Genomic DNA, 121,896 nt, shown 5'->3' with positions numbered 1-121,896 from the left:
GACATCTTGGCATTAGGGGCTCCACCACGTGCCGCTAATTGCGGGTGGAATTATTCCCATCCCTGCTCCATCTTGCAAAGCCTCCCTCCTCCTGCGCTGGCACCAGCTTTGAGCTAAATCTTCCCCAAACTGCTCCCAAAGCTTTGCGTGTGTCACCCCCGGGTGCAGCACAAGCAGCCCCACGGGTCCGTGTCCCCGTCCCGGGCAGCCTTGACGTCTCCATCTCAGCAGAGTTGGGTGTTCAACTCCTGCCCCTCCTTGCTGGTAGGCAGCAGACCAGAGCTGGGTTTCCAGCCAAGCACGAGGCATCTGAGCCCCACTATTCCACCAACCGTCCCCCCAAAAAACATCCCCCCATTTCTTCCAGCTATCCCTCCAGCGTGGGACCGGTGAGCGCGGCAGATGCGCCAGCCTGGACATGCAGACACGGACAGCCCGGTGGCGCAGACAGGAGCGGGGCGGGGGGGTGTCAGGAAAATGCATGTGTGCTTTATTTATGGATATGTTTGAATATTTAATGTACAGAAGAGATAAGTACAGGCTATACCCCAGGAGCTCACGCAGACATCGGCCATCCTGCCCTACGTGCGCGCACACGCACGCACACAGCCTTTGGCGTCGCCCCGCTCCCTGCGGGGTTATCGCTCCTGCACCAGCTCCCCGCCGCGGTGCCTCCCTCCCTGCTCATGCTCTTGCTTTGACGACGACGTGGTATTTGTACATACATAATATATCACAGGCTTTCAGGACTGCCGAACAGCTGGAAACGGTGCTGAGCGGTCAGAGTAATAGAGTTTGGTGGCTACAGAAAGTTTGGCTGGTTCTTTTTTCTTTTTATTTTTTTTCCCATGACTCTTTGTGCTTACGAAAGTCCCCAGGTATGGAGTAATTCCTAAAAAATATTGTCTCCCTTTTTCTCTCTTGGCTCGCTCAGTCCTTCGCCTTTACAAGCAGCTGCTATGTCTTTGGTGGCTAGTCAAGAGGCTCAAAAATGAAGATCCATGGTTCACTTCACAGAGTTCAAAAGAGATGAAATTTCATTTAAAAAAAAAAATTACTGATTTTTCACAAGGGAAAAGAAATGGCCCGTGCACGTATGTGTTTGCGGGTGGGGAGGAATGCAATTGGGTTTCCTTCCTCCAGAAGGACTGCTTCAAAAAACATCCTTTTTATTTGCAAAGTTTGATTCATGAACAGGCTTGGAGGGAGAATTGGCACTAAGTATTGGCCAAAAGGGTGAAATGATCAGGAAAAAGTCATGCAGATGTGTGGATTACTTTTTTTTTTTTAATTCTGTGTAACATGACTGCCCATCCCAACCCCCTGGCTCTTTCCTGCTGGGCAAGAGGCTCATTGCTCTGTGCCTTATTCCCTTCACGTCAAAGCATCCCCAGACCATGGGGAACCCCCAGCAGTGCAGGACCTGGCCTGGGACGGCGCTTGAAGCACGCTGTATCCAAACTCACAGCACAGGACAAAGGCTGAGGACAGGGAGTGCGTTTTCAGACCTACAACCTCAGCTTCACAGATGTTTTTGAGGTCCCCCAATCGAGGGCACAGGGAGGAAACCCCTCTAGCAGACACCCATTTAGAGTAACTCACGGCAGGGTTTGCAAGGATCCCGGCAGACCGTTGCCGTGTTTTTTGAGCTTCTCATGCAACGCCTCTGTGATATGTTCCATGGTAGTTGGCTGTCACCTTCCACAGCCTTGGGGCACTGTTGGTCTGCCATCCTTCCAAAACTCGGGACTTGAGAAGACGCCGCAATGGGAATTGAGGGTCTCATTGGCCTGTGATCAGGCCATGATCTCTCAGCATCAGCTTAGAGGAAACTAACAGCCTAAGGAGTCTTGAAAGCAAGATATAAATCCAGGGGAGATGATGATGTCACTCACTGAAATTATTAAAAAATCATTTAAAAGGAATCTGCCAGAAAGTGTAAACAAACCATTGGTCCTGCCGTGGGACATGGTAATGGACAAGGTAACCTCTGGAGGTCTTCTCCATCCCCTGTAGTCTATGAATAGGATCATCCACATCTATTTTTCATAACACACCAGCCCGAAGGGAGAGCTGAAGTGGGGTTGCCACTCATCCTGACCACCTAGGAAAAGCCTGTCTCTGCTGGCTCTCAATCAGAGAAGGAAACGGCAAAGTGGCGTTTCAGCATCGCCTCCAGTGAGTTACAAGAGATGCAGGAGTGGAGCCATGAGAGACTGCAGGAGTGGGTACTCCTGGAAAGAAGCTGGCACTTGCATGCCCATCCTATGCAGAGACTCAGCTCACGCAAGATTAAAGGCTGGTGGAGACAGGCTTGCCGGGGCCAGAGGTGTAGAAGAGCAGGGCGCGACTACACGACGTGAACGGGAAGTGGCAGAAGAAGGCAATTCACAGCCTGACCTCATGATGTTGAGGTAGTTCCTTGCCTTTGAAGGGCTGAGCATCAGGGTTTAATCCCTTGCTCACGTGTGGCTCTGTGGACACAGGTTTTGCAGCGTTGCAGCTAGTAGTCGTGTCACTTGGTGCACAGAGGGCTCCACGGTCTCCAGACCTCTCCGGAGGACACCGATGTCCTGGCTAAAGGGGAGATGTTCACAGCAATGCAGCGATGGCTATGGCACTTTGTAGGGAGGTAAGAGACTTCCCTGCCTGCTTTTCTGATCCGCATGAGCCGCTTAGCCGTGAAGATCTCACATGCGAGTTTCAGTTCGGGGTGTGACCTCGCACCCTGCCCACAAGACTTGGATCTTGGCACGTTCCTTTACACAGCCCTGGATTAGGACAACCAGGTGCTACGGCCCCAAGGACCTCGAGGAGCAGAGCTTTGGATAGGATGCAGGCAGGAGGGTTTCTGTGCATGTCTTACATATCCACAGGTGTTCAGCCGAAACCAAGAGTGGTTTCATATTGGAACAAAGCCCAAGAAAGTTGCTGCTGTTTCCCAGCAAAATCTGAAGCAATAAACGATGGAAGGTGATCTGCAGGGAATGGCAATAAAAGGCGCTGGACTTTGCTGCGTCAGCTGCTGCTAAGCCTTTCTACAGATCTGAATGCTGAGGAACTAACAATGTTCCTTGGAGGAGCACAAACCGAGGAATAAATGGGCTGCTGAAAAGCCCAGGCCTAAATACTCAGGGAGAATCTGGAGCTACTCCTGTGCCTCCCGTGGCGGTCACCCTGGGTAAGCGCTTATCCTGAGAAACCTTCTCACCCTTCCTTACCATCTTCTTTCTTGGCTTGTTCTAGTGAGGGGTTCAGCCCCCCAAGAAGGCACTAGGAGTCCTCAGCTCACCCCCTTGAGGGAAGACCCCCAAGTGCTCAAGTAGCCCAAGGTCACACATCTGCCCCCCTGTGGCCGAGACACCAGAGAGACATTTGTCCTCACCCTCCAGCTGGGCTCTGGTTGCAGCTCAGTAGAACTGGTCACTTCACCAGCCTTTGCTTAAATGACCTCTTGACTGAGGAACTAGGACTTGACAGGAGGCAATGTCCTTCACGTGCTAACCGGGACACAAGCATTTGCCTCTGCCAGTTCTTCAAGGAGGGGAACCATAGCAATCCTCTCCCCACCCATGACATGATTCATGACTTGGCCTTTCCACAAATGGGCTGGATATTTATGTCCCCAGGGTGGTATCTAGCAAACCTTTTCTATCCTATCTCTTCCCATGAAAACTGATGAAATGCCCTGACTGAAGACCCTCTGCCTCTCTGCGAGACCGGCGGACGCACAGGTAACTTGTGAGAATGGGTTGCGTTGGGCTCACATCGAGTCCTGCCCACGGGCTCACACATTCATCCCTCATGGGGAAAGGTTAGCTTGGAGTGGGACAACATTGGCCTCTGGTTGTTTGGATGTGGCAAAAAAAATTACGTACCCCAAACACGTTACAGGACTAGTGAATAGAGACGCTGGGTTGGGACACGAAGAAAGCCAGCCGTAAACAAAACGCAACACACGTGTTTCTTCCTGAACACCATCGATACATGACACATGTTTCTCTAAAAAGGAGGGCCCCGAGGGCTAGATAATAGCTTGGAGTTGCATGCTGATTGCACGCCGGCCATGGTTTCAAGCGGTGGATAATCCCCACCAGCCAGTTTGTAGTGACTTGGTCCACCCCAGAGGTACTTCAGAACCCTCTCCAGTGAACAAAACCAACCACCTTCTCACCGGTGCTCTGGTTTCTTCAGTCTGAACCAGGTGGGATGTCCTTCAGGTCCTGAGCAACCCTGGAGACAGTCTGAACGCCACATTGCTTGATGTGTCCTGTCAAGAGCCCCCCAACGTGAGTCAGGGCTTCAGGGAACTTCCTGACTGCTCATCCATCAAAAGTCTCTCCCCCCTTGGCTGGGGCAGGCAAAAGCATTTCCTTTGCGGGTCTCATTTCTTGGCTCAACTCTCTCCTTCTCCTTTTCCAAGGGAATTGTCCACGTCTCTGACCCCATCCACAGAGAGCTGGAGAGACAACAACCAAGCTGTGGGGTGGAAAGGTGGCCAGGACCAAGAATGCGCTGGTTGTTGACGATGCTGATTGTATAAAATCAAATAAATTGGCAGACAGGTGAGGAGGAGGAAGGGATGCCCACATGCCCACCTCTCCTTCCCATCGCCTCCCTCCTTCCCCCCCACCCCCCGAAAAAGTTACTGGTCTGGTTGTTTTGTAAAGAAACCAACACAAAGAGAGTCTCTGCCTGGCGTGTGCCCGCCCTGCTTCACATCACGAAGAGGCTCAGCACAGCAAGAGCGGGGAGAAGCCACATCTGCAGCGGAGAGGCTGCCCAGCAGGAGGGAGCCGCTGGGCTGGAGGTCCCTGATGACAGACGAGTGGAGCCCCGCAGGAGCCTCTCCTCTCCAGCCACCTGCGAGAGAAAGGAGGCAGCATGGGGTGAGTGGAGTGGTTGTTCCCCACCTTGGTCCCTCTGAGGGTTTAGGGCTTGGGGACTTCGCAACCTTCCTATGTGTGTGCATGCGCAGAGGGAGCCAGGACTAGTCTCAACACCCCAAGCCTAGTCTGGAAGTCAGCTGAGCTCTGTTGGAGATGGTGGTGAACGTGGTGGTAGTGCCGTGGCATACAGCGGGGTCACCCCGTGGGAACGGCACTGGGTGTGCAGCCCACAGGTTTGGACACTGTTTGGAGGTGTCTTTGTGTGAGGTGGGTGCCTGGATGCCAACTCTGGTCAATGGAGGTCCATGCAGCCTACGGAGCCACTGCTGGCCAGCAGCTTGACCTGGTGGCCTCTTCAGGTGGAGACGTCCGCTGGGTGTTGAATACATCCCCGCGGGTCTGGTAGACGTTTCACCAAGCAGCAGCTGGTGGTTTACTCCAGGTGCGTGTGTTTACATGGCTGACTCCCACCCTGGGTGCCCACCCCCTGCAGACAAACTGCACCCTGCTCCTTTTACGTTGCACTGACATCTGTGGCTGAAAACTGGCTTTACTAGAGATGTCTATTTGCATTAGTTGATAACTGAGATAATTTAGAGCCAAGGCTCTGCACTGCTATGAAGATCATTAGCAGATGGACTAATTGGGCCATGGTAGCTTTCCTCCTCAGGTCCAGGGGCCTCATTTAAACATTGAACAGGATCTGGATTTGAAGTTGAGTCCAAAGTCAAGACCCAACTGGTTTCTCTTGCAGTGTCAGCAGGGACCATGCTCCAGCAGCACTCACACCTCAGCAGAGGGACGTGCTGCTGTCACGGGGAGGCTGGCGACGTGGTAGGGCCGCCCCTTACTGCAGGTGCCTTCTCCAGCTTCCCACCCGCTGGTGGCAGCAGCAGTTGCCTATCTGGGCTGGACTGTCAGTCACGAGGGAAGTTTACAGCTTCTCCATCACTTCCAGGACAAAGATCTCAGTGCAAGGTCTGGACCTCAGGCCGCTGCTTGTATTGCACTAAGGTCTGGGGAGCACCGGCTAGAAGCAAATCCTCCATATCGCCTGGGTGCAAAGTTTATGGCCTGATGAAATTATGCCTGTGCTGTGCATGGCCACCAATGCCCTGAAAAGCAGTCAGGAAAGCCAAGGCCACATTTCTGCACCTCCCAACCTGCTGCTCTGTGAAAACAGGGTGGAGGGAGGTGAACTGGGTGTTTTCCCAGAAAAAATAAAAAGGGAAGAGGCTTAAAAAACAAACCCGTGTGTGGAAGCTCTCTGAACATATCAGCTAGCCCAGTGCAAAGCCCACGCTCAGTCCTTGGAGTGTAGTTAATTGACAGTTTCTGTAACCTGAACATTCAGCAAATCAGGGTCGCTGTTAATTATTCAATAGTAAAATAATTCAGTCTGAAAATTACTCTGGCGGGTGGAAAATCAAGGTCATTGCTTTTTATTAAAAAAAAAAATAAATTAATGCCTACTACTGCCATCATCAGTAAATTAATCTATTTGTTTTAAAATAATTTCAAATTAATGTTATTTTGATACTAACAATTTGCTGATGACTAGAACCTTTCATCTGAATTTTTCCAATGCTTATCAAACCTCAGTCAGCTAACGCTCAACATTACGACCTCCAGGATCCTCATCTAACAAGGGAGGAATCTGTCTCCCAGGCAGCTGAAATGCTTGTCTGAAGCTCTGCGGCTGCCCTTCAGGAGGGTGAAGAGCCAAACCAGTGGTCCTCGCTCCCCTTCTACACTCCTGAGAAGCCCATGGATTTCCCAGTACTTCTAAAAAAAACCATATATCTCTGCAGCACCCACAAAAGAAAAGAAAATTGGAGGGCAGAGTCAGGGCTAGGAGCATGTAACCCTGTGCTTGATGTTGGGAAAGGGCATGAAGAAGAGGGTGAATCAGGGAGTCCAGGAGGAGAAGGGGAGGTTGAATGTCTGCACGTAGCTGAAATGACACAGATGGAAGAGAGGTCTGAGGCGAGGAGGTCTGGAGGGCATGGAGGAGGTGTAGACGTGGCCAAGCATCTCTTAGGGCCAGGTCAGCCCTCTCCTACCTTGGTGGGCTGGAGGTGCTCGAAGATGTTCTCTCTGAGGGTCGCCACGGCTCTGTTGGCATTTCGCTCCTGCTTGTACATCTGTGTGGTGGGGGGGATGGATGGGGCCACAGCTGCGTTCAGGTAGGTCCCATTGCCAAAAGCCAGAATGGCATTTTCTTTGTGTGGGAAAGAGATGTAGAAAAATGTTGTCAGGGCAACGTTTCCGAGGGAAAGCACACACATCACTTCTCCAACCTCCTTCGGCTACATCACCCAAATGCATGCCTGAGGGTCTGGACACCTATAGACTCTTGAGGACCAGGGCATCTTCATGCCCTCATTCACAAGAAGCCTCACCAGCTTGCGGGCGATGCTGCCGGAGCAGCAATGTGCCGGGTGATACTTACGGAGACAGATATTGTCGGTGAAGAGGTGGAGAAAGCTCTCACACTCTTCCTGCCGGTTGCCGCTGGCATTGCACGTGCACCAGGGAGATATGCTGGAAGTTGAGTTGTCGATGTAGTTGGGTGTGATGGGGCTGCCTGCCGGGCAGGATGGAGAAATGTTACTGCAAGGCTGGTACTTCAAGAGGGACAATGATTTCCCTCCTTGCTACTCTCTTGGGTTGGTCTGCTTACAGCCTCAGCTGAGCCCCTCTGTGTTGGCAGCACAAGAAAACCCTACAAGTGCTGGTGACTGGTCTGTTTTGCTCCCAGGGAGGAGAATTGGGGCAGTTGCAACCCTTTTGTTCACCCCACCACCAACAAAGCCTTCAGTCAATTAAAATGTGCTATCAGTGCAACGAATGGGCAGCTCCTGGGAACTCAAGTTCCCTAATAACATTCAAAAACTGTATGTGAATGTGTGTAAGGGTTTCCATGCTGTCATTGAAAAAGCCAAGCTCAATCTCCAGAATGGTCAGAGACAGCAAAGGAAGGATTAAACCAGAATGAATTCTTGACCCAAAAAGCTGTCAGTCTATCCCATCCATCAGGATGGAACAAGTCCAATGGCCATTGGCGCTTTTCTTTGGGCTCTGGCTGTGCTTGTGCTAACTGCTTCCAGCTGGGTCTCTGCAACATCTGAAAACCCGATTTGACATCCTCTGAAGTCAGCAAGATGGCCGTGGATGGTGATTTCCAGTAGCATCACTGGCGATGGCAGCAGGAAACCCCTGAGAGAGCAGATGCCCTGGGATGGCCCTTCTATTTCTACCTGAGAGAGAGGCTGGGATCTTGCAACAGCCCATGGCACATGTTTTTTTCTCCCTGCACTGCAGCTGTCCTAAGGTTACCCCATGCTCATGGCTTGGGCTCCTTCTCTGGTCATGGCAGAGAGAAAGCCCAGCATCTCCCGAGATCCCAGCCTCACCTCTCTACCTTATTGTCCTCACAGCTTTTTGCTGGCCGGAGTCAGAGGAGATGTTTCCCGCCCGGAGGAGGTATTTCCCACCCAGAGAGTGGGAGAGAGAGCAGCCGAAGGATGCAGCCTCTTACCTATGATCCCTGTATATGCCAGCAGACAGGCAGCATAGCTGTCCCTCCGGCAGCCGCTCGCAGCCTGAAGGGACGGCTGGCAATTAAACTGGAACTCTGCATAGCGTGACCTGATGGAGCGGGAGCACAAAATAGGGCACATTAGCACAGCTATTCAGGGCAAAAAGGGACATAACAGCACACTGGTGGTGTTTTCAGAAGGGAACACATTTGCAAAATCCTTTGCTGCTGTAGGTGCTGCTAAACCAGTTTGATTTAATGTCATTTTATACTCTCCTGCCCCCCTCAACAAACCCAGAAGTGGGTTTTACCCCTTTGAGATGAGACATGAATAGGTGCTGTAGTTAATGTTCTACAGGCTTCCTCTGGGGCTGCAAGAAAGGTCCAGTCTTGGAAGAAATGTTTGTTTTCTGATGTGTGAAACTGGTTTTCGAGGGAAGAGCTGTTGCAGGCAGCGAGAGAATTCATTCTGTATTGCCATTATCTGGTTCTTGGGTAATAGCTTCCCCTAGAGACCTAAGCCTTCATTTTTAGGCTGATTTGCCAACAGAAGGAATCACTCTGGTCCAGTTTCTCTCTCTTCAAAGACTGTGCTCTAAATGGAGTTGAGGTCATTCTCAGATTAAGGGAAATGCCTAAAGGCTTAGATATGAAATGCTCTGCCCATCATCAGGGCTGCTGCAGGCACCCATTCTCAGGAGGCGGCTGGACTCTGGAGCCTGTGGAGCAAGAGGTGTATGACCACAGACCGCTGTGCCTCGGTTTTCACACTGCCTAGGTCAGAGCACCGAACCGCTTAGCACAAAGGAGCTTTGAGTCACGCGCTGGACTTGTTGGGGCTGTCTGGGCCACGCAGGGAGGTAGGTGCATCATTCGGGCAGGTTGCCAGGTTGCTCTTTGCACGTGGCTCCTCTGCTATCTTGGTTGAATAAACTCTGTAAGTCATGCTGCCAACCAGATATTTGCCACCTAATTCTTCGGGGATGAGGCCGTTGTTGGCACATAGGCACCCAGCGGTGTTTGGACACTGTAGGCTCTCTAAGACTTCCATGTGGGGCTCTTGGGCAGGACAAAGGACCCACTGGAGAGTCAGATCCATCTAAACAAGCATCCCGTGGCCAGGTAAGAAGGCATCTCACATGGCATTTGCGCCACTTAGGAAGCTCAAGCAAGCACCAGCACCACTGACATGTGAAGGTAAGGTCCTTTAGGTGACAACCTGCAGTGTCTGAACTGTGAACCTCAAACGTTTGCTCTGTCTGAGCAATCTCAGAAAAACTGAGCATGTTTCTCCTCCCAGACAGCCTCTTTCTGCCAGACATTTTCTCGGTGCTCCTGGTCACTGTCAGCCCCCCGACTCACACCTTCCTGCCCACTTCTCTCCTCCTCCTCAGTCTTCTCCTTTTCTTATCTTCTTTGTTCCCATGTTTGCCCCATACCAACCCTTTTCTCCTGTGCCATGGCCAGGCTAACTCTTCTTGCCCAAATTTTTGCTGCATTATTTAGGGAAGGGAGGTATTGGTTGCAGCTTTTGTATTATTCATGTTAGTAGAGCCCACCCCTCCAAGCTGGGAAATTCAGGGGGTTACAGCTGTGAAGAAGCAACGGGAGGGCTAAGCAGTGCAGGCAGGGTTAGCCCTGGTGTACTTTACCTTATTTCTTTAGCGTGCCATGATTTGTTCCTGGCTCTCCTTGTGGTTTCTGCACTGCTAGCTTTGACCAGGTCACATGTCAACCCCTTGATCCCACCAGGTCTCTTCAGGATGTTTTATATCGTATATTCAGAGACCAAGGAACCATATAATTAACAGCTGTGCTGCGTGCAGGAAACGGTTTCCAACCCCCTGGAAAGCAACACTCTCTCCTTTGAACCTCTTCTTCCCTGCTGGGTGCGCTTGTCTTGTTAGGGAGAGGGCAGTACCTGTCCGTCTTCTTTTCCCTGGGTATCTGGGGGAAATCTGAACAAGAGCTGGTGTGGCTCAGAGGCTTTGCATCTTCCAGAGTCAGCTTCAGATACATAGCTCAGTTGTTCTCCTTAATGCACATTTCTGGGGTGCAGAGGGGTGACGGTATTAATGCCAGTCCATCCTTCCAAGAGGATGCTGCTGCTCTCACCTCCCTTTGTGAAAAGACATAATTTTTAAATTGTAACTTAAAAATGACCTGCTGTTAGGGGTCGGTCGCTGGAAGTTCAGCTCAGGAAGTCCCAAAGCCCGCAGTAATCAGAGGCTGGGACAGTACTGGGAGATGTGCCCTACACTTGCTCTGGTGCTCTTCTCCAGGTGTCTGCTCGTGGCCGCAGCTGCGCGCCGGTCGCTGAGCTGGCCCGCCACGTTTGGTGCCGTACGGCTCCTGGTACGGCCTTACATCTCTTACTGACGGATGGGCTCCACTCCTGAGAGCTGTATGTGGCTTAACCTTCTGGAATATCAAAGACTTTTTGAGAAATAGAGGGGTGAAAAATAGTACAGCTGAGGGAAAAACACTGAAGGGGTGTGACTGTGAGTGTGCACATTGGGATGGGCCTGTGCACGTGTGCATGCATGGGGCTTAAATGGAAACAGAGGAGCAAACCACCCTGGCCACTTACTACGTGGTGGATCTATAGTGAGAACTGTGACTCTCAGACTCCTATTGCAATCACTAGAACATCCAGCCTTGAAGAAGAAGGGTTTATTTCTTATAGATGTGATTAATTTTCTAATTAAAAATACCCAAAGCTGTGCTTTTAAGGTTCCTACAAGTGCCTGTGACTGCTAGGATAGCTTGGGTGCTCCTGTAGGATGCTCTGGGCTCAGGGAGATAGACAGTGAGGAGAGAGATTGATGAAAGTGGCTGCAAGCACCCCACACCGCATCCCTGCTTAGCTTGCACCTTCCTGGAACTATTCCCATAACAGGTCTTTCTTTAGGACCAAAGCTAAAACCCCATAGAAAAGGTCTAAAAAAGCTCCAGCACAAACTTCTCAAACCTTCCCCTGTCTGTTAATGCCTCTGTATAGAGTATGAGACAAGGACGTGGGTCATGGAAGGAGCCACACAGGCAATGGCCTGTGTCGGTGGGTGGTGGTGGGGTGGGTGCCTCCAGACAGGATCCTTCAGGCGGTTGCATTGGCTCAGGTCACCGGTGGATGAGCCCCAAGCTTGTCCAAGGGACAGCTCTCCATGTTGGCCACCCCAGTGCGTGAACATTACCTGCAGACGTAGTTTTCCCGGCAAGAGTCCAGAGGCGCCAGGCAGTTGGGCTTCTCCTTGGACTCATAGGAGCAGGCAGGAACGATGGTCTGCCGCCGGCGTTCGGCACAGGCCGTGTCATCGCAGGGGCAGAAGAGCAGCTCGTGGGTGTACTCGGGCGGCACGCGGTCGAAGAACTTGCGCAGAGCCTTGTGGCACTTGGAGCGGTTGCAGGTGTCGGCCCGGGCCAGGCGCCGGATGCAGAAGGAGACGTACTCCGTCCGCAACCGCTGGCACATCTCGTCCACGTTGCAGGCTTTGGCAGCGTCCAGACACCGGTTCACCTGGGTCACCTCGTTCTCAGATCCTGTGGGGTAGTGGGAGATGGTGATGGGGTTTGTGCTGACCTCCCCGCCAGCAGCACCACCCTATGCTGAGACCTTCACCCCCATCCTGCTCCCATCCATGGCCACCTTGGTAAGACTACCCCACTCTGGGAAGGCAGGGGCCAGGGTGAAGTCCACATTTGCTCTCTGTGTCCTGGCAGGACCAAATCCCCTTTCCCTACTCACCTTTCCCGAGAGGTGCCATGCCCACACAACAAACCTCACACCCCAGAGCCTGATCCACCAAGCTCCTACATTTAATGAAATGAAGCTTTGCTCTACCCTGGGCATCTCATAACACTTTACCAATGTGAATTAACCAACGTGAGGCCTGGGAAGGCAGCAGTCATTAGAAAGTGCATCTACTTATGGCCATGACTGGATCCACCAGTGTGATGGGACCTCTTCTAATGGACCTTCTTTTCCCAAAATGTTGCTCAATATCAAACACCGAGTCAGTAGCAAAGCTGGGTCTCCTGACACATGGGTGGTCTGCACTCACCCTTGCACCCCAGACTCTCTACCCTGTGCAATGAGTTTCCTCGGGCCTTCAGGGGGTCAAGCCTGGCTTTGGCAGCAGCTGTGCTATGTTCATCCCAGGACCTGCCCAGCTGAGTTGGAGCTGTCTGGGTCTCCAAGCACCACAACAGTGCTCTGACTTCCCCCATCCAGACCAGTCGTGCCCAGTTTTCCCATGTCCTGAGTAGCAACGGTGCCTTCATGGGATGGGGATCAGAGCTACCGCCCACCCTGATGCCCCTGGGCCCTTGATGCTGCCTGCATGTGAGCGCATGTGGGTCTCTCCTCCCACCCTTTGCAAGGTCACCCCTTCGCTGGCTTCAGGGAAATTGCTCTGCATTTCCACCCTCTTAAACAAGAGGGGAAAGAAAGTCCCAGATTAGCAGTCTGGGTGGGAGAGCAGGGACGTGCTGCGGGGATGCACGGAAGGTGGAGGAAAACTTGCAGCAGGGGGAACACTCAGGAAGATAAAGCAAGAACTGTGGTGATGGATGAGAAACACGCTGTCTTCGGTAGGCAAATAGGGGTCTCTGTATGTCTGTATGCTGACAACCTCCTCTGCAAATGTAGGGAACAGGGTAAAAAGAAAGGTATTTGTCTAACACTGGGTTTAGGGCTCCTTCAAAGATGGGTGGGGGTCTGTTTTATAAGGGGGGGAATGACATTAGGCTCTGCCTGATAGGATAGATAAGATGAAGGTCCTCCAAGCATGAGAGAGAAAATGAATTTGAAGCCATTTTTCACCTCTCTGAATTAAGCCCGTGACCTGAAGCACAGTAGAAGGACTTTCTCCCCAGCTGAGAAGGATTTTTTCACAGAGAAAAAATCCCCAGAATAAATTTTCAACGCAGAGTCAAGCCCTATCTTTGGCCGGGAGTTAAAACCAGCCAGTCACTGCTGACAAGCGTTAAAACATTGGCAGTGTCTCTGAGCACTTCAAAACGGGCTGCCCTGATGTTATCAGATGCTCCTTCTCCGAGCATTTATTTTTCCCTTCCTGTTGTCCCCGCTGCTTACGGTGAGCTGGAAGACAAATTCCAAGTTTTGCAGTTATTTTATGATGGGTGAAACTTCTGCTTGGTGTGTTCCCACCACGTAGGTACTTCCTTTAAAAATGCCCAGAGATTAATATTGTTGGAGCATCGGTTTACGCTGGGGAGCTGTCAGCAAACGCGTAGGAAACAGTTACTTGGAAGAGTTTCATTACCCATTCAGCTAATGAATCACAGGGAACATGCTAGCTTTTCTCCTCTTCCCACGCAACAACAGAGGATGTGCTTTTTTAAATCACCACTACAATTAGAATGGAGGGATATAATTCCGTTTGTACAGTTTTTAATAGTGGCCGTATATTGTTTATGTAAAATTGGGTTAAAAATATCTTTTGCTCTCACTTGGCATACGGTCATGGGGATGCCTCATGTTTCAACAAGTTCTTGTGTATTTTTGTTTTAGTACAATTGAAAGAGAGACCTTTGGCAATGCTGAACGTATGATCCTGGGCATTGGCAGGCGCAGGGCAGCAGGTCATAAGTTATCTTCTAGAAGTTGTTGATGAGTATAAATAGGGAAAAAAAGGTTAAACCAAGAACCTTCGTGTCGCTAGACGGATGCTGAGTCCTTTGGTACATATCCCTGCTGCTCTGGGCCCATTCACTTTGCTGCCCAGCCATTTGCAGGCTGCTTTAAAAACCTGACAATGCGTTAACCATGCATAAAAATCCCCAACCCTAGATTTTGCCGTGCTCTGAAGAGCCCTGTAGGACTTTCAGCAGATGGGGGAAAACTCTAGGAACGAAGGCCATGACCCAGCAAACAGCTTTGTGCATGCTTCACTTTCCATGCTCAGATCAGTCAAGTGGAGTCAATAAGAAGATGTGAGGTCAGGGAGCAACCCCTCCCTTCCCCTCGCTGCTCAGATTGGCGAGGGCTGATGGGTTAATTCGCTCCTGGACATTTTCACCTAACATGTGCCTTGCCATTGTGGGGACGGCAGATATCCGTCGGCTGCGGGGACCTGCTGCTCCTTTCTCGCTTGGGCGCACTCCAGCTGTGGATGCCACCCCAGAGCCAGGTGCGCGTTTGGGGACAGCTGCAGCGGCACTGATGTTTTGGCACATCTGCCAGAGACGCACGAGGAGCACATTACCTGCTCCCAGGTGGGTAGCTTGATAACAAAAAACCCATCACCATCGGTAAGGCTTCCCCGCGGCTGTGGTGCATAAGCCAGCCGAAAGCTGGTTGTGGTGGCAGCTGTGATGTTGGTGATGGATGGCTTAATAGCTACTGCACTGACCTTTTAACTGCTGAGCCGAGGGGTTCGTGCCCTCGAGGGGGTTAAAAGGTGTTGGGCAGCTCTGCTCATGTTATTAAGTGGATTACATGATGCAGAGCAGAATGTGGGTCTGAGTCCTGAGGTTGCCCTCGGGGCATGGGGTTAAAGGCTGTGGCTGGGATCAACTGGTAGGTCAGGTTATTGATGTTTTTGCCTGCAGAGTTTGACACTGTGGCTGATGTGGAAGCACCTTCTCATACCAAACGATAACCAAGCAGCCCCTACTGGCCAGGGTGTTTGCATGGTGCAGGTCATCCACCTGCTATGGAGAGCAGCCCACCTGTAATGGCTCATCGGAGATCTTCCTACCATGTCCCTCAGACCCAGCCCTTCACAGTACGGACACGAAAAAAGGCAAAGGACAAAACTCACAAGTGCTTCTTCCTAGGATAGGTAGCAGTTTAGCACAGGAATCATAAGCAGCTCCTTGGAAAAATGATTGCTAGACCTGAACCATGCAATGCTTTGTGAAGAGACCACAAGAGAACACAAAGGACTGTCCTGTCTGTTGCACTTTATCCCACAGCCAGTTCCCCCCAGTTTGAACCAGTAAGTGTAAGAGCATCTTCCCACCCACCTACCTGCCGTGATGGATGCCAGCCGGACGTAATCAAAGCCCCTGATGAATGGCTCATAAGGGGAACTCTCCAGTACATTCATGCCTAGATTGAAAAGAAAAGTTGGTGAGAAGGCACCTGAGGCTCCCGAGGGATGTCAGAGGTGTACAAGGCTCAACAGCTGCAGTGCAGGTTTGCTTGGTGGGCCCAAGGAGGTGTGCCTTAAAGGCGGTAAGTGAATGGATACTCAGAGTCACAGGAACCGATGTGTGGCCATATCCTTAAAGAAGGGAATAGGATGTAACTGGCTTTTAAAAATATGTCACAGCTTTGGAGTACGACAGCCTCTCAGGGAAGAGTTGAGTTGCAACCCTCTATAGCTCAAGTCCTGGCCCCTTTACAGAGATTGCCACTGAGGGCGCAGGCTTTTGCTCATGGACAGAGCTCAGGCCACATGGACAGAGCTCAAACCACCAGCTCCCTACATACATGGGGTTTCCACCACCATCCTTGCTATTTCCCATATATCTCTCCCTGGGTCAATGGACCTCACCTGTTTCTAGGACACAGCAGGTCTGTGCACAGGGTTGTGTGTGTGACAACACATGCCTTCGTATTTATTAACACCTCTCCCTTTCTCCTTGCCAACAGCCCTTTCTTGCTTGGTAGGGAGCTAATGACCCACAGCTCCTGCAGAAACTTCCCCCCTTCAATTTTAAGTTGCTGGGAAGCTAATTTTATTCAATTGGTGTTTCCCTTTCATCCGCTCAATGGTCTGTAATGCCCCGTCATCCTGATGGATACCACAGAATATTATTGAAGCAAACAGCTCAGTATCATTTTTTTTTTTATTAGACATTTAGATGGATATGGACAGCAGCAGCAGATGTACTGGCTGGGATAAAAGGACTATCAAACCTCACGCTCCGGGCATATGCTGATCACCAGCTGCGGTCAGGAAGAAATGGCTCCCAGGGCACGCAGCCCTGTGCAATTACCACAGGTGCATTACAAGGCAGCTTTACACCTTCATTGAAATATCTTGCATCGTTACTGACTGGAGAGGGGCCCATTTGTATGTTCCGGCGTAGCAGTTTTATGTCCTGATGATATAGCACCTTATCAGAGAATTGTTATCGGGTTGTCATCATGTTATTGTGTCTCCAAATGGGAAGGTGGCTAAACACAGGCGTGCTCAAGAGAAGCTGAGCAAATAGTATGCTTTGTAAATTCCCTGAGCACACACTTCCACAATTGATTTTATAAGAGGGCTTCTAGGAAGCTTTTTACAGCCTCCTGGGTACGTATGACTGAGAGATGAAGCCCTACACGGAGCATGTGGATTGGCTTCCTTTCTCAGTCAATTAAACCTGTGTAAGGACTCTGAAACATGTGACTATTATGAAATATATTTCCCCAGGGAAATCAAGGCAAGGAAATCAAAGGTTTGGGAGTGTGAATCTGCATTGCAAATGAACTTGGTGCTGGAAAAAATGCAGGGCTTGGGACATGACAGCAGAGGAGAAGTAGGGCAGAGTCTTGACAGTCTCCAATAACAGCCCCCTCACAGTCATCCCTGAGACAGAGGTCCCAAGCCCTGGGCAGGAAGCCCATCCAGCAGCCATCTCCTACTCTGCATCTGGAGACCCATGCCTGCTCCCAGCCATCCTCTCCCTGCTCTTCCAGCAGTGCTCCCAGAGCTGGAAGTCCTCCTGGCACCACTGTCCTACACAGCCACGCCACAGATGAACTGTGTCCACAGCTTCAGGCCACAAAGGTCAGCAGAGAAGGGTTTGCGACGTAGCCTAAGATGAATGGAGAGGCTGAATTGCCACCTCTTCCCTAGGCTTCATTTCAATGCAAACAAGTTCACCTGGCAAGTAATTATGGGAAAGATTGGATCCCGGAGGGTGCTGATCTTATTTCCCCAAACAGTTCCTATCACCATGCTCTGCACCCTCCAAGCTGTGGCATCTGTAAGCTTTCCAGGATCAAGCAGTTCCTTTTCTGGCAAGCCTGTGCATTATAATCTCTATCCTCTTGGTTTTGCTTGGCCTTTTGGCCTGTGTTATCACCCCTGCGCCTTTCCTTTCAGTCTTCAGCCACTAGTGTTTTATTAATCTATTTTGCAGCCCATGGCTGGAAGGTTCTATTTTATTCCCCATTTTAATTTTCATGGTGCATAAAATACTCACCAGCCTGACAAGGAAGAGTTATGGCAGATAAGGTGCACTTTTATGATGACTCTTAAAAAAGTCAAAATCCAAACTTACTAAATACCAGCTCTGAGAACACTTTAAATTCCAACTTGATGTCACCAGCCCCAAATCTTCACTAACCCAAAGACACTGGTGCATTTGAGAGCCTCCAAGAGAATGAATATTTATTTTTTTTTTAAGTTCATGCTGTTTTTTCCTCAATGCCCATGCTTTGTGTAGTGTTTCTGTAAAATCCAAAGCTTTCATGGTCTTGGTTAGCATACTTAGATGCCAAACATACCATGCATTTTCCCCAGCAAAAGTTCTCAAGGTATACTGGAAACATCATAAAAAAGAGGCCAGGTGGAAAAAAAAGGAAGGAGGTGTCTCAGGTTTTCAGGATTGCTTTCCCCAAAATGTCATTACCATGGGGGGTCAGTAGGTCTTGAGAGGGAATCGAATATTACCAGGGTGACCTTTTTGGCAGCCAGTTTGGTTCTCAGGAGCTCTGTAGAAAGCCCCAGCAGTAATCTCTTTTTAGGTAGCCCATCAGAAATGAGTGCCCTGCTCGACTGACCTTCCATCAATGTGTGGTGGATGCTCCAGTAGACACTCAGGCAGTGCTTCTCCTTTTTCATGCCTCGCTTGCACTTGCAGCCGTACAACTGGCTGGAAAGCAGGGCCGTCACGGTGCTCCGGCACTGGCTCTTGGCGTCGGGGCCCAGCTTGTTGGCTCCATTGCCGGCGATGCATTGCCGGAGGGTTCTGAATTTGGCACTGCAGATGGGGTCGTTGGTGCAGGACTCGCCTGCCTGAAGGCAGTCCCTGCTCGAGCTGACAGCTTCCGCCATACCTTCTGCAAGAGAATGAGAGGAGTGTGAGGGTGATGGAGCAACCCCAGGTGGGATGCGAATTGTACCTCCCATGAGCTGGACCAGACTGGGAGATCCATCTTCACAGGCAGAGGTGGAAATCCCTCTCGTTACCATCCACTCTACAAGCAACGACCCTGCTTCTGAAGTCTTAAAGTGGGGCAGATCCCTCTCCAACAGGACAGCTGGAGGGTTTAAATGCCTGGGCTTGCCACTCCTGCTCATGGATTGCCCTCGTGATGGGGCTGAAGCACACCATCTCTCGAGTGTGCTGCAGCACTGCTCAGCAGTGTCACAGAGGACAGGAGTGGGTGAAAGGAAGTTGGAGGGTTGTTAAGGAGACCAGACACAACCTGAGATCCAACACCCCAACCCAACACTCTCTCCCCCATATTGATGAGCTACCAGCAGCAGAGAGATGCATGTGGCATCCAGCTGAGGAGCCAGAAGGACAGGTCACCTTTCTCCTGGAGACCAGGTTCTTCCTGATTTCAGAGAGTGACCCTGGATGGGGTCAGCCTGGAAGCGGGATTATACATGGCAGAGACTTGACCAGTTCCTGGTGTTTGCTCTTTCCTGTTTGGAGCTCAAAAAGCCCTCCAAGCCCTTTGCTCCCCCAGCTCTTTATGTCATTTTTCCCATCTGACGTCAACAGCAGACCAATGCTATGGAGCCCCCAGCCTCTCCTCCTTGCACATGATTAAACCCTGCCTACACCTCCCTGAAGCTATGAATGGGTCTGTGTGGGGTGTTCTGAGATGGAGTCAGCCCACATGCGTCCCAGGAGGTGGCCCTTGTTCATTGTCACCACCTCCCCAGGACTCCCACTGTTTTGTCTTGGCCTTTTCCAAGCTTCTGTAAATTCTCCTCAGGTACTTGTAAAAAAAACCAGAAGTGCTCTGTTCCCCCATGCTGGAAGGACAGAGGAAAGCATTATTGCTATGTATACGCCAATAAATTAAACACGATCAGCAGGGCTCAGTGGTGCTGTGCCTCCACGGCCTGGAGCAGACCATTTCCATGCTATTAAATGCTCTTCCTTTCTGAAACAGGCTGGCCACATGCAGACTGACTCCTGGGGATGGGTCCTGGCCTGTGCTTGCTCGAGGGCTCGCGGCTGCATGGCTGCACCTCGGCAATGGCAGGGCCAGAGGCTCAGCCGTGCTCAGCAGGGCATGCTGGCAGCCAGGTGGAGGTGGCGAGGCAGAAGTCGAGGATAAGGCAAATGGCATGCTTCCCAGTTGGTGTGATGCTCTGGAGCATGTTGACATAGGTCAGGCAGGACTGCACCATGGCTTGGGGCAGTGATGAAGAGGGAAACCTGGTTTATGGAAGGGGAGAATCAGTCCCCGTGTCTGTAACGTAATTTCAGATCCTGCTGTACTATAAAACCAGAAACTGCTGTCATGACCTTGAAGGAGGACTTCTCAAATGCTTCCCAAAGGAATATCTTGTCCCTAACAGAACTTGTCTTCCCTTTGGATAGGAACCAGAAGGGTATGAATAATTGGCCCCTCACGGGGTAGATAAGGCTGGTCACCTTCTGGTTTTTGAGAACCTCCAGGGTCTGCTCCTCGTGAGACCCAGCTGAGACAACATTAGAAAGTCCTCTCTCCTGGGATAAATGTGGGGCCCTGATTTTCATCTCTGAGGGCTTCATGAGATCTCCCCTCTCTCCAAGAGCCTACTGATCTCTCCACAAAGCCCCTTTTTCCTCCTCCCACCTGCTACCTCTCCTGCCATGAATTTCTGCATCTGCCCTCCCAGCTCACTGCCTGAGCCCAGTATATCCATTTCTCTTCCCTCAGCAGTCACAGGGTGTTTGCTACAGAGGAGCTGCTTCTGTTGCTCTTGGTTAGAGTAGAAAGTAGCAGCTGGAGTTCAGATATTTCAATTACGTTTATTACAAACTTTGGGTGAACCCACCAGGAGGTTTCCTCCTGAAATATCCCAATGGCATCTCAAATGCAAAACCTTTCATCAAACTTCAGACTATTTTGAAGTGCCTCATGGCCAACGTCAAGCGTTCAGTTCTCTCAAATCTCACAACACCTCAAATTTGAGTTCTCCTACCCCTGATTTATTCATAGACCTGGTTTATTTAGCACTCAAGGCTTGTTTGGATCTGCCAAATGTGGAGAGAGAAATTATTTCCAACATGTAGGAAACTCTGCCTTGGGCTGTCATATCTTGAAGAACTCTGAACGCAAGGAGCAAGTTTCCTTGAAATATCATTTGGTCTGCAATTTCACTGAGATGTATAAAACGAGCCGGAGCTGCTCATAGTCTCTGCTTTCAGACACCACTGAATTTTCCATGCACATATCTGAGCAGAACCCATGGCGGCGAGGGTGGGGGGAAGTGCTTGACTTATTTTCCCCTGGCTCTCTCCAAAGAATCTCCTCTGGACAAGGATAAAGTATGGCAGGTTTTATTCTAGAAGAGATGACTTTGTCAGTGTCATGTCAGCTGCTAGAAAAGTAGGTTAAAATAGAAATTATGACCCTCCTTCCCTCTCTCCGCTACATGAATTGCAGAAGATACTCCCCAGGATGGTTATAAACACAGCCAGCCTGTAAAAGCTGTAAAACACTTTGGGATCCCACTTTAAATAAATCAAACAGATTGACTGTTTGAGAAATTTTCCCACAAAATTTTAAGTAAATATATCCTCAAGCTGAGACTTGCTTCATAGAACAAAGGCCAGGGGTGAATATTTGCAGCCCAAGCCCAAAGCATAAAACACCCCCATTCAGACTTTATGACAGAGGTGCTTGAAGCAACTTGAAGTGGAGCGTCACGAATGACCTGTTCCATAATCATGTCACTTAAAAACCAAATCATTCAGGGGCTTTTATTGTTAGCGATGTCTTTGCAACTGAGACAACATAACACCACATTTTCCTCCTCACACTACCCCTGAGAGAGTAATTTTATGCAACATTAAGAGAGCGCCTCTTAGGGAAAAAAAAAAAACCTCTGTGACTTATAAAATAGATGGTGCTTCCTAACAGGAAGGGACAAAAGCAAAATCAGATCTTCTTTCCCAAAGATGAAGCAGCCTTTCTGGTTTTGTCTTCAAAAATAGCACCTTGCGGACTCTCCACCATGGGATTTTCCTCCACCGCTGCCCCTGACTGACGAGGGGGCTCAGGAGATGCACTGGGCTGTGCATGGCTTGGGCTTTCCGTGCCTCTGCTTTTCTAATAGCAGACCTTCCAGCTCCCTCTGCTCTCTTTAAAAGGCTATTTGTCTGGATTTTTATTCCTCACTCGCTGCTAATTTCACGCTGTTTACAGTGGGCAGATGGAGTAATGAGTTTATTTTCACATCCTGTTTGTAGCTATGCTGCACATCTGTTTCTGCTCTTGCTTACCTCAGTGACACTTACATAAAGTTGCTCCTAGTGTGCAGGAGTAAGAGAAAAACCTGGCTCTTCCCATTGCCTTAACAGACCCTTGGTTCTTCTTTTACAGCTATCTCAAAGTGCATTTGTTGAACAAGGAGGTCTGACTCTCCTCCAAGGAGACCGTTTTCCATCACCAAGGAAATGTGGCTGTGTCTGGGGTAGGGAAGTGTGAAGAACACCCCATGTGCCACTTGGGAAACGGCAAACACGATGCCTGGAGAGGACCAGCACAGGGCCCTGCCTTTCCAGTCCAACCATCACCTGGCCTTCCGATGTTTTAGGAGGAATCACACCATTTCTCATGGTGCTGCTCAACATGTGGCTTTGGGATACGTGTCCCCCCCCTCCAGTTTTTGTATGTATTAGGTGTGAATGCTTTTTACATCCTGATTTATGCACAGTCCTCGGGAGTGATGAACACTGTTGTTATTTCTATGACAAGCTGTTGGCTTCAGAACGTTGGGTATTTGCTTTTACAATATTTGCTGCTAAAAGAATAGCTATCCAAAACCTCCAACAGGAGTGGTTTATTAACCCTTTAGGTTAGTTGGACATCATTTACATAATTCTTCCTAAATCAGGCCTGCCAAACCTTGCACAATAAGTACAAGTGAGATGCAGAAAGACCCTGCCTCTCACTCTTCTCGTGCTCAGGCTGGATCTCCCGCGCTCATGCATCCTCCATGCTGTGGGATCCCTTCTGCTCTGCCACCTCACGTGCCTGCTGCACTTCAGAGGTCTTCTGATGACCAGACACATCACGTGCAACGGGTCATGGTGTGTGAGAGGCTGTCCGTCTTCAAGCCTTGGTTTGCCTGCAAAGCTGGATGGGTCTCCTCATGCCAAAGCCAGCCTGCCAGCCAGCACATAGGCCATGTAAATGGCTAGGAGAGGACATTGCATATTCGCATCCCATGCTGATGTGACAGACACCTGCAGGACTGGGGTCTAAACCTGAGGAGAGCACCAGACCACCCCTCTGTGTTCAGCTGGGAGAAGTGGCCATCGTTGGACAATCCTAATAAGCTGGTTCAAATTAAATCTGTGGGATAGATGTTAGTGCTTGCTAATAGGCAACTCCCTGATATCCAGAAACTTTCAGCTTACGCAGAACTGTCAGAAATAAATTGTTACACATCGTTGTCCTGGACTGAAAAATGATGGGAAATGGAGTCTGGAATAAATATTCCCAGTATTTCCCAAATATGCATAAACTAATAGTGATGCATGAATGGGCCCGGGTGGCTAATGCAGGTGGGCACTGCTAAACCTTATTTAGACTATGTTTTCCCATCATAATTTTACAGCCAAGTGCGCAGGATTACCTAAGGAACAAGCCCTTGGATACAGCTCAAACTTAATTTCCCGTTTACTGTCGAAATAGCACAGGGTGTGCAGTGGACTGCCTTTCCCCCTGCATACCTTAGATTTTTTTCCAGGAGTGCAAGAAGTTGTGGCTCACAGGTGTCCCCCTTTTCAGGGGTCTCATTTGCAATGGGGCACTCAAGAGTGCTTGAGGCATGCAAGAGTGGCAACCCTACACTGGGAATTCGTTGTCTGCTTTGCACTGATGTGTGCTCACATGGTTTCACATCACTGGACAAAATCCCTGCACCCTGCCTGGCCTGGCGAGAAGCATACAAAGCATAACAGAGCTTCGCCAGAAACCACCCTTGCCATACTGATGGTCCTTCCCCAAACCTGCCCGAGAGCAACCCTCCCAGGGGATCCCACACACCTTGTCCAGAACTCATAGCTGTCACCTGGATTTCCTAGCGCCCAGCAATCCCCTTCAGGATGCTGTTCCCCTGGCAAGGGAAATTTTCCTTCCCTTCCGTCTGTCATGCCCTGGGCTTAGTGCACGCTCAGTGCTCCAGCACCGTGAAGGCTTTGAGGGCTGGCTCGCTGCTCTGCTGGATGAGATCAGAGCAGCTCGTGCGAGGAGGATGACACCAGTCATTGCTATCAGCCCTCTGTGGATTTAGATGGGTTTACAAACATAACACGCACGTAAGGAAATCCCACAGTACAAACTGCTCTTTTCTAGTGATTCTTCCCAGTCGGCACTGGGGTGGATGAATTTGCTGAGAACAACTCAGGAATGTAGCGTCTGAGGGTGTCAAAGCAATGCCAGATAGTTCAGGCCACCAACATGCTGCGTGTCTCGAGCAGGCATTAAAAACATGCAGCCTGAATCTTTGTACCTACAGCTCTGACCTTTCTCCCCTTACTTTCGGGTTATAAGCAATCTTTTGTCTGAATTTTCTTAGTGCCTTCAAGCAGGACTTTACAGGCACTGAGGAAATACAAATAAATACAGTAACATTCACTAAGTGTTTCCTTCTCATTTCATAGCTGATCCACATAGAAGATAATTTACTCATTGCATGGGATCGAAACCAGAAGAAACCACACTGATCTGTCTTCCCGCTTATCATAGACTAATATAGGACACCTAGATACCTTCAGAGAAGCCTAAAAAACTTGCGATGTCGTGTAGGTCAAGACCTGTGCTGTGGCAGGAATGTTATTAGGCAAGCCATCCCCCCTGCCCTTTGGCATGACGGATCTGCGCAAGTCAGACGATGCACACACATTTTTAGTGGGCTATTCTCTGCCCTGTGAGGGCTCACAATGCAAAGTGAGAGTGAAATGTGATGGCCACAGTGTTAAAGGAAAGCCAAATAGGGCTCGGTGAGTCAGGTTTTAGTCATCTGCTGAGGTGGACTCAATAATGCCCGATTTGTCTTCAACAGCCCTTCTCATCCGTAGCTCTTTTAGTCATTTGCCAAGGAGGCAAGTGTCACTCTGAGTTCGATGCAGCCTGAAGATGAAGCAATTTATTTGTCTCCCACCAAGGCAATGACTAGAACCTGGCTGGAAAGAAAAAAGAAATCAGGGGCTGGGGCATTAGTTGTTGGATTGTGTTTGCAAACTTTCAAGTTGGAAGAAAATCCAGAGCCCTCTGGGTGCCTGTGGTCTGGTGAAGTTACATCATGCCTCCATTACCCTTAAGGACAAAAGAATTCTTCATGAAATCTCTCATGATAACTTGGGGTGAAGTCTCCCTAGATATCATTACTCTCCTACACTAACACATCCTTTCTGACAAGGCTTCAGCCTTTGTTTTCTAAAGATGCCTCTGGAATGCCCCTTCCTGCTGGACTGATTCAGCCAGACTAACCAATGAATCAGCTGTAAACAATATTCTTATGAAAGGAAGATGCAGATCAGACCACCATGCTCAGTACATGACCTGGTTGCAAATAGTTGTGCAGCTATTCCAAATAAGATTAATCCATCTGACCAGAAAGAAGGCTTAAAACTTTTGAGTGTCCATGAAGCCTCAAACTGGGCGCACGCTATTATAAAGTACGTACTCTGAAACCCATGTTGTGCAACAAGGTATGAGTTTTGGCAGTGAACATGATCCATGTCACATTCGTTGGCATGTCACATGCCAAAGTTTGGGGACACCTTGATACTGATATATCAGGAGGCTCCAATCCCTGACTTCTGGTGTAACAAAGGTGCTTCCCCCACCCTGAAGCTAACCGGTTATACCACCAACAGGAGACAGTGGTTAGTGGGGCTTATGATCACTAGGACCATAACACACATGCCTAAAAATAAGCATCCTGTCCTGTGGGATGACTGAGGGTCTCTGGATATCAGCTCTTTGTGAAGACCAGCGCACATCTAGCAGGGGACACCTGTACGGACAACTGTATTAAAGACTGTGAGGTCTCAAGTACTAGAGGAGTTCTCTAAACACTTGAAGTAGGTACATAGAAGACCACAAGTTCCACCTAAGTCTGGCTTTAAAACGTCCTGGCCACATGGTAAAGACATAGAGATTCAGGCTTAGAAGGCAAAATGAAGCAAATTTAAACCCAAGCCAGCTCCTTTTTAGCTCTAGCTGTGGCTGGGTCTGCACGATCATACCACCTTGTCTTCTTTCTCTCATGTTCCTCATGTGCTGGTCAGGGCTCAGACATACCTCTATTGATCCAAAAGATGATGGTGAGCAAGAGCTTGCATGCCTTCCTGTGACTTCAAGGCCAGTATTTGATCTTTGTATGCTGTAGAAAGCACATACCAAGGGAGGTGACTTAATAAGAATGCTGAGGATTCTTGATATTCAGCATGATCTTTATTCTTCCCATTAAGTTGATCCCAGGAAGACATTGTGGGCACCCTGTCCGTAAGAGAGGAATCCATTATGCATTTTCCTGTGCCTCGCATGGCACAGTGGGGCAGCGTAACTGGCTACGGCTGCAAAGCGGGAAGCATACAGGTTTCCTGCACCTCCTGGAAAAACACAATCTGAGGGCTCTCTTTCTCAGGGAAGACAGAATGTGTGTGTGCGTGCATGTGCGTGTGGAGAGACGGTTGTGGAAAATGCAGTGAGTATTGTTCATGCCTAGCATTTACTCAGTCAAAAATACAGCTGATGGGAACATATATGGACTTTACAACCGAGGCACTAAGTGTATTGCTTTGAATGTGTATTTATTGCTGGCATTTTAAAGCAACTCTTACTGGCATATCAAAATACATCGAATGAAAGCTGCCACTGAAAGAGGAGTCATTATCACTTCAATTGACGCTGCATTCGGATGAACTGAGAGCGAGCTAAAAAGGATAGCAATTGTCGGTAATGCTCCATACACGGGTGACTTCCATTTGCCCTGTCCGTCTCTGTGACATTTTCTCTTCCTCTTTGATGTCCTTGAGAAGAGTGTGTGACCGCCAGAGCTCTTCACTGCAACAGTGAAAGCAACAGTCCTGATGAGGTCTTTTTGTAAGCAAGATCTGGCTATAGCAGCTCCAAAGATAGAAGTCCAAACCCCACTGGAGGGGGGAAGATGTATTTAAGGATGTTGTCACCCTGAAAGGTGGCAAAAAGGGGCAATTTTAGATGGGAAACTGAAGACTTGAAAAAATCATAGAATGATAGAATCACAGAATGGGTAGGTTGGGAAGGGAGCTTTAGAGGCCATCCAGGCCAACCCCCTGCAGTGAGCAGGGACATCTTCAACGAGATCAGGCTGCTCAGAGCCCCGTCCAGCCTGGCCTTCAATGTTTCCAGGGCATCTACCACCTTTCTGGGCAACCAATTGCAGTGTTGATGACTTGCTTTGTGCCACCGTCAAGAAGACAATGACCCTGGTCATCACCTTGGTTTGACACACAGAAGGGAAACAATACATCCCTGTCCCAGATATAAGTCTAAGGTAAGGAACAAGCAGAGCACTCTGCAAGCAGATGCAGGAAGCATGGCGCAAGGGGTGGCCCAATCCTGTATAGAGACATGCAAAGACAAATGGAGGTCTATATATGGGTGAATTGGGAGAACTAAAGAATAACTAAATCAAAGCAGTCGTTTCCAGCCTTAATGATTCTATGATTCATGACGTCAGCAACATGCTAGACATTTAAAAGTCTCCCCTACTTGGATTACATGCTCAAGTTCATTATCAACGATTGCCATGGGCTGATTCTCCAGTCTTTAGAGGACAGGAAGTGCTACATGCTCCAGCTGTTAGTACAGACATTTCTCTGGTGCCTCTAACAGCTACCCTTACTCTTCTCAAGGCAGAACAGTGGTAAGTGTATACTCCTTAACTACAGTCACTGAGCTGTGAGATCCCTAAAGACCTTAGTGCTGTGGTGTTTAGGGTACCTCAACAGCCCAGACCTGTTGCAAGATTTATATTTAAAAGAAATATTTCACAGGCCTGTACTGAGTTTGGAGATTGGTGAACGTGCTGTCAACCTGTTTTCTTGGTCTCTATTTCCTAGATTAACCTGAGCATAAGCCCTTTACATCTTCCCCTTTTGCAAACAGAAATTCTTCTTGCATTGCAGCTTATGCTCAACTGCCAGTAAACCTGCATTCAGGGATCATCAGCCACAAAGCCTGTTGTAACTGAGCTCCTCAGCTATCAGTTCATTTTGCCCATGGATTTTTATACATCTATCTGTCTATCTGTGCCTCAAGATCGGCTCAAGATTTGTATAAGCAAGACTGTCTGATTCTCAGCTTTCTGAGCAAAATTTCAGCTAGCAATGATCAGTGCCTTAAAGGCAGTCTTTGTAAGTCCAGCGGAGTGAGATAGATACAGATCTTTTTCAGAGCCTCTAATGGTTTTATACACATATATAAATATATATATGTAATTTCTTAAATCCCTTAACTCCACTTTGCTTCACATCATTTGACTGAAGAATTATGGCATTCACCAGCACTTCAAATTCTTGCAACGTCCTGTCAATTAAGTACGGACTATTGTAAAACATAACCATTTCTGGAAGCCCATATCTGCCAAATAAAGGTTTACTGTTTCCTATAAGATACCCTAATAGAAGAGCCTCTAATAATGCAGAGTATCCTGGATAATCCAACATGTCCACAGAATCCCAGACTGGTGGGGGTTGGCAGGGCCCTCTGGAGCTCACCCCGTCCCACCCCTGCTGGAGCAGGCACCCCCAGAGCAGGGGCACAGGGCCGCGGCCAGGCGGGGGGTGAATGTCTCCAGGGAAGGGACCCCACAGCCTCTCTGGGCAGCCTGTGCCCCTGCTCTGGCACCCGCACAGGGAAGGGGTTTGTCCTCATGTTCAGGGGGAGCTTCCCGAGTTCCAGCTTGTGCCCGTGGCCCCTTGGCCTGGCGTTGGGCACCGCTGAAAAGAGCCCGGCCCCATCGCCCTGACACCCACCCTTCAGATATTTATAGGCATTGATGAGATCCCCCCTCAGCCTTCTCTTCTCCAGGCTGAACAAGCCCAGGTCTCTCAGCCTTTCCTCACAAGGGAGATGCTCCAGGCCCCTGACGATCTCCATAGCTCTCCCCTGGACTCTCCACAGCAGTTCCCTGCCCTTCTTGAACTGGGAAGCCCAGACCTGGACGCAGCACCCCAGATGTGGCCTCACTGGGGCAGAGCAGAGGGGGAGGAGAACCTCCATACCTGGCTCACCATGATTGTTTTGTCTCTCTAAGGTAGAAATTATTGACACATTTCATGCATATCCATTTATCCATTTTCTTCATCTCTGTGTTCATTTGTGGCCACAGCAATACATTTTCCAAGATCTCACAGATTCTGTAGAATACCTCAGGGCTGTAATATTTTTGGCACTACTAATTTTTGCCTCTGTACTCTATACCATCAATTGCAGAAAGCTCTGATTTGAACTGATATGTAATTCCCAAGCCTTCTTTCAGTGACAGTGGTAATAGCTTTCTGCAATGTCTTGTCTTTTGCCACAGCCTCCAGAATTTTATTCCCTACTGCATTTGAGACAAAAAAACTCTTCCAACAGATTTGCATGCGTTATGCTGTTGTCTACATAGTCATCAAGAACAGACCCTCAGACACTATCAGGACCGTGCCTGCTCTCAGCTCTTGTTTTCCTGGTTTGCACAAACTCCATGGATGCAGCTAGGAAATGAATGTTAAGCACCCTTCTGATTTCTGGCAAGTCAATGGGCTTTCTGCTTTGGGAGCAATGAATTTGGGGTCCTTTTTTTGTTGGGATCTGTCTTCCCTACCTGAATATTTTTCTTTAACATCTTCTGCAGCAAAGACATCCCACTGTGCATTAAGAGGCTGTTTCCAGAGTATTTCTGAAAACCAGTGCCACCAGTCTGCAAAGCGCACTGTGGAATAATCGCTGGAGGTGACTTCGAAATTAAATTTATGTCTTTAGAAAAGGTACAGCATTGAAGAAGCTGTCAGGGTGAGGTGCAGCTGCTATGTGAGGAATCCATTCCACAGGAGTTCCCCAGTAACCTTAGATGTCAGCAACACCAGGAGAACTTGGCGTACTGACTCCAAGAGGAGTTGTCCGGAGGGTGGAGCGGTGCGGAGGCATCGCGGCCAGGCTCCATGATAAATGGGAACTCAAGGTACCCTGGAGCTGGTGTGCTGCACATTTGCTAACCTGGGCCAACAATCTGTCATGCTTTTGACAGAATGCTGTCCTTTTGGTGAACTTTTCTCATTATAATATCATTATAATACCCAAACACACCTCCATCCCAAAAGTCACCCGCCTCTAAGGTGTGACCACCCCTCACTGGGCATGTGCTTTGAATTTTCTAGTCTACACCTTTAAAAGCAAAGCGAGGAAATTTTACACCAATCATAATAAAGGTATGCATGACTAGAGTCACTCAAGCTCCACCTGGAAGATAAAAAATAGTATGAACTGTGTAAAGAGAAAGAGGGTGTTGGGGAAGATACCATTGCGTACCACTCTGACTTCTGGGACCAGTCAATGGGCTGAGCCTCCTTCCCCCCCACTGGGACGCCTTTGGGTAAGATTGGAAACCTCTGCAGAGTCACTTTAAATCCATAACATATTAGAGTTGCTTTGCTTCATATTAGAGTCGCTTCATATTAGTTTAGGATACTTGTAGCCTAGCAGTGTCCTCGTATCTTTGGTATTGATTTGTGTCTTGTAACCAGCAATCTTATCGCCAGTAATCCAAAGAACCTGTGTATCTGTTGCTCTAATAAATTGCACTATTCATTAATCTAGATGTGATTGTTCTCATTGAACATGACCAGCCTGGCCATCTGCCAGGTTAGTTCCTAACAACAAATACTCTGATGAGCGGTTACTTCTACAACCTTTAGAAAATAAACCGTTGACCAAGTCTGAGACTAAGACTGGACTTAGCCGCACCTAGGCTCCTCTCAGAGAAGGCAAGGGGGTCCTGTCTGAACCTCATGACTCAAGGGTAGGATCTCTCCCTAGCCACTCCTCAGACTCCTACTATTAACACAACATGCACAAGAGTTTCATCACGCTGTCCTGAGTCATTTACAGCAGGATTTAACGGCCAGGTGGTTCATCTTTGGGTGACACAGCTTGCCAAAACTCACGTACTTTCTTTCTTCTCTCTTTGCATTCCAAATCTCCCTGTCCAGGTTAGGCAGTCCTGTTTCATTTTGAATCCTTCTGCATAACATCCCAGAAAGGAGGATTGTCATCTCATTTTATTTCAGGAGCCAAACTCTGCAAAAATCTTTCTTATCTATCAAAAGCAGAATTTCTGTAATCGCCTGGCTTTGGCCAGAGTCTGTGTGTATGTTGACTCACTTGTACTTTCTCCCAAATATCTTACGTTTCTGATTTTTAAGTTAGACTTCTCTTGCCACGTCCCATTTCCTGACCCATTTCTGCAGCCTTTTGTTGTCTTCTCCTTTTGCTGTCGTGTCCCCTCTGTGTCATCCCCCCCCAGTCTTTTAGGATATTATCTATGTATATTGCAATGCCTTCATTTCCTTCAAATAATACTTGCACTTTCCTGTCAGAAGTCTCAGGAGCAAGTTAAAACTCAGAGGGAAATTTGTACAAGCAACATCTCCCATCAGGGGCATTGAAAATGCAGACTCTCAAAGTCTTCTTGGTGAGGGCAATTTGCAAGGACCCCAGAGCGGCAGCTAACAGTGTAAAAGAAATCACTCCTCTAGCCATTCTCTTGAAAACATCTCCCTTGGCAGGCAAAGAAAAATATTTTCTCTGAATATTCTGATTGAGTTCTTTGGGATCTAATCTCAGTCCGAGGGACTTCTCCTTCTTTCCTGCAGTTCCTGGGGGGAGGCACATTGCAGTGGTTTCTATTTTTAAAAATTATTTTCAGCGTTAGTAGATAGTCCAAACCCTTCCCTTAATTTCTGTCTCATGAACAGAGGCGCATTTCTGGAGGCTGAAGCACTGAGCGCTTAGGATCTGACAGCACAGCTTTCTATGTCTTTGTTCACCAACACCACTAAAGACATCTTAATACTGTTTTATTTTTCCTTTTTTCTTCTTTTTTTAAACCAGATTCCTTCTTTTAATTACCTTATTTAGGCATCAGAACTTCATCTATCTCTTGACTGTGAGCCAGCCGCACTGCTGGTGAATTTTATTTTTCAATTTATTAAAGTTTTAGCTTAACTTAACCCCCTTCATCCCAGCATTCCTCTTTCCTGGTGTACACTTGTTTGCAGTGTATCACTTTCCTCCTCCTGATACCATCCGGTGTTTCAGATTCTTTAAAGGTGTAAACCTGAAAAAGGATTGATACTGGGGAAACAATGAAAACAGTAAAGAAGCTTTCCATCTCTCTTGGTCTCTGACTGCAGTCCATTCCTATGGAAGGGCTGTTAACTGGGAAGCAGCTGATGGAGCGAGGCTGAGGGTGTGGAGAGGGATGTTTGTGCAGGTGATCCATTGATGGACAGGTACATGCTCATAAATTGGGAACAGAAATGTATCTGGCATTAATGTCATGGGCTTCCCCTTCTATGAGAAAATGAAGTGCAAGACCCTGAACTTCGGCAGTTGCCTAAGCCAAGATGAGATGGGCAGCAGTTCCAAGGAGACAATGAGCTTTGAGGACCCTTTTGGACAAGACCTTCAGAATGACATCCAGGCTGCTTCATGTCATGTCCGACCACAGATTTTCCCTTCAAACACTGTTTTAAAATCCCACCCCCACGCTGCACAACTGCTCATACAGAAATATGTTCTCCCAGGGTTTGCTGGTACCTGTCAGAGAGCTACAAGGAATGGTAGAAAAGTAACATTTTTACCTTCCCAGTTCTCAGGAAGAATGAGATCCCAATGGAGTGGACAAAGTAATGCTCTTTTTAAAGAGGCAGAAGGAGGAACCAGATGAATTATAGACCGATCATGAGAGAAGACTGGCCAGGAGAGTAAGGGGTGACATGGTATGATTTTTCTTTTGCAAGCTATTTGGCACAGGTCCATATGATGCGCCCATAGGAACGGCCTCTGAGCAATCATGGTAAAGTGGGTGCTCATGAATACTGTGCTCCAAGAAGAGTAACAAAGGCACATTTTCAGCCTAAGAAGGTCTTCGAGAGTCTGTCCTGAGTCTGGTACTGTTCAATATTCTCATAATGACTCGGATGATGGAATAGAGAATAGATTTATGTAATTTGTGGCTGACAGAAGATGAAGAGGGGGGGTCACAAGCGATGTGCAGGACAAGACTGGAATTTAAAATTACCTTGATTTGTTAAAAGGCAGTGCCTGAAATCAGGAGGATGACACTGACCAGAAGCAAAAGTGGCGCTGGGCGATGTGAGTGCAAAAGGGCAGGAGGGAAAAGCAAACCTGGGGAATGGGCCCCTCACCAGCAGTATGGGAGACATGACCGTGGGGTGGGAGGTGGTCACAGGCTGAACAAGAAAAAGCCACAGGATGTGAACCAGAAAACTTGAGGTCTGGGACATAAGTGATGCATATTTGTCACAGGAAGCAATTATGCTGCACGTCTCAGCTCCAGTGACGCTTTAGCTGGAGCTTGGGTCCACCTTTTTGGGCAGGACAACACATGCTAAGGAAGACGACAAGATTCCAGAGGAGCTTTATTAAAATTATAAGTGGTTTTTCAGGCTGAGGAGAGACTGAAAGAACAGGGTTTGTTTAGTTTAAGACGAAGGCTGAGAAGAAACACAATCAGAGCACTCGAATATGTAAACAAGATAGTTCAGAAGCGGACAGTGATAGATAGACCTCCGCCGTCACACGATGTAAGATGAGAAGTAATTTTGAGTAAATGTACAGCAAGGGAGATTTAGTAAGATATTAAGAAAAATGTTATATGGGAAGTTAAAAAGTGGAACAGATTACAGAGGGTCTGTTTAATCCCCAGCAGTGGAATCATTTACAGAAGCACCTGTCAGAAACGGCTCTTGCTTCCTCCCTTCTCTGCTGAAGCAGCAGGCTGTGTACGTGTGGTCCCTTCCCACTCTCCATCCCTATGACACTGTCCAGTTGCGATTATTTAAGACCTTGTGGTTGGGGTGGACTCGTAAAATGAGAACGACTGCCTTAAAAGCAAAGAAACCATGTTGGGGTCAGACCCAAATGAAAGCTGAATAAAATCCACGTGAAGTCTCACTCTCCCAGAAGAAGGTGTCTCCCTCTTCTTGTGGTTAAGCTGGTGTTAATCAGCAGTGAATTCACTGAAGTATTCAAGATGAAGGTGTGTAAAACCAAAGCTGAGAAGAAGGATACCTGGTAAGACTGTTGCAAAAAATAGAAGCAGCATTTCCTCCTCTGAGGATAATTTTGCAGGCCAGTGGTTAAGGACTTTCTTGGGAAGCAAAAGAAAAGGGTTTAGAAGCCCTCCATCAGGGAAGAGCTGCAACCACCACACTAACACACGAAAGACAAGCTGTTTGGGACTGAATGAAGGGTTGGGCATGTGCTGAGCATGGCAATGGGGAAATTTAGCCATTTGGATTATCCTGGAAATGAAATACAGAGAAAGTAGGTACCTACTCACTCAGCATAGGGCTCTGCTGGGCACAGTGGAAAGCCCAGCGTTGGGTAAGTTGACCAAGCCCCAGAGATCATCCAGGTCCCAAGAGAGGTGGTAGGAGGTTTTCCCATTTGTATTTAACTTTCAGATCCGTAAGTCCTTCTGCCTTGTTCAGCAAATAGATCTGGCCAACGCTCCCTATGTATCAGCTGCCCATCTGCATAATGAAGAGAGTAGCTCTTCCCTGCTTCACCAGGCTCTAACACAGCTACCGAAGGTCTGTAGCTATCCACTGGCTACCACCAAGTGCTGGCACTCTGCCACCAAAGCAGCAGAAAGGTGGCTGGTTTTTTCAAAGCACATTTCAGCAGCCACTGGATGTCTGTGTCTTCCTTTGCATCCTTGACAGAGAGCTGAGGGAACTTCTGATCAAGGGCAAGCTGAGCCCATTTCTTTCCTCCATACTCGCCTTCCACTCAACACCACTTCTGCAGGCTTGATGTTAAGGCAGAGCACGTAGCATCCCCTTGTCCACTCCTGCCAATAGCAAAATAAGCGCAATGCCTTCAAAGACAGTACATGAAGTTCAGCGAGCTCTCTGAGGGAGCCGTGATGCCCACTGCATCAAACAGTCCTAAGACTGTCAACATTGTTGGTTCAGCAGGGGCCAGGACTCATTTTCAGGTTACCATTCTCACTGTACAGAGCAAGGAGAAAATTACATTTTCTTTCTTTGATCTCTGACACTTTCTGGATCAGAAAAGTCCACGGGTGTTGAGTTTGAACTGCTGCCAGACTAACAGTTGTTGGCAAAAATGGAGAGTATTTGGATCATGTCTTCAGTGGTTTCAACACACTCTTATCTATCCTATACATCATTACATATAACTAAGCACTGAAAAACCTTCCAGCTCTGCCAGCTCTGCCTGGCTTGCAAAACACAAGAGCATCCAAGATGGGCCAAGACAACTGTACAGACCTTGATCATTCATTGGTAAGGAGAGAATCTCACCCATTTTTAAAGGGTCATTTATCAATGAACTCTATTCTTAATGTACCTCTTTAAAACATTTAAATGACAGTGCATTCTGCACTGCACTCTTATGATAGAGAACCCAGCCATATGTCAAGCAGGAACTGTGACCCCTTTTTCTGTGATTAAGTTCATTTTTGTTCCAGCCACTTTTTTTTTTTTTGTACATGATTAACTGGTGAATAAAAAGGCTCTCTTTTTATTTTTCTTTGCAAGAGCTGAAGCAGTTTTAATCATATATAATTCAACACTTGCTATGCTATTTGCATTCCCTGCTTTAAGATGAATTTGGCACTAAACAAGCTCTCAATTATACTCCCCCGCCTCTGTTTTCTCTGGAAGTCACAAAATTCATTCAAACAAAAGTTAAACCCCCTTGAAGTTTTATGAAGATGAATGATGATTTAAAATCAAAGAACAGAGATCCTTCTCCTGACTTTACAAAACCACAGGGTTCCAATATATGTTCTCCAGTGGCACTTTTCCAGGCAACCTTGGGTTCAAAGGCAAAATGTCTACATGTCTGTCCAGCCCAGGTCATTGCATCTATCTATCATCCCTTCTTCCCATGCTGGCCGCCTTTTGCTTCTGACACTAGGTATTCAATATGAAGGCTGGAGGTTTGAAGCCCAAAGCATAAGTGGGACAAGGTGCTCAAGTAGCCTTTTCCTCGGTCGTCTCAGTAGCAGGAAAGGATATTGAATGGAACAGGCAGGTCCAGCTGATCAACACACGGTTCCGAGGCTGGTGTCATCAGCAGAACTTTGGCTTTTTGATCACGGGCTGGCCTGTTACACCAGGCCTGCTGCCGTCCAATGGGATGCAACTTTCTCAAAGGGGGAAAAGGGTTTTTGCTCAAGAGCTAGCAGGGCTGATTGACAGAGCTTTACACTAGATTGGAAGGGGGAAAGTGGCAATACCAGGTTAGATGGGCAATTGGAAGGCATGCCAAAGTTTGAGCAGCCGCGTCCTAGTGGGACTCTTCAGACTGCTCCATGTGGAGATGGGCACAATGACCACAATCGAAGTATTTTTACACAAATGTATGCAGCATGAGGAACAAGCAAGAGGAGCTGGAAGCCTTGGCCCAGACCCAGAGATATGACATCACTGGCGTAAGTGAAACTTGGTGGGATGAGTCCTGTGACTGGTGTGCCATGATGGATGGTTACAGGCTCTTCAGGAGGGCCAGGCAGGGCAGGCGAGGTGGGGTGGTGGCAATGTATGTAGTGGAGGAACTGGAACACACAGAGCTTGCAGTTGGCAATGTCACAGCTGAGGGCCTCTGTGTAAGCACTAAGACACAGACAAATAAAGTGGATATTATTGTGGGAGTCTCCTATAGACCACCCACCCAAGAGGATGACACCGATGAATTATTCTTTCAGAAACTAAGAGATGCTTCTAAGTCATCCACCCTTGTCCTTGTGGGGGACTTCAACTTGCCAGATGTCAACTGGGAATACCACACGGCTGGGACAAACAGGTCCGGAAGATTCCTAAACCATCTGGACAATAACTTCTTGGAAGAGGTAAGGGAACTGGCCAGGAAAGGTGCCTTCCTCAATTTGTTGCTTATTAACAAAGAGGGTCTCATGGGTGAAGCGGAGATTAGTGGCCACCTTGGCCACAGAAACCATGAAGCAGTCAAGTTTAAAATCTACAGTGACAGGAGGAAAGCTGCTAGCAAGACCTCAACTCTGGGCATGAGGAGAGTGGACTTCAGGTTGCTCAGGGAACTACTTAGTAAGGTCCCCTGGGAAAAGCTTTCGAAGGTGCCCGGGTCCATCAGTGTTGGTCTTTTTGGACTACAGGGATGCTGTTTGTCACTGCACAGAGGAAATGTTTGCGGCCAAAGCTCAATTAGAGTTGAAGCTGGCCAATACTGTGAGGGACAATAAGAGATCTTTAAAATAGGTTAATGGCAAAAGGCAGTCTAGAAATAACATTGGCCTGTTGGTTGTTGAAAATGGTCACCTCACAAACAGGGACATAAACAAGGCAGAGGCATTTAATGCTTTCTTTGCTTTGGTCTTCAACACCAATGATGGGCTCTGGGGCCCTCAGAGCCCTGGGCTAGAGAACCATGACTGTGGGAATGATAAACTCCCAATCAACCCTGAACTGGTGTGGGACTTGCTGCTCCAGCTGGATGCCTGTAAGTTGATGAGGCCTGATGAGATTTGTCCAGGGGTAATTAAAGAGCTGGCTGATGTCATAGCGAGACCTCTTTCAATGATTTTTCAATAATCTTGGGAATCTGGAGAGGTCCCAATTGACTGGAAGCTGTCCCAGTCTTCAAGAAGTACAACAGGGATGACCCCAGTAACTACAGGTCTGTCAGTCTCACTTCTGTGCCTGGCAAAATTATGGAGAAGATTAGTCTGGGAGTTATTGAAGAACACCTGAAAGACCACGCAGTCATTGGTCCCAGCCAGCACGGGCTCACGAGGGAACAGTGCTGCTTATCAAACTTAATTTCCTTCTGTGACAAGGTCACCCACCCGGCTGACCAAGGGAAGCCAGTCAATGGGATCTTTTTGGATTTCAGTAAAGCTTTCGATACTGCCTCTCACAGGCTCCTCCTGGACAAAACGCCCACCACAAGCTGGATAAACACGTAATGCAGGGGGTGAGCGATGGGCTGATGGGTCGGGCTCAGAGGGTCATAGGAAATGGGGTCACATCGGGCTGGCGGCCGGTCACTAGCGGGGTTCTGCAGGGATCCATCCCGGGGCCGGCGCTCTTTAATCTCGTCATAAATGACTTGGATGCAGGACTGGAAGGAACACTAATTAAGTTTGCTGATGACACAAAACTGGGAGGAGCTGCTGACACCCTCGAGGGCAGGGAGGCCCTGCAGGGAGACCTGGACAGGCTGGAGAGCTGGGCAGTCACCAACTGTGTGGAGTTTAACAAGGGCAAGTGCCGGGTTTTGCCCCTGGGGCGCGGCAGCCCTGGCTGTACAGACAGCCTGGGGAGTGGGGGGCTGGGGAGCGGCTCTGCAGGGACCTGGGGGCTCTGGCCGATGGCAAGTTGAACACGAGCCACCAACGTGCCCTGGCAGCCCAGGGGGCCAGCCGTGCCCTGGGGGGCACCGAGCCCCGCATCGCAGCCGGGCGAGGGGGGGATTGTCCCGCTCTGCCCCGCGCTGGGGCGGCCTCACCCCGAGTGCTGTGGGCAGCGTTGGGCGCCGCAGGACATTGAGGGTATAAAGCTACTGGAGGGTGTCCCGAGGAGGCCACGGGGCTGGGGAAGGGTTTAGAGGGGAAACGATACGAGGAGCGGCTGGAGTCCCTTGGGTTGTTCAGCCTGGAGCAGAGGAGGCCGAGGGCAGCCTCATGGCGCTCGGCAGCTCCCTCCCAAGGGCAGGAGGAGGGGCAGGGCTGGTCTCTGCTCTCTGGTGCCCAACGCCAGGGCCCGAGGGAATGGCAGGGAGATGTGCCAGGGGAGGGTTAGGCTGGGCATTAGGAGAAGGTCCTTCCCCCAGAGGGTGGTGGAGCCCTGGCACAGGCTCCCCAGGGAGGCATCACGGCACCAGCCTGGCGATATTCCAGAAGCACTTGGGCAAGGCCCTCAGAGCCACGGTGTGAATTTGGGGTGTCCTGTGCAGGGACGGGAGCTGGACTTGATGATCTTTGTGGGTTCCTTCCAGCTCAGGGCATTCTATTCTACGAGTCTATGAAGTAAGGCAGAAACTGAGATTAGAGGAGGAAGCTCAGTTGGAAACAGTGGAGAAGCTTCTTGCTGAAAAGGAGAGGAAGATAAAAGGCAGTGAGAAATGGGCACTGATGCAAGACAGCTAGAATTTAGGTATGCAGGTATATATATGCATTTACATATATATAAGTATGCATTTAAATGTAAGTATGCGTATAGGTAGATAATATATATTACAGCATCACTGCAGGGAGGTAGTCAATAGAGCTGATTAAGAGTTAGGCAATACACAGAAGAACTTAAATTAAGTGTTGCTGTTACTCTCTAGAAACACTTTTGTGCTTTCCTCAACTACAGGAGATACCAGAGAGCCTCACTTAGTTGTGATCGCCCCCACAGCCAGCAAGGTTGATGGGGGGGATGGACAGCAAACATGGGGTAGGAGGTCATGGAAGGGAAAAGGCAGGCTATGTTGGAAGAGCAAAAAGACAAAACTTATATAGTTTTGCCTAAATAACATATAATAATTATAAGAAATAATATCAATAACAATTAAGAGAACATATACTGAACAAACAAAGCTCCATATTAAAAGGACATGGAGGCTGTAAATGCAAGGATTCACAAGTTGCCATGAGTAATCCAGAAGGAGTTGAAATCCACCCTTCTCATCCCAAACCAGCATAATGATATAGTTTATACCGATAGAGTCACACAATAACTCCAGTCTATGCATTAATACAACTTTACACATGAGAGTTTCTTACTATGTATATCTATATTGCCCAGAACATCAAGGGCTGACTGCAAGTTAGACTAAGAGGTGCTATTTTAATCATCAAACAGGTTAAAAATTTACCTTGAAAGCAGTGCAAGCATCATATTTGTACCTTGTGTAATATTTAGAGTGCTGCACAGGGCAGTAAGAAGCAGTGTTGCAAGATCTAAGCAGTTTTGGCAAGTCTTTTCAAATACATCTCATAAAAAGGAGAGTGAAAGAGATATTTCATCCAGCTAACTGTTAGTAATAAAAGGCATAAAACCAACGTAGAGGCCACAGAACAGGGAAACACAGTGGAAATAATATGAGAGAGAGAACGAAAGAGAGAAGAAAAACTAAGCATGTCCTGGGGTTGTTCCGAAACCAAGATGACAGATTGGCTTCCCCTACAGATGCTGAGTTGAGGCACTGGGCAGGAGATAGGCAGAAACGGGCAGGTAATGAACCATGGGGGACGTGCATTACAAAAATAAAATAGGAAATACAGAATAGAAGGCAAATATTTAATTATTTGTCATAGGAGGGCTGTGCAGAGGAAGAAAGATGGGAATTGGTGTTCATTTAGTCGCTCCCATCTGAGCTAGATTTCTGCATTTCTATATTGCTAGAGGAGTTGATTGCCCACATGAGGGTACTTGGTACTGTTCGAGATGCTCTAGGGTATCTGAGACATGAATGAGACTGCAGTTGTGACACAGTCCCATGGGAAATCAGCACATTTCTGGAGCACCAACTAGAAACAAAGCAGAGCATTAGATAGGGAAACCAACTCATCTGTAGGTAGACATTTGTATGAAATTAGAGGGATACGACCCTTGGAGCTTAATCTCGGTCACATAGGAACAGGATGTTCGCTGGAGGTGCACTGAAACAAAGAGAGATGGCAATGAAAATGTAAGTACCAGGTGTCAAATGTGGCCAAAGCAGGGATCGTTAACTTCATTGTCGGGGGAAGTAGCAAGCTGATTAAAGAGAAGACCTCTGGCTTGTGTTGGGAATTAAATAAAGCATCTGGAGCCAGCCAGCTAGAACCAGAGCTTGCGTAAGGTGGGATGGGCTTTTGTGGTGTAATACAGCTGCAATGTGCCAGGAGTGTCATCTGCTATAAACACTCGGTCCCCTGGAAAGCAACACCTCTGAAACACTGAGGGAGGAAACAGCATCCTGAGGTCACAATGTCTTCACCTGAGTTAGGCCTGCATTTATGGCAACCACGCGTCCCTTCCATCCTAGAGATCCCAGGGGATGGAAGGAAATCAAATAATAATAAGTTATTAAGCAAGGTTTGAACCTTCATGCTGAACTTTCTCCTTAAGCCCACCCTATTTCTGTCCTGGAAATCTGTTTTCAGTCTCAGCTCAAATAGCCAAAGAATTTTGCTGTAAGAAATAATCTTGTAATCGAAGGCAACTTGATCCATACAAAGGTCTAGTAACTTACTCAAAGGTTTCTCTTACCCTTGTAAAGCAAGAGTCCACCCAGGAACAGTAGTAGAATCCTAATATTTAATTACTGGCTGCAGTACATGTGCAATCGTTTATAACACACTTTCAATGATTATTCATAGGTTTCATATGGGCGGGGGGGGAGGGGAAGGTCCCCAGGTTGTAAACAAGCCTGAAATTCAGCTTGCTGAGGAGAGCTGGGGGAAGATGATTATGATGGATAATACAAGAGAAAAGCATAAGAGAAATTGATTGTGAAGGTTTACCAGGAACATGTGGACTATTAAAAACTCTATTGCACATCGGCGAATTTCAGACCCTTAAATCAACAGGATCTTTAAAGGGAAATCACATTTTCTATCATCTAATCAACGTAGGTAGCAGTGCGTTTGGTCTCTTTCCTGCTTTCTGTCGACTTTAATTGGCCAGTTTAAAAAAGTTTAACGTTTAATCTGGTGCTAAGTGCCATGAAGTTTGAATAGACCGAAGGCAGCTGAAAAAGCCAGAAGCAATAAAGTTCAGCTTTCCTCCTAACTCCGTATAAAGTCCATCTAATCACAGCTCTCTTTGAATGGCATTTGTTATTTCAGTAACCCCCTTCTCCCCCCACATGGCACACTGAGGCTGCTCTCCGCCCTGTGCTGCTCGGCTGAAGACAACACAAAATTGTGCCAGCATCTGACTGTGAGATTCCCCTTCCCCCGTCACATGAGGAAAAGTAATTGAGAGCTGTTTGGGACCTGGCCAGGGCCAATACCACCAGTCAGGTCCAGTTCCTCTGCTGCCTTTCACCTTATAGAGTCATACTTCTGTTCTCAAGTGCTGTTGCAGTCAAGGGCCAGGGTTCCTGGCTGTATGCAGGGATGAACAATAAGGCAAAGGGCTGCAGCGGCTGCTTTTCATCTTCAAAGTGTTTTTTCAGCTGTGGATGAGCTTGAGGTTCCCAGTGCCCGAGGAAGAATTAAGCTCCTACAGTGTTTCCCCACGGTGCCCTGCTCAATAGCAGCAAGGCCCCGATGCAGAAGACGACTGGGGATCACCTAACAAGGTAGTGACCGCAGTGCCCTTGGGAGAGGAAGATCACTACACCCATTTAAAACCACAGAAACCAGGAGGGAGAGATGACAGCCAGGAGGGACCAGGCATGAGCCTGTCTCCAGACCAGACCCACCCATGAAGAGCTGGCACAATCTCAGAGGAGGATCCTGCTGGAAATGCAGAAGATGGGCACGTTTAGGATGTCGGTGCAAGCTCTCTTGCTTGTGTGGTCTCATACTGAGTTTTCAACAGCTCTTATGGAGCAAATGAGGCTAAGGAAAGGCAACAAATTAAGGTAGGGCGTTGGGATTGCAGGAATGAAGGGTCTGTGTCAGATGAACAGAGGGTGGATGTGGTCATGGATGACAACAGGGCTAATATACATAGTCTAGAAGTGGGTCAGTGTAAGGTTATTTGGAGTAAAAAAACACCCATGGGTGGGAGAGGGCAAAGGTCTGAAGCGCTTGGCTGCTCCCCTATCAGGACCTGCATTACAGCCAGGATGCGCGAGCATTGCCTTTTTGCTGTGGTCAGCAAGTAGTTGATTAAATCCCTCAGTGCTGTCTGAGCCAGTGAGGCAGGGGCCCTTCAGAAAGCAAAAGGACTATATATGATTCACAAGTTCAGAGGCCAGGAGGTCAGCTCTGACCTCCTCCCTTACACAGGCCAAAGGATTGCATCTGCTTACAGTGGTAATGGCTCCTATAATGTGTCTTTGGCTCAAGCGTATTTTCCAGAGAAGAACCCCCATTGATTAGAAGACCTCAAGAGAAAAGGAAATCTGTTATCATCCTGAGTAGTTTGTTCCGATGGTTAATCACCCTTCTTTCCAAAATATGCTTCTTTTGGCTCCTTGGGTTGTATCTGGCCCAATTTCTTCCCCCACCTCTTGTTACTGCTTTCCCTGTGATGTTTAAATTTTTTCCCCCTCCTATTGAAAACACTTTGATAACAGAATCTCTGCACCATGCGTCTTCCTTCTGCAACAACTCTATTCCTTAAAACCTCTGTCCCTGGAAAGTCTTTGCAGAATCACAAATAATTTCTGCACCTCTTCACTCCACTGGTCCAACATTTCAAAATCTGCCCTCCCAGGCATGGGGAGTGGGGGGCTGCCCCACTTTTTTCGCACCCACCCCAGCTGTGCTGGTCTGCTCCAGCATGGAGTTTTCATTTCCATGTCCGTGAAGGGTTTGAATCCTGCATACATCTTCTCAGCAAATCGCAAGGACTGTCTGTCCACCAATGGCCCCTAACTCCTCTCTCTGCCAAAATATCATCGTTCTGTGACAAGGGATTGCGGTTTTCCTCCCACCCTAGGAGCCTGGACCTGCATTCAGCTAAAGAAAAAGCTCATTGCGTCTGCCTCGTTTATGCACCAATGATGAGGATTTGTGTTTTCAGTTACTCAATACCTCCACACTACAGGTCGTTATCTTGTCCAAGAAACAGTATCAATATTTTTAATCATGCAATTAAAGACCATATTAGAATGGATATGCATCAGGGGAAAGGAATTAAATTATACGGACAACCTTGGATCCATCATCACCTGTCTTTTCACTGCTTGGTTTTCCTATCTCAACCTGCTCTGGTAAGATCAGACCATTCTCCCTCCCCTCCCGCACAAGATATTAGCAGGTGTAACGTACCTGACCTCCCACTGTCCTCAGTATCTCCAAAATAAACACTTCACAGCTTTGCAAACTGCCCTAGGGGCACAGGCATTGCTGAACCCCCTCCCTCCCCAAACCCTCTACATCTAAAGAACGCACATGGGGTCAGTAGTGAACTCCACGTTGTACGCTTTATGCCTTGTGAGAGGACACATAGCCTGTTTTGGAGAGGTGGCACATCTGCCTGGTGGGATGGTGTGGCCTGCAGGCAACACATGAGCCTCGGATGAGTGCTCCTGGTCTAGTTCCTAGCAACAACACTGGAAGCCTCTCAACCTTTCCATGCCTTGGTTTCCCCAGCTGGGAGGTGGATCTGGAGATGCTGACTTCTGCACAGGGAGCTTTGAGACTCCAGGTGTACCGCCAGGTAAGTGACAACCATGGTGTGTTTACTTCTAGTGGTTTTGGAGTGAACCTGGAGCACCCAGGAGCTAGGTCCAGGCACAGTACAGAGGTGTCTAAGCATGGCTGGTTTACCTGGCCAAGGTGATTTCCTTATATAGCCTGACTGTGCCCAGGAGCAGATCCCAAAGGGCAGTGCCATTAATGGCACTTCATGCTCACCGGGGCACAGAGAGCCTCCAGTGCTGAAGATGGATCCAATTCAGAAGTCTCTGATTAAATAAGGATGAAGCTCCTAAACCCTTGAGAGGGTTTTGGTCATTTCATCTGGTTTTGACTGTTTTCTGGAGCCGGATCTACTTTCTTTCAAGGTGCTTCTGTGTCACAAGTGACCATATCCATCCCTGCTGAAGTGTTTGTTTCATATTTTACCCAATTCCAGTTTTCTTGCAGCTCTTGTGGGGCACTTTTCAGGGACAGACTTAATGGGAACAGATTTGAGGTGAGTTGAACTCTCTGGCCTGTGAAGTTCACCTGGGGTCATCAAGCATTTTTCCCTCAAGCCTCCTATATCTCCTACCTCCTACAAGTCTAGGCTGATGGTTGGGGCACAGGTATTGAACTAGCCAATCCTCTTACTAGCGATGCATGTTGCAAACTTAGTTGCCTACCAGCTCCAAGTCTTGAACCCGCCGCTGTTTCTCTCCATCCATCCCCCCTTCAGACTGTCCCTCTTTAGGTTGCTTTCGCGAGCTGGGAATTTTGTACTACATTTGTGCTGCATATTCCCAGCTCGTTGCAATGCCATTCTTCACAGAGAAATCCCCAATTTTATTAAATCAGAAGCTGGCATAACTGAGTGAAGACACGGATGACTCAGACAACTGTACTGAAGCTATGCTGATTTACACCGGCCTGGGGGAAAGCCACAATAATTTTCCTCTCCTTTGACTGAGTAGCCACAGTGACAAGAGACTGAATAAATGACAAAATAAAACAGATCATGAATCTAGAACATGCGGCTGGAATTTCCCCAGCGGACTCACAACGTGAAACATCCAAAGAAAAGCCTGTGAAATATGAATTAATGTAAGGACAAGGTTTTAATCACAGTTACACAACTTTAAAGCCACAGTAATTCCACAGAGCTCAGTCTGGTGACTTGGATTTTTGCTAATATCACAGATGCCTCCAGTGCACACGGAACAGACCTTGGCCTTATTTTTGATGGTGTCAGTTCCACAGTGAAGTCTGTGGCATATAAAAGTATGAGATTAAAGGTAACTTTCATGGGCTGGATGATTTGCTTGTGTGACTGGTCATCTCTGCTTCTTCCTCTGGACACACAAATAGCCATACTGGGGAGGCTCTGTCCCTGCTAATGGTCAATGAGGTTGTTGCAAAGTATCTGCTCTGAATATTCAGTGATGTCCTCTTTTTGGTGCAAATCAGGAGTAAAAGATACAAAAATGAGAATCAGGACACTTGGTCTTCATCTGCCACTTGTTTATGAAGGACTCTATCCAATGGACTGCCATGGACTGACCTCCTGCTGAGCACTACAGCTATTTGGCTGCCCTGAGAGCAGAGCGAAGCCCTCCAAGCCACATTCCACAGCAGAAAATCATATGATAAATGTGACTATCACGTCCCTTGTCTTGTGGTACAATTTCCAGGACCAGCATGGGACTCACATGCTGCAGGCCAGACTCTTCCCCTGGTGTCACCACAGGCAGGACACCAGGTTGCATGTGGCATCATGCATTATGGGTTGGGGGTAGAAGAAGCAGCAGCTTGAGCTCAATCTGCCCTGCTCATCTCTGGGTGATAATTTAAGGACATCCCATGTCCACGTTGCCTCTTGCTGGAGTCCTAATGATGCACAGACGTGCACACACACCAGGAGTGCCTTCGTGCTGTGGTTGCTCACAGCCATGACTAGTCCCAGCAGCCGCCACTCAACATAGCCCCAGTGAAGACACTCATACACCTCTACTTCGCTGGCTAACTCATACTTCATCAAGAGAGGAGAGAAGAGTCACAGAAATGACCAGTCCTGGCCTGCACGCTCCCTGGGTCCTTCCAGTCTGTGCATCCAGGTTTCCCTCCTATGGAGACCAAAGCGTAGGTAAAAGTAGAGTCTGGTGCGTGCCGAACCCTTGATGCAGTGCTGGGTGCACACCAATGGGCACAGGGATGAGAGATTTCTCCTGATCCTGTAGTCCATGAGACGTGCTCCTAAAATTGTAAAATGCTTCTGGAAATGAGATCCCCACATTGCATAAGTGCTTCTGAATACAGAGCTCATTATGTGAAAAACACAGTGGTGCTCAGGTCCAGAAGAACAATAGATCAAGTGGGAAATCAATGTCACTTCTAGTAAATTAAGGAAAATACTGTATTGACATTGTATGTGCTTGGCTGGGTAAAGGCACTGTCTCATGGCTACCCATGGAGAGGATAAGAGACCCCCTGTTAGCAGCAGAAATCTTGTTGCTCATGCCACAGGGAGCGCGGTGAGTTTGGGGGATTTAGTCCCAAATCTAGCTGCAGAGTCACTCTACAAAGCAGAACTGTCTAGAAACCTCATCTAGACGAAAAGGAGGGGTTTTCCTCAAATTATCTAACCAACCCTTCCCTCCCCCAAATGAAACAACCTCTTCCCTACATTTTACTTTGGGCAAGGCCTATTTTGAGGGGAAAAAGTTGTCCCAAATGACAAATTTTAAAGAAAATCTGTTATCATTAATAACAAGTTAATCTCCATATTAACAGCAGCTCTGACCACTAAAATCATTCCTAAGCATGGACTGGGATAGTCTAGGGTCAAAAAAAAAAAAAAAGGACATCTTTTAATGTAGGTATTCTGGAGGTAACAGGACTCATTCAGGTGGTAATTTAAGGAAAACTGGAGATAATGGGATGCCAAGAGAAACAGCCAGCTGTAGCATTCCCCGGGAGCGAGTGCTGCCTGTCACTGAAAAGGTGTCCCCTTTTGCCAGCCCAGCCTCATTGCACAAACTCAAAGCCAAGGGCAGCACAGGGATCTTGGCAGGGGGAGTCCGTGAGCTCGCAGGGTGCAGAAGCAGCAGTGGGACACATATCAACCTCAGGCTCCACATCAGCCTTGCTATGCACGTGGGAAACCCAGAGCCTGCTGCTGCTTGTTTGCAACACAGCTTTTTGTCCAGGTGATTTAAACTGGTTCCTTTTCCAGTTTTGGGAAGAGGCATGTAGATGTAAAACTGGTGTAAAAATAATCTCTCCAAGCTGGGCTGTGGGATTGAGCATTTCTTTTTACCCACCCAAAGCTCTGGTTGTGCACGGAGAAAATGGAGGCACACGGAAAAACAGAATATGATAGATTCTTGCCTTTAAATAAAAAACCCAGGTGTCCCCAAACTGAGACAAATGTGGCCTCTGAACTGTGGCCATAGTAAGTCCTGCAATCTGGCTCACTTCTGCTCCGAGTTTCGCAGCTGGAGTTCATCTCCCAGCATGCCCTACAGATGCAGCTCAGGATCCAAATCACCTCCTTTTCGGCCAAAAACATTTTCTCTTTTGCCAAAAATTCAGCAGGCTGCCGGGACTGTCTTTCTTGCCTCTGGTTTTGTCAATATTTCCAACAGAGGGGAAACAAACTCCAAAGGTTTTGCAACCTGCTCTGCTCAGTTAGAATAACCGCCTGCTCTGTGGGTTTTGTTTTAAGGCTGAGGCTGCCCCGTGGCCGGTGTCTGGACTGCCCCACAGCAAGCTCTTGCCTCGTTTTTGAAGTGAGCCATAAGCTGCCCGGGTGGCCTTTGGATGCAGCCTACAAAGGGCTCTTTTATCAGACCGACCACACAGCACCATAGCCGAAATGCTCTTTGTGGATATGCGATAACGCAAATGCGTCACACAGCATTTACAATGCAACGTATGCAACACCAATATGCAAAGTAACACATGCAATACAGCATATACAACGTGGCACATGCAATACAGCCCTTGGTGTGTTCGGTGGCCGCAGCGCCTGGTCACAGGCTCTACCCAGATGCCATTTGTTTATCGAATCCCCAGTATGTTGGAAGAATATTTCTTTCAATCCTTTCTTACGCAGGCAAACTTGGGTTTGTGGTCACCGAGATCCAGGTGAGGGGACCTTTTGGCTTTGCAAGGACAAGAGAAGGTTAAAAAATTTACTGGAGTCTGGGCAGTTTTGAATCCTGGTGCCTGGGCTTCTCTGAGGCCTGAGTCAAAAACAAGGGTGTGACTCGCAGTTGCACTCGCCCCTGACAAATGTGCATCCAACTTGCACTTTACACACCTCCATGGTATCTATGGCTGCAGTGTTTCTCTTTCCCTGATCCCTCCTGATCTTGCCTCATGCAAAGCCCATGACTTCTTGCCCTTTATAAAAGGATGCAAGGGATGGGTTTTCTCCTCTGCTGCTCAAGGCGGTATCCCCCTGCACCTCTTCTCCAGGCTAAATGAACCCCACTTCACCAATATTTCCTCTTGGCCTTTGACAAGGCCTGGGGCCCAGTGAGAGCCAAGGATGTCTCAGCATATTGAAAATGTGCATTTCTTCTTGCAGCCCCAGATATTTGCAATTATTATTCCATTTTACTGGTGCCACTGAGACCCATTTTCAATCATAAATCAGCACCAGAAGAAGGAAAACCCAGGAGCTGTAATTTTGTTTTTTTGGTAGGTCTATCCAATATTAGAAAAACAAAGCTGATGCAAGACAAGGTTTAGCAAGGCGTCAGAAGAGCTACAGCTTCTCACTTTTCACCATCATTTTAGCTAGCCCAGGGCAGATCTAAGGAAGGGTCCATATCTAGACAAATCATCCTGTAATCACTAGCAAAGAGTGGCCTGCCTTCAAAGGAAAATCCCCCCTTTTCACAACAGATCCTCGATTCTCCTCTGCTCCCCAGCTGACCTGCAAAAAAAGCAGGTACAGAGAGAGCACCTTGCATAGAGAATTTGGTAAGGCAGAACTTGCTGAAAGCAACTTTGTGCTCCCTTCCCCCCTTGGTCAGGTACACTTAGTAAATGTGCTTTTAATCTCATTAATGTTGTTTGAAAGAAGCAGTGGTGGATGAATCATCTGATGCAAATGGAATAGTTTAGGGAATACATGCATTTTCATTAGCCTAACTTCTCCTCCAGCAGTACATATTAGCACAGAATTAACCCATTAATTCTATTGATTTCTATTAATATTGTGCATTCCATCAGTGCTCGAATCCCCACGGACATCTTTCCAACCATCTATAGGAATTGGCTTGTTTAATCAACATTGCGCAACTAATCGAGGCAACTGTTTGGGTCATGAAGTGAAGAAGAAAATTGTTTCTAATTGAGAGTACGGGAGGAATTTGGGGACGCAGGATGTAATTATTACTGCTGGAACAAGGCCAGCATGCCAGCAATCACACTCTGCTGATCTTGCTGAAAGTGCCATGGGAGTTGTTGTGAGCACAACCAATGGACGTAAAAGCAGATCGTATCACCTGTTATCCTGTCCCAAAATCCAGCCAGCACCACGCTGGTGGGAAACTTGTACCCTAAAATCCAATGGAATCTTCTCAAACATCTCCTGTCTGTCTATCACAGGCATTCATCAATCTCTAACACAGCAGTATCTGATTACCTTATTGTAGTCCTCATATCTACCTTCACACACCCTCTTTACCCTGCGCAGATCCACTGTGCCATTTCTGGCCACAGTCTTCCCATCACAGAATCATAGTCATAGGATCATGGAATCATTAAGATCGGAAAAGACCTCTAGGATCATCAAGGCCAACCGCCAACCCAACACCCCCACACCTCCTAAACCATGTCCCCAAGTGCCACGTCTGCACGGTGTTTGAACCCCCCCAGGGACGGTGACTCCCCCACCTCTCTGGGCAGCCTGTGCCAGGGCCTGACCGCTCTGTCAGGGAAGGCATTTTCCCTCATCTCCAACCTAAACCTCCCCTGACGCAGCCTGAGGCTGTTCCCTCTCGTCCTGTCACTGGTGACTTGGGAGCAGAGACCGACCCCCCCCTCACTCCAGCCCCTCTCAGGCAGCTGCAGAGAGTGAGAAGGGCTCCCCTCAGCCCCCCCTTCTCCAGGCTAAACCCCCCCCAGCCCCCTCAGCCGCCCCCCAGCACACTTGTGCTCCAGACCCTGCCCCAGCCCCGCTGCCCTTCTCTGGACACGCTCCAGCCCCTCAGTGTGGACGTTGTCTGGGATGGAGTCATCGAAGGTAGCAGTCTCTCCTCCATAGTGGTGAGTGAAGGTGATCAAAGTGCCATGACCCCATGTAGGACAAGGAAAACTTCCCATATCTCTGCAACGCCAAACATCTCCCCACCGGTCTAGTGCAGTTACATGAAGGGATGGCATAACTCAGAGAAGAGCAGTAATCAAGGGACGGGGAGGATCTCCGGAGACTGTCAAACTCAAAGCAGGGTCACAAAGATGGCCTTTCATGTTTCTAGCTCAAAGCCGCTGGGTTTTCCTTACTGCTCAGGTAGCAGGATGTCTCCGCCTCTTGTAGCCTTTTGCTTGGAGGAGAGGATGAACGAGGTCTTTGATGTAAAAACCCAAATGAAAGCAAACATGACAAAGTTGCTCTTTAAACTTAGCTTGTTCACCAGCATCTAGTTCTGGCAGTCTCCTCCCTGGGCAATCAATGCAGCGAGCCTGCCCTCCCGTTCACTATGCGCGCTGAGACCATATCCATGACATTTTTTACAGCACTATTCCAGCAATATTTTGTCTCAAATTGCCTTTGCAAAAGGCTCTCTTTATTCCCCTCATCATAAGCCCTGCCTCATTTTCAGCAGCAAGCTGATTCCTATCTCCTGCATCCTGGTCTAACCATTAAACAACCCTGTCAAATTATGCCGTTGTTTGCTGATATTTTACTCACAATTAGAAGTATGAATGTACTCCATTAGGCTTCTAATATCCTTTATGCTCAGCCTGACATTTGGGAATCTCTTTTATTACAGCTGACACTCTGGGAAATGGGGCTGGCATAGTTAGCACCAGTAATGGTGTTATTGACCCCAATTTTATGAATGCAGGAGGATGTCTGACTGTTACACACTCATGTATCCAGAGGGTTCTCACTGTCTCACACCAACGTCTGCTCTGGGAGCCCACATCCCTACGTTCCTGTGAAAGTGAGGGGTTTTTTTCTCACTCCCCTAAAGCTCAGAGACACTTTTCTGATCAAGTGTTTGTCAACTAGTTAACACACAAAAAACCAGCCCATCAAGATACTGAGGATTAAGGTTGAGTTTCTCATTGAAAAGCCTGCTGGCATGATGATCAGTATCAAACCCAACTGGGAATCCTCAGGGTTGTTCCCGCTTCTGAAACAGACTGGTGGCACAGTGCTGGGCAAGGTACTTCACTTCTCTGCTATTTCACTCTGGGACTGATGGTGGTGGCGTCGTGGTTTTTGGTAGCACAGGAGGCTGTGAAGCCCCCCTCCATGTCACCACCTCCTTCTAAAGCATAAGGAGAAATGATCCCTGCCATTATGGTCTTCCAGACCAAGGCAGAGAGCCCTGATCCTAACAAAAGGGATCATTTGGAATCTGAGATTAGGACATGGGTATTCTGAGCCACAGTTCACTGTTTCAAACCACTCATTTTTCTAATTCCTGATTCCTGCCATAAGGATTTTGCAAGCTCTTCTGTTACTGTTCTGGCAACTCATTAAATGGATCTCGGTCAATGGCAGCTGATCATGGGGCTTTTCTGGTGCCCATCGTGCAGCAGTCCCACAGCAATACCAACCTGAATAAAGCTGGGGAAAGGGAAGCAGCAGTGAGCTACTGTACCAACATCTGACTGCTGAGCGCCAGCAAACAAGTCCTCCACCCCCACCTGCCCTGACTAACACTTGGGACCTTCTCTCTGACCACCAACAGACATCTGGAGCAGCTCTTTGAAGAGGTTCTGGGTGTGGCTACACGGGCATGGCCCAAAACATCATGTCTCTGAGCCTGCATCTGGGGTGAGTTACAAAGGAGGGCCTGAACTTACCCCTACTGCGTCTTTAAGCAGTGACTGCAAGAGCAAGCTCCGTGGCAAATCCAGCTGGACTTTGCAAAAAGCATGTCTGACTGATGCTTTTCCCCTTTCTTCCTTAGCAGTCATGATGCAGAGACTATTACACTTTCATATCTCAAATAAATCCTCCCCCTTTCTCTCACCTCTTTTCCCAGCACCACATGAGTGCCTCAGGATGAAAAACGGGCATATTGGAACACAGGAAAACAACCAGTTCTCACCAAGCTGAGGCTATTGCTGAAATTTTGCTCTGTTACAGGGCTAAAAAGTGGAATTCCTTGTGTTGAGGGTAGTTATTGTACTCTAAAGCCTTTTTAAAATCATAAAAAGGAGGAGCCATTCATCCGTCACTGTGGGGTTTTTAATGCAAAGAGACGGGGCAGGCATGGACCTGGCAGGGTGAGGTGGCTTCCCCAGGGAACACAAAAAGTAAGTGGCAGAGAAGGGACAGCCCAAACTCCCCTGAGCCCCAGACCAGTCCTGTGGCTTCAAGTTTTCACACAATCCTTACCTAAGAGATTCAGCTGAGCCCTGAGCTTGGATCTAGTCTGCCTCTGCTTTGTGGATGCTGCTCTGCCTTCAGATAAACACCTGTTGGGAGGAGTAAGGAAGACAGACAAACTCTTCCCAGTGGTGCCCAGTGACAGGCCTGGAGGCAACGAGCAGAAATTGAAACCCAGGAATTTCCATTAAACAGAGGAAAAACGTTTTTAACTGTGAGGGTGACTGAAGACTGAAGACAGGAGTCTCCATCCTTGTAGATATTCAACACCCAACTGGATACAGTCCTGGGTAACTGGCTTTATGTGCCCCTGCTTGAGAATGGGGGTTGGACTAGATGATGTCCAGAGGTCTGTTCTAACCTCCGTGATTCTGTGCAATGCCACAGCATTGTCTGTAACGATACTGGAGAATCTCCCAGAACGGGCTGGTAAATGCAGGCTCTGAGCAGAGGCTGAAAGGATGGAAACTGTGAAGGGACTGCCCAGGTTCTCTTGTAACTCCAGGATATCTGGCATCCTGAAAGCGGCTGCCTGCAGCCACTCCTGGCATAGCAGTGGTCGGCCTGTCAGAGGTGCCAAACGTCAGTGTTCCTCCAAAATGAAGGCATTGAAGGGGGGCAGCCAGCACCTCTCCAAATCAGGCTGCATATTTGGTGTCCAGGGATTCAATGCGGGCTGCTATGCCTGGAAAAGGGTTGCGGTTTGCACTACATCATCTATCTCCAACCTTCCTCCAAAACTGGGTACCAGACAAATGTCCTTGAGCATTTCAGCAGCAGCAGAAGGTTATTCCAGCCACCACAAGCCACAGGGACCAGGAGAGGGAAATCCTAGTGTCCCAAGCAAGAAGGGACTTCTTGAACCAGTTTGGGGTGGGAGCACGGAGCTCAGTGTCACAGAGTAGACCTGTAAGGCAGTAATATGCCACTGGCAGCTGTCTCCGATCCCATTATCACCAGTGGTGAGACTGGGCAGGATCCACATTCCTGTACAGAGATGCTCCATGCCTTTTGGATGCCTTGAAATGCCATAAAGGATGCAGGGTCTATATCATTAGGAGCTCTTCCCAATGAGGAAAGGAAGCTTTCAGACTAAATCACCATCCAAAATACCACAAAAGTAGTTCTTTTCTTTCCCAGCTGGGTCTGCCTCTGGCTGACCACACAGATCCAGCCCTGTACTGCCCTGCGCTGACACTGAGTGAAGTTTAAATGTCTCTCCTGCTCCCCATAGCCTCCCCCAACACACACACACGCACACACACCCCCTTCTGCAACAACAATGCTCCAGCTTCTGCCTCTGAAAATGAAATCTTATCTCCTCAAACCACTCCAGCTCCGCACACCTAGGATCCCATCTCTCCCTCTCATCTGACTTTAATAACAACACCATTCCCCCTCAGAAGGAGGAGGACAGAGCACAGATTAAAAGGAGCTGTTTAGCTGGCAGCAATATTACCTTCCTTTGCCCTTTAATTTTTGATTTTTTTTGGTTGTTGTCGCTCTTGCATTTTTTATTGAGCACCCGGGCTGAATGGCTGAATAAAATCGAACTTCCCAGCTGAGACCGCAGATGCTCAGCTGTGCATACCTTAGGGAAAAACGTGTGCAATTTCCATTTTGGCCAATTATTGTGCGGGGGAATCTTTTATGCTGGTGGGAAGGTGGATAAGAGGAAGAAAAGCCTTTGGAGGTGCCGATTATCTTTTTAAAGGAACGCTGGCCATTTAAAATTGTTGAGCCAGAACTTCGGCAGACATGAATCAGCAGAGATCCCTCATAAATATGGGGATGAACAGCTAAGAATTTAGCTGGGAATCTGGGGGTTTGGGTGTGGATATGCCTCTGTTTATTTATATTTCATTGCAATTCTCGAGTGGGTGTATTCAGGGTTTGTAGTATTTTGCCTTTTTTTACCCCTGGACATTGGAAATCAACTGGTTTGCTTGGGATCACATTTCTATGAGATAAATTAATCCCAGGACAGCAAGCACTCCTTCCTTCCACCCTTGCCAAGTGTGCATAGGTCCTGAACTGCTCCTCTTTGCACAAGCACACACTCCAGACTCACAAAGCTAAGCTTTATTTATCTTGTTTGTGCTCAGTTAGACTTTCCAGACCACCTCCCTTTCCTGTTTTCCCTCACACCCTTCCTTATTCTGCCACCTCACAACTGAGTCTCAGCCTCAGGGCCTCTTGGAGGCCCATGGTCTCCTCCTGAGGTGGGTTACTTTCCTGTCTATTCAGTGATTAAAATAAAACTTGATGTCAAACACAAACCACTACATGGGGCAGCTTTGCAAGTTTAGGGTCTTGTGAAGTACCTACAATTTCCCCTGTTTAAGCCAGCAAATGCAGATGACATTTGGGTTCCAAGAAAATCAGTTATTTGGGGGTAGGAGCTGGTGCTCTTGATCTCCTGCAAGACCTAGGATCATTTTGAACACTGTAGAATAAACCAGGAGTAACTTGTCATGATGCACTTGCTCCCTGTTGGATTTCAAAGGCTTCAGAGGTAGGTTGACAAAGCTTTTTTGGGAACAAAATAGTAATCTTCCCCCATCTGGGACCAAAATTAAACTGGTCCTAACACAATAATTCTACAGAAGTTTATAAAAACCCCTTTAAATCCACCCCAGTCTCAAACATTCCAGCACTATCGCATCCATCCCTAAACACACATGCTGGGAAAAGCCCTTCCCAGTGCTGCCTGAAGTCCTGCAGCATCTCTCCACCCTGAGCACGTCTGCAGGGCTGGAATCCTCCACCTTTTCACCTCCATCCTTGCACAGACCTGGGACAGCCTAGCAAGCACCAGTCCATCCACAGCGGCGGAGCAGCCGGACTGGGGCAGGAGGGGGACAGCATGGGACTGGTGGATTCAGAGAGGATTCATTAGCTTTGCCCTGGAAGAACAGGTGAAAAGCTCATCCTTAACTTTGATGAGAGCAACTAAGAAGTATTTTGACTCCAGATGTATAAAGGAGCTTTTTAAAACCTGCCCCTCCATCCCTCCCGTGCCGAGTTACTGACTCAGGGCTCCTGGCTGCGAGTGGCTGCCATGGACTTCAGGTAGCCGTGCTTTTTCTCCCTCCTCACTTAGCAAAGATATCACATCCTTTCTTACCCTAGGAGAGAGGCTTATATCTTCCTTCTTCGCTCACCTGCCTGATTAGCATCAGAAAGCGCCCTGGGCATGAATCCCCCCAAGAACTAATCCCAACAAACTGTGTCTTCTTCTAATATGCTGACACTCCCCCCCGTTTGCATTTTTCTTCTCCCTTCCTCCTCCCTTTTCTCAAAACATTTTCTCCTCCTGCTGGGTTTGTCTCTCCATCTGTTGTCCGTCCGTTTTCCCTCCCTGCCAGGCTGGGAAGATGCTGCAGGGTTGCGGCACAAGACGGGGGTTGTGCTCAAACCGAATCTACCCTGCCAGCATCCCCGAGCCCCTCTTCCCCCATCACCTGCTCTGGGGAACGTGGGTGCATTGCTGCTTGCAATTAATTTCTTATAAAGTCAGAGCAGTGGCTGCAGAGGAAGGATGAGTCCGGGGAGGGTGACACTGTCCTTTCAGTGGTTTGGGGTTTGCCTTTCCAGCTCCCCCGTAACCGAATTGCAGCCTTAACTCTGTCCATACTTGGGCTGGAAGCGCACAGCAAGTGAACAGCAAAGCAGGAGCCCTGGCTCCCACGCTTGTCCCAGTGGGATGAAGCTGCAGCATCCACTGGGGCTATAGAAGAAGGGACTGTCTACAACCTCTGAATAAGTTTTTAGGCTGCTGATAATGTTAAGCCGGGATCACAGAGAAGGACTGTGCTGGGCAGGCCTTTGCTCTGTAGTCCTCAAATCACACATTGACCCCACAAAGTGGTGTTTAACCGCCTCTGACCCAGATTTGCACAGCAGCAGCCATTCAGAGGTGCATCTCACCCAGCAGCTTGTGTGACCAACAGAAGATGCCTAGGGAAGACTATGAAAGTGGGACTAGCACATGATACCACCCTCTGATACCTTTCCAGCCATCAGATATTTTCATCCTGTGGACATCCTGACCAAAAAGTGGTTTCTACACAAGGCAGCGATTCTCTGATTCTCAGCAGATTTCTCTTTGGGCAAACTATCCAGTTTCTTCCGAGACCCATGGAAACATCCACAATGTCCTGCCATGAGGAGTTCCACAGATTGTCTACCTGATACCTGCACGATGCCATCTTGTACCACCCCAGAAGACCGAGTGGGCCTTAAAACATTTAGAAAGTGACCCTCCATGGAGTAACAAGGAGGATAAGCATCAATTAAAGACACAGGAGGGGGACCCCATCCCTATAACTTTACTTTGGACAAGTGTTTTGTACTGAATTCACATCAGGGAGCTTCCACCCTGGGTCCCTGGGGGTCCTGTTATTGTAGCAGGGTTTCCAGCTACCGTGTCCCTCCTCTGTCTGTCCTATGCCACTTGGTACCTAAAGGGATGTCTTTCCATCCTGCAAGCCTTCTTCCTGGGCAGGGGTTAAATAAAGAGGGTTTTTCAGGTGCAAGGTCACTCTTGCAAAAGCAACATTGCACGAGCCTCTGTCCCTGCCTGCATAGGTACTGCAGAGGTATCTGCTGGCTGAGATCTTCTGGTAGTGTGCTTCACCTCTAGCTAAAACCAAATTCTTCAGCAGACAATGAAGATCGTGGGACAAGTGTCCCCAACCGGGACAAATATCATTGCATGACATGGAAGAACACAAGCACAAAGCATGACTATGACCAGAAGGCATGCTTTGCCTCATCAACACCACTGCCACTTCCAGATACACAACACACTGTTCATATTAAACTCAAAATCATCTGACCCCAGGGTCGTCCCTATTGAGAGGTTGTGCAGGAGGATAAAAGTTCCCTTGACTTTTTAAGTAATATAAATACAATACTGATGGGCTTTTGAAATGATGTTCAAAACAAATGCCGTGTAACGGAGACTGTAAAAGCCTCCTTAAAAGATCTTAAATAAATAAAGAAATATGGAAATGCTGAAAAAGGAAATAATGCTTTGTGATGCCAACAGACATGTCCTGTGCAAGTGAGAGGAAAAGGGGGGGGGGGGGGCGAGAGAGAAAAAGAGTTGGATTATTTCACTATTTGGCTTTGGTTGCTGGATCTTGTCTGCAAAATTCTGGGAAAAATTAACTTAAAGGGGGAAAAAAATAAAGTGATATTTGGAGTGGCCACATAATAGCAGCCCTGGGCCACAGGAAAAACTGCAAGCATGAGTAAAATTTTCAGTATCTCTCTCTCTGCCCTAAGATCAGACCTTTGAGGGGAAAAAGAGTGAAAATGAAAGTGCAAATATGAGGGAATACATTGTAAATATATAAAACACATAATGGCTTTTTAGCTGCTTGCTTTTGGATTTGAGGAGAGACTGGCCCAGAGCAGTCTCCGCTTCCCATTGAGACATGGAGACCTGGGGACAAAGAGACAAGAAAACAGCCTGGAGAGCAAGACCGCAATCTCACATTGCCCCAAGAAAAACTGCCAGCAGTCACATTTGTGCACTGGCACAGGAGGCATCAGATCCAGACCCTTAAACAGGGAACCGTGAGAGTCCTTCGCCCACCCCACCCCCTCATTACTGCCTTCACCAAGGTTAGGAATCCCAGCGACAGCTGGCTACCACCCCCTGGTCCCCAGTGCAGAGGGACGAGCAGTATTGGAAAGGGTTTTGCTTTTGCTGGATCATAGGGATGTTCCCTTTCCTTTCAAATATCATTAAGTTCCTAGTCTCAGGATGGCTGAGAAAATCTGCATTAAATACACTCTGACAGGCCCGCCGGGTATAACCTTGAAAACAGTGGCTTCTCCCCAGCATTTACTTGCTATTAAGGGAGTGTGAAGAGTTCATTTTTTTCTTTAAACTGAGGGGGTGATGCTTTCCCAGATGCTAAGAAATGAGTGGAAGATGAGAGGTCTCTGAGATGCCCCCCAAGGACCACAGGTGTCCGCACAGCCCGTGCCATTTTTGCCCATTAACTGCTGTGTACTAGCCTGACTTGGGTGTTCAGCTTAGTTTAGTTGCTGAGCTTAAAATCCCTGCTTTCAACTCATTGGTTCCTCTGCCCAGCCCAAAACTCCCCGGGTGAACAGCTGCTCCTGCTAAGGCCCTGGAATAGCTATAACCATTATTAGAACTCAGTTTGCACACGCAGCACTTGGTTTTTGCATGGATTGCCTCTGCTCACCAAAGTTCCTATCTTTGCTTACAGAGCGCATAAAAACCTCCTTTAGCAGTAGCTTGAAAGGAATTATGCATGGCAACATTTGTCAAACAAAGTATTTTGGGGTCATACAAAGAATACTGCAAACTCTTCCAAGCCCAAAGAATAATATATTTGCACATCAAGGGCTAAACACAAGCAAAGAAATCCCACAAAGCCGGAGGCCACCTGCCTCGGATCCTGCATTAAGAGATACCGTTCCTACAAACACTCATGGGTGTTTGTATCAGGTGAGTCAGGAGTGTGCAAGGTTTCCTCTGCTATTTGGGGCTTTGGTGGGAAGGAGCTGCATGTTGTAAAGGAAAAATTATGACTTTGTCATATTTTATGCTGATAATTTACACGGTCATTTTAATTGATTTGAAATAATTCATCTTTACTGTGATAGTGACACCAGAAGCATTTCTGAGTATTAATAAACTTAAAACAAAAATGCTTCTAAAAGGAAAAATTCTTTGTTTTCTTTCAGGTTGGTGAAAAAGAGAGGTCTTATACAGATGGTGTGAGCACTGGCGTCCCAAAGCAGGTTTTGGGGGTTGTCTCCAAGCAACACGGGGGTTTAGTGGCAAGTGGGCTGGGGAAAATTAGAGGCTTTCTGTAACACCCCTGATTTGTGCCGAGCCGTGTTCCTTCTCTCCTCCCACCTTGGTATCACCTTTGCTGAACGCTTCTGCAAACACTTTGGCTGGGCTCTTACCTCTGTGCGAGGGACGCGACGGTTTGGGGTGGTTGGGGAGGGAGCTGTTGGTTTGGGTGGGTGCGGGGAGGTGTGGGTGCTGGCGGTGCAGGGTGGGAGTTGAGTGCTGGCAATGGGAAGCAGAGTAGGGCAGGAAAAGGGGGCATGAAGCAGATCATCTGGGGGGCGGTGAGAGGCATACAGCTGGCTACCTCTGGAAATTAGACAGGCTCAAATTTTTTGTTGAGAAAAACCAAAGACAATGACTACAGAACTCAGGCTGGGGGGAGAGGTGAGGAAAGGCAAAATTGTCAACCAAACCACGACAGGACTGGAGAAGAGCAGTAAAGCCCTCCTCTGCTTCTCCCCACAGAGCTGTCAACGCCTGCACATCCAGGCAAGTCAACAACAATTTGGCCAAGCCCTCCCAATGCCCATTTCTCCTCCAGTTCAAATCCACAAGCAGAGCTTGAGAGACAAGTCAAAGGCAAATGGCATCTCTCCCTTGGTAAACCTCTGGTGATTCATGAGCAGAGCCTGCGCTTTGCTGTCTTGATCCATCGTAAGCACCGTGGCAGCCACCGGGATCTGGGTGCAGGTCCCCTCTCCAAGCCTAGCTGCCAGGGCTGGGCAGGGGGTTGTTCTCCCCAGAGCCCCTGCAACCAAATGGATGTTACACAGTCATAGAATCATGGCATGGTTTGGGTTGGAAGGGGCCTAAAAGGTCATCCAGTCCAACCCCCTGCAGTGAGCAGGGACATCGTCAACTAGACCAGGTTGTTCAAAGTCCCATCCAACCACACCTTGAACGTTTCCAGGGATGGGGCATGAACCACCTCTCTGGGCAACTTGTTCCAGTGCTTCACCACCCTCATTGTAAAAAATTTCTTCCTGCTATCTGGTCTGAATCAACCCTCTTTTATTTTAAAGCCATCACCCCTTGTTCTATTGCTACAGGCCCTACTAAAAAGTCTGTCCCCACCTTTCTTATAAGCCCCCTTTAAGTATTGAAAGTTGTAAGTACTGAAATGTTGCAACGGTTCAAGTTGAAAGAATTTAACCTCCGGAGACTGCTCATTCTTCCTCCGTGACTTCTTGCTTTCGCATATACAGCCGGTTTTACAGCTCCCAGCCTTGTTTTTAAAAGACTGGCAATCTGTTATCCCATTCACATTCCTCCACTCCCAACCAGTGCACTACGGAAATATCATCTGTAAACATGTGCTCTAACTCTCTCTAAAGACGCCTTTGCTTTCAGATACCCTGATACCTCCTCTGTGCAGCAGTGTCTTTGATTTGAAAAGGGTCACCAGAAATTGCCCTCTGTTCCTCCAGGGACCAGGAGGGTTCACAGCCTCCAGGAGGCAGGTATGGTTCTGCAAAGGCTGATAATAAGCCAGTGCAGCCAAAGTTACTTCAGCTATAAAATATCACTGCATCATCAAATGTAAAGCTTGGTTTGAGCTTTCTAGAGCTTTCATGGCTGTATGAGTAACAAAACAGTGACTGTGGTGTTTTAATTAGCGCCTCAGAACTTCCTTCATTTCTTTTGCCAGTTCAGTCTGTAATTTTTGGAGTACCTATCCTTCATTAAAATAAAAAGTCTCAAAGACTTTGGAGCCTGCAACTTCTTTTTTTTGTATATCTGAAGATCAAGGCTCAGGCATTTTAGACCTACTGCTGCTAAAACATACTTAAAAACTGCCTCTCCCTGCACATCAGCAGGCACTGTCTTCTCCATCCACATCTGAAGCGATGGTTTTGATCCTCTCCACATCTTTGAGCCAGCCCATGTGCTATCTCTTCTGCTCAAATCCTTAACATTTTTTTTTTTGACTGGTCTTGAAATGCAGCAGGACCAAAGGTGGCTGGTCATGACTTTCCCTTCCTCAAAATTGCCTCTTCAACTGCATTTTCTTACAGTATATTGAAAAATCTATCAGCTGAGCTCCCCAGCCTCAAAGGAGGTGTAGAAAGCACCTCTCAGTGCTTCACTTATTTAGGAAATATATTGAGCTGTCCCATGTTTTGAGGGTTTTGAAGGAGGTCTTCTTGATGGCATGCAGCTGAGAGGAGAAGGATCTTCTTATAGGACAGTGGAGATGCAGCGGGAGAAGCAAAGTCAGCCTGGAAATACCCTGAAAGGGATCAGCACAAGGGAAGGGCTGTTTGCATCCCAAAAGGGGCAGGAGGACAGTCTTCTACATTTTGCTTTCTATCATCTCTCCCTGTGCATGACAGATGGCTGCTCAGGGAAAAGAAACGAAATTCTCTTATAAGCACCTGATTCCAGGAGCTGAGGCTTTCAAGGAGAAATCCTGAGTCTCAAGGCCAGGCTCGAGAAGGGGGAATGCATCGACACACTGGGGCAGCCCAACAAACAGTGCAGCAGGCAGGGGTGAGGCTTTGCTCTGCCTCAGGCATCCAGGCTCAGTCTCTGACCATGAGATACCCGGCAGAGTGATGCACGTCCCCTGTTTGATAGTATTTGGTGGGGAAAGGTGAGTAAAATTGCTGGGAAATGGAATGGCTCAAAGAAACAGCCCCAGTTTATGAAAATAAACAGACAATTCATGACCTTTATGTAATAAAAGGATTTTCCTGTTGTTAGCCAATGTATTTTGTTTTAAGTTTGACCAGCTTTAATAATGACCCTGTTGCGCTTCTCTTGTTTGCCCCCTGCTCAATCAGGAAGCAGCAAAATGAGGAAGATAGATAGATAGGGATTTCTTCTTCCCACACACAGAGGGGATGGGGCATTGTCCCACTTGCTTTTCAACTCAAACCCAGTAACGCCCAGGATGGGACTCAGGTTTTGCCTGTATCACCAAGATATAGCACTGAGTTACTCGGGGTGTAAGCTGCAGTGACTCTGGCAGGTATCTGCCCTGTTATTTAGTGACTGTAAGGAAGAACAATTGCTATTATCTTTTGGGTATTTTTTTAATCCTACCCTGAACCTGTTTTCCATCGCGAAATGGAGTGAGAGGAATTCAGACTCTGCAGTGAACATGGGATGGGGTTGTCGGTACTTGACAAGAATTGTGAGGTTCTGAGTGATGTGCTGGGTAGTTAATGAAGCCACCTAGAAAGGCTGACACATTTGCATTCCTGTTAAAAGAAAATAATAATAATAATAATAATAATTTGAGGCTGTTGAAAAGTGCTGCTCTGACAGCCCTGGAGAATGCCTCTCATTTACCCACAGACACAAAGCAGCCTCTGCTCCTGCTGTGCCACCGTTGTTTTGAGAGAGATCAGCCTGAGTTTGGACACGGTTGCTGCCTGCTGAGGATGGACCCCAGACCACCCTTCAACCCACATCTCTACCACCTGCAGTCTCATTTCCCAGGCTCAGGGACAGCCCGGGGCTCCTGCAAGCTGCACGCTCAGATGTTGCTACACCACCAAGTCACGGCCATGGCTCATGCGTGGGGCAGCTGTAGGGTGGGAGCTGAGGCAAGGGGACTTTCCAGGTCTTGGGGTATCCCAGGCCCTTTCTGCTAAGCCAGGGAGCAAACCCCAGCCCCAGCACGTGCTCTCCATTAAGCAGCATCTCATGACAGACAGGGCAGGGAGGGGATCTTGCTGCCCCCACTTTCACGGCATCACCCCAGCCCTTCCTCTCTCGGCATCTCATGGTGCCCCTAAGGACTACACCCTGTTCTGCCTGCACTTTGGTATTTTCCAAAGCATCAAATAAACCAGGTGAGGAATTCTGCAGCAGCTGTGGCTGGAGATACAAAACCAAACACCGTTTCTATTCGCTGATGTGTGCTTTGGTTTTGAGTGTGCTGGGTTTAGTTTTTGTCTGTCTTTCCTGCCTTCCTGCCTTCTTTCCTTCCTCCCTTGTCTAGTAGCCTCAGAGGCTCTCAGGTCAAATCTCAGTCTGCCTGGAGGCTACTTTCAGCACTTCCAGGATTCAGTGGCCCCCATCACAGAGGTTTTCTGGGTCACTTTTTCACTTGTCTCACAGAAATAGTTCACTGCTATTCCACCAACATCAAGTTTGAGGTGACAGAAGAGCCCCTGGGACCCCGACTGCTGTAACCTGCTGCTGCCCAGCCTCGGCTGACTGCATGGTTTCCAGCCAGGCTGTGCTCAGATCTGCTCAGGAACCCTGACTGCAGCAGGGCTTTGGGCTAGGAGGGCTGAACTTCCACTGCACACTAAAGAAGCTCCCACTCTACATCAGGCTTTGCCAGGACATGTTCATGGGCAAGAAAGACGGTGGGGAGAAAAGCAACAGTGAGAAACAACAAGGAGAAAAGCAAAGAGCACTCAGGACTGGGTAATTTCTGGCCAACGATTGTCTCTAATAAGGTTTGACTGTATTAATTAATTGAGATGTGCCTTGGAGAGCTGGAGCTGCTGCTGATGGAAGTCAGCCAGGAAGAAAAAAAAAAATAATCTCATTTTCTCTGCAAACCTGCTGATTAGACCAGATCTCTGAGGCTCACTGTAGCAGCTTTGGGGAGATGGGCAGCCTTTCAGGGCCTGTGACACAGCCACAGGTAGAAATTGGTTGTCTTGAACTGCCAAGGGAGGGGGCCAGAGGTGGAGGAGGATAAAGCTTTGCAGCGGGACAGAGCTGGGACACTCCTTTGCATAAGCTTTTGACGCATTTCCTACATGAAGCTAAAATGGATGTATTTTGCCTGTCTGTGTAACAAGTAAAACATAAATAAGCATATGCGTCATTCAGCAGAGGTTCAGGTCATTGATAGGACTAAGACTACTTTTGAGTCCTTACACACCCATTGCCCATGCTGTCAGTCCCCATAACAACTCCCACATGGACCTTTCTGGGAGGCAGAGACATCAGTGGGCTGGATGGGCCAGGACCACAAAAGGTGACTTCCCAGTCTCAAATAAGCTCTTCCAAAACACTGTGTAGATATTGAGGACCTGTGCTCCAGCTAGGCGCTGAGCAGCAATGGGGGCACTGTGGGTGCGAGGTCCCCAGGGAAGAAAATGCTTCAGCCTGTTCTTGAGCCTGTCCTGCACGTGGCAGTGTGGCTGCGTCCTTGAAGGACACAGAGCATTGCTGTGCATGGCTGGAGGCGTGTGGCTGAGCTCGTAGCCCAGGGGACACGCAACATGGGCGGGAATAGTCATCATATGTCAGGGGGTGCGAGGAGCATTTGTTTATAGCTTGCACTCCAGAGTTTTCCTAAGCCTTGGGAAATGTGCCGCTAAAGATGGTCTGTGCATCTTTCCAATCTAAATACCAGTTATGAGCTGGCAGGGAGGGGACAAAACAGTCCTTCCCTACTTTGCTTTTCTGCAACGTAGAGAAACTTTTCTTCTTGCTTTGAACACAGCGTGGAGGAATCAGCAGGTGGTCTTTGTGCCCGCAGTCCCTCCGTGAATCTGGACTTCTGTACATCCCCAAGAACAACCCTCCCACTGCCACCATGAGAAGTAATGGAGGTTGAGAAACATCCTTCAGCCCTGTTGACCTGACAGCAGCAGCACATCTGAGGTTTAAACACAGTAATATTGACCCAAAGGAAAAAAAATCACTAGAATAGAGACATGTCTCTATTAGACTCGGTGTCTCCCGGTTGCTTTTTCATGTGATTTTTTCTCTTGAGAGTTTTTACACAGGAGCAGAAGGAATCCCTTATATAGCTGTTCACTTTTCCTACTTTTTTTTCTAAAAAAAAATAACTCCTATGGCTTGGGTATTAGGGGCTGGGTTTAAACTAGATAGAGCAAAAAAGCTGCTAACAACCCTTGTAACTCCTATTACAGTTTCTGTAGCCAGAACTTGAGAAGATGCTGGACGGAGGTGGGTACTGGATGGCATGGGGCTCGGATGTGCAGGGGTGAGAGATGTTGGGCCAGCGCTGGGGTTCCCTCATTTTCTCTTTGAATACAATTTCAACACATATGGAAAGAAACTGTCCCTGTTTTCCACAGATTCTTTTTCTGCCATAAGAGGGAAATAATCAAGACTGAAATTGCTTCCACTAATTGTCTCACTATTTTAAAACTGAAGTGCTGCCAAGTTGCTCCTTGGAAATTGTTCAAACAGCTTTAGTTACCCTTCTTTCCTGAAGGCCAGGCTCCCCAGTAGGACTTTTGCACACCAGGTGGTCATCCTGCACCTCAGGAGATATAGTCTGGTCACACAGCCCAGCCCAGCTACAGCCTCAAGTCAATCAAACTGACGTTCCCAAGGGCTGCTGTACTGTCCACCTGTTGCAAATTTTGAGGTCGGTAAGGGCTATTACACTTTTTTAAACCTCAAAATAAAACCAAAGCAGAAGGCAGATAGTTACCCCCAAAAGACAAATGATTCTAAGTGGCTTCAGATGTTTGAAAGATGTATTTTTGCAGAAGAAGTGAGATGAAATGTTTTCAATGACCTTTATTAAACTCAAGAGAAAGAGAGCTCACAAGCCCTTTTCTTGCTTCAACCATTGGTGGTTCCTATGGTGTTGTCTAGAGCCATTTGACTGCTTTCTACACTGAGGTCTCAAGCAGGTATGGTCACAAATTTTAGAGGGACCAAGCTGCAGACAAATCACTGTTATGGGCTCAACTCAAGCAAACGCACCCAAGATATAGGCATACACTAGATAGCTGCCTCTAGACCCATAGGCATTCAATACCTACCTCCTTCTAAAGTACCTAACTCTCTCAGAAACCTATGGGAAGCTCAACGCACTAATATGATGAAGGCATCTCAATATTTTGGAAGATATTGTCCAAGCAAGTCAACCCCAGCATCTGTTAATAATCTTATGTAACATCGAAGTGACAGGTTTATTTCTGAAAGCTTTGTGATTAGAAACGGAGCACTTTCAGTCAGTTACCCAGAATGGCATCTCCATTGTCCATTCTGGCCCCCATGTTTCAGTTTGGGGCATCAATGCTCTCCCTGTCATTCAATATGTCCATCACTTGCTTTTCCAGCAACCCCTTTGACAAGCATTGGGCTTATTGGATAGTTGGCTGCATGGGGGTATGTACAGGTAAAACCTGTAGAAGTTCAGCCAGAAGAAAGGAAGAGAAAGTCCCCATCCTTGTCAATGCTTGTGAAGGAGCAGGATGTCAAACATAGACTTCCCCAAGCAAAGCTTTGTGCCCCTATATTCCCTATTCACATTTGTTGCCAGCTGACCTAGTTGTAACTTGGCCTCAGAGCATCCACACTGCATTGAAGAATAGCTGAGAAATGGCTGGAAAAATGGTGGGAAATGGCTGAGAAATGGTGGGAAATGTTTCTTTGGAAACAGAGGTCAGTCCCTTCCTTCTGGAGGCATCTTGGGTTTTATCTGTACTACCACATAAAACAAACCTGGGTCAAATCTTTGGCCCTGCATTCAAAAGGCACATTCTGGCTTGCCTGTGCCCACATGCTTAAACCTTCCCCTACCAGCACAGACACCTCTACCCATGTATTCCTGGGTCTACGACACCTCCTCAGTGTGCCAAGGCACTGTTCGGAGCTATGCCAGTGGGCTGATAAATAACCTGATTGAACAACAGTAGGACAGGGCTTAAGGATGCTTAGAACCAATAGAACCACGGCATGGTTTGGGTTGGGAGGGAGCTTTAGAGGCCATCCAGCCCAACCCCCTGCAGTGAGCAGGGACATCTTCACCCAGACCAGGTCGCTCAGAGCCCCGTCCAGCCTGGCCTTGGGTGTTCCCAGGGATGGGGCATCGACCACCTCCCGGGGCAGCCTGTTCGAACCTGTTCCTGGCTCTGTTGACTATTTCACATTGACAGATGTGGCTTTTGCCTCATTTCATACGTGCTTAACTTAAGATATGTGAGCCATGGGGATGTGGGAGTGGTGTGGGCACATGCTTGACTGTAACTATGGCCATGCATTCATGCGTATGCGCTCACAGCGAGTCTGCCGTCCCCACAGGGAACCTGTTTTATACTAAAAATGTTTTTGCGTTAATGCGTAAATTAAAGTATGACTGCAATAATAGTCAAAAGGGAGCCCAAAAGAGAACAGAGAAGATTGATTATGTGCATATTTTAAGTGCTTTGTGTCTGTGAATGTTTATTTGAAAAATAAGAGTGAAAGAGAAGCACTGACACTACAAATAAAAATAATATAGGGAAATACTTCTCTTTTATTATTAAATTATAGATTAAAATAGGAAACGTGGGGGAATATAGAAACATATATCTCTTTGTGGAGGCTTTCTGTAACAATCAGCATAAAATAACGTAGCAGTACCTGACAGCTTAAATAAAGATAGGAGCCTAGGCTCCTATCTACGCATTTATCTCCTCTAATCCAGACAGGGTAAAGAGGCATAAAAGGCTTAGATAATAGCATCTTTTCTGCACACCACCTCCCAAATGATAGGCAGATTTTATACTCGGTTACTCCACATAATGTCAACATTGTTAGAAAACAAAAGCACCATGAAGGAACAATTTTTCCCCCTCCTCTTTCACCTTGTTTTCCCCTTCTGATCTTTTACCTTGTGAATTCTGTATAAAATATTATGGGACAGATCCAAAGCTTGGTGCCTCTGGACCAGCCCCTGAATTTGTGGGGCAGCAGGACATGGGACGATGGGAATGAGCAGTGAGGTTCAAATGGGTGCACACAAATCATATGCACAGAAGCAGAGAAAGCACCAGCCAATTCACTTAATCCCCGTCCCTTCCTTGCTGCAAGCTGTCACAATATCTATTGTAGTCAACAGCTATCGACCATTGCATGCCATGCCATTAACCTCTGCCACCATCAGATGACGGAGAGCGAGAAAGCTGTGTGTCACATCTGAGCCGAGCAGCACGTGGGAGGTGCAAGCAGAGCAGCAGCGCATGCTGAACCGGGCAGTGAAGCTGCTGAAAAGTCTTACGACAGCCAGGTGTTCCCTGTTGTCCATGCTTTTATCCAACGAGATGGATTTCATCCTGGGAGGTGTTACCCTGACCTCATGGACCCTCTGAAGACCAGCCTACTCTTTTCCCAATTCCTTTCATCACCAACAGTTAACGCTGTCTCCTGAGCAGTTCTCCTGCATCCTTGGCATGTTCAAGGTGACACCATGTCAAGCAAACCCAACCTGGAGGACTTCCTGCAAATTCCCATGCCAATATCCATCTCACTGGAAAATGTAGCCCTCCTCAAAAGGTGCAGATGGCACAAAACCAAGGTCCTGGGCATTGCCCAAGAGAGGACAGCACATCGCATTTGTGTCCACAACTATGCCCCTTCGCAATGGTTAACTTCCACAGGACCGTACTTCCCCTTTGACAATGCTCAGCTGCTTTTACCTCCAAGGAGGAGTCCTGAACCCACATAAAGTTCTCTCTTTGCCTTTTCTCCCTGGACTTGCAGGCTGCATGGACTGCCTTTATGGTCCCAGGAAGAAATTTCTTTGGCTCTATGCAGATCTGCATCAGATATAGACAGAATAAGTAGCAGTAGGAAAGGAGCCTGGATTTCTACATCTCCTTTCAAATGCACCTTTTCTGCTATGAACTTCACTAACTTTTCCCCCAGTGGGCAACACCAGGGGCTCATTCCTGTTTCCACAGCCAATTTCATATCAACCTGTGGGGTCAGAACATCTTCTGAGATTACTATCAAACCTATCTAACCTGGCCAGTGGGCTCAAAATTCATTTGGGGTGGACACACACATATACAAGGTTCATTTTCTCAGGAAACCACGGGCTGAAGAACAACATAATTAGCTTGTTTACTTTTGGGTTGAATCAACTCGTTAATTCTTACTGCCCTGAAGGTTTTTCTCCAGGGACACCTATACTTGGCTAGTTGATTTGTTATGAGAAGAAAGAGTTCTTGGCACTTGCTTGAGGAGACAGGGAAAAATCTTGGCAGCAGCTACTTGCATTTTTTTTGAAAATGCTTACTTTTGAGTCCCAGCATAATAGAAGGTGACTGTAAGAATAATTTTCCAAGCCTCACTTGGAGCCAGTCCCTCAAGGAGGTCACAGCCAAGTTCCTGCCTTCCTCACCTCCTTTTCCAGGGAGGATGGGGCCAGGTATGAAGTCAGGAGGCGTTGTGTCCTGGGGACACGGAGGGCCTGGGAGAGGTGGAGAGGTTGAGAGCAGGTCTAAGGCACCAAGCACAAGGTGCTTTTACTGGAGAGGAGGAGAAGACACCTCATCACTCATCAACAACAGGCAAAGCCCAAAGCTAGCCAAGTCCCTTGGCTGACAGACTCATCATCCATCACTGAGCCACCTCCCAGCTCTACCATCAAATGACCATTAAGTCCCTTCTTGAACAACATCTTCTTTCCATGATACCTTCAACATGAGTGTGGTATATATGGGGTGCAGGGAAAGGGGACATGAACTAACTTTGGCCAACCCTCCCTTCCAAGTGTACCAGGCAGCAGGGTTACCCTGCGCCTAGTGACACTGTTGCTGTCTTGGATGCAGCTCATGGATGCAGCTCAGACCTGCTCATAGATGCACCATTTAATCCTCATGCCCACGACCCATAACTCTCCTAAAAAAATTGCATCAAGCCTTAAGCCTAGCCCAAACAGAAGCCCTTCAATTTCTTTCTCCAGTACAAATGAGAAAGAAAAATAGCCTAAATATTTTGCTCCTAATACTCAAAACTTTTTCTTTCTCTGCTTCATGCTGTTGCTCTCTCTCCTCCCCGCCCCGTCTTACAGAAGTGTGACTAATCCTCTTCCTTCCCTTGCACTGTTACCTTGAAGGTATTTATAGAGTGTGATCATGTTCTCTCCTGTGTCTTTCTTCCCTTTTCAACTCCGGATAAATCAAGCTTCCTCAGACTTCTCTCATATGTCTTATCTTTCACGAAGTCATGCTAACTGCAATGGCAAGCCAAGAAAGGCTTTGCCTGTTGGAGAGGACAGTTCAGAGCTGATACAGCTGCTGCACAGGCTCTGCAAGAAACTTCTGATGGACTCGCTCTGCACATGCACGTACCCAGCCCTTTGCCAGGTCTGCGCATATGTGGGTTCTCATGCACCTGCGTGCTTTAGAAACAGGAGGATTTAGCTGTTCCCGATCAAATTTGGCAGCGCTATCATTTATTTTATATTATCTCATGTCATCATTAGTGTTCTGCCTTCTGAGCTGGAAGCAGCAGAAAGGAAGTTGAATATGGGGTGTTGAAAGAGATTAGGCTGAAACACATTTGTCCAGCAACATCTGCAGGCTGTCTGAGAAATGGATGGTGTCTAGGAGGGAAAGGGTGGACTCTCGTCCTGTGCCTGGGCTAGTTAATTAAGGAAACTCAAGGTGCTGGTCCAGATGGCCCAGAACTGCCTCATCTGTGCTATTAAACTCTCTTCCCCTTCAAAACAGAGCAAACACTCACAGAACAACTGGGAGCGGTCCTTGGCTTTTGTTAGCTCCTGACCAACACCCAGGAGAAGGCTCGCTGGCCATGGCCAAAACCAATTCAGAGATTTTAATAGTTTTGACAATCAAATCCCCGTGACTCCAAAGGCTCCTGGGCACTGTGTGATTTATGAGCAGCCTCTGTGACCCACCTCAGAGTCACCAACTCCGGGTACTTCCCGGAGCTATCACTGTGACGGGAGCTATCAGGTCTATGAAACAGTTGGAAATTTCCCGCTGGATTTCTCTCTCTTTTAACCATGGGAAAATGTGTTCCCTGGGAAAATTTGGGGTTCTTTGTCTCACTGAACTTAAGCACCTAAAAGTCAGGGAAAGGTCAAAAATTGTCATCTTGATTCGCTTCATAGCCCTTGGAGATAACGCTGATCTGTAGAGAGGGCAAGTGTCCCTCTGGACTTGTCAGCTTCTCTCTACTGATATAAAGGAAGACCAGGTGGAAACCAGGTGGGATGAAACTCATCTCCTGCCGCCTGCTGGGACCATCCCTGTCTGGTGCGTGGGCAGGGGACAAGGAAAAACAGGGTCCATATATCTTCCTGTCCAGTGCCCCTCCAGGACAACCAATTTCTGTTCTTAATAAAAACAGGTAAAACAGAACAGGGACATCTGAGGCTTTATTTTAGTCCTCATTTTTCTTCCCCTGGAATTATCCTCAACAAGCATTTTATTTTCCACTCACTACCTTTTGTTGCAATTTTTACTATTCCTGATTTGTCACTGTTGTTCGGAAGACAAATTTTACCAAAAGCCCAGTATTTTTTCTGGGGGAATGAGTTCCCATTTTCCAGCCTGCTCTTCTATTGGAGGCTTTTATTTTATTGCACCCCACGGCTGCCTCTGGCTCTGTGGCACTTCGCTGAATTCAGCCCCCTCTCTTTAGCAGCACACATCTCTAATCCCAGCGCAAAGCAGGATCACTGGTCCCCGTGTAGGGTATATGGGAAGATTTTCAGAGCAGATTAGTCAGCTACTGCACCTGAATTCAGTTCCTGCCCGAGCACCAAAATAAAAGCTTGGTATATTATGTGCACAGCAGGTGCGGCTAAAAGTCACATTGTTCCTAATACACTGATGAGAAATTTTGATCCCAGATTGTAGTTAGCCGCTTCCCACAAGCACAAATATCCTAGGTCAAACACTGCACTGTCACCTGGTTCTGCCTCACAATAATTCCCCTCCCTTAAAAATATCCTTGCTTTACACTGTGATGCAGTAAGTTTGCACCATTTTCCAAAACCTGAGAGACACCCAGAAACAGATGCCGTAATTCCTTATCCCATGGGAAAGCGTTCATCCTGCAGAGTAGGCACTTTTGGGGGAGTTCACTGGAGTTCTTTTTGTTATTTGGGTTTTTTTTTTTTTTGTTCATTTGCTTGTTTCTTTGGGTTTTTTTTGCTCCAGCCCTTCCAATTATAATTAATACTTATTGGTAATGCGATAGGATATAACGAACCCAACTAGAGATCTGGACCCCCTTGAGTCAGGTACTTCATTACTAACAGGCTTTCCAGCACACATTAAGGACTGGCCTGGCTGGGTCTGCAGGGAGGAAGAATGAAGCTATATCAGGAGAGGGAGATAAATTTCCTTGCATTAGTCCCAGGAGGGTGGTAACTCTGAAGCTGCTTTACCCAGCGCGTATGCCTCCACACTCCACGCTGATGGATGAGTCCCCAAGCTGTCACTTCACATGCACTTCGCCTGCGGGGACTCACGTCACCTTTTGCAAACAGGGGAATCCAACCCCTACAGCTTTCCCAGCTCCTGGATGGCTCTCAGAACTTACAGTCCTACTCTTTCCTCCTCCCAGCTCCTGGAGTCCCTGCTAAGGTTCATCTCATCTTCTGTCCAACCTCTCAGAAGCCCTTTCTCCTCCACTTCCCACCTCCAGAGCAGAATCAGCTCAGGACCTTTGCCGCTGTTCCCTTCCCACACCTTCTGGCCCCGGTGGTGAAGTCTCGTGTTGCAAGTTTAATGCAATTCCTGATCTTTTTCCCAAAACAGGAGGAGAGACCCATAAGGCTGGATCCTAGAGAAGGTTCCTCATTGTTCTCTCAGAATATTTTCTTTAGTTTTTCCCTGCAATTAACATCCTAAATCAGCACAAAAAGGAGACAAGCTTTCCAAACAACTAGGGAAAACCAGGAAATTCTCTGGGAATGGGGCACCCGACCATCTTTCAGGAGTTCCTTGGGCCAGCACAACTTATGGCTTTGCTAATCAGGTTTGCTAATGCCTACAAAGCCTGACAACCCCCAAGTGATCCCATCATCTTCCCAAAGAGAACCTTGCTCTTCTCCCTTCCTTTAACTAATCAGATGTTGTATTGGTTGAAAGCAAAGCTTTTATTCCTAACCCACACCTCAAGTTCCTCCTCACCACAGCTCCTTGCGAGGTGGAGAACAACTCCTTCACTTTACCTTCAAGGGGTTTATAGGCTGTGAGCACCAGGACCCCTGAGCACTTTTTCGCACGCTGGAAGGAAAGCTCAGGTAACGTGACCCTGCCCGTGCCCTCTCTCCAAAAGATGGTGTGGCTGTGACAGGCAGACCAAGGTGTGCAGTTTGTCTCTCAAGCAGCCTCGCTGGGTTATATTCTTACAAAGGGGAAGAAACAAAATAATCAGACTGGAAAGGGGGCAAAAAAAGGAAAAAAAAAGTAGACCTACCGTGAAATTGCTATAACTCATGTGTCAAATCTGGGGCATAAATCAACTAACCCCTGCAAGGAGGAGTGTAATTCCTCACCGTGCAAAAGAAACACTTAGGCAAACTCAGCCTTGTCTGGGGCTTTACACAAACAGGTCAAATGGCTTTGATTCATTCCAAGCCCTGTCTAATAATTCAGCATGCTGGTTTGCTCTCCTCTCCATTAGTAGATGGCAAACACATCATCCTAACCTGCAGCCTTTATTACAGAAAATTCAGTGTGCATGGATTTATGTCGCCTCATGCCTTGTGACACCTTTTTAAGGTGCCTTCTGCTGTACGTACCGAACATCAAAAGAAAACACAGACAGCAACAAAGGAAAAAATGTGCTGTGCTACAGGAGACATCTGCTACCTATTTCCAGATTGCAGGTAACCAAGTCAGCTGTATAATATCTGAAAGATATTGCCGTGAACGCTGTCATGGGGAGACGCTTTTTTCTTCACATGCACAGAAGTTAAAATCTCAGAAGAAATACCTAGCCTGTTATTAAGACTTGTTTACCCAAAGTCACAGAGACAGGTAGCTCTGAGTAGCTACGAGTTTCCTCTTGGCTTTTCTCTCTAGGGCAAATCTGAAGGAGGCGCCAGGTTGGCTGCATCTCCTGCCAACACCTGGGGGCCCAGTTTGCAGGTCCTGGTGCCCAGTTAGGGGTGATAGAGATGAGCAATGGATAGAAAGAAAAGGGAAGTTATAATCATGGTGGAGTTGATATTTGTGGAGGGTCCAGTATGGGCAGTCGGAGGGAAAAAAAAATAAAGGAAAACATTCAATAAAGGCTGACACAATAAAAGAAGATGAATGGAGAAGTTCAAAACCCTTTACCATTGATTTGACTGTTTATGTAAAACTCTCACGGACAAGACCGCATGAACCCTGTGGCCCAGACACCAGGTTTGTTCCAAAAAATTCACAGCCATCATCCAAGTGAAGGCTCCCGTCCCATGAGGCTGTAGCTGCCCTGTGTTTCCTTTGCTCTGATTAATCAAGGGTGATGGGATTTCCCAGGTGACTGCTGCAGAGGCATCAGCCAGCTTCGTTTGATGCAAAGCTTGAAGCAAAGCCTGATTGTATTGCAGAGATTGTGTTCAATTTGCCTTCTCTGAAGGCACCCTGGGGCTCCCCCGAGACCCGTTCTGAGCATTTGCTGGGCCCAGTTCAACTCTGAGCCTCCAGAGACCTCAAATCACACAGACAGGGACTCCCAAAGGTGCTTTTGTTGCTCCCTACCTGAAGAGACCCCACTTCCTACAGGCACCTCTGCAGCCATTAGCGGCTAAAGTCCCTTGAGGCAGAAGAGACCTGAAACACATGTGTGCAACGTGTCCTGCAAGGCAGTCTGTAGCACGGCCCGCTTACCATTAAAGACCTGCATTAATGTTGAGTCTTGACTCAAATTATGTGTACAAGTAACGGGAAGAGAGAAGGAAACCAAAACCCACCGGTTTCTCAGGTCTTAACTCACAACCCTTTAGCATCTGGACCTGTTTAAAATCCCATCCCAAAGTGGATTGACATGCCCCTGGGGGCAAAGAATAGATGGCTTAGCCTGGCCATGTATGAAAGATGAGCAATTTGATCCTGCTTTCGGAAGAAGCGCCAGAAAACCTGACCCATTCCTTTCTCCTCAACAAACTGGACCCATGAACTTGAAACCAGCTGCCTGCACTTGTGTGTCAAAATGACCACGTAACGCATGTGTCAGCAGTGGGGAGTGCTGCCGATAACTCTGTCAAAGCACTCAGCAAGAGCAGGTATCGCAGACGGGATTTTCCAGTTGGATTCAATAAATCAAAACCACAGCACAACTATTTTTACTGCATCTTTCATGCAAACTGCTTCCCAGATGGCTTTGGACAGAAAGAGGAACGTGTGCACTGAGGAGCTGCCTGTGGAGGAAGAAGAGGGATTTGCATGAAGGGAGGTGAAAAGGGATGAGAGTCAAGAGTGACAGGGTATGGCCAAGGCAGTTTTGAGTTGGGGAATATATTTCCAGTCCGATGGGATACAGGGAAACACAGTCAAGTAGCGGACCAGGAGCCCAGAGGGGCTTATTCAGTCTTCATCTCTGGAGGTCATTCATTCCTTCAAGATACCCGCTGCAGGCAGCTAAACCCAGTCCCTCCAGCAGCTCCAGTCACATGGACCAGAGGGTGCAGGAGAGGACCAAGCCTTGAGGACACACTGGAGGTCTGGCTATGCCCTCCACCTTGCATGGCTGCCGTTCCCAGCGGCAGGGAAGGATGTGTCACTGCTGGGTGACTGAAGGACTCTCAAGGCAGATCTGCAGCTGGGATAGGGCTTCTTACCAGGTCAGCTCTGTAAGATGCAGGGAGATGCTTAGAAGTATTCATGAAGATAATAACCTTAACGCCTATCAAACTCACTACAGCTCAGCAGCAGCCAGCTGTGGCATCACTTGTTATTACACCAAAATCTTAGGGGAGTCACAGGTGATTTAAATGTGATGTGACCTTAGAAGGTACATAGCCTTCCTGCACACTCATTTTTCTTCCCTGTGGCAGTCCCAGGATCTCCTTACCCGGAAAAAATGATGGCTTCCCCTTCTGGAAGTACTTCCTGCTCTCCATACAACAGCCCTGAGTCCTTGTCCTCCATCACCGCGATCACCACAAACCTCCCTGTACACACCCGGACTCCCGCCCAGTCACACCAAACATGGCTTTCCTCCTCATCCGTCTCCAAGACCCAACGCCCATCCATGGCTTTACTTCCCATCCACTTCTTCAGACTCATCCTCTCAACCCTGATTTTCCACTCTGATTTCACCAATACGCCCGGATTTGAACCTTTAAAGCTGCGATGGCCAGAACAGATGAAGGCAGTCCACATGCGGTGGTGGAAATGTCCTCCCAGCCCTTCTCTGCCACCAGCTATCACACAGCTGCCACCATCAGTCCATTCAGGCTTGAAGTCCAGTGCCAGGAGGTGTTACCAGAGGGAATTTCGACAGATGAATTTGAAACAAGGGAACTGTACTGAACTGAAGATTGACAGGAACAAGCTTTACATAGTTTTGTTCCTTTGTATTTTTTTTTTTCAGGGAAACAAATCCTTCAAAAAAACTGTTTTAGCAGGATAACTTCCTTTGAATTTGTCCTCTACCACTTTTAGGTTGAGAAAGAGGTCATTCATTTTTTTTAAGGGAGCAAAAGGAATATAAAGTCCACTGGAGGAAAAAAGAAATCATGGATGTCTTGGTAGCAGAGTAGTTTTGTTAAAAGGCAGCAAACTTCAGCACCATTAAAAGTCATGTTTAAAAATGACCAAGTGGGAAGTTATAAAAATGAACAAGTCTTGTGTGAAAATGATGAAGGGAATTTCAGGCACAATAGAAGTCTTCTGCGAAAATTGCCAGGAGAGCAGAGAAGACATTTCTGTCTCCAAACGCAAAATAAAACACTACTCACGGTTATTAATACTAATTATTAGACTTAACTAGTACTAATTTTTACCCAGCAGTAATTACTATTTAAGGCTCCAGAGCTCTGGAGAAAAAGTACTTTCTGGGTGTGGTGAGATCCTTGCAGAGGAATTTGCACAGTGTTTGAGGACAGCCTGTTGAGGGAGAAGTTTTATTTCTCCTCCGCACCAATACTGTGAGACATAAATATCACATTCTTAGTGATGCAAATAATGGATTGCTCCTGTCAGAACTGACAAAGGCACTAATTTAAGGAGCATTTCCCTCTCTCATACACACAGATGCATTTTTCAAGAGATTTTTGCTCTCCCCCTGGGACCTGAGTTCCCAAACCAGGTGAAAATCCGCCAGACGATCTTTTGTGTTTGATTGCATCTGTGAAGAGCCTGTGGGAAGCATATGCCAGAAATTATGCTAACGACTAAGCACAGTAAAACTTGCCAGGTAAACACAGCAGTTGTCAGCAGAAGACAGCCCAGATGCCATTTCGGGATTGTGCCCTCCATCGCAACGGTCCAGAAATTACTCTTGGTCCCATGGGGGCTTCACAACAAACTCCTCCTTTCACTCTGGCCCAAATTTTCATTTTCATTCTTTAATTATTATTTTGTTAGTGCAGGGACTGATGTGATCCCTGAGAGATGCATAAGGGATAGGCAATGCTTTGGGGGCTGGTTACAGGTGTAATCCAGTGTCCTTCTAAAATTAATTATATCCTTTATATTTAATTATATCAGTGCTTTCTAGAGAATTGATTTTTCCATAAAGGTTTCCTGAATGCCTCACCGCTGTCTTATGGGTGTGATTTCTAGCCAATACCACAGGTGCAAGCAAATATCAGGGGACACTGAGACAGCAATGAACTTCTCCAAAGCCATGTCCCCATCCCCAGCTGTGTGCTCCTGTTCTGTCCTTGCTGCTGGCACTGGCATTCGTGTGGCTGCTGGTGAGACAGATCTGGGAGCTGATCTGGCTGAAAAGTGGTTGAGGGGGAAAATAAAATGTGTTCGACTATAGAAGTTGCTTGGTCTGGGTCACCCTGTGCACCTGTGCCACCAGGGAGCTGGGTGGGAAGTGGCGGCAGAGCTCTCCATCCAGGCTGGATGATGATGACGCTGCCTAGTCCCACCTCAGAGAGCTGCAGTTCCTCCAAGCCCTGCCTCTTCCACACAGGACCATCCCAAAAACAGCAGGGGACACACACACAAAAAAGCAAGGCGCTCACACTGCAGCCCACGTGGTTTGCAGCCAGCATGGATGATGCTGCCATGCTTGCAGTTGCAGAGATTGCCGTGTCCAGCCCGGCACCCTGGCACCCCCAATACCTGCGGGAGATCTCCCCAGGCGCATCTAAATGAGCAGCCCTCATCCATCCGTAACACAAGCGTCTAGAAAATAACTAAAGAGCAGGCTGAGGACATTGAATGGCACCTGCTGGGATGGTGCCGAGCTCGCAGGGGTCAAATACCAATGCAGAGCTGAAAAGGTCCTTCTGGGGAGCCCAAGACCAGAAGGCCAAAAGGTGAATACTAGCTGATGGCTTTGCTCTGGCTTGGACCGGAGGTGATGAGTGTACCTTTAACACCTGCCCACTATTCCCAATTGCATTGCTGACAATGGAGAGCTGGCCATTTGCTCTTTTCTTTAAGTCCACTTTCTCTAGAGAACATCAATCAGTCCACCAATCAGTCAGTCAGGCAGTCAATCAGTGAGTCAGTCAATCTGAACCACTTGGAAAACGGATCCCGCAGAGACCTGGACTCCCACCCAGAGGCCCTGCGAGCCTTGCAGGAAAAATCTCCAGCTCCGAGGGAGCCTGAGACCTTCCCCAGCCCGGGGCACAGCTCCAGTCCCCGGTGCTCCTCCAAACCCCTGGAGAAAAGCTCTCCCTAGCTGGAGATGGCCTGTTTTGGGGGGTCAAAATCCACCCCACACCCCCACACCCGCTGCCTTTGGGACTTGCAAGAGTTGCTGCTGCTGACATCTAGTGACAGGGAGAGCCGGCAAGAGGAGTTACCTGGAGCTCTGACAAAGCCTTCCCCACCGAGGGAAAAACCTACTCGGGGTCTTCCCCAGGAGGTGGGCTCACAGCAGGGGTGCTCGGGGTGCGGAGGAGGCAGTGCCGGGCCGGGCCGGGAGGGCCGGGATGTCCCAGCCACTTCCATACATCCCAAGACCTTTTCCTCCCACAGTGGCTACCCGAAGAGGACCTGCGCATCCTACCCCCTGCCTCCCCACAGCCTTTCCCCGGCTATTTAAGCACAGAGACTCATTCTTAGGTTTGCTAAGGAGCACAGGGAGGGGGAAAAATATACTCTGAGGGGTTGCATCCAGGCAAAGGCAGGCAGCGAGGCTGCTCCCAGCCGCTGCCGGGTGCTGCCAGCCCCGGGGCTGCAGCCACTTCCCGCACGGCTCTTCCCAGGGACGCGGGGAGCCCCGGGAATTGCACGCAGAACCGTCCGCTCCGAGCTGGGGAGAAGCAAGACGCGAGCGGGATGCTCAAAGCACGGGTGCTGCAGACCCCATCCCCGCGGATACGGCGGCATCCCACGGGGGGAACAGCATCTCCCACCCACGACAGTGGACGAGGGCTGCCTTTAGAGCTCACTTAGGGAGGGGGGAGACATCTGGAGGTCCTTAGCCCCCTTGTTCCCAGTGCAAAAACAAAAAAGCCCCGAAGACAACCCAATTTTGGGGCGGTGAGGGGAGGAAATCTGCAGCGGGAACCCCTGAGCGCACACACACGCGCTCGCTCGGGTCAGACGGCGCACGGTGCTGCACAGCACCGCGGCGGGGCTGGGGCTGCGAGCCCACCCCCCGCCCCCCACCCCGGCCCGAAACCCCGGCATTTTCCAGCTTCACCATCACCGTGGGGCTGCCGGGGTTGTGCAAAAACCTGTCCCCCCCTCCCGCCCCCCAACACATCCCTCCAAGCTCCTCTCCCCCAGCAAGAAGTGCTTTAATTCCCTGGGTAAATTTAGCCATTTCCGTGGCAAACAGGACTATCCGGAGTGACAGCGGGAAAGATCCCAGCGCTTGGGTCCAGAGCAAAGGAGACAACAGAAAACTGGGTGATGCTACCCCAGGGCTCCTGGGGAGGGGGAGACCTCCCGTGCCCGGGGGTGGCCGAAATGCCCCCCGCAAAGAAACCTCAGCAGAAAGTTGCGTGCCGTCCGTGTGTCCGTCCCCCGCGCCCTCCCCGCACGGTGCCTCCGCGCTACTCACCCAGGAGGATCAGCGTGCAGAAGTAGAGGACGCCCCTCATCCTACCGCTCGGCACGGCTCGGATCACACCGACTCGGCACGCTTCGGACCCACCGGCCCGGCTGGGCTCGGCTCGGCTGGGCTGGGCTGGGCGCAGGCGGTGCCGGAGGATGCGCGGAGGCTGGGCAGGGCGGGAGGCGGCCCCGCCGCCCCGGCCCGGCCCTCCCGGGGCGAGCGCTCACACCGCTGCGGGCTCAGCCCCGCTCCGGCCCCGGGTCATGCCCGCAGCCGGGCCGGGCTCCCGCCGGCCGCCCGTCGCCTCATCCCTCCGGGGCAGCTGCGGAGGGGGGGGGGCGCTTGCTTTGTTATTATTATTTTTTATTTTTCCTTTTTTTTTTTTTTTACCCCCCCCCCACCTTCCTCTTTCAGCAGCAAAGTTCTGTCCGCGGGGCGCAGGTTCACGCCGTGCCCGGGCGGTGGGGGGCAACCCTCGCCGCCTTCCCCGGCCTGCCTCCGCCGTCGCCCCCGCCTCTCCGTGGCCGCTGCCCCGCGGGGAGGGGCTTGGCGGCCCGGCCCCGCTCCTCCCCGCCTCCCCCAACCCGGAGCAGTTGATGGATCTGTGTCTTGGGCGAGCCCCAGGCACCCTGGGCATGGCCCCTTGCACCCCTTCCAGCCCCAGGATGTCTTCTTTCTCCCCCGCTGCCCTCCCGGAGGGTCCCGGCATCCCCCACACCCCCACCACTTTGCAGCCTCAGACCGGGCACTGGCTCCGGATGACAGCACCAGCCCCATCCCCTTGGGACCTGTGTCCTGGTCTTGACTATTTGCTAGCAGAGCCCCAGCCCTGAAGTCTTCGGCCACATCCTACCACTCCTCCCAGCCATGATAACTTCCATTAATCCCCTGCAATACCATCACCTTCCAAATCTCCAAAAACCATCTCTGTAAATTCAACTATGTGCTCCCATAACCCTCCATCCAGGTCCCCACACCTCCTTCCCCATGGTGCACTGATCCCATCCAGCCCCTGCAAGAGGTCCCTCGCCACTGTCCCCTGGTGCTTCTCCCACCCTCCAGCCTCCCCCACCTTTAATCTCCATGTCCAAGCAGGTGACCCTCTTTTAGGAAGCCAAGCAGCAGAGCCTGGCTCCTTAATCTTTATGATGATGAGTGAGCATCATTTTCCACTACCTCCATTTCATGCATGGAGTAGCTGAGACACAAAATATGAAGTGGTGTCTTCAGGTTCACCCAGTAATTAACTGCCCGACAGAGTAAGAAGCCTCATTCCCAAGTCAGTACCCTGTAAACCCCTCCATTCCTCTTCCTAATGCGGGCTTGCCCCTTCCCTTCCCTTCCCTTCCCTTCCCTTCCCTTCCCTTCCCTTCCCTTCCCTTCCCTTCCCTTCCCTTCCCTTCCCTTCCCTTCCCTTCCCTTCCCTTCCCTTCCCTTCCCTTCCCTTCCCTTCCCTTCCCTTCCCTTCCCTTCCCTTCCCTTCCCTTCCCTTCCCTTCCCTTCCCTTCCCTTCCCTTCCCTTCCCTTCCCTTCCCTTCCCCTCTCCTCTCCTTTCCCTCTCCTCTCCTTTCCCTCTCCTCTCCTTTCCCTCTCCTCTCCTTTCCCTCTCCTCTCCTCTCCTTTATTTGTCCTTCCTTCCCTCCATCCCTGTCTCTCTTGTTAACACCGAGGATGCTCTGATGATTCAGAGAAGACGGGGCACTTTTTCCACACCGAAAGCTCAGGCAGCGCTTTTGAACATCTGCAGCGAGAGCTTTTCTCGACTGCTGGGTCAGGTATTTTAGCTAAACAGGTATTTAAACACTCTGGGAAGGTTTTTTCGCTGGAGCTGTTCAGGGTTCTTAACGTGCGTTTCCTCGTGGCATCACCTCATTAATCCTCCAGCAAGTTCTCCTGGAAAATCAGAGGAATTGCACATTTTTATTTTTCGTGAGCAGTACAGAGAAGGGAAATAATTCATACAGCCATTCCTAGGTGTTATGTATAAAGCATAAAGAAGTCGAGAAAATACTTTTTTTTTCCTTTTCTTTTTCCCTTTTCTTTTTCCCTTTTCTTTTTCCCTTTTCTTTTCCCTTTTCTTCTTTTCTTTCCTTCTCTTTCCTTCTCTTTTCTTCTCTTTTTTTGCCTTGCCTTGACTTTTCCCTTTCCTTTCCTTTCCTTTCCTTTCCTTTCCTTTCCTTTCCTTTCCTTTCCTTTCCTTTCCTTTCCTTTCCTTTCCTTTCCTTTCCTTTCCTTTCCTTTCCTTTCCTTTCCTTTCCTTTCCTTTCCTTTCCTTTCCTTTCCTTTCCTTTCCTTTCCTTTCCTTTCCTTTCCTTTCCTTTCCTTTCCATTTTTTTTGTTTTGTTTTTTTTTTTGTTTTCCTCTTGGCAAATCAAAAGGAAAGTGCTGTGATCCCTGGCTTTCCTCTCCTTTTGAAAGTTTCTACCGTGTTCCAGTCTGGAGTTGTTCATTTAGCGAGTTTTCCAGTCCTTTAGAATTGAAAGGTTGTAAATTAATTAATGTCTTTAATAACTGTATTTCACATCCAAAATGAGCATTTCCTGAGCTACTCAGTGGGGAAAAAGAAAGTGTTAATAAAACCTCGTTCGGAGTAAAAAAGCATTACTCTTGAGCAGATTTTTTTTTTTCTTCTTAAAGAAGAGTATGATTATGTGTAAGCAAAGTTCAAAATGGAATTGCAATGAGATGCAATTGAAACATCTAGCTGGGAAACTGGGGAAATTATTGGATTTTTCTGCTTCTTATTATTTTTAATCATTTTGCAGATTCTTTTTTAGTGTTCTATTTTTGAAGCAGCTATTTGCCCACAAAAAAAAAAAAAAATCACTGGAACATATGTGAGTTTTTGTGGGGTTTTTAACAAATGAAAAAATGTCTTCCTTGGAAAACATCTGCCCTCCCTTCAGGAATGAGATATTCTGATGCCCTTGGAGCAAAAGAGATGACCTGAGCCCCATCACCCCATGTGTTAAAGAAGGGATGGGTTTGGCTCAGTGTCCCACCTCGCACAAGGGTGCGGAGAGCAGGGGCGTGGGGACCTGCACTGTGTCTCGTCCCCTTGTTGAGGCCTGAGCGGCAGGAAAACCTTCTTTTTGGTCAAATCAGTGAAGCCGCATCAACCTCCTCCATCTGCGCAGCTGGAGCTGGAGGAGGCAACGTAAAGGCAGCCTTGCTGTCCCCTCTTGGGGTTAGGGCAGGATGCAGCCTCCCCCTCTAGACAAGGGGAAGCTGTCAGGGAATCAGCGCTATGAAAACAACATTTCTTCCTAGGTTTGAAGAAAAAATAAACAGCAGGGGGTTTCAGGGACGGGGAAAGTCCAGGCGTAGACAACCCCCAGCCTTCATCCCAACAGGGAGGCGTTTTCTGCCTTTTCTGTAATTACTTACATGGAGGGGTGGGGGACACCCAAGCACTGGGAAAAGCCACCCAGAAGAAACACACTGCAAATACTGTGGAGAGAGAGGGATCATTGTTCCTTGCTGCCTTATTTATCAGATCTGGCCTTTCTCCTAATTGCTGGGTGGGTGTTGAAATGAAAATAATTAAGTAAAAAACACTCCTTCCATGCACTTACACGTACCCCTCCTAAAATTATCTGCTACCTTTCCTTACAAATCAACCAAGGTATTGATCAGCCAGGTGTGAAAAAGAATCCCGTTGTTACTTATGTTAGACCTATCCCGAAAAGCTGCTCCCCAGAGCTCCGGACAACAGATTTAGCAAAGCCGATGAAAGAAAGAATTGTTCGGGTAGGTCCGTGGAGAAATCGCTGGGCAGGGAAGGCACATAAAATATGCTGATTAAAAGAAAAGCACTTGTGAGAGTGAAACTGGTTACAATGGAAACTGGAACGGAAGTTTTGGCCTGTCTTCCTCCAGTAAGATCACTGTGGAGGACCCTATGGTTTCCTTCTCGCTCCCAGGCCAATAGATGGTCCCTAATCCAAAAATAACCATAGAAAGAAGGCAAAAGAACTGTAGTCATCTCTTTTTATGAATGGTAAAGTGATGACTGAGAGGTTAAGGGATTCATGCAACTCAGGAAAGATGGAAAACAGCCAAGACCATTCCAGAACACTCCATCCATCCATCCATCCATCCATCCATCCATCCATCCATCCATCCCAGGACAGCATCCATGCATAAATGTCACTCTCTTCAAAACGACTCAAACGGAAATGGTGGCAGACCCTTGGCCCGTGACACACAGGGGCCAAGACAAGCCACTGCTGGCCAGGAGACATGGGGAGGTTTAGACTAAGAAAAAAAAAAGTCTAGAGAAGTGGGGTGGGAAATGTGAGAAGCTGTGGAACCAGCTGCTGGGGTGGCAGAAAAAGCCAGGCAGACATGAGGAGGGCACATCAGGCAGTATGAGGTGGTTATAGAAGCTCCATGCACTGACTATCTTGATCCCCAAAACTGGGAAGACCAGAGCACTCCTGCCTCCAACATTTCTAGACCTCACTGTTCGGGACCACTCGGAAAATCTTAAAATTTGGGCTAAGATATGACAAAAAAAAAAAAAAAATGGCAACACACTTTCAGGTCAGCTCTGCAAGCTTCCTGATGTGGCTTTGAAAAAGCCTGTTGATGAGTTGACCTTGTTGATATTATTGACAGGATTGTGTTATATTTGCTCAATGCTTCTGGAAACCCACCCAGCCTCATACCAGCTGTGCATAAGTCAAACGACTGCAGAAACCCAGTAACCCAGTCCTTCTTCACTTAGCAATAATCTGAGTTTCTGGACTAAATTCTGGTTTGCTGCTTGGGGTCAAAACATACAGGTCCTAAGCAAAACTTTGTGTGCAAAGAGAAATATTTACCAAAGTGACCTGCAGAACAAAGCAGGAATACACTACCTGCTGTGCCGAGGATGTTCAGAGGCAGGAGGAAGAAGGATGAACGTTGTCTCCTTCACCTGCAGCCTTGCCCAGGAAGAAAATCTAGTGGAGGCAAACCCAGCTGGACAGCCCTAGGGCAGGAGGAAGGAGCAATGGGCATCAGAGAGGGATGAGGGCAGGCCAAACCTCATCCTAAATGAGCAGACATGAGGGGGTCACCCAAAGGATGTAGATCAGAGACAGGTTTTGCTGGAGGTGTTAAAGCTCAAGGAGTGAGGAGGATAAACTCGGAGCCTAAGGGGTGGCTGGCACCTTGTCTTCTGTCACAGGAGGGTGTTTCTGGGTCAGCCAGCACAGGATGCTCTGCAGTGGGATGATTACTGGACAGGTTCTCAGGTGACACCCCTCCCTATGCACACACACCTGCAGGACCCTCATCTCATGCCCTTCAGGGGGACAATATGGAGCAGGAGTAGCACTTTTCAATGAAAGCCAGCAGCACACTTGCCACTAGGATTCTGATGCTGTTGGACCTTTTCTGAAAACCTTCCTTCAAAAACCGTTTCCACCTGCAGAGTCAGGAGAGAGGTTGTTCTCACTCGCTTCATCTATACCATATGATCCAAGTTGTGGGTGGAGTGGCTTTAGCCTGGAGAAGGGTTTTCACCTGTCAGCACTCTGTTGTCTCTTCAGCCTGGAGAAGATGCAGCTGCGGGCCGAGAGGACAGAGACCTTTTTGGGCAAGGTGGATGGAGATCACCTGTCCTCTCAATGAGAAGGAAGCGGATCCAAAACTGATCAGAAAAAGTGGCGTTTTGGTGTGCTGTTGCCTTGGCATGGGATTTAGTCACTGTTAAAAGCTAACATGGTTCCAAAAAACTCAACGGGACAATTTCACAGAAGAGCGCTCCAGCAAGGGTAAGTTAAATACAGAGACCCCAGCTGTGGCTCAGGAACTCCCAGAGCTGCAAGGCTGGAGTTTAGGGAAATATTTTGAAAATGTTTTGCCCCATTCTGTCCCCCTTCTTATCCTCGTCCTTTGATATCCATTAGTGGCCACTGCAAGAAAGAGATTAACCCTTTCCTGATCTGGCAAAGCTGCTGTGATGTTCATCCTTGTCTGCTGTGCCCGGGCACCAGCTTGCGTTACCTGCACCACCTCTTTAATCAGGTGCTGTCGCTGCTGGTTTTAAGGAGTGGGCAGGAGGAGGGGCTTGGCTCTGTCTTATCAGCTGCTTGTGAGAGTGCCAGAGCTGTGAACTGGAAATTTGGCTGGGTTTTGCCAGTTAAGGAAGTGTTCCCCTTTCTCCTCTCTATTGCTTGCAGATGTATTATTTTGGGACTGGTTGCTGAGCTTCTGGGAGAATGTCACACAAACCTATTAAACTGGGCTGGTGGGAGAGTAGAAGAGTTACTTGCTATCATTTAGGAGGAAACAAAACTATCCAAAAACCAATAACTGTGGCTGCTGACAAATCTTTCTAGGAAGATCTTCATTATTCCAAGGACTCCAGAGTGTCCAGAGCGTGAGGGTGTTTACACTCATTGCCAAGCAGGTCTGACTTTCCCAAAAAATGCCAGGACCTTGGGAACCCTCGTGCATTTTGCAAACTCTGCTCCTTTAGCGAGATCCTGGGAAGCCTGAGCTCCCAGCCAGGTCAGCTGGGGGACCACGCTGCCTTGCAGAGTCACGCCATAGACCAACACAGCAAATCACACCTCTTGCCTCGCTGGAGGGCAGCGAGTCCTTGGGTGGGATACAGCAGGATCAATCTGCCATGATTTGCAATTATTTTGAGGTGAACAAAGGGAAGATGGAATCTGAGTGATGTAATGGCCCCAGTCCCCCAGTATTTTTCATGTCTCCATTCATGGGATACACTGAAAAGAGAACACAGAAGATGGGCAGATATTATAGTGAAATGAGGGAAGAGATTATGGCTACTTTTTGCCATAATCTAGGAAAATTTTAGAAAAATAAGTAAAAAAACCTCACCTTTGCTTTCAGTTAAGATGAACCATTGAAGAGTGTGGCAAAAGCAAAGTGGGACATGGAAATGCATTGAGAAATAAGAACTACAGGGAAGCTCTGGCCCAAAAAGCACCATATCAGAAGGGCTGGCTACTCTCCATCACCAGATCTCTAAGGACCAGCATGCACAACTTTTGATCTGGAGGCAGGGATGTGAAAGAACTACTGAGCAGATGTGCAGCCTCTGGGCTGGGGACCAGCAAAACCAGGGCTTACCTCTGAAAGAGAGAGGTAGTACAAGAGACATCGGAGATGCTTGTTGCTGCTTAAAACTTTGCTGGGCTTTATAACATGGAGGGAAGGGGGCACTAAAGGCATAGGGAATGGATATGAGATTGTAGCATGCAGACCTGGTGTTTTCTTGGATAAAATAAATTTTTGTAGGGAAAAAAACAGACAAGTGAAAAGTCTCGTTTCTTTGGATTTTAAACGAAAAATTGATGCAGTGCCTTGGAGTAACCTTGTTACTCTAGTGGGAGAAGATGAAGTTTGATGAGGGAACCATGTCAAAAGGAAGGAAGCAGCTAACGGGGAAATGATATTGAACAGTGCTGGACAGGGGACCCCATCTATTAGCGGAGTTTCTCCTGGGTCTGCCTTGCAATTGATTCATTTAAGGTTTGCAATACCAGTTTTGGTCCCCAAGGTGGAAACGAAGTGCTAATGAAGTCTGTTGATGAAAAAAAAAAGCTGAGAAACCTCCATGAAATGTAGGGGGAGATGAATATCACAGAGAAGACCTCAAGAAGGAGCAGAAACAGGATGAAATAGTACAAAATGTAAAGTCATGGACCTGAAAGTAAAGGTTTCCTTAAACAGGGCACTCGATAAGCCATTTCCCTGTTGGAAATCTTTCCCTGCTCAAGCCATTGCAGTATAAACTGGTAATGGACATACACATGTAGACTGAGGAGCAACATTTCTGGGTGCCTGACTAAAACCAGGCTTTTAGCCCAGGTGGAAACACTGGAGGTACCACACCAAGGTGCAGAAGGTGACTTTAGCACATGAGTATCTCAAAAATCAAACAACTTGCTGCTGGGGGCTTCATACTCATCATACCATCACCTCCCTTGCAAAGGGTGGGGGAGGAAGGACTATTTTGGGAAAAATCCCTAGATTAGACAGACCCAACCAAGTGCCAGGATGTGACACAGGGTCCAACTACCAGCTCTTGAGATGGAGCTACTTCTCCTAAATCCACTTGAGATGTGCGAACAGCCCTGTCAATAGCAGCTCACCAAGCTGTGTGCTGAACTGTGGCTTTCTCTGGGCTGCAGTAGCCTTGGTAACTCTCAGGGAAAAAAATAACCTAATTTTCTCTTTCATCCATAAGCTGAACCCTTTAATTTGCTTTCAAGTGAATTAAACATAAGCCTCCATTTTTCTAATTCCTTTGTCCTAATTTAAAAGTACTGACATTTATCAAAGGAGTTTTCTAGATTTTTCCATTTTCAGCTCATTGTTTTAGTATTTTTTAAATAAACCAGAGATTGACATTTTTATTGCTGAAATGCTTTCCTTCCCTTCTCCTTTTCTTAATAACATGGTGATATTGTGTTCATTCCTAAACTTTTTCTAATAACAGGGAGAGCAGCCAGTGTCCTGCTGCATAACCAAGGTGACCATGTTTTATAACTGAGCTATGCTATCATTGACTTGTGTAATGCAAGAGGATCTTCAAAGGCAAACAACCTCATTCAGATGCCCTGAATGCCACCTTAGTCCCTTGAAGGTTCAACATGCCAAATGGCCCATGGTTTATTGCATGAAGTTATTAGAGGTACTAGATAGTAGAGAACAACCACAGTGCTATGGAAACAGCTATATACCAGCTCCAATTTGTTTGCATTTCCAGAAACAGCAGCTGCCTGAATAACTTTTACCCTGCAAAGTGAGTTTGGTGCCCTTGATCCAGCCACCTGGCTTTTCCAAGAAAGGAATTTCTCTTGCTCAGTGTTAGCACAACACTGTGGACATTGAAGCCATCCTCTCAGAGTCACCATGAACATAAACACAGCATAAAATACATCCTGGGGCAAAGAATCTTCTTCCTTGTATTTGGAGGTGCTCTTGGAAAGTCTGTGCATTTCCTTTCCAAACATGTTTTTCTTTTAGTAAATAGTAGAGCTGGTGGAATGGCCTGAAAGCTGATGGACAGCCCCTGGGGACCAAAGCCCTCTGTTTACCCACTGGCATGGAAGGCTGACACTGGAAGTATTTCCCACACAGCTTTGTTAGCATGTCTCAGAGCTTTCTCAGAAAGACAAGAGGATGAAGTTCACCCATCTCTAGATGACAGCCCTTCTCCAGACAGTGTTATTCTTCATTCCAGTACCGGGCTGTTTTTCAATAGTTCATGACAAATCTCCATTTTCCCTCAGAATTTTGGGTTGTATTTTCTTTTGCTTTCTGACACTGATAGCCATTCCACCATGCATTAAGTTATCTAAGAGCATCTGATCTTCCATCAGTGTCAGTCTTGAGTCTTGACATTTAGGGGGAAATGATGGGAAGCTCTTAGCACGAGACTTAATTGAACTTCTCCCATTATTTGGTCCAGTCAAGGTCAAATCCCAAAGCTCACACTCCAGTGACACTCCCATCTGCTTACAGAGCTCCCTGTCTGTGCTGTGGACTAAAGAGATCACCATTATAATAAGGGCTATATAATAATGGATTTATACTTCCAACACATGGGGCTGGTACGGATGTACTAAACTCAATAAGAGGACTATATGCCAGCAGAAGATAGGTTGTATGAAGGTAAAAATTAATTTGAAAGCAAGTTTAAGCTAAGATTTTCTTACCATTTTGCTGGGATTTTGGAGCACCTGCCATGAAAGTTTCTCCTTGGGACACAATCGTAGAATCATTAAGGTTGGAAAAGACCTCTAGGATCATCAAGTCCAACCGCCAACCCAACGCTACTGTGTCTCCTAAACCATGCCCTGAAGTACAATGCCTACATGTTGGTTGAACCCCCCCAGGGACGGTGACTCCCCCACCTCTCTGGGCAGCCTGTGCCAGGGCCTGACCGCTCTGGCAGGGAAGGCATTTTCCCTCATCTCCAACCTAAACCTCCCCTGACGCAGCCTGAGGCCGTTCCCTCTCGTCCTGTCCCTGGTGACTTGGGAGCAGAGACCGACCCCCCCCTCACTCCAGCCCCTCTCAGGCAGCTGCAGAGAGCGAGAAGGGCTCCCCTCAGCCCCCTCTGCTCCAGGCTAAACCCCCCCAGCCCCCTCAGCCGCCCCCCAGCACACTTGTGCTCCAGACCCTGCCCCAGCCCCGCTGCCCTTCTCTGGACACGCTCCAGCCCCTCCAGGCCCTTCTTGTCCCGAGGGGCCCAAACCTGAGCCCAGCACTCGAGGTGGGGCCTCACCAATGTGCTGGCTGGCCCAGCATAGGGCATAACTTATCCTCTCGCAGACACCGCAGTTTCCCCATGGTGTCCAGTTTTGCACACAGTGCCTTCTGTTTCGGATGGAATGATAAATGGAGCTGGACCAGTATGTGTAGGGTTGGATTACTGTCAGAGGGTGGGTTAAGACTGGGAGTAATGACAGCTGCCTAGAGCCAGGATTTCATACTGTAAAGCAAAGTGGAGAAATAGGCTTCAGAGCAAACATAAGCATTGAGAATCCCATAATTCCTAGTTTCCACTGGCAATCGCTTGCGTCCAACCCTTCAGTGCAGAGGAATGGAAGAACAGCTGAGCATGGGACCTTTGATCATTATAATTCCATCGCTACTGGATCCATCTAAGTTGCATATTGCCAGGAGTTGGACTCTAAAAGAAAAAAAAAAAAGTGTGGTTTTTTTCAGTGGACTTCTGTCCCTCATTCCCTGATGGACATTTTCTGTGGAAATGCTTTGCAAATAAAAAAGTTTTTCTTATGGAGTTGGAAAATGCCCTTTAAAAGTAAGGTAAGATTTCAATCTCTCTGGCAGCAATTAGGAATAAAGGGTATTGGGGCCTTTGAAAAATTGAGACACTTATTTAACTGTCTAAATACAGATTTAATTTTCCTGCTTTTGGCACCTATGCTTGAAAATTTTCTTCTTACAGATGAAAACAGAACATTATAGAAATTGAGTCTGTGCCATTTTTTCTGCTTTGTGAGAGGTAAAAAAAAATGAAGAGGATCATTTATCAGTATTTGCACCTCTTGTGTTCTAACCACTTTGAACCAAAATGCCTCATGGATATTCGATTTGGTCCATTCTGGATATACCAAAATGGCTTTTTTTTTTCCCCTCAGAGTCAGAGTTAGCCAACCCATGGCAAGTGGGCAAGTGTTGGTGGAGCTGTTCCCCTCTGGGATCTCCGTTGGGTTGTGCTGAGAAGGTAACTTTCACATGGGAGAAAAGGGACTGTAAATTTATGGGGAAGATATAGAATTTTAGCAGAATCCTGTTACAGCAGAGGAAACTGTACAAAATAGTCTTTGGGAGGTCTGTGCTTCCATAAGAGCTGCTTTCCAGCCTGTTTCAGGTCTGGGGAGGTCACCTGTTTGGCGCGGCTCCATCTCCCTTCACAATGACTGCGCCGGCAGCCGCTGCGCTCTTTACAGCACTGGCTGACACACCAGCTCTCCAGCTCCGGCCAGCCGTCCACACATTACAGCGCAGCAGCAAACTTGAGCCCAAGTCCTGCAAACATCCAGCGATGTCTCATCAGAGGCGTCCAGCAGATATAGAGCGGCAGATATACCATACCATATCTTGTAAAACTCTGACATCCCCTATGGTTGCCAGTAGAATTCACTCATGCTTCAGAAGAAACCATGGGAGATGGTTCAGAAGAAAGAATGGGAGGTGTAGTCCTGGCTGTACCCCAGCCTTTGGGCCAAGGGCAAGACAATTTCTCTGAATCCCCCCTTCCCCTACTCTTTTCCCAGCTCAGATCAACAGGTCTTTGGGTAAGCTCTACTTATTTTTTCAATGATGTGCCTAACAAGGCTTTGATCTCAGTGTGGTCTCTAGACACTCCTGGAATTTGATTAAGAAAGCAAGTGCAAAGTGGAAGCACTGGGTGATTCACGTCTGCATTCCCTCAGCCTCTCGCCTTTCCTCCATCTCTTACGTGGGGTGCCTTCCCCAGGGTGCTGCAGGGGCACGGGGGTCCAGCTTCAGGAGCAGAGGAGAAGTCCCTCAGGGGCTATCACTGCAACCACCACTCCAGGGTCTCCACGTGGTGGATCGTCTTTCCAGCCAAGCTGTTTGCTTGAGGGGTGAGTGAAGCAGAGGGGGCGGCAGGGGACGGGGATCTGTGTGTTACAGAAATCGGAGGAGGATGTCTTCATCAGCATCGATGATAATGGGGAAAACAGAGCTGCTGGGGCTGCCTCTGGTAAATGCGTTCCCGAGGAGTGACGGGCCACTGTGTCAGTATGTTGTATTTGGTTTTGCTCCCAAAGGCTGGTTTAATGAAGAAAAATTCATCAGGGAAAAAGGAAATGCACACAGAGAGGGAAATGCCTCTGCCGCTGGAGGGGCTGTGAGCATGGTGGGGAGGGAGGGCAGGGTGGTCCTCAGAAGTGTTTCCACATTTCTGGTTAATTGGACAGGTCCAGGCAGGTGGACCTGCCAAAATCATTGATGAGCTGAGCTGTGGGGACCTCTGAGGTTCCTCCCACACCACCACCCCTCCAGGCAGGTGGCTCTTGGACATCAGACCCCTTGTCACTACTTTTCATAGAAAGATTTGGTCTCAAGTTGGCCCTTGGCACCCTGCAGAAAGTTCTGGCCTAGCTTTCCACAACCACCCAAGGGAACGAGCGAAAGCAGCTCACACTTATCAGAGACACTCAGCCAGGGACAGTGAGAAGCAAAAACATGTTGGTGTTTTGGGTAATTTTCTCATCTTTCTTTTTGCCACTGTTTTCTCCTGGAGGAGGGAAATAGAGAGAGGAGCAAAGACAGAGAGAACAGAGCAAAAGTAAAAGAGAAAAAGAAAGGAAGTATGGGCATTTCCAAATCTGTTCTTTCCATTTTTTCCATACATTTATGATACCTACTCTCCCCCCAGTCCCACCGGCTGGGACATCTTCCCAACAGTGATTTTGTGTCTTGAGGAGCACCTTTCCATGCAGCATGTCTGCCCTGTGTGTGCTGCCTGACAAAATCTGCCCGTCCGTCCCCAGAGCCAAACCTCCGGCTTCCCATACCCAGTGAATTCACTGTAATTGCCATAATCTGCTGCCTATTAAATCTGATAGCTCTGTTATCACTGTTAATAACAACTAATTAGTGAGGCTGTCACAGGGAGTGGTTCTGTAAGGGAAGGTATTTGTCCTTAGCTTCGCATAAAGGCTCTATATTAAATCAGAGGAAGGCACACGACTTCAAGGGCATCGGTGCTCAGTAACTTTTAGTCCCTAGCAGTGAAATGGAAACGCTCCGCTGACTTCTCCCCAAGAAGCCAGCTTTGCAAGTTTGCCAAAATAAAAATTTCGCTGGAAAGGAGTTACCAAAACTCCTAAATGGCAGCAAAAAGAGAGAAAAAAAGCAAACTGCAAAAATGCCAGCCGGGCAGGAAAACGGGAGCTGGGATGGAGAAAGCAGCAGGGTGCAGTATAGCAATGGGGAGATGTAGGGGACGGTGTGATTAGAAGATGGAATAAAAGGGGAAAGGACTGTCTTTTGTTGACATCATTGGAAGTACCAGACCCCCTCCACTCCCCAAAAGATTTGTTGAAAGCTGACAAAAGTTACCATTGAAGAGTGAAGGATGTTTTCAGTTTTGATGGTGAAACATGAACACTTTTCCCACAGTCATTTTTTTCCTGGTGAAAGCCTGCTCAATAAAAAGAAAAAAATAGCCCACATTTCTCATTCCTAATTCTATGATTTCCTCCATGACCCAAAAACTCCATAAACCAGAACCTAAATAGCTACTTTGTCAGGAGCAGGGAGGCATTGGAAAGGAGATGATTGCTCACCCCAAACCCTGACACGCCTGACTCTGCAATGGGATTGCCTGAGACCTCATTCAGGTTTCTGGTTTTGAGAAACACACTCCCAGAGCTGCTGCGGCAGGAACAGGGATTGAGAAGATGGAGCTTTTAACAGGAAAAGGTAGCAAATAAATATACCCCTGAACCCTTTTTTTCACGTGAAGAGGCATATTTAGGGTCTGTTTCACCTTACAGCTATATGAGAAGTGAGCATCCTCTCCTACAAGCCATTATTGAACTAGAAGAAAAGCTACCAAAATAAAACTGCTTCCATGCTCCAGTCCATGCAGAATCAGGCCCCTTTGCTCCTGAGCAGAAACAACCATCCATCACAGGTGCTTATGGAGTGAAACTCCTACTTATGAATAGCAACGAAGACCTTAATCACTTTGGCAGTGAGTGCCTTTGCCTTCCAATATTTGATAAAAAAAAATCTAAATCTTTGCTCTTTAATTAGAACAGCAGCAATTTTGTGAGATGATGGATGGCCCCATGATGACTTTGGTAAGGTGGCCTCATGCTGCTGCCAGGTTCAGGAGGTGAATCTGCCAGTTTGGTTTGTTTTACTGCTGCTGCCACTTCTGGGGTTTTGGCATCTGGTTTCATTTGTAAGACAAAAAAGGGCTGGTCCTAAAAGCTCCCTTAATGGATGTTTGGGATGTTGTAAAGGGAAATGGTTGTGTAAAAGATGCCACAAGGGACCGGCTTTTGGTTCTGTCCTTTAATCTTCCTCCTTTTCCCTTTCCCCTTAAAACCGCTGCTGGCGGCAGGTCACCTACAGCCACTATTCTCCCTCCCAAGTTGGAGGGGGAGCAATATCACACCCAAGAAGGTGTATTTTCTAATGCTCAAAGTACTGGCCTAAGCATTCGGGTATACAGGTTCATCCCTTTGTTTTGGCACACAAAGGTTAACATCCTTGGAACTGTCACTTCTACTGCCACAGGCTGCCTCAGTTTCCCCAATTATAAAAAATCAGCAGTGCTTAGGAGAAGTGCCGGGGACTTAAGAATTATTTGAGGGTAAGAAACCATTATATGAAACGTGCTTTTGCAGGAAGACGAACGCATACTCTGTACAACCGCCCTGTAGGTTTTGAACCCTTTTTCTTCCCAGGATTCACTGGAGATCTTCCCTTCACATGTCATTGCTGTCAGCACATACAGATGTTTGCAAAAGAGGCAGATGTTGGCAGTCTCTGCAGATGGTGAGCCAAGTGGCAGCAAAGCGCGTCGCTGCCAGGACTCTGCCTTCCTGACACACCTCGGTCTTGCCCTGGCTTGTCTCAGGAGGATGCCTGGTGGTGTGTCTTCCCTGGTGAACATGGGAGGCAAGGCTGGAACTTGAAATGCATGGCAGGCTGATCGCTGGTGCCAGTCACTGAGATTTCCCTTAGAGTCAAAGGGGTGAAACAGATGTTTTTAGGGTGCAGCTCTTCTTGTCCCAAGATACACGTCTACATCTGCTCACATGAACTATGTCTCCTTTCTCCACTGACTGAAGAGCAACAGATGTGAATAGATGCCTGCACTGCAAGCATCCAAAGGTTGATGAGATGAATCTCATCCTCTGGGTCTGTAATGGCAGCTCATCTCTATAACAAATGAAAGCCACTTCTAGAAGTCTGTGAGTCCACATAACAAGGCAGCAACAGCATGTACGCTTGATGTTCAAGGCTGTTTGTCCCTGTCCTGCCAGGCAAGTCCCACTGCAAAATTTATTTCTGAGGTGCGACACTTGTTTTGGTCTCAGCCTCAAAACACCAGGTCACTGCAAAAGTGAACAAGGCTGTGACCTGCCCACACAGGACTAGGAAAATATAGTGGCTTCAACAGGAATGGGAATTTGCAAAGCCATGGCTCCATGGGTGCTGGTTTACAGCATGTATTTACATATATACAGACACCCCCTCTTCCTAAAAACAGCAGACCAGATTGCTCTCTCACTTGCCACGATGTAAATCAGGGTTGGCTTGGGCTGTGATGGAGTTTGCTGCCCCGAGCACACGGGCAGATGTTCCTCCTGCAGAGTTAGCAGCCGCCGCCAGAAAGCTGTGCCCCACGCGGCAGCAGGGAAGGAGAGATTTCCCTAGGAAAAGAAACTTCTCCATCCTAATAAAGCTAGATATATGCTTTCAATTGCAGACTACAAAGTGAGTGATTTTAGGTGCTGGGTTTTGATATCATAATGTGCCCTATTTTCTATCTTTCAGGCATGAATAATGGAGTGTTGTGTCTGCGAATGCACCGGTCTTTCAGGAAGCTGGCAAAGGAAGTGCAAATTTCCAGAGCTCTCCCATGACTGCTCTCCTTTCATCTAATCCCGGGGCCAGGCAATTGCTAGAAGTGCACTCAGTGGCCAGCAAAGAGCTGGCCTTACTGCTGACAGAGGAGCTGGGCACAGAGCGGTGTGCAAGCACAGGGAAGGAGCCAGCCAGCTTCACCCCGCAGACAGCCTGTGGGACTGTAGCTGGGTTCACGTTGTGCAGAAACGCTGCATAGAAATCCATGAACAAGCTCAGCTGAAGGTGCACACACCTACAGGAGGTGAGTATTTGCCCCCTGGAAAGCATCAGGTGGGTTGCACAGGGGTGGGGTCAGGGTGCTGCGTATGGATGTGTCTGGGGCTGTTGTGGAGCCCTGTATAAGCCAAGCAAATCTCCAGGCAAGTGGAGGTTTTTTGTGCAAGGGGTCGGTCCACTGTACTCATCTGCTCCGCTGGCCATTATTTGGTGACACCTTTAATCTCTTGTGCCTGACCATGGAGAAACATGCCATAAGATTTAAGCTGACCATTATCCTTGGGATAGAAAAGAGCTGGAGTGGTGAGCTGGAATGACAACTTGCTTAGGTATTCTTATTCAAAGCTGAAAAGGTGGTTATATACTAACCTGTGTGGGAGAAAAAGATGTAGGAGGGTCTCCAGTCTGTCAGAAAAGTGCTGAATCCAAGGTGATGATATTTATTCTGGGCTCCTTCACCACTGCCCCTGCCCAAGGAGCTCTTGGGTTGTTCCCCGGTGATAATCTCTTCTGTATGCTGTGCAAGGACAAATTCACCCCTCCGTCCCCAGTCCTTGCGATGGGTAGCCGGATGAGCAGGTTCTCAAGCTGCAACCCAAGATCCCTAAAACCCTGTAGGACATCAGCCCCAAATGGGTCCTTTATGGGGGACAACTGTAACCTGTGAGGTCTGAAGCATGTCATGCTGATTGCTCCATGCAATGGCGGTCCTCCTCTTTGCACCATTGCCCATGGCCACATTTCTCCAGCATCAGGGTGAGGAGCATTGCAACCACACCTCAACTCTGTGTTTGGGAGAGAGTTATCTACCCTTTGACAAAGTCTTGGCATGGTACAAACCAAGAGGGAACCAACCTCCATTCTCATGTGAATTTGGGAGGGATCGCTTCCGTACCTGAGGGCTTGCTAGGGTCAGGTCCCTGCCTGGCCTCCGGTTATTGCCAAGTTTGGTTGTTCTAGTGGCTGTGGCAGGGACATGCTACAGCAAACCAACAAGACCATCACAGAGCAGACAACCTTCTCGTGTATGCTGCTCTTGCCATACGCCTTGTCATCCTTTTTGCTAACCAGCAATGAAAAATAATTTTTTTTTTAAAAAAAAAGTACTCTGCTGCACAAATGGGATTTGCCATGATTAGATGTTCTGATGCTTTTTGAAGGCACTGCTGGATATGAGGGAGGTGTTTCCAGCAGAATTCAGATCCAGGCTTCGAATCGAGCTACATTTCAAAGTGCTCAGATTTTGTCTTGGATTAGGAGGAATTTGGATCTGCCCTTGGCAGCTGTCGCCACGATTTGGAGAATTCAGAGCCAGAAACTGGCGCCAATGTCAAAGCTTTTTTTCATGGGTCTTCAGGGCTTTGATGTTAGTATCATCCATTGATTCATTATCTCAAATGATGTAAGTACAGCCCAGAGGCAGGTTTGAACTGAAACTTCCGAGACCCCTTCCAAGTTTTCTAAGATATTCCAAGACTTTGACCCTACCAGCACTTAAGGTGAATGTGGCTGGCAAAGGTTTTGTTCTTTCCTGAAAACAGAGAAAAAATCAAAACAGAAAAGCTTCTGTTCTTTCAAGGATAAAAAAATCAACCTTTCACTGAACTCAGTGTTTTGAGAGGTTTTGGCAAAAATCTTCCCCAAGTTCAATCTTCTATGAGAAATGTGAGCATTTTCAAAGGAAGCAGACACTTTCCACACACAAAAAGTAAATAAAATAGAATAGTTTCATTCCCCCAAAATCACTCTTAAAAATGGTGTAACTATAAACATTTTAACAGCTACCCCCTGGATTCAATGCCACTTTTTAACGTATTGAATCACCTTCCAGGAGAAATCCTGTCAAACTCTGCTGTTCTTAAATCCTTACTGTCCGGACTTCTTTGTCATGAATCAAGTGATTGATGGATGTCATATCTACTTCCATTGACACTTAGGCAGCTCACAGCCTCACACACCATGATCGTTCCCTTTGGCACTTCATGCTTTCTGCAAAGCCAATGCCCAGATGACTGTTCCTTTGCTGGCTTCCCATCCAACTGCTGGGCCACAAACTTCTGCCCTGTGACTCCTCCTGGAGGATGACTCGTTGTATTGCTACTTCAGAGATGCTCTACTGTTTATTAGATGGGAATCTTCCATTTCATTAACCAGGAAGTTTTTTGCGTTTGTTTTTTTTTAAAGCATCATAGCATCCTAGATCTTACCCTGGGCTCTCCATTAGTGCTTCCAGTAACGACTCCAATAGCGAGGGAAAGCATTATTTTAAAGGCCTGTATTCTCCCGTATCTTCTCTCACAGCTTTTAAAATTAGGTGCTATTATGACTTTTCTCCAGGGAAACATTTGAGGATATTCTTTTCTTCCAATCACAATTATAGTGTATCCCCTTGTAGTTCATCTTCCCCCTGGGCTGGAGGATAGGAGCGCAAAAGCACAGCTTCCTACCCCAGAGTTTCATCAGCCACGATAATTTTCTACCTACTCCAGGAAGAAGAACAGAAGCAGAGGAGGATGTCAGCAGGAGTTCTGCAGAGATATTTTTCCTGCCTTGTACTCCTAAAGATCCTTCTGCACTTCAAAGGGAAAGGCACTTGCTTCTCCCCCTGATCCTTGCATGGCACTGCTTACCAGAGAGCCTGATTCTCCAGCGCTGTATTCTGGGTTAACTGTGGTTTTCTTCAAGATGTCTGGTCCCCATGACAAGGGTCTTCCTTCAGCTTAATTCTGCCATCGGTTTTCCAGCCTTGCCAACAGAAGGGAGTTGTCCTCACCATCAACCCAGGGAGTTCCCATTTCAGAACGAAACCCAAAGCTGAAATTATTCTATGATTCTTCGATTCTAAGATGCATGCTCAGATGGAAAAGCCACGAGACACCGCTATGCTCACTTACCCCATCCTGTACAACCCAGCTGTTCCGTCCAGCATTTCCCAGACACAACCCATAATGCCTGGCCAGACTAAACGGTGTGGTCTGTAGGCTTTGTTTTTCGTTCCGAAATGGGGACTCAACAGTGAGGACAACTCCCTTCTGTGAGATGGTTTACAGTTCCCGCATGTTCCAGGGCAACATTTCCTAAGGGTCCTGCCTGGAACTGTGCGACAATGTGCATTTTCCAAGCTTTGCTCCATGAACGAAGTGTCTGGTTGCATGGGGTTGTATCTCATGGTCAACTGATATCCTCTGTATGTGATATTGTACAGTCTAACTGTCTAAGAAGAAGATAGTTGCATTAAAATTTCAGTTTTATTGTTGCATTTTTTTTACCATGCTGGGGAATACAGGAAGATCTTTTTGTCTTATACCCTGTTTCATCTAGAAAATGGTAAACCCACCTACATTTTCCTAGGAAGTCAGAGCTTGCAACTTTCAGAGCACTATTGGCACACACAGTTTTGCCAGCCCTTTTCCACCCCAGAGGCCAGCCTTGAGCTCAGGGCTATCATATTGCTGGAGCGTGTCCAGAGAAGGGCAGCGGGGCTGGGGCAGGGTCTGGAGCACAAGTGTGCTGGGGGGCAGCTGAGGGGGCTGGGGGGGTTTAGCCTGGAGCAGAGGGGGCTGAGGGGAGCCCTTCTCGCTCTCTGCAGCTGCCTGAGAGTGGCTGGAGTGAGGGGGGGGTCGGTCTCTGCTCCCAAGTCACCAGTGACAGGACGAGAGGGAAGGGCCTCAGGCTGCGTCAGGGGAGGTTTAGGTTGGAGATGAGGGAAAATGCCTTCCCTGCCAGAGCGGTCAGGCCCTGGCACAGGCTGCCCAGAGAGGTGGGGGAGTCACCGTCCCTGGGGGGGTTCAACCAACATGTAGACGTGGCACCTGGCGACATGGTTTAGGAGATGTGGTAGATTTGGGTTGGAGGTTGGACTTGATGATCCTAGAGGTCTTTTCCAACCTTAATGATTCTATGATTCTGTATTTGCCGTCTCAGTCCACAGCTGTGCCAAGAGACAGCTATGCCATGTTCAAGAGTTCCTGTGATTCAAGAGGAGAACCCAGAGAAGCTCTGGGTGCATCTCATCTCAAAGCCAACCTTTCTGTTTCTTCAAAGAGGTGCAGACATAATAATGGGGGCCCTGTAAATCTCCAAGCCAACCCCCTTGCAAATAAATCTCCCACTCATGTCTGTGGTGGATTTTGTGTGATCTTTCCCCACCATCACCCTCAACCATATTCCAGAGCTTGGAGGGGCTTCTCACAGTCCCTTCAGCGCCATGCTGCTCTCCTTGTCTTGCTTCAGGGGGACAGGGTGGAGGCAGTCTCCATCATCTCTGCAAACCTGGCTTTACCTCCACCACAGGCTCCACCGTCCCATTACTTGGCCTGAAACAAGAGGACTTCTTCACTCCATGATGATGTGGAAGGAAGAGGATATGTTACAGGAAACAAGTTGCTTGTCCTGAAACTTTAACAGCACAAGTTGACTTCAGATGACTCCCTCCTCCTATTTATCTGGATTTTATGCTGCCTGACCCTCCATCTCCCTTCCTTCACTCCTGGGGAACAATAAATCAGGATTCAGTGCTGTCTGTATAATGAGAAACCCAGGCCCTGTTTCTCAGCTGGTGTAAATGAATGTAGATCCACCGACTCCACTGGAATTAATATGCACTCAGGGTGAGCACCAACTCCCTCCCCCCAGTCCATTTTGATCCTTTCTGAAATGCTATAAAAAAAAATGCATGTGCAAAAGATGTCTTTCTTTTTCTCTTTCTCCCCGACAGACATTACAGAAAAGCAATTTCCCAAAGCGTTCCCTAGAAGCAGCATATAGTATGGCTTGATTAGTTTGCAAGTTTTAGGTTGGGGGGGGTTTTTTGTGATTTTTTTTTTTTTGTGGTGCAGCTGGCCAGAAATCAGGCTGAGAGCAAGGGTAGGAAACTTTGCAGCTCACAGCCTCAGTGCTTAGCAGGCAGAAATTTAGTGGTCTTTTGCCACTAAATATCTTCCTTTTCTGTGTTTTCCCTCTGGGGCTGCAGAAGGAACTGGACTTTTAATGGTATTTCTTCATTTGGTTTTTTGGTTTTGGGGTTTTTTTCCTTCTCTGCCTTCTCTTTATAAATATAAGAATAGTGTATGTAGAGAGGGAGAGTGAGCATAGATTCAATGCTGAGTTGACAGGACACAGAACAGAGTCCTCTCTCAGAAGAATACAAATGTGTTGGGAAAGGAAATCCCAGATTGTTTGAATTTCAGTGCTAACAGCCCCAACATATGTCTGAGTCCTCAAGGGAGGTTTACAGAGGGGATTTGCATTGAGGTGGCTGGAAATCTTCTCCTTCCACCTTCCCACTACTACTGCCGAGAGCCACCAGCTCCCCGTTCGTGTGATGGGGGAAGTGTTTACACCATCGTCACTCAACAGCAGCATGCCAGATCCTGCTTTGGCTCTGGTCCACCTCTAGAAAACTATCACAGAAAATCACATCTGGTGTCAGCAGGGCATCTTGGGCATCCTCAAGCTCCTTGGGTCCTGACAATAGACTACATGAGGTCCTGTGAAGCTCAGTACTGAATTATGTCCAGTGCTGGGATATACGGAGCAAGGATGAGGCAAAGTCCAGGGCGAGAAAAGCCAATACAGCCTTGCTTTTTGGTGAGGAACCTAAAACATATCCTAAGTGCCTGAAAACTAGACTGGGCTATGCTGTTGAACTGGATAAGCAGGAAAATACAGAGGCTCAAGGTCATGAGATGCAAACACTTTTCCTCAGTCAACCATATCCTTCCACAAATAAATCCCTGTGTTTGAGAACAAAACACACTTTCTCTCTTTGTTTACAGCTATGAAGACCAGGGCCTTTGTCATGGGTATTGCCCAGTCTCTTTCTCATGGCTGACTGATTTTTTTCTACCTTTGATATATATATTTAAGGTCTGTTGCCTGCTGTGGATTCTCTAGTGTCTAATACAGCAGCCCGTGTTTCACCTGTTCCTTCTGCACTTATGGGTCTCCGTCTCACACCTTGCTGCTACTTTTCCCAGACTTTGTTAGCTCTGAGAACTCTCTCTCTGCTTTGAAACTGGTTGAAATGGATAGTTTCAAGAGTTGTTGGGAGGAGGATAGGGAGGAGGAGGGAAGGAAAGACCTGGAAAAGAGAGAAATAACCACAGTTCTTTAAGAAAAAGGCTGTGGGTATATCTGGCTGCTGCAGTCCAGAGTGGACAATGTGGAGTCACTGCAACAGAAAGCTGTAAGGAAGATGACCCACATTCACAGTTGACATGGGACCAGAATAAAGGCATTTGAGCTGGATTTTTGCTAGCAATTTTTGGATGTTGTCTGCCCACCAGCTTCTGGGCCAGACCCCGCAGGTCACCTTGCAAGTCACAGTAGGAAGCATAGAAAAATTGGCATGCTCTTGTGAGCCTATTTAAATAGAGACTGCCAGTCCTGAGACACACTGTGTTAGTACAAGACACCCCGAGGGAGCAAATTCTGTTCCTTTTCTGTGCTCACTGCCCCATTTCCAGGAAAAAAAAACCAGGAGAATGGGATTGGATTAAGTGTTATGGGCAGAGGTGCTCTCCTCAGGGAGCTAGCGTGAGCTGAGCTCTTTCCTCCCCTGATGCTTCTTCTGCTGTGGGAACAGAGTGAGCTGGCAGTGGCATGGTGTCACACTCATTAAAGTGACCCCAGGGCTCCCTGCCCATTGCCTTACCCTTTCCATGTCCAGCACCTTTGCCCAGAGCTGCCTCCAGCCCTGCCCATATTCTAAGGACTTATGTGCTTTCAGCAGAATCCCCAGCAGAGTCGAGGACTGCCAACATGCAGGAAGCTGGAAAGAAGTTCAGAAAGCTTTTCTTCTTCTTTGTTTTTTTCTCAAATCTTTGTATTTTCAATTACTGTCTATAAGAACAAACTATTTATAATCAGGAGAAGGTACTCCACCCACGCTACCAAGAGATACAGCATGGTTCAGAGCAAGGTTCAGAGCTTGGGAATCACTCTTCTTCAGGTGCCTGGTTTTACTGGAAAATCAATAAAAACCAGCTGATGTAAGTTAACCCCAAATATTTCCCCTCTCATTTTCAGTGAAATGAAAAAAAGCTGAAAAAACAATCATTTAGGGTCAACCCAAAATATTTCCATTGACCACCTAATTAAATTTTTCGCTTCATTTCTAAGTTATTAAAAATAAACAGGTCCACTCTGAGAGAAATTCCACTTTGAAATGACAAATAGAAGCTGAAAGGTTTTGCTTTGAAATTGCTCTGGTGTTGCTGACGTGAAACATAAGACAGGTTGAAAAGAAACATTTTGACACTTCCCTTCCATCATCCCCATACTTTTATTTTCAGCTGAAGTCATCAGCTACACTCAACCCATATTCACAAATAACACAGTGCCCCTACCCCTCCACTTTTAATTTAATTAATTCTTTGTGAAAAAATTACTCACTGGACTCTACACAAAATTTTGTCCAAACCAGTCAACAACTTTTAATTTCTGCTTTCTTCCTTTGGAGTCTGCTGATCATCCAGCAATGGAGAGGACAGTCATGATTTGGTGATTACAGTGCAAAATGAGAGGAAGAAGAGAACAGATCACTCCCTTGCTGTGTGGGAAAGGGGGGAAAAGAGGGGAGAAATTACATAAAAGCTTTCCTGAGCAAGACCGTGAGACAATGACCCCAGAAGGACTGCAGAGCTCAACCCATCATCAGAGGTTCATTTAACTCATCATCAGAGGTACGTTTGACCCATCATCAGAAGTATGTTTGAGCCATCATCAGTTCATTGGACCCATCACCAGAGGTTCATTTGAGCCATCACCAGAGGTACATTTGGCCCATCATCAGAGGTTCGCTTGACCCATCATCAGAAGTACATTTGACCCATCATCAGAGGTACATTTGACCCATCATCAGAGGTACATTTGACCCATCGGGACCAGGCACACCACAGCACCTGTGTGTGGGAGCAGAGCAGCAGCCAGATGCAAGTGGAAAACCATCTCTGGCTACCCCAGCCGTTGGACTGACTGTGAGGAAGAAGACGCCAGTGAATTTTCCCAAGGGCTTTCTCAGGGGTAGGTTGTAAAGGAGATCCGCTTTGTTTCTTTGCAAAAATCCTCTTGTTAGCATCCCTCTTGCACCAGCACTTTCACAGACTGCAGTTTAAATTAGGTAATCATCTGGGTTAAAGTAAATCTTCCTCTAATTGGAAACTGGACATTATTCTACTGGTTTTCCTGCTCCTTACACACGTCTCTCTATAACTGCGTCAAAGAGAGAGGGCAGCGTATTCATTAGATACAGCCACAAGGAGAACCAGAGGACACTGTTTTGTGATACACGGCATCTACCCCATGAGCACGCATGTGTGTGCCATGCCCCAGCACAGTCCTCTCTAAGGGATTTTAGGTTGAGGTGTATTGCTAGGAGGAAGAATTTTCCAGGAACAGAGGATCTTGCCAATAACACTGATATTTCCAAGGGCATGTGGAAGTGTATCGTTGTTAATCCTGACCCTGCAACAGCCCCAGCTTTGCTCAGCTTTCACTTTAAATGAACTGCGATCAATTAAAATCTCTGCTCGCTGCTTATTCAAAGAGCATATAAATCTTCAGAGTCTGATTTTCCCTTTTGGACTGGCTTTGGAAGACTGAAAATAAAGCCAGTGCCAATTCTAAATATTTCATGTCTCCATGTTCCCAAGCTCAAATGAGTCTGACGTCTTTCAAAAGCTGTAAGGAAACAACCAGAACAAACCAGAAATCTTGGGAAAAAACCCAAAAAGATCACCTCCTCTCACTTCCAAAGGGAAAACATAACTTTTGGTTTTCTGCCTTTTTCAGATGAATGTGGACTTGCGGGGGAACAAACTGGAGAGCTCCAGCTCTGTTTGTTGGTAGGTTGCTGTTGAAATCCAGCTGTAAAGACCCAAAGGAACTTCTCACGCGCCTGAAATTATTTCAGTCTGGAGAGGAGGTATCACAGCAAGCTGCTATGATGCAGGTGCAAATTGGTTTTAAGAGGTGGGGGGTAGCATCATTCTGCCTGGAAGTGCATCTTCCTAACTGGTAGCTCCTCATTAAAGATGGTGGGCAGAGAATATTGAGCTTGTACAGCTGTTTTCTTTCCTGTCCCTCTTTTGAGGGTAAGTTCAGGAGCATGCTTTCCCAGGCTGTCAATGTGGCACTTTGGAACGAGTCCCATATTCACCTAAAATAAATAAATCTGTGTCAGACCAACTTTCTCATGCTAATCGAGCCACTGGAGGCAGTGAAGACAAATGGTGTGGGACACTACCTGTGCTTACCAGGGAGGCAATGACACTCCTGCCCCTTGCTAAGCCCAGATTCATAGCACAGTGTCTGCAGCCTTCCCTGAATTAGCACTGTTGGGTGCTCCAGGACTGTGCTTTAAACAAGCAGAGGTCACTACCCAGGCAATCCTATCCTCAGACAAGGACCTCTGCTGCCTAGGGACAGAAACTTGATCTCAGCATCGGGTTTTGGAGGTGCAACCATGAATTTCTTCCCTCTGCCCTCCTCTGATGCATGGTTTCAGAGATACCGAGGGCCACATAGGCTATTAGATCAGGCAGAGGGTGACTCTTTTCTCTTTCTAGGTATCGTCTGTCTCCTGTAGCTGAGAACAAAAGGCTACTTCTCTTCCTAGATCCTTAAATCGTTGGTGCCCCCTTGAAAGCTGCTGGACTCAAGCTGTAAAAAGAATACCAGCTCTAGTGTCCTGCCTTCAGTGTAACTCTGTTGTTCAGGATCCTACCTGATAGCCCACCTAAGCCAGGGAAGGAAAGTGGCTTAATTTACATCAGGTGATAATCCAGTCTGGTGTTTAAAAGCATAGGGAAGAGACATAGTTCCATAAAACCAGAGGTGGATGCCTGGAAAGCTCATTAAAATAAAATCCCTCAAAATACAATGGATAATGAATCCTCAGTGGGCTGTAATGCCTGCGTAACCCAGTGGGCAGCTGACACCACATTTATCTTCCAAATGCTACCTCTGGTCCTTAAAAAACACATTATCAGAGCAGATCTGTGTTGCTGGAGGACTGTAAATATAAACACTCCAATTAAAGTCTTTATCAGTCGGACAATGCCTGAGAATTGAAGTCCTGCGCTGAGCCTGTCCATCTCCCACTGATGCCCCCTAAGATACACTGCTGAAAAAGCTTTGCAAAGTAGACTGGGGAAAACACTGTCCTGCTGCTGCTTGCCAGCTAATTGTGGGTTGCTTGGCTTTTTTTGTTTTTGTTGTTGTGTTTTGTTTTTTCTCTATCCCCCAGCATTGAAAATTCATTAGTCACAGGGGCGTGAGGTTAAACGGCACTGCGTGCAAATCACATTTTATTTTAGGTTGCATAAGCTTCACAGAATTTCTGCCTAATGCTTTTGCATTCTCTCATGCCCTCTCCTCCTCCTTTCCATTATTCTTGTCAGTCTAACGACTAACAAGACTGATCCTGCTCACTGCTTTCTGATCCCTGCTCTCCCTCCCAGCTCTCAGTTTACAGTAGTTTTTATTGTAATATAGCTGAATAGGAAAGATTCAAAGGCACAAAGGACCATGAGGGATTTTCTTCCCGTCAGTCTCCGTTGAAGCACAGATGTCTTTGTGCCCTTGAAATCTCACCAACACTGAGAAACTGTGGGTTCTTACATTGATCTTCAAACTAATCCTCACGTTGCTCTTGTTCTACCTTCTCCCAGCTTCCTTTGGGTACTCACACCCATTGGTCAAGAAGTATGGAAGTTAAAAGAGGTAGCAGGTTCCTACCAGCTGGGAAGCTGACCTGTGATACCTGTTTAATAGCAGAACATGTGGTCTTGGCTCTGTGTTTTTATTCTTGGTCCTTATTTCACGAGCATGATAATGATGCTAGAGTGTCTTTCCTTCCTATTTACGCTGTAATTATGGTCTTTTGGATTCACATCATTTGAAGTTTTTAAACTTTAAATCTCTAAGACTTAAATCAGCATACACATCTCCATCCGAATTAGCTGCCCACCCTCCATTTCTAATCAAGGGAGCAAAATGGGTACTTCTAGGAATGACTCATCGCCTCCTAAGTAAGTTTCTAAAATAGACCAGATGGCTTGTATCCTGTTTTGCCCCATTGCCTACAAAGGGAGCCCAGGGCACTAGCTCCAGCAGAGACATCTACATTGCAGACCAGTCTACTGGGCCAGAGGAACCCGGCTGTAGACATCTGGCTCAAGAGTGGGCGTGTAGATTGAGGATGTTTAATATTAGGGAAGATTCAAGTGGAATCAGACTTTCTGGGATGGACACTAGGTCAGTTAAGGCTTGCTAGTCTGGATTATGGGTGCTTTAAGAACAGTGATAACAGTCCTTTCTGGATATATGCCCCTTTCAGCTATATTCTTGCCTAATATCATTGGGAAACTTGCTGCACTCCAAAGAGAAAGACACTGTGACAGCTCTGGGTAGGAAACCATGAGGTGTTTAATAAGGATGTAGGGTGGGTTGTACATGGAAGGAAATGTCAGGGCAAAGAGAAGGGTTTCTACACCAGAACCATCTGCTAATGGTTCATTGGTTTTGGCTGATCATTTGCAGTTGCCAAAGGATCTCAGGAAGTTACTGGGGGGACTTGTACTTGGGTGTATTCTTGAACCTTGGGCCATAGGTATGGCTTGTGCCAGGCTCAGGAGCGGGTGACATTTAATATGTGCTGAAAAAGAAAAATAAGGTAGGGTATCCACATTCATCCTGGCAGTGACGCAGTTTTGACACCAGGGTGGGAGATGCTGGCTAATGGGAAGCAGGTGAGAGCCTACCCTAAACAAAACATGTGGATGGTGAACATGAAATAAACCTGTCTTCTGGGGAAGTTTATCCTCTGGGCCAAAGTGTCAGGCTCTCTCAGGGAACACTTTGACCAGGATGCAATTTTGTTAACCCTTATTTTTACCTTAGATGAACAGGATCAACAGAGCTCCCATGTTCTGCTGGTGTCCAACCAGCTCAATAAAAGCTTGCTCAACACACAGTTCAGAAAAACCTTGTCTCCTCTCTGCGGTGATGGATACCAACCAACATCCCCACCTCAGGGCATAAAAAGGACTCAGAGAGACTTGAGCTTTTGTTTTTCAGCAGGAATAACTATCCGGCATAACTTGACCTGGGTGTCCACAAGCCACGGAAATTCCCCTTTAGAAAATGTTCTTGAGGAAGCAAATTGGGGACGGAGATGGATGGCAGAACAGCTAGAGGCCAGCCATGCACTCTATCAACCTTAAACGAATGAGCTGTCACATGGATATATAGGGAGAGGGACACAGGTTAGTAAATTAAAGCCCTGACAGCTCTTGACTCCGATCCAATGTGCTAATTGGAAAGACTTCAACTGTTGCTGTCCCCTGAGACCTATATCTCAATCACAGGCCTGCCCTCCCCAGGTCAGCCCAAAGAGCTGTTATCGTCTACTGCCCGGTCCTTTCCTGGAAGAGGCTCAGAAGTATGAGAACAGGAGAAAAGATGTTTTCTGTGCTCCTACATGGCTTTTCTGAGCTCTGCCATGCCTGAGTAGGAGCACACAGAGGAAGGTCTGATCCTCAGCTGGTGGCAAGTCAGTGTCTCACCACCACAGAGATGTTATCACCATCCAACAAGCTCTGTCACTTTGTGAAGATTGGAGACCTCCTGGTGGTGGCTGATGGCAGAGGTGCTCCACTTTAAACTGAGAAAGGATCAGTCCTCATTACACCAATGTAATAAACACTGAAATTCCACACTCTTAATTACAGCTGTAACCAATTCCACTATTACTTGATAAATACCAACTATGCAGATTTACAATAGCATATGGCATTGTGTATATGCAGCATTTGATGCCCCAAAATGACTTGGATAACATTGATTAACCATCAAGGTGGTATCTGAGGTAGCGTTCTTTCTTGCTTGACCAGCAGGAAATAACTTGGTTACATGCAGGGAAAACCTGGCTTTCTAAGTGGTGGCTACTTTGACTTTGCTAGTTTCATCCATCTCATCTCAGTTCATAAAATCATCTTGTTTCCCTTACAGGATACTGAAATCTTTGACATCTGTTGGCTACATTTCTGGGCAGGCACTTTCCCAACTGGTTTGTGCGTAGCTATGCACCAGAGCTGGATCCAGAGACTTCATTATTAAACCACATACTCTTGCATTCCCTTTAATAGAGGAACTACACCTTGCTCTCCTCTGTGGAAGTTATATGAAAACTTGGCAATATGCATTTTTTTTCTGCCGTACCATAACATAAATGCACAGATACTGTCTTGGGGACAGGTGCTCTGAGGTTATTGGAAAGGCTTTCCTTCCTGGGAAGCAAAATGTGATCACCTCATTCAAAACTGGCCAAGAAATGCAGACAAATCCTCTACCTCTTTCAGAAAAGCTCCAAGAGCTACAATTACCTCAAGAAATTAGAACCACAGCTCTTCCCCATGACCCACTAGTAGCAACTGAAGAAAATACTCCTCTGAATGTCTGCTTCAGGTGAGACTGATCTCATCGGTAGCCCCGAGCAATGGAAAGTTTTCTTACCCAGTTATTGTAATTCCATCTTATTGAAACATTTCTCCTGTTGCCTTTTAGAAAATTAGCATTTTCGGTTTTGGTAAATCCTTGTTCACCTAAATAAAAGAACGGAGAGACATTTTTGTTTCCATACAGTGGGCTACAGAAGCACATGGACAATGCCACCACAGTGGGATGGAGGAGAGGAAAGTTTCCTGCAGGAGTATTTTTCAAGGCATCCATTCAAATGTATTGTTGACAAACAGTCAAGCTACTCAGAAGGACATTTGGTTAGGTAATTCGGCAGCTTGGATCTGCCATTTAGGGAGAGTGGAGTAAGCATTGCTCCAGAAGAGAGCTCTCTCCTCTCCCCTGACTTCCACCAGTGGGAGAGCATCTCGGGAGGGTTCAAAGAGACGATGCATCTGGTGTATAGCATCAAGATGGAGGACAGCTAAAAAGACAGTTAAAGCCCACTGTACCATGTTCTGATCTCACACTAGTTTCACATGGGTGGATTCACACATTTTCAAAAGGTCTGGTAGTAAAGTGAAGGGAGGTGAAGGAAAGAAAAGCAGAACTTAGCCCAGTATTCAGGGTATCTCAAGCACCAAACTCCATAATAGCTGGGACCGTGGAAATTATTTCCATGTGGAAACCCTTACAAAATATATACTAATCAGACTAATAAAACAGAAATAATCAAGGACCCCTCACCCTTCAGGAGCTTCCAAAAAGCCTGTGCAACACCTCCATGAAGCTAGTCCTGATCTGCACCTTGCAGTAGAAAGATCAGGCCCAGATTCTACCAGGCTGTGCTGTGTAGCTGTGACCACCACATATGTCCCAACAGAAGGAAGGCACCTCCTCTGACCTTATCCTGGATCATCCACCCATCTTTTCACAGTTCCCAACATGCCTCCCCAAGGACAGAAACATCTCAGGAAGGAAGATTTGGCTGCCCCTTGGTCCCTGAGCTCCTGCCATGGTGCCATGCAGCCTCTAGGTTCAAGATGGGGGCAAGCTGTTGTTGCCACATGGCTCCAGGTGAAAAGCCTGGCTCAGGTCTTGAAAGCTGGGCAGCCCTCCCAGCTCAGCGCTGGTCTAGAGGCAATTTGCTCTACAGTGCTGAGAGCTCAGACACGAGGCACATTCCCACTCCTGAAACAGCCAGTCTGCTGCCGTGCCTGGGACTTCACCCAAGCTGACCCTTGCATGAGTATCCACACTCGGCTTTTAATTACCATTACAATTAGCATTGGTTTCTTGGCTTCCTTTTCATGCAGCTTTGCAGGGAACAGAAACACTGAAGCCACTGCTCACAGTGGGGGAAGGGATATGCCCTTAACGCCCAAGATGATTGAACAGCAAGCGGAAGAAATGAGCTGAGCTGAGAACCAACGAAAGTGAACCTGTAAGAAATGCGGAGGGTCCTGTTCAGCACCCAGAGAGGGGGATCAAAAGTGATTTGAAACAGAAGTATGGTCTTTCGAATGCAGCTACTCACCCTGCATGGGGACACAGGGATCTGAATAAAATCCACCGGACCCATGGTGGAAAGAACTGTCCATTGCTTTCACATGCCTTTTCCGTTCTGTGGTGATAACACTTTCAGGATTTATTCCCTCCCCTGCAAAGAGCAGCTCATACCTCATTGCTTGCAAAGGGCTGACATCCATGAAGGACTCAGGTCTCATATGAGTAATCCTTTTGCTGCCACCACACTGTGAACATAAACAAGACACGTAAGGAAAACTAGCAACCATACAAGCTCTTGCTTTGCTAACACCTCTGCTCCAGTAATACCAGCACCAGTTGTTTTACTGATTAGCAAGTAAAACATGGAATAATCCTCTCCACCCTGACCTTAATTTGAAGTTTACTACTTTTATTTCAAACTTGCAAAAGGCCTTGGGAACCCAAAAGCCTCCCTGTCCCTCCCACACACTTACACCTCATGCATGAGTAAGGGATGCTGCCCTTTTCATACCAACCCACTTCATGACTCAGCTTTGGAAATCAACCTGAGCTTGCGTTGGGTAGTCAAGCAGTGATAATGCAGCTGTGCTCTTCCCAAGGCCTCCATGGGGGCAAGAACTTTGCATCATGACCCCAAACCACAGCAGACTGCAAAGGCTTTGGTGTTGGCTATTTTTCTCTGTTTCCATGCTGATTGTCTTCCCAGGCATTCTGGGCTCTGTCCAGATCACCTCTGCCTTTGAATTGGGCTGCTTTTAGGTGGCCCTTGCCTGGGTACAGTCCCACTACTGGGACAACAGAGGCTCCTGCAGAAAACCACTGCCTTCTGCAAGGCCTCCCTCCCAAACACAGCCCTGAGGAAGCTGTGTCCACAGCCCTGAGAAGGTCCAAATCCCTGCTACGCATCACTATTGCCAGCTCAGCCATTTCAAAAATGTGATTTATACACAATGCTCATGCAAAGAGCCTCAAAGTGAGTAGTATTGTAGGTGAAGCATCTTTCAATTATCAGAGTGTTTTTATTGGATCCCACCAGCACCTTATTTGCTGGGGTTTGAGGACTGTTACTCTGCCCAATACAGCCCACATGCTTGGTCATGGGAGCCCAGACTGTCCCCCATCTCTTCAGCGTGACGAGTTTAGTTTTGAGACCTTATTGCCATTTTCTGGATGTGTCCTGTGGCACACAAAGGGTTACTGTGCAACCAAGGAGTTTGTGGTGTGGCAAGGACATACAAGGAAAGCATTAATCACAAAGAAAAATGTGGGGAATGTCACCCGCTGTAAAATCAAGCCCTTGTTATCAGTTTCAAAGACTACCATTCTGGCGCAGGCTGGGGTTTGTTTCCCTCTCAGACCTCCATCAAGTCACCACCACTGACATGAGGCATGATTTACCTTTCACTCTGCAGACTTGGGACTTACATGGTCACCCTCTAACTATGGTGACAGAGACCGCACTGCCTCGTCAAGCCCCATGGGACCATGCAGGGCTGCAGGAATTTGGATTCCCCACAACCAGGATCACAGCACACCAGGGAAATCATGCACCACCATGCTTGGGAGGACTGGTTTTTGCAGGGACTGGAGAGACTGGGTGCAGGTAGGGAGTCTGAAGGGCGGAGGAGAGAGACCATTAGCTCTGTGGTTGGGACAGGTGGAAGAGCAGGGGTGGCACAGCGATGATGATGAGTTTGGGCAGGTTGTAGGGGAGTTGTTGAGGGAAGGAACAGAGTCTCCAAGGGCCAGAAGGAAGGTTGCACCAGTAACGCTGTTTCTGAGTCAACCCCCAAACCTTCTTTTCCCTGAAACACTAGCTGTTTCTCCTTGTTATAGGTCACTTTAGTTTATGGGCTGCTTAGAGTAGAGCATCTCTCAATACAAGTAGCTTCTCATAGCCCTCTCAGTGAAAGAACATCCCTGAGAAACTCCCTGGTGTGTGGAGGACCTTCAAATGGTCATTCCCACACCTCCCTTCCACATGTCCAAACACAGCCTCACATCTTTTCCTCCTGAGTGTTTCAGCTTGCACCCAGTGAAGTATTTTGTTTGTCTTCTGTTCCTGTGAATACTCCAAGTGGCACTGGAGGAGGTTCAGGATGGACATCTGAAACTGAAGCTCTCCCTGTGGCCACGTTTTTCAGTCCTTGGCAATAGCTGAAGGGCAAAAAGCAATCCCCTGTCTGGAAGGTCTGATCCTCAGTAATTCCGGCTAAGCACTGAGCAGATGGAGTGCTGTGACTCCTTCCCTTCATTCACCATCAGATGGCAGAAAGAGCTTCTTACTCTCTGAGCTTTAAACCACAGCTTTGATGTCCCTTTACACCTAGAGAGGACTTGGAGGAGTGTTTCATTTGCTAGCGGAAATGTTTTTTCCTGGTGGTGAGTTTCACCTACTTACATAATTTCTATAAAACATGGGTTATACACCTGAGGATAAAGGTGTTATAGAAGCCAAGTAGTGTCCCCCACCTTCTTTGAAGCAAGGCTAGTCCCAGTTTATAAATGAAGAATCTGAGACACAGATGGGGAAATGGTGTTCATGCAACCCAAGCCCTCACTGTCATACCTGGGGTAATCCCCTAGATTCTAAGAATGACAGCCTTGCAGGGAGTCACTAGCACCCAAATATACTTTCTCCTGACTCTGGAGTGCAAACAGTTGGTAGTTGGCCAACAACACCGGTCATTAAAAATATAGCCTCCACTATCCACATTTGCTTTGGAAGAGGGAAGCGCAGCACCTCTCTACACCCAGACACCACTCACAGCACAAGCCAGGATCCAGCCCTTGGTGCAGGACTGCTTCTCCCTGCTCAGGGGTGCTGGGACATTGAAGGAAAGCTGCAGGTGGCAAGATCAAAAGGAGGAAAAGGAGATGCTTCTTCATGCCCATCGTTAGCAGCAGTGCTCGTTGCTGCAGTGTGTGGTGGTCACCGAAAGCCTGCAACAGTTGGAAAGTCAATTGGATGAGTTAATGGTGGGAAATCCAGTGAGGTCTATTAATTACACAGAGCCATGAATTACTGCAGGTTGGGGAGGGGGGTATCATGTGGTAGTGTCATGTGTGTGGTCCTGCTCATATTCTTCTCATGGCTTCTGCTCTGGCTGCTCTTAAAGGCAGGATAATGGGCGAAACTGTAGGACAGTTCTTCCATGTCTGTGATCCAAGGTCTTGCTTTTTTTTTCACTGTGGACTTAGGTGACGCCAACATATTTTTTGTACGCAGCAGGGACTTTTACAGCCAGACACATGAGGGCAGAAATGCAGCATTATGAGCATTATGTTCTCCTGTGGACCTGTAATCATAGTCCCAGACTCATCATTTGAGGAATTCTGCATTTTTTTCACAGGTGGCCAATAACAGCTACTTATTCCCTAGGACAGATTCCTTGAAATAACACCTTTACACTCAATATGCATGTGAAGCGAGCAGCAAATAAATCATCTCCAAGGACTGGGAAGGGCTGTGACACCAATACAGTCTCCATCCTTGGAGGTTTTCAAGACTATACTGGACAAATCCCTGAGTAACCTGGTCGGATCTTGTCGCTGACCCTGCTTTGGGCAGGAGGTTGGACTGGAAAAGTCCTGAGGTCCCTTCCGGTCCAAACGAACCTGTGACCCTATAGGCTATGAATACAAAAATGTGACTTGAACAAAACCACTCCATCGCATCTTGCAGCCTCCCAGACATGGCTGATCCAACAGCCCAAGCTTCTCAGTGGTGTAGATCTCTGAAAGATAGTGTATCTACAGCAGTGCTACCAGGGCCAAAGTGAAGTCAAATCAGGCTGCAGGGGCTTAGTGCTTTCCCATGTGGCTCCTGTTGCTTCTCTGATCCAAGCCACAGGTATAATTAGAAGCTGGAGGAACTGTTGCCTGCTTTACTTGCTCTGCTGGAGACATGTTGAGCCAAAACATGATGCCTTTGCAGGTCCATTGGCTTCTGGGCTGAGGGAGCTGAGGATGGGTTCTGCAGAACAGTAGTTTGGTGGGAGAAGCTGAATGGGGTCACTTTCCTTTTTCACTAGCAAAACCAGAATAGCTGGAAGCATGTAAAGGAGTGGGAATGAGGGCCCCAAAGCTGTAGATTTACTTTGTAAGGAATATAATTCCAGATATTTTTGGAGAGATAATTTTGCACCTTAAATTCCTTGTGAGGGAGATTTTAATAAAAAATAAGTGCAAAGTCAAAGAAGCAAAGGCTTCTCTCCTCCAATTTGTCCAAGTAGAAATGGGCTGGGAGCATTGCAGTCCTGGTCATTTCTTCCATGTTTCTGGTGTGGCATTGCAAACATTTTGATATTTATTCTGCATGGGTTGTTCATTATATTGGACCACTTTAGCGAAATTACAATGCAAAAAAAAATTGTCCGTGTGCATTTTCAAATTGTAAGGCTTTAAAACTGCACAGATCTCTTATGTTCGGTGACCCCAAATGGCCAAAAGCAGCTTTTACATCTCACTGGGAATTGCAATGATTCAGAACTAAGAAAAATTGATGAGAAAATTGATTTTAACAGAATTTCAATGGACAATAATCCAAATAGACATCTCATTTTGCACTGGCACTCATCTCTGGGTCTGCCAGTTCCTCATGGAAGTATTAGCTCTCAGTGCTGTTAGCCCCAGGTTTGCTTTATGATCTCTTTTTGTCTGGACAGTAGCTCACAGGGTATCTGTCATTCCCGTCCTTTTCCTGAGCTAAATCTTACCACCTTGAAGATGACTTTTTCTCTTGTTCGAGCCAAACATTTTTCAACGTACCGCTTTTCTTGGCTCAGTTCAAGAGAAGAACAAATGTCAAAACCAGGGAAAATTTTCAGAAGGTCAAAATTCCCATCTTTAAATCTTCATTAGTTAACTTTCCCTTCTGGCTCCTCCCCAAAGCTGATCCATCCCACCCCTTGCTTTGCTGGGAAGAACTGATGAGGTCACAGCTCAATGTGAACATAAATTCCCACCTTACACCTCTTGTATATGAAGGAAATGACATATTGCAGATCCAGTTTGGTTCTTTAATCCCAAGGTAGCATGAATCCAACATCAGGAAAGAGCTTGTTCCTTGAAACTAGACTAAAACTCAAATATTACTGAAATGTTTCAGGAGTGGTTCTTGTTGCTAAGCTCCAGAATCATACTAATTTCTTTGCTTAGGTTTGCAGGATCATTTTCTTTTTTTTTTCTTTTTTTTTTTTAACCTAAGCTGACATTCTTTCCTGTCTCAGGAGAAATTTCTGTATCACAGCTAGAGCAGCAGCTGCAAGCTGCAGATGCAAAAGGAAACTTCAGCAAATCTATCCTCTTTGCTTTTTAAAACAGGGCAATCACTTAACAAGGAAGATAACAGGATGCATACTGAATGTCAGCCTGGTTTGTAAGGCAGCAGGGTTCAGGACTGGCCTCTACTGCTCAGACTCTGTGTCACCCCGTGCACATGACTTGGGACCTCACCCCTAGCTCTTTGTCTGCTCTTGGAAGGTCTCAGTCTGGCCATCTCTCATCACAGGTGTTCCACCATGCTCTCAAGGGTGCCTGCCAGAGTCCCAGCAGCTCATGCCTTCTCCTCACTTCTGTGCTTTGAAATCCCAAGGTCACTTCCGCATCCCAGGACAGTGAATTTGATGGATGCTGGCCTTGGTCATCAACCCAATCTGCTAGCAGCTGCCTTTTACAACTTTACTCCCACTCGAGGGTTTCTCAAGCATGGCAGAGTCGGGTGTGCAAGGACTTCACTTCACAATCCCCATTTGAAGAGGGGAGAGGCACTAGCTTAGAGACATAGGGCATCTTGGCCTTGCAAACCTCAGGCGTCCCTCAAGCCCTGCCTCCCTCAGCCCAGCTTCCCTCCATATGGATAAGATTGTCCCCTCCCCTCAGACTAGACCAACCTTGGTTCCACTGGCTGGTGGAAACCATCCCTGGTCTGCATGAGGTCCTGAAGTATGCCTGGTGTGGGAGGCCAACATACCTAGCAATGGGGATCCTTGGGTAGGCTCTGTGGGGCAAGAATGGGTTGCACTGTGCAACAAGGCTGTTGGCCCTTGTCTTCAGAAATGCCTCCTCTTGAGGAGGTGGGTGTCTCCATACATTTGAAAAGCCCTTATTAGAAGGCCTGGGCTTAAAGATGGCTCTACTGCTGTCTTGCTATGAATGGTTTACCTGGGAGAGAGGTTGGCCTAGCAAAAGGGAAGATCTTTCACCTTCTGTGCTAGGGCATGGACATACCCATTAGAACTACATAATATGTCTCACTCACCAAACGTAAAAACACCTTCCTACTTGGGGTGGGAATCCCCTGCACCTCCCTCCTGCCTGCAGTTACACTTCTTAAACAAACTGCTAGTAGGCACCCTTGCTCCAATGCTTTGGAGGCCTCTAGATGTCCAGGGTAGGCTTACAGATATGTAAGCCAGAAGGGATCACACATGGATGTCCAGCCTTGTCTCCTAGACTACCCGAGCCAGAAAATCATTGGTGACTTCTACACGGACAGTCTCTTTGAGATGTGTCTCTCTGAGTTGAAGCAGCCCACAGGCAGTCTAGCCAGGGCTCATTTACTCTTTCTTTTGCCTTGGATGAGAAGGCTGGGACAACCCTACACTGAGGCAAGAATTAAACCTCTGCCAGGCCATGATGGATCCCATGAAGCCCCCATCCTAGTCATGAGTCCCACCAGGTTAGGATGAGGATAGGGCATTTCTAAACCTCCAAAGAGGGCCTGTTTGGACTTCCTTGTTTTAATCTGTCATTCTCCTTGGGCTCAGCCACCACCTTGGTAAGGAACATGGTGCAGAAGGCAGAGATTGAATAGTCTTGTTTGTTTGTGTGTTATAGTGCTGATCACATCACCAGCCCGAAGGCCAGGATTGTTCCAAGGAGCGCTGTGGGAATTAAGAACCCTGGAGAAATGCATATAAGCCTGGCTGCATTTCAATAAGATTGGGGCTCCTATATTCTCTTGGCTCCCTTTGAAGATTTCAGCCTTTAACAAATGAATGACAACAGGGAGACAAACGTGGCATTTTAAAGCATGCTATGTCCAACCCTCAGCAGAGGTCACAGGATGTCTGTCACTTTGCAGCAGGTGAGGATCTGACCCAGAGACAATTTGCTTTGTTTGGGGAAAAATTCCTTCCTGAGCATCTCAAACAGGCAAGCACTGAGCTTTAAATCCAGCCAATTACCTTCAGCACGAATGTCCTTCAGCCACACAGGAACATCAGAAAAAAATGTAGGAAAAGTTCCCTAAGTCCAAAATGAATTTAAATAAGCCAAGAGTCAAGCAGCAGACTTATTAGCCTCACTGCTGTGTGTTGCCTCTTATTCCTGCCATGGCTTTGCACTTTCCAACCGCTGCTTCTGTTGGGGGAGACGCATCCCTTCCCGGCTGGGCTGGAGGATGGAAATTTGGACACCCAGCCCTGCCTGTTCCGACCAGCATGCTGTGCCGTAATTGCAATCTGCCATCTCAGGGAAACAGACAGATTTGTTTAAATAAAGACAGCCCCAAAAGCACCTGTCCCCAGATGAAAATGATTCTGTCTCCAAAGCCAGTATGAAAGGTGCAATTTGTGCCTGTGACTGGGTTTTATTAAAAGCTCCCCCAGACTCCCTCACATCATTATCAGAGTAGGCACTGTCGCACTTTTCCTCCAGACACATCAGTATTGTTTCAGGGCTGGAAAAAGAAGCAGTTTGGGGGTATGTAGACAGGTATTTGGGTAAGTTACATGTACTAGAGAGTTAAAAGCGTGCTCACAGGCTGTTATTTTAGAATAGCTCTTACTCAGATTAGTCACTTCACAGCTTGCTTTGCTGACCAGTTTTTATTCCCGATTCAGGGATTAAACCGTCACCATCCATCTCTCTCTGTTGATTATCCCAGGAGGGCTTGTACCCGCATCTTTGCTGTGCATCTACACTGGAGATGCCATCGAGCAGTACCCGCTGACTCTTGTACTGATTCTGACCATTCAAGTGCAGAAGCTGCCTGCAGAGCCCAGGATTGTGCCTTCCCATGTGGTAGCTCCTCAACGGATGCCGGGAACGTCCTCCCCCAGCTTATGGCCTCCCCATCATACTTCATGGCGTGATATGAACACTCTGGTAGAAGGGTCATCTTCCCCACATTGCTGTTTTATGCCTTGCTACCAACCTTTACTGTGCCCATCCTTGACATGTTTGGGTGGCACAAAGGTGTTTCACAGCTGTGTTGACACAGCAAATGCCCACGCAAAGCATGGAGCACCCAAACCAACGTGAGACATGGTGCACAACAGCACAGCATGGCCTCTTATGACCCCCTCAGCACAGCATGCAGGGCCCGCTGCCTGGGAGCACTGTACAGAGCTGGAAAACCGAGAAAAAGCCCCAAATCCCCATTATTCCCTTTGAGGGAGTACCCATTGCTTCCTTCCTGACCACCTCACTCCTTCAGGGTGATCCCTACAGTCCTCAAATGCTGTGTGATCCTGTGTTTAAACTCTTCTTCATGCCTCCTGTCATCCTTTCCCTCTACTCCTGTCTTCCTTCTTTTCCTTTCTCACCCTGGTGGTGTTTTTTTTCTTGTCCCCTTCAATGTCCCCCTCATCTTCCTGTTTCATGCCCCATTTTGCCTTATAATGCTTTTGTCAAAAATCGGTGGCTACTCGGACGACTGCAAAATGAAGATTTTGAAAAACACCTAAACTCTGTGTTAAGGACAACAAAGAAACTTCTGAATGTTTTAATTTACCCTTGAGAAAAAAAAAAACAAAACACCAAACCCCTAACCCCGCTCAGCAAATTCAGCAGCCTGTATTTTGTCCATCAGAAGAGGGTCTCTGGAGATATTCAAGATCTGATCCTGCACTGGATGGGAAGTGTGGTCATGTCATACAGGCTCAGATCCACAGCTTCCCCCTTTCTGCCTTTACCACTGTAATCTCATTGATTCGGGTGTAAAAAGCCATGGAGATGAAAGGGGATGCTGAGGCGATCGGACACTGATGCAGAGTTATGGTTCCTGCAAGGTCTTGATGCTGGGGAGCTCGGGAAGCGCTGGTGAGTGACTGCAGCCAGAGGACGTGCCCACACGGGTAATTTGCTATATCTTCATGTTTCTGATGAGGTCCTTGGCCTCTTGTTTTCTTTTTCCATCTTCTTCCAGCCAGCACTGAGTGATAGATGTCACGGGCTGGCCCAGACGGAGTTTTCCCCAGAAGGATCCATACTGGGAGCAGTGGGTGGTGAGGATTTGATGCCGGGCACACAAATACTGGGGATGTGACAGCTCCGGTCCCTGACATTTGGTACACGGCAGACTTTAATAATGCCATTGCCCACCTCCAGCAAATGAGTCCTGGAGGAGCTGCAATTCTGATTGTCAGAGAGGGAGAGAAAGGGTAATTAAAAGGCCCAGTGACATGTAATGAGAAGGATGGAGCCGCACCTCTGCTGAAAGACCTTCTGCTCTCCCAGTCCCTCTTTCCAGCACACTCCCCCATGGCCATGCAAGCGCATCCCTCCACACGTCCCTCTCAGCCTGGGACCAGGAGTGATCTCCAGAAACACAGGCAGAATTGGGCATCCTCAGCTCCCACTGCTGAAAGCTTCAATTAGTGCTAATTGGACGGTGCTGGGGTGAATGAACATCGTGGGGGAGGAAGGACAGGGACTGTAAAGCTTAGTAGGTTTCTTTCTTCTTTCTCTTGAAAATGCAGAAAGCTATGTGATGAATCTATTTCTATGCAACTTCCAGCAGGACTTTTTCTCAGGATGGAGCTTTTATTCCAATGGTAAACACCAAATTCCCCTGATGAGACAATGAGCACTGTACCCGTACCATGGTCAGAGGAGACAGAGGTCTGCATTGATGCCTTGCACTTGCATTTCCCATGGAGCAGCAAGAAACCTTTGGAGTGCCAAAAATAAGTGAGAATCTCTTAGATTAGACAACACATGCTTTTACCGGTCCCACAATTTCTTATGACTATATTTCTCCCTTCCAGCGTTTATGATAACCCTGGTTTGTCTTCTCCCACTGTCTTAGATGCGAGCATCATTTCACTTCTAATGATGAAGGATATTAGAAATTTGGGTGAAAAGGACTTGCTTTGTGCATTGTTATTTTTATTGCCACCAGACAAGTGTTCTGACCTCTAGTGTTTCTACATTTTTATGATCACTTACATTGAAACCTT

At 47.7% G+C, this 121,896-nt stretch overlaps 1 protein-coding gene across 1 annotated transcript; it reads right to left on the bottom strand.

Moving 5' to 3' along the window:
- Nucleotides 1-469: 469 nt before the first annotated feature.
- GFRA4 (GDNF family receptor alpha 4) lies at nt 470-80,913 on the bottom strand. The gene is made up of 8 exons (XM_064448826.1): nt 80,390-80,913; nt 18,176-18,454; nt 15,425-15,505; nt 11,625-11,970; nt 8,431-8,540; nt 7,342-7,476; nt 6,953-7,110; nt 470-4,863 (listed from the first exon to the last, which is right to left on the bottom strand). Exons 1-8 carry the CDS (start codon nt 80,427-80,429, stop codon nt 4,717-4,719), a joined length of 1,296 nt encoding a protein of 431 aa, XP_064304896.1. The 5' UTR covers nt 80,430-80,913; the 3' UTR covers nt 470-4,716.
- Nucleotides 80,914-121,896: the final 40,983 nt, after the last annotated feature.

This window comes from Phalacrocorax carbo, chromosome 4 (genome assembly GCF_963921805.1).
Source record: "Phalacrocorax carbo chromosome 4, bPhaCar2.1, whole genome shotgun sequence".
NCBI classification, from domain to species: Eukaryota; Metazoa; Chordata; class Aves; order Suliformes; family Phalacrocoracidae; genus Phalacrocorax; species Phalacrocorax carbo.
The sequence above is the reverse complement of the archived record's forward strand: the minus strand, read 5'-3'. Positions and strand labels throughout refer to the sequence as shown.

What these genes read in the sequence shown, in the direction of transcription:
- GFRA4 (XM_064448826.1), bottom strand. Translation starts at nt 80,429, where the DNA reads ATGAGGGGCGTCCTCTACTTCTGCACGCTGATCCTCCTGG. An exon ending in CTGCACGCTGATCCTCCTGG is followed by an intron (nt 18,455 to 80,389) that starts GTGAGTAGCGCG and finishes ATTCTCTTGCAG; the next exon opens with AAGGTATGGCGGAAGCTGTC. An exon ending in GCTGGCATCCATCACGGCAG is followed by an intron (nt 11,971 to 15,424) that starts GTAGGTGGGTGG and finishes ACTACCCCACAG; the next exon opens with GATCTGAGAACGAGGTGACC.